Here is a 144,179-nt window from a genome sequence, read left to right as displayed (position 1 = left end):
CTCACACCCTCATCAAACCTTCACCAGAATAGATCATATTTTTCTAACAATAGGAATGATATCAGAAATTATTGCATCAGATATAATTCCGATTCCGTGGTCTGACCATAATACAGTATACACTACTATAGCCTCAGCCATACCAAAAGCGCATGACCCAACATGGTACTTACCGGACATAATGCTCAAACACCCACTACATCAGATGGCCATTGAACAAGCTTTAAAGGAATACATATCAATTAATAATACAACAGACATCTCCCCAATAACACTGTGGGAAGCTCATAAGCCTGTCTTGCGTGGTACAATACAGAGACAAATGGCACTATTTAAACGGGAACGCAAAAATCTAGCAAAAAAACTAGAACTCAATTTTAATGCAGCCTACATATCATTTCAAGATAATCCATCTCAGAGTACAAAATCTCATCTGGAAAAATCTAGATTGGAATACGATCTATTTCTCACTGAGTCAGTTGATAAATCCCTCAAACGCTCCAAACACAATTTCTACATGAATACAAACAAACCAGGTACATATTTGGCTCGGGCATTAAATTCAACTAACAAATCTTTCAAACCAATACGTTTGAAATTATCAAAAAATGTTTACACTTGTAATCCAGTTAAAATAGTCCATAAATTTCACTCACATCACGCAACTTTATATAAGACAAACAATGAATTTAATCCTACAGAGGCTGAATCCTTCTTCTCAAAAATAACCTTACCTGAGTTATCTCAGAATCAAAAAAGCCGTTTGGATGAGCCTATAACTATAGATGAAGTTTCTAACGCCATAAAAGACCTAAAACTTAACAAAAGACCAGGCCCAGACGGCTACTCGGCTTTATACTATAAAACATTCTCAGAAATACTCTCTCCCATTCTCACTGAAACTTTTAACAAACTTCTAGATGGACATTCTTTTCGGCAAGAAACACTAATGGCAATTGTTTGTATGATCCCAAAACCCCTTTCTGATGATACTTCCTGTGTGAATTATCGGCCTATCTCTCTGTTAAACCTCGATATTAAATTATTAGCAAAAATAATAGCAAAACGCCTTAATAGCATTATAGGAAAATTAATACATAGAGATCAAGTAGGCTTCATGCCAAATAGACAGGCAGGCGATAATATACGCAGGGCAGTGTTATTGGCACATATTGCTAAAAAACGGAAAATCCCTTTATGTTTTCTATCTCTCGATATTAAGAGGGCATTTGACACAGTATCCTGGCAATATATGCAATATTCATTACAAAAATGGGGTTTTGGACCCCACTTTATAACATGGATCAAAGCATTATATAATAAACCCAAAGCTATATAAAATATGCTGGATACAAATCTGAAGCCTTTAATATCGAAAGAGGTACCCGACAGGGTTGCCCATTATCTCCCTTATTATTTGCCCTTATACTCGAACCCATGGCCCAATACATCAGAACAAACCAAACTATAACTGGCATTGAAGTAGGAGGTATTACACACAAATTATGTATATTTGCAGACGATATATTACTTTTTCTATCATCACCACAGGTCTCTGGTCCTAACTTAATACCAGCTCTTGATGGATTTGCAGCCCTATCCGGCCTTATGATTAATCCTAAGAAATGCCTAATGCTTAATATTTCACTCACAAACATGGAATTGATCCCGGCTAGGGCTGCACTCCCATTCACATGGGCAGAAAAATCAATCCCATATCTTGGAATTCATTTAACAGCATCTCATTCTGACTTATTCTCAACCAATTATCCTCCTGTATTAAGACAGATCACAAATCTAATAAAACAATGGTCGCAACTTCCTTTATCCTGGATAGGGAAGATTAATGCAATCAAAATGACTATTCTACCCAAATTGCTTTATCTATTCAGAGTCCTCCCTATTCCAATTCCTTCCTATTTTTTGAGAATAGTACAAAAAAGAGCAACTTCGTTTATATGGGGCTCTTCTAAACCACGTATACCTATACACACACTACATCTTCCCAAAAATAAAGGAGGCCTGGGATACCCTAATTTTACTAACTACTACAGAGCAGCACATTTGGCCAGTCTGTCCAAATACCATGCAAAACAGGAAATCCCATTATGGGTATTTATAGAGGCTTCAGAAAATGACCCACTATTAATATCAAATTTATTATGGCTTGATCCTAAAGACCGCTTTAAAATTCATAATCCCATAACTAAACACTTCTTATCTCTCTGGGATAAACTAAAAACCAAATATCAGTTACAATCTCCACACAATCCTCTCCTTTCTTTTATCAGAAATCCGGCCTTTTATCCGGCATGGATCTACCCAAATTCTTTTAAAGCTTGGACAACATCAGGCATTCAGACACTAAATGACTTCATAGCATCTAAATCATTCCTTTCATTCCCATCGCTTAGAGAAAAATATGATCTACCAAACTCTGAGATATTTAGATATCTCCAAATCAAAAATTTCTATACACCATTCCTAAAGGGGGATACACCATTATCCCAATTATCCATTTTTGAATCAATCTGTACAAAAGATCCATTTGCTAAAGGTACAATTTCATCACTTTATAATCAATTATATGGAGTAGCAAATCTTAATAGACCCTCTTACGTTCAGAGGTGGGAGGAGGACCTGGGACGAACTTTAGAAGACACGGACTGGTCTAACATATGGCTCACATCTAAGTCATCTTCACCCAACATCTTAGCACTGGAGACAAATTATAAAGTCCTAACTCGCTGGTACCTTGTACCCGCTAGAGTGGCAAAATATTCACCTAATACCTCAGCTCTTTGTTTTCGAGGATGCCCAGAAATAGGCACATATTTACACATATGGTGGACGTGCCCAGTAATCCAAACCTTCTGGAAGGAAGTCTTCGTGATTGCATCTAAAATATTTTAAAAAATAATACAACCAGATCCATATTTAACTTTACTTAATCTAAAACCGGAATGGTTAACACTCTCTCAATTCAAACTTATGATCCAACTAATAACGGCTGCAAAACAAACAGTGGCCAAGGCATGGAAATCTCCTACATTGGTACTAGCAGAAACAATTCACAGAATGAATAATACAATGTCCCATGCTAAGATGGTAGCCATCGATCAAAATCAAATTCCAAAATTTGAAAAACTTTGGCATCCTTGGATAAAACAGTTCCTGTCAAACTTCAATGACTCTGTCCTGTTGCCATGGTAACAGATTAAATGACTTACAGAGACACCCATTCTAAGGCTTCAAAGAGAACTAAAAAGAATAATAAACTGACGAGCGGGACAACCTTGTGGACCATACCTCTACCTTTCAACCCTTTTTCTTCTTTTTCTTTCCTTTTCTCCACCTTACGATTAAAGCTCATTATCAGAATTTATTTGACCTATATACACTCTACTTGTAAACAATATGTATAGTAGGTATAAATCATTTAAATACCTACAAAAGTAACTAAGGAAATGATATATATCTTTAATTTAGGTTTACGTAAACCCAATGTTTAATATTTGAAATTTCATTATATTTACCTATAGAAACCCTACTGTAAAACAATGAGCTTACTTTATAGATCCTTGTAAACTTACTTTATGTATCTTTATAACATTGTATACTCAATAAACTTCTTTTGACAAGGAAATATTATTGCCGTTGTATTTAAGCGGACCCTTTTCTCTTGCAATGCGCAGGATAGCCACCTTGTCTTGGAAGTTGAGAATGCGTGCTATTAGGGAACGTGGAGGTGCCCCTTCCGGGGGAGGACGTGGAGGGGTACAGTGTGCCCTTTCAATCACATAGGAGAACGAGGGTGCATCAGTGCCAAAAATGTCCCTTAACCATGAGCAAAGGAATTTTTCAGGGTGTGTGCCCTCTGCACGCTCAGGAAATCCTACAAAGCGAAGGTTGTTCCGTCTGGAACGATTTTCCAAATCATCAACTTTAGCGCGGAGGGCCGCCATTTCCCCAGTATGATCACGCACTCTAACAGAAAAGGGATGTACATTATCTTCTATGGAACTAATGCGTTCTTCCATGTCCCCAGCCCTGTCACGAAGGTTTTGGACATCTTGTTTCAGGAGAGAAAAGTCCATCCTTATAGAGGCTATCTGGGATGTGAGTGAAGCTTTGCAATCTTGTATTGCTCTTCCCTCAGCTGGAGCAGCAACCCTAACTCTCGTCTTTGATCCTTTATATCTCCTAAGGTAAGGCCCCCTTCCCGTCCGTCTCCCATGTGAGGGGGGGGTGTGGCTGGCGGGTGTGCCGGCAGTGCCAGTGAGGTGGGGAGGTTTGTTTGCCCCCGCCCCAAAATATTGAGCACCAACGCCACTGTTTTTGTCCTTCTCTGGTGTTCCTTTAATAGGGCTTGTATGCCTGGGGAGCAGGGAGGATTGGTGATCATGTGATCATGTGATTGGCTGTCACAGTGTTCACATGATGAGGAGTCGAGCCCACTGCCTACCCATCAGTAGTGGGGACTAAAAAGCTGTCTGACAGCTCGGTCTCTGTGCTGGGAGCGTGCAGTCAGGGCTCCTGTTAAAAATCATTGGGCCCTGTACAGTCTTACTGATGGGCCCCCCCCAACCTTGCCTACACCTCACCCACCCCCCTAGGGTGCAGCAAAACAGTGGCACTGACTTTATCCGCCTACAACCTGAAAATGAAAAAAAGTTTCTCTTCTCCCACTTCCTGGACCCTTCTGTTGGCCTGATGGGGACCTTAGAAATGTAATTTAAGCCCTGGTAAGCAAGTAGGAGCCGGAGTGTGGTCTAGCAAAATCCATTTATTAATTAACAATACAGCTTCCCTGGGTCCCCCATTTAGCTTTTGAGGCATGGGCCCAGTAAAATAGGATCAGGTATACTGACTTATCAGCGGCCCTGCGTGCAGTGAGTGCATTCTCAGTACAGAAATATCGGCTGCCCATTGGCACATGTGTGCGGTGTGTGGGCATTAAAGCCCACCCTTTTGCCACGAAACATATGTGTTTCGTGGGCGGCAACGTGTTTTTTTTTTTATTCAGAAAAATACTTTATTGAGAAAAGCATAAGATAACAAAGCCAAACAAAGCCATCACCTGAGGTCAGGTGATCGGGGTTCTGTGCCACATGGATGGTTGTCTGGGTGGACGTGTTGTTGTGCTGCCCCGGGCTGCTAGGCCAAAGCCTGAGGCCTATCCCAGGGCCATCGGGCTGCTAGGCTGTCTGAGGGCCTATCCAGAAGCAACAGAGAGCAGTGCAGGGTTGGGACTGCGGCTTGCAGTCAAACCAAAGTAGCAGTTCTGCCGGCCAGAGAACCTGTCGTGGTCAGAGGTAGAGGGGAAGCTGTCTCCACTAAGGGACCATCCACCTTATTACAAGGGACCACCATGAGTAACTGAAGCAAGTACCAGAACAGTATTCTCACCAACCGGGGACAGTGAAGAATTGGGAAACTTCAGCAGGTGTCAAGCCAGGGACCCAGCCAGCGGAGGTAACATTTGCAGAGCAGTCTTGTGTGCCAAGCCAGGGACCGAGCAAGCCAGTGGGGTAAAGCTTGAGGAGTATCTGTGAGTGCCAAGCTAGGGACCCAGCAGGGACACGTAGGAAACGCTTTAGGAAGATGCTCAATGAGAAGATTGTAAGAGCTTGGGAGATCCAGTGGCAGTGGATCAGTGGGTCTAGGTGATAGACTGGGAGCTCAGTTGAGTGAAGATCTAAGAAGGAGATTGTGGAGGAAGTGAGAGTTCATTACAACCTTTGTTAGAAACTGTTCAAGATTGTTGCCATAGGAGACAGCGTGTCTACACATGCAGATGTGGTGTCCGGCTGGATGCCTTTCCCTGCATGGATGTCTACCTATAGAATTCTCAGAGTCTGCTAATTAACATTGCAACTACTAAAGGGTGTCTTGGCCCTAACCCTCTCTCCCACAGGTGTGTTAAGAGAAAATAAATCTCTTTGCATTCAAGAAGTGTCTGGCGCCCATTAATTTACCTTACATTGCACCCACTCGTAACCCACTCTACACAGAAGGATGTCAGCTGTCCCTAACTAATGAGGTCACCATAATGCCGCGTACACACGGTCGGACTTTTCGTCTACAAAAGTCCGACAGCCTGTCCAACAGACTTCCGACGTACCTTCGGCGGACTTGCGGCAGACTTTCTTACGAACGGACTTGCCTACACACGACCACACAAAAGTCCGACGGATTCGTACGTGATGACGTACACCGGACTAAAATAAGGAAGTTCATAGCCAGTAGCCAATAGCTGCCCTAGCATGGGTTTTTGTCCGTCGGACTAGCACACAGACGAGCGGATTTCGGGGTCCGTCGTACTTACGACGTAAAGATTTGAAGCATGTTTCAAATCTAAAGTCCGTCGGATTTGAGGCTAAAAAAGTCCGTTGAAAGTCCGGAGAAGCCCACACACGATCGGATTACCAGCCAGCTTTAGTCCGTCAGCGTCCGTTGGACTTTTGTAGACGAAAAGTCCGACCGTGTGTACGCGGCATTAGGCCTGGAGAGGCCCAGGACTTGGCTACACTTACGTGACAACCTTTGTGTTGATATATAACTTTTTCAATTCGTAATGTATTACCAAAATTAGCTATCCATTCCTCAACTGTAGGAGGGTCCTCTGACTTCCAATGTACCATTATTAGCTTTCAAGCCAAGAATAGTACCCTGGCTATGGCCTCTCTAGTATGGTTTTCCTATTCAAATTCGTCCAAGTGGGCGGCAACATGTTAAATCCACATAGCTCATTGGTAGTGCAATTCAGTGAATTTACTCCCCATCAGAAGTATGTTTCAGGGCTTCCTACTCACTTTTATTTGAAGAAAGAAAAAGTTCACAAATGTATAGCTTCCCACACAGGGGGTTCTCACCACCAATACGAAAAATTTAAGCCTTCTCGCTCTCTTTGCAGCTCTACTGCTCAGGCCTCATGCCCTGGTCATCCAGGCCATCTAGCATCTGTCCCCAGTGCTAGTACACACACGCTGTACCTCTTTCAGCTCTGTGTCTTTTTCTTTACAGCTTCCAGCTGTTCTATCTGTCATAGACTCTCTCCAACTCAGACCTCTGGCTTGGGGCACCTCTGACGCCCCCAGATGAGACCCTGTCTTGGCTTCTTTCTCTCAGACTTGGGCCTCTGGCTTGGGGCACTTTTGACACCCGGATGAGACCCTGTCTTGGCCTCCTTCTCTCAGACTCTGATCTCTGGCTTGGGGCACCTCTGGCCCCTGGGTAAAACCCTGTCTCTGCTTCTTTCTCTCAGACTCGGGCCACTGGCTTGGGGCACCTCTGACCCCCGGGTGAGACCCTGTCTCAGCTTCTTTCACTCAGACTCGAGTCTCTGTCTTGGGGCACCTCTAACCCTCAGGTGGGACCCTGTCTCGGCTTCTTTCACTCAGGCTCGGGCCTGTGGCTTGGGGCACCTCCGACCCTGTCTCAGCTTCTTTCTCTCAGACTCTCGCCTCAGGCTTGGGGCAACTCTGACCCCCGAGTGAGACCCTGTCTTGGCTTCTTTCTTTCAGACTCGGGCCTCTGGCTTGAGGCACCTCTGACCCCACCAGTGAGACCCTGTCTCGGCTTCTGTCACTCAAACTCAGGCCTCTGGCTTGTGGCACCTCTGGTCCCCAGGTAAGACCTTGTCTTGGCTTCTTTCTCTCAGACTCTGGCTTCCTCTGACCCCCCGGGTTAGACCCTGACTCGGCTTCTGTCACTCAGACTCAGGCCTCTGGCTTGGAGTACCTCTGACCTCTGGGTGAGACCCTGTCTCGGCTTCTTTCACTCAAACTCAAGCCTCTGGCTTGGGGCACCTCTGATCCCTGGCTGAGACCCTGTCCCTGCCTCTTTCTCTCAGACCCAGGCCTTTGGCTTGGGGCACCTCTGACCCCTGGGTGAAACCTTGTCTGTGAGCTTCTTGGCCTGTCCCATCCTGGACAGCACGGTGCAGACATGCACCTCTCATCTCCCTTACAACCAGTGACCCCCTCTGGAGGGTGGGGCCCAGACCCTGACCTCTAATCCTGATACTACTAAAAGAACAGCATACACCTGTGCCATTAGTGGGCCTGTTTTCTCCAAAACCTGGCCCAGACTGCCTTATTACATAGTGGCATTGTCTCATCCTGCCACACTGTGCAGAGTAATGTTAATGTAATCCTGCCGTGCACTGTGGTGCCATCACATTACTTCAATGTCACAAACAAAAAAAAAAAAACAGGGCGGATTTGATGGACCACTTGGTCTTTTTTCTGTCGTGACTCTTCTCTTTTTCTGTGCAGTGCTGAAAGATACTGAGCCTGCACAGTAGACAGCATACTAGCAGTCCCACCGTGGAGCAGATATTGGTATAATGATGTATTTTCTCCTTGTTCACTCCCTCCATACCTAATGGCCATCAGGATAGAAGGATGGCCATCTTGGCGCGGCTTTGCTTCGTTATGTCAGCTCTTCCAGCAAGGAAAACAGTGAGCAGCACAGCACTGACATCACTTAATCCCACTCTAAATCCTCTGAGACTGGCAGTCACAAGTAGCAGTGCCTTAAGGTGGCTATACCTGGCTCTGGTTGAATAGAAAAAATCTGAACCGATTTCATCGTTCTTTAAAGGTAGGTGGAGAAATCCTTCCTGCTGAGTCTTTGCATTCTGACAGCGAGACTCACTCACCATCAGCATACCTCCCAACTTTAGAAATTTACAATTAGAAGCACTTCGGAGAGGTATGGTCAAATTCAACAGTGCGAGGGGCTTAAAACCCAAATCCGGGCAAAAAAAGTTTTTTTCCTTGAAGTGGGGCTGTGTCCGCAGTCAGGGCCACTGATAGGTGGAGGGCACCGGTCCCACCAACCCTCCTGTAGAGGATCGGTGGGGCAGAGAAGCAAACGATTGCAGAACAATGCCCTGTGTGGCTCTCTGCAGCAACTGAAAGCCAGTTTCTCCCCCTCTCCTTCCTGCCGACTTTCAGCTGCTGGGTGAGAGACACACATGGCCAAAATTAGGGGGGTGCTAGTGTGGGCTATGCCTACCCAGATTTCAGTTCTGCCCCACAGGCCGGCCCTTTCCATGGATGTTGTGCTGGCCAGTGGCAGTTAAGCTCCTTTCCACCCCGCTCGCACTCAGGACTGGGACAAGGAGGCAGGAGGCTAGAGCAGCGAGAGAAGAGGCAGAGAGTAAACAGCCAGGAGTTGTTACGCTGTGTTGTGCTCTCATCTCCTGTCAAACCCAGCCCTAAGTCAAGTCAAGCTTTATTGTCATTCTACTACACGTAAGAACATACAGTAGAACGAAATGTCGTATCTCACAGGGCCACAGTGCTACATACAAATTAAACATAATTATAAATAAATATACAAAGAATAAAAACACCAATAAAAAAAACCTATACACATCTGGGAACTACGTAACTGTACATATACTATATGTTTCCAAAAGTCTTTGTAGCAGCAAGTGTTTATAAAAGTGTCTAGTGCATATTCAAGATTAAAATGGAGGGGACGTGAGACGTTCCTGATCACAATTTATAGGTTGTAGAAAAGGTTTCAAAGAGGATTTGAGGGCTCTCACAGCCTGGGGGAAAAAACTGTTGAACAGTCTGACAGTCCTGGTTTTGATACTCGGGTACCTTCTACCTGATGGCAAGAGCTGAAAGAGACTGTGGGAGGTATGGGTAGGATCCCTCACGATACTGGTAGCTTTGCTGGAGCATCATGTATGGAAAATGTCCAGGATGGAGGGGAGAAAGACACCAATAATCTTTTCAGCCATCTTCACTAGCTGCTGCAGGGTCTTGCGGTCAGCAGAACTGCAGTTCCCATACCAGACAATGATGCAGCTGGTCAGCACGCTTTCATTGGTTCCCCTATAGAATGTAGTAAGGATGGGTAGAGGGAGACCTTCTTTTTTAAGGCGGCAGAGAAAATATAGGCGCTGTTGTGCCTTCTTGGTTAGTGACGTGATGTTGGTTGTCCAAGTGAGATCCTCTGAGATGTGCACTCCCAGGAATTTAATACTGCCTACTTTCTCCACAGTCAAGCTGTCGATGGTCAGTGGGTGGTGATCAACAGAATTTCTCCTGAAACCCATCACAACCTCCTTTGTTTTGTTTACATTAAGGAAGAGGTTGTTTGTACTACACCATTTAACCAGTTGCTCCACTTCCTCTCTGTAGAGCATTTCATCATTGTTGCTGATAAGACCTACCACAGTTGTGTCATCCGCAAACTTGATGATATGGTTGGAGCTGAACGTGGCGGTACAGTCGTGGGTCAGCAGTGTGAAGAGCAGCGGGCTGAGCACACATCCCTGTGGGGCACCCGTGCTCAGTGTGGTAGTGCTCGACGTGCTGCAGCCAACACGGACTGACTGAGGTCTTCCAGGTAAAAAGTCCAGGATCCAATTACAGAGGGGCAGGTTGAGGCCCAGCGAGTTCAATTTAGTGATAAGTTTCTGAGGAATTATTGTATTAAATGCTGAGCTAAAGTCAATGAACAGCATTCTAACATAAGAGTCTTTCTGTTCTAAGTGGGTAAGGGCCAAGTGAAGAGTAGAAGATACTGCATCTTCCGTGGAACGGTTTGGATGGTATGCAAACTGCTATGGGTCCAGTGTGTTTGAAAGACTGGACTTAATGTGATGCATGACTAACCTCTCAAAGCACTTCATCATTATTGGAGTTAGTGCTATGGGATGATAGTCATTCAAACAGGACACAGGTGTCTTCTTTGGCACTGAAATTATGATGGTGGATTTAAGACACGTAGGGACAACCGCCTGGCTCAGCGAAATGTTAAAGATATCTGTAAGGACATCTGTCAGCTGTACAGCACAGTCTCTCAGCACACGTCCAGGTATGTCATCAGGGCCAGCAGCCTTCCTTTGGTTGATCCTGAACAGGGTCTTCCTTACCTCGGTTGGAGAAAAGCAGAGCGCCCGGTCGTTTCGGGATATGAGTAGTTTTTGTGCAGGTGTTTGGTTCTGCATCTCAAACTGTGCATAAAAGTGGTTGAGTGCATCTGGGAGAGAAGTATTGTTATCATTGGCCTGTGGCAGGGGCTTGTAATTAGTGATGGTCTGGATGGCTTGCCACAGGGCCCGTGTGTCTTTGCTGTCGCTAAAGTGTTTATTAATTTTTTTTTTTCCTTAATATTTTATTGGTAAAAGAAAAATAAGGTTTACATTGCAGTTAGTTACAGAAAATGAGGCATAACAAAATATTCGATTACATTGACATTCAAAGCTAACAAGCAGTAATTATTGTAAAAAACTTTTTCCCGATAACGGTGATATGATGGACACTTATAGAAAATATGAGATATGGTTGTGGAAGGTCACTTGTATAAATGCATTTGTCCCAATACTATTAGTTCTGTCTGTCACCTATGAATGTTTGGGTGTATTTCATGAATAGAATTGAAGCTTTACTCTATCGTAACAGCTGATGTTGAGTAGCGAAATCCGTTTGTAATCTATACAGCTAAGGATGGTTGAACATCAATGTTTACACAGAAGGTATTCTGTCCGAAGGGGAAACTAATTTATGGTGTAAACCTGAATATATAGGAGACGAAAGAGGGAGAGGGGGGAGGGAGGGAAAAGTGAAGAAGGAGAACGGAGGGGAGGAAGGGAGGGGTGGAGGGGGGGGTGTGGAAGGGGTCAGGAATATCTCACAGCCTCCGCCACCATATCTAAAGGTTTGTATTCCTGCGGGTAAGACTGCCCGACAGGTGGGTCTTCGGGTGGGTACGTATATAATGTGACAAGAGGCCTCCCCCATTCTTCCATTGTTTAGGTGAGGGAGGCCGACCATCACATACTTTGATAAGTTTAGCTTCTGAATGTAGTAAAAAAGTTATTGAGAGTTGTCAGTGTCCTGGGGAGAGCGGTCTGTGTGAGATTGGTTGGTCAACTGTTTGTATTGATCTGTGGTACGGAAGTGGGACCAACATGCCCATGTGTATGAAAATTTGGTTGGGCAATCTTTGGCTATGGAGATCAGTTCCTCCATTTCCGTAATTTTTTCTACTCGTTTGAGCCATTCCAGGATAGTGGGAGCATGGGTTGTTCCCCAATGAAGAGGGATACACAATTTGGCTGCATTTAATAGGGGTGGTATTAGTGTTTTGCGGTATTGATGTGTCGGTATGTCCGAGTGATGAAGGAGGCATTGTGCTGGGGTGTGCTCTAGGGTGTATGTGGAGATTTGTGAGGTCAGTTCCCTAACTTGGGTCCAGAAAGGCTGGATTAAGGGACAGGACCACCATATGTGTTCTAATGTACCTACTTCATTGGCACACCTCCAACACTTGTCAGATAGGGCAGGATAGTATTTGTTGATGACTACAGGGGTTCTGTACCAACGCATTAAAATTTTATAATTATTCTCTTGAATCGAGACATTAAGGGAGCCTTTATGCGTTATCATAGAAATGTGTTCCCATTGTGCCTCTGTTAATTCTGTTTGTAATTCTCTTTCCCAGCTTAAGCAAGCTTTGTTAGTTTTCACTGAGCTTCCAGAGGAGAGTAAGTTATAGACGTTTGAGATCATATGCTGCTGGGGTGTGGAGTGAGCGCATAATTGTTCAAATGGTGTGAGTGGGCGAGAGACTGAGGAAACACTGTCAATTTCTTTTAAGAAATGTCTGATCTGGAAATATGTCCAGAGTGGAAAGGCATTACTGTTTGCATTAGTTAGTAGGGAAGAACGCTCCAGAAGTGTACCCGATCAGAAGAAGTGATGAGCTAGGACCCCTAAGTGTTGCCAGGTATCCGTCAGAAAGTTGGTGGACATACCGGGTGGGAATGCTGGGTTGTGTTTTACCGGAGTGAGGGGTCCCGGATTGGAGGAAATGTGTAGCTTTCGGCAAGCTTCCTTAAAACATTGGAGTGTCGGGGCAATGAGAGGATGAATGTTTAGCATTCTCAGGGTGTATTTGGACAAAGTCCAAGGCAAGGATCGAAGTTGTAGTGGGGAAAATGTATGTTCAAGAGCGACCTAATCTTTACATTTGTCGTGCACTGACCAATCTATAATTCTAGAGAGGTGACAAGCCCAATAATATTTCTTGAGATCCGGGAGGCCGATGCCCCCTTTTGTCTTAGGGTGTGTTAGTTGGTTGTATGCTACTCTAGGTCTTTTCTGTCTCCATAGAAATCTAGTACACAAACGTTTGTAAAGTTGGAAGAAAGTTGGGGGGAGTTTAATGGGTATGGTTTGTAAGATATAAAGGATGCAAGGAAGTATATTCATCTTTAGGATTGCTGCCCTTCCAAACCAGGAAAAATGGGGATTATTCCATTTACTTAGGTTGTTCATAATGGCTTTGAGGATGGGTTGAAAATTTTTGGAGTATAAGTCTGAAAGCTTTGCCGGTAGATGTATCCCGAGATATTTAATCTGATCTTGCCTCCATTGAAAGGGGAAGTTGCTTTTGCATTGAGTTACCAGTTCCTGTGGGAGGGAGATATTTAGGGCCTGGGATTTTGCAAAATTGATCTTGAAATTGGAAATGGTGTGAAAGATATTTGATTCTTTTAGGAGGTTTGGGATCGATATGCGTGGCTCCCTCAGGAATAGAAGTATATCATCGGCGAAGGCAGCAATCTTTTATGTACGATCGGCGATGTGGAAGCCCTTATATTATTGTTATTATTGGATCTGAGACATTGGAGAAAGGGTTCTAGCGTTAAGATGAATAATATTGGGGAAAGTGGGCATCCTTGTCTTGTTCCATTACTAATAGAGAAGGCATTCGACAGGTGGCCGTTAACATGTACCTGAGCAGTTGGAGTGGTATAGAGGGACATGATAGCGTTGAACATCCGATCCTGGAGACCAATATGTCTCAGGACTGCTCCAAGATAGTCCCATGCCAACCTGTCGAACGCCTTCTCTGCATCTAGCAACAGAAAGAATCCTTTATGTTTTTGATTCGTAATCCAATGGTGTATATTCGGAGCCTTGATTGAGTTGTCCCTGGCCTCTCTTCCACGTATGAAACCAACTTGGTCTCTCCCTATTAGAGAAGATAGGAGAGGTAAAAGACGGGAGGCTAAAATCTTGGCATAAAGCTTTACATCAACGTTTAATAAAGATATTGGCCTATAGTTACTCACTGATGTAGGGTCTTTTTCATCTTTTGGGATCACTGTGATGTGAGCTTCTAGGAACCTATGGAAAGGGAGAGTGGATGATGTTAAGGAGTTAAAGGTCCTAATCATATGTGGGGCTAGAGTATCTGTAAAGGTTTTAAAGTAAGTGGCTGTAAGTCCGTCTGGACCAGGACTTTTACCATTTTTCAGTTGTTTGTTAGCCGCTTTGAGTTCTTCTTCCGATATAGGATTTTCAAGATGTGCGGCATCTTCTCTATCTATGGGTTTGGGGGAAAATTTGTTGAGAAAAGACTTGATTATATTGCGTCTGTTTTCGGATCCAGAATGGCTTGTGTTTTGTTTCGGGAGATTATATAGTTTAGAATAGTAGGTCTCAAATTGGGCTGCTATGTCTGTCGGGGTGATATGAGACTTCCCTTGAGAATCCTTAATAGTATGAATGTTTGCATGTGCTTTCCTGTTCTGGAGGGCTTTAGCAAGATATTTACCGCATTTATTGCCAAATTCATAGAAGATCTTTTGGTGCAAAATAAATCTGCGTTGCGTTCTACGGTTCAGTTCTTCATGTAACATTTTCCTGGTTAGGGTGAGTTCCTGATAGGTTTGTTGTGCTTGTATTTGTTTATGGGCAAGTTCAGGCTCTTTAATCTTGTCAAGGAGATCTGTGATTTTCTGTTGTTGGGCTTTTTGACGTGAAGCTTTAAGGGCAATGAATTTACCTCTGACTACACACTTGTGGGCTTCCCATTGTGTGAGTGGGGCTGTGTCCGGCGTGTCGTTCTCTAGAAAAAATGTGTGTATGCAGCTACTGATATAGTTGACTACTTCTTTCGAAGTAAGCAATGACGAGTCTAAGCGCCAAATGTTTTTGGGAGTGTGTTTGTCAGGGAACTGTAATTGGGTGGTGGTCCGTCAGCAGCATTGGTTCAATGGTAGCAGTAGTTAGAAAGGGGATATCTTTCTGGGACAGGAATAGGCAGTCGATTCTCGAATATTTATTATGTGGGGCCGAAAAGAAAGTAAAGTCTTTCTCGTCAGGGTGGAGGGAGCGCCATGTATCATGTAAAAGAAGGTCTTGGATTTGTAGTTTAATTTGTCGGATAGCTTTGTATGGTAGAGAGGTTGTACCAGTGGAGGTGTCTAAGATTGGGGAAAGGGCGACATTGAAGTCTCCCCCTAGGATGGTCAGTCCAGAGTGAAAATCTGAAAGTAGTCGTGAGATTGATCTAAAGAAGCTCACTTGGGCAGAGTTGGGGCTATATATGTTGGCCAGGGTCACAGGTCGTCCCTGGAGTCGGCCTTTCAGAAAGAGGTATCTGCCTTCTGTATCTATGAGTATGTCCTCAAATTGCCAGTCAAGGTTTTTTGAAATAAGAATTGAGACCCCTTTGGACTTCACAAGAGAATTGGTGGCATGGTATACCTTTGGGAACCTGTGGTTCATGAGCTTGGGTATTTTGTTTGTGTGAAAATGTGTCTCTTGTAAGAACACTACGTTTGGCTTCAGTTTAGACATCATATCAAGAACTTGACTACGCTTCTCTGGGATGTTGAGTCCCTTTGCGTTTAGCGAGACTATTTTGAGTATAGAGGGTTTTGTGGTGGTGCGTGTGTGTGCCATAGTGAACTATTGTTCAGTCTGAGCGTTATTAATTGAGCGAGATATATAAGGTAGTTGTTCTCTCCCGAGTGAGTTGGAAGGGTTCGGGGAAAAGAGCTTTTTGTGGGTTTAGCTTTGGCCGGGATGTGGTGGTGGCGGAGACTGTGAAGTAAGGAAGGAAAGGAGAGGGGAGGAAGGGAAGAGAAGGGGGTAAAGGAGAAAGATAGGTGAGAGAGAGAGGAGAGGGGGGAGGGAAACAGGGGAGGGAGAAGGAGTATGTGGTAAGTGAATTGGGATTTAGAAAGAAGTGGGATGTACGGTATTACGGAGTGAGGGAGGTTATATATAACCTATCCTAAGGTTCGAAAAGTATCCGGTAGGGTTTGACAGGAAAACTTACGTTCCTGTCTTGTGGGGGGGTGAAAAGTGTCAGATTGGAACGATCGAGATTCAGTATCCCCCGTCCACTGAGGTACGTGCCTTTGAGTACATGAGGGAGCCAATGTTGTTTTAAGTGCTAGGCATAATACCCCTGGGCCTAAACTCATGGGAGCCAGATATGAGACATTCCAGTCAGGTCATTCAGCAGATATATTAGGTCCACATTGAATAAACAATAGCAGCTCTATATAGTAAAACAAAGTAAATTGGTAAAGGAACCAGAACATTAACCCGAGGTCCTCTCAACCTGAAAGTAAGTCATGTTGTATCATCACGGAAATAGAGATGGGAGAGGACTCTAATAGTTATACATATCAACCTCGTTAGTAATAATCTTCCAAAATATTCAACAACATAGAACAACCATTGAACCTGTATCGGAAAGTAACCCTTCTCACTTGTGTGTGTGTTCGGGCAATAATCAGTTTATGGTCGGTAGTTTTGCAGAACACACTCTAAGTTGGGCTGGGAAGGGAACGTCCCTAACCTTACTGTGTGCTTAGTATCTTAGAGGTTACAAGGTGAAAAAGCCCTTTACCTCTTTGAGATGGTGTTAGTTAGGTATATATAATAGGTGTGCTTAGTTTCGGGAGTATTCAAATCGATTGGACACCTAGGTTTTGAGGATACCGCTGAACAAGAGAGAAGGGTCTTTCTAACATATTGTAACTTTTAAACAGTCATATAACATCTTTCCAATGAAAGGTGCCAGGAGGAGGGGTGAGGCTCCCACAGATGCCACATTTTGGAGGTTAGGTAGAGTGTTTAAAGCTCTCGAAAACTTAGAGAGCGGCTAAGAGTTAGATTCTCCTAATTATAGGGGAAGTGAAGGATAGAAATGTGGATTCACTCCACTGCCTGTCATGGAAAGGCGGTTGGCATCTGTGTAACATCACCCCCCATAAGTCACCCGTATATAATATCTGAAAATACATTCATAATACGTATTGAGCTGCGGAACCGGATATTACTGCGAGCAGAGTGGACAAGGAGGTTCGCATGCAGCAAACCTGCTAGGGTAGATAGGATTGGGGGGAGCGTGGGGTAGGGTGGAAAGGGACGGGGGGGTTGGGGAGGGGAAGGTGTATAGGGAAGGGCATAGAAGGGTGAGGGGAGGGGATAGGGAGAGGTGCTGGACGGCATTTAAAGTGAGAGCCTCATCCTTGAAGATGCTTATGTATATCTAGAGGAGTCGATTGGTCTCTTGGTACGGGGAAGTGGGCAAAGTAATGGAGCGTATGGGATTGCCCCTAAAAAAATGTCTTTTACCTTGGAGACCGTCAAATCTTCTAGAAGGATCAGACATTGCATAGGGGTCTCCCAAGGGGAAAGTTCGACTCACAGTTTAGCTGGGGGCGTTTCCACTTGTTCTGAGACCCATTTTCGCAGTGGGCGATCAGGAGCGTCTAGGAATAATTGTCACTGGGAGGAGAAAAGAAAAGTTATCTTTAAAGTAGCCGTCTTCTGCAAACGCTTGTCATCTTGGGTGCCACTGGCAGGTGTTGCAGAAAGGTTCCTATCTTGATAAGGCGTACTCAGTGTTGAGAAATACAGGAAAGTAGGGTTGAGATTGTTCAGTTGAATCTGTCATGGCGGGCTCTTCTGTGGGCCGGGGAGGCCGTTGGGCTGTTGAGTGGGGCATTCCGGGTATCTGACCTGGTAGTTTCCCTCGGCGGGGTGTGTCTGCAGCATCTTATATGGAAGTCATCACGGACTGGGATAGCATCAGTGGAGGCTGATCTTCTCATGCGTGGCGGAAGAAGGGTGGTGTACCAATCCGGGATGTCGATGCGTGGAAGATTCAGTGCTTCACAGAAAGCGGGGAGATCTTCTGGCAGGCGTAGGTTTGCAGTGCGACCTTGGAATGAAGCAGAGAGGCAGAAGGGAAATTTCCACCGGTATTGAATTCCTTTGGTGCGCAGGAGATCAAGAAGAGGGCGTAAGTCTCTCCTATTTTGAAGAGTGATGGGAGAGAGGTCTTGGAACAACTTTATGTCGGCTCCTTGGTAGAGTAAGGAGTGGCGATCTCTGGCCCTATGAAGAATTTCCTCCTTCAGTTTAAAGTTGATGAGACAACATATCACGTCTCTAGGAGGGTCAGACTCTCTGCCTCTGGGCCTCAAGGCTCTATGCAAGCGTTCAAATTCAATGGGTGTTTCAGGAGGTCTGCCCAGGAGATCATTAAATATGGCGATAGTAGCTTTTGTAATTTGCGCATTTTCAACTGATTCAGGAATACCTCTTACCCGGATGTTGTGGCGACGACCACGTCCAAATCTTCCATATGCCTCTGGATATCCCTGAGTTGTGAAGATTAGGCATGAGAGAAGGTCTGTAATTGTTGAATGGTGGCGTCATGGAGGGTTGCTGTTTCCTCCAGATCATCTAAGCGCACTGTCATTACTTGGACATCTCTCCTGAGATCTGTGATGGCTGCAGAAAGTGTGGCTTTAATGTCTTCCGCCACAGATCGCAGATCTTGCATAGAAAGGGGCTGTGGGGCACATGCTGCAGCTGTTGAGGGCTGGGGTTGTGTGTGGTTTCTTCCCGAAGGGCTGAGGCTGGAGGAGCGTGCTGCATTCGAGTAGGCCCCGTTAGAAGCCGGGGCCTCGCATGCCTGGGTCCGGAAGATTTCTGGAATATTACGGCCGATTTGCAATCTGGATCCCCTGGGAGAACGGGACCTGGCTGGGGAGGGTTCCCTGGAGGTTTTCCCCATGATTGGTCTTGGCTGGCTCGGCTGTGCTAATTATGAATCCCTCCATGGACGGGAGCTCGGGAACTAGGCGGCCATTAATTCATTTACGCCCCCTATTAATTTTTTTAGCATATTGTTGTTTTGCCTTCTTGATGCCATGAGACAGATTGGCTCTTGCTGTTTTGAGAGCTGTTTTATCTCCTGATCTAAATACCTCATCTCTGGTCTTTAACAGCCCATGAACCTCTGCTGTCATCCATGGCTTCTGGTTGGCACGTGTGGTAATAATCTTGGTGACTGTCACATCATCTATGCACTTTTTGATGTAAGCAGTCACTGTTTCAGTGTACTCTTGTAAGTCTGTATGATTGTTGTAAGTGGCTGCCTCTTTAACCACCTCAATACAGTGCATTTTCACCCCCTTCCTGCCCAAGCCATTTTTCAGCTTTCAGCGCTGTCACACTTTGAATGACAATTGCGCGGTCATACAACACTGTACCCAGATGAAATTGTTATCATTTTTTTCCCACAAATAGAGCTTTCTTTTAGTGGTATTTGATCGCCTTTGCGGCTTTTATTTTTTGCGCTATAAACAAAAGAAGAGTGACAAGTTTGAAAAAAAACACAATATTTTTTACTTTTTGCTATAATAAATATCCAATTTTTTTTTTTCTTTAAAACTATTTTTTTCCCCATTTTAGGCTGATATGTATTCTTCTACATATTTTTGGTAAAAAAAAAAATCACAATAAGCGTATATTGATTGGTTTGCGCAAAAGTTATTGTTCTGTCCACCAGATGTCTTGCTGATGTTTTATACTGGTTATTTGTACCTGTGTTGTTAAATTTACATGCAAAATGTGTAATTTACTTAAGACAATCATATGTGGTGTGCAGGCTCCATCTAGCGTTCTTTTTTGGTATTGCTGCAGTTCTGTTAATTGTTGTATGTGTAAATAGGAAGTTGTCAGCAAGCAGGGAATTCTGGGTAGACAGGAAGTCAACCATCCACCATTCTTTTCAACACATTGCAAGAAGCAAGTCATGTATTTCTCTATCTATTGCCATCACCCCTTAGAGAACTTAAAAAGTAAGTTTTTATTATCTCATCTTGTACTGTATATCGTTGTTTATGCAATGTATGCTGTATTGTATGCAATATTATACTTATTGAGGTCTATTTCTGTTATTTTGTAGTTTCACCTGGCTTGTTCTAATAAAACTGAGATCAAAGAAATATGGTATCTACAGTTATTGGAATGAGAAGGTTTAGCTTTCTGCTCCTTGAGACAGAACAGCGAAATTTTTAAGCTGACCTCTGAAGGGAAGATAAGCCGACTTCGGAAGTCTGTACAGCCGGGGGCTATGGTATCCATACAGTCAGAAGCCTTAAAGATACAGGCCTGTGGCAGGTGAAGCAAGCAGCCACGCTACACAGAGATGCGCTCTGTCAAGCAGCAACGACACTAGAACGGTCTCTATACAGCAGCTTCTTCCCCGCAGCCATATCTCACAGTGGGACATCTTACAAAACACGTTCACAAGCAAGCTAATCTAAGTCATCTGTTGCAAATGCAGCAGCTATCGCCCGTTCAAAAGCCGAAGCAGCAAAAGCCAGGGCCGCATTCGCAGACCAAGAGTTGCAGATGAAAAAAGAAAAGGCCCGCCTTGATGCAGAAAAGGTGAGACAGGAACAAGAGAGAGAGAAGGAAAGAGTACACATGGAACAAGAGAGAGACAAGGAAAGAATACGCCTGGAAGAAGAGCTAGCCCAGCAGGAAGCATCTCTGAGATTGCAGCAAGCTATCTTAGAAGCTAACATGGAGAAGCTGGCAGTAGAAAGAGACGCTGCAGCCACCATTGCAGAAGCTTTAGAAGCAGCCGTCTACGATGAGCCAAGACTAGGCAGCAGCATACCGGGTCTAGAAGAGGACCAACAAGATTTTTCACAAGGCATGTCAGATTATGTCTACCAGCACTGTGACCCAAGCAGCATCCCACAACAAGAAATTAAACATGACATCAGTGAGTCACATCAAATAAAGCAGCAACAAGACGACCTGAGACCCCAGTGCTACAAGCAAGAAAAATCTGACAGAGTTCCAGACTTTCCAGTTCCAACCAAACCTTCTACTCCACAAGGTACCCAGCCTTCATACAAGCATCAAACACCAGTCTTCACTCCAAAGGTGTATGCCAACCTTATGTAAGTTTGAACCCAGCGCGCCTAAAGAAGAGACTTTTAACAGGTATGCCTTTACACCGCACCGCTATACACCAGCAGCCTACCCCAATGCCAATCAGGCTACTGTAGACTTTGCCAAGTTCCTGGCCAAGAGAGAGTTAGTTACCCAAGGACTTGTCAAATTCAGTGATCGCTCCCAACACTACAGGGCATGGCGATCCACTTTCCAGAGTGTCGTTCAAGGTCTAGATCTATCCTGCAGGGAACAGATAGAACTCCTCGTAAAGTGGCTTGGCAATTATTCTGCTGAACATGCCAAAAGGATCAGAGACATTAATATAAACCACCCTGAGATAGGCCTTGTAAACATCTGGAACAGACTGCATAGATGTTATGGCTCACCAGAAGCTATAGAAAGTACACTGTTTAAAAGGATAGAAGACTTTCCAAAAATACCTAGCAGAGGTTACCAAAGACTCAGAGAATTCAGTGGCCTGTGTATGGAGTTACAAGTGGCTAAAGCAGAAGGAGACTTAACTGGCCTTTCTTATCTTGACTCTGCTAGAGGTATTAACTCCTTAGCACAAAAAACTTCCTTATGAGTTACACGAAAGATGGATTACTCATGGCTGTAACTACAAACAAAAACACAATGTGCCTTTTCCACCCTTTAGTGAGTTTGTAGACAGACAAGCAGGAATGAAAGATGACCCCAGCTTCATTTTTCCGGTGTCTTATACCACTTCTGGCCCTAAACAGCACAGAGCTCCAGTAGCAGTGCACAAAACTAACATTTCTTCCCATAGATTTGCAGAGTCTCAGCCAAAGAATCAAGACAGTGACCCTGCTAAGTTCTGCCCTCTACATAAGATGCCACATCCTCTTCTGGAATGCAGAGCCTTCAGGACAAAGACCATCAAGGATCGCAAAGCTTTCCTCAAAGAGAACAACATCTGTTACAAGTGCTGCTCTTCGTCCAAACATTTCGCCAAGGACTGTAAAGTCAGTGTCAAATGTACAGAATGTGACAGCACAGAGCACAACACAGCTCTACACCCAAGGAATACTACAAGAACTTTCCCACCTGTTCATAGGGACAAGGAGCAAGGCAGGGAGACCAAAGACTCTAGTACAGATGCCATAGCAATCACTTCACAGTGTACTGAAGTTTGCAAAGGAAGTACGGGTGGCAGGTCCTGCTCTAAAATCTGTCTTGTGAGAGTTTACCCAAAAGGACACAGAGACAAAACAGTCAAGCTCTACATCATCTTGGATGATCAGAGTAACAAGTCACTAGCTAGATCTATGTTTTTTGACATTCTAAACCTTAAAGGCCCCAGCAGCCCTTACTCCCTTAAGACTTATGCAGGTACAGTGGAAACGGCGGGGAGAAGAGCTGACGGCCAACAAATTGGATCTATGGATGTTCAGACATGCCTACCCTTACCGACCATAAAAGAGTGCAACCAGATGCCAGACAACAGATCAGGGATTCCCACACCAGACGCAGCAGCTCACCAGACTCACTTGAACCACATAGCACATCTCATAGCAGAACTAGATGATCAGGCTCAGATAATCTTACTCCTAGGAAGGGATATCTTGCAAGTCCACAAAGTAAGAAAACTGATCAACGGTCCTAAAAATGCCCCATATGCCCAAAAACTGGATCTCGGGTGTGTCATTGTAGGTGATGTTTGCCTGGGAGGTGCACACAAACCGGCATCTGTTAATAACCTGCTCACTAGTACCCTCAAGAACGGTCGTCCTACTCTTTTCCAACCCTGTCAAAATCACATCCTCATAAAAGAGCTACCACACAACAACCCTGTACCTCTTCCTTTCCTAAGTCCCCTCTGTGACAGTAATACCTATGACAACGACCAAAGCGACTTAGGAAGCATAGTGTTCCAGAGAACAAAGGAAGATAACCAGGTAGCAATGTCCATTGAGGATAGGCTCTTCTTAGAAGTTATGGAAAGGAGTATGGAGAAAGACGGGACTAATAGCTGGGTTGCAATTCTTCCCTTTAGACCACAAAGACGACGTTTGCCTAACAATAGAGAACTAGAATATAAACGTCTCACTTCCCTAAGACACAATCTTCAAAGGAAACCAGAGATGAAAGAACATTTCTTTTCCTTCATGGAGAAAATATTCCAGAATGGTCATGCTGCGATACCCCCAAACCTCAAAGACTCTATCACCCTGAGAAGCCAGGACAGATTAGAGTGGTGTTCGATTCCAGCGCCAAACATGAGGGTGTCTCTCTAAATGATGTCCTCCTCTCTGGCCCTGACCTTAACAACAGACTATTAGGAGTACTTCTTCGCTTTCGCAAGGATTCAGTCGCTTTTATTGCAGACATACAGCAAATGTTCTATTGCTTTCTTGTTAAAGAAGAACACCGTAACTTTCTGAGGTTTCTCTGGTTCAGGGACAACAACCCCTCTGGAGACATCACAGAATACCGCATGAGGTTGCACATATTTGGTAACAGTCTTTCCCCTGCAGTTGCTATATATAGCCTCAGACATTCTGCTAGAGTGGGAGAGTCAGAGTATGGGTCAGATGTCAGACAGTTTGTGGACAAGGATTTCTATGTAGACGATTGCTTGAAATCACTACCTACAAATGAAGCCGCAATCAGTCTCCTCAAAAGAACTCAGGCAATGCTTGCTTGTTCCAACTTTAGACTCCACAAGATTGCTTCCAACAGTAGAGAGGTTTTAGAAGCCTTTCCTGTCCAAGATCGTTCTAACGATTTAAAGGACTTAGATCTAGGCACAGACTCACTTCCCATGCAACGCAGTCTTGGTTTGCTTTGGGACTTAAGATCTGACACGTTTACTTTCCAAGTAAACACAGAAGAAAAACCCTTTACCCATAGAGGTGTCCTGTCTACCATAAACAGCCTACTGAGAGACTTAACCTGTGAGTCGCTAGATTGGGACCACCCTCTCCCCACCGACAAGAAGAACCTATGGCTAGAGTGGAAGGACTTAGTAACAGCTCTATCCAATCTTAAAATTCTACAACCATATGCTCCTCTGTCTTCTGCAGACGTTCAGATGCAAAGGCTTTGTGTGTTTTCGGATGCTTCTGTTAAAGCAATTACTGCTGTAACTTACTTTAAAACCATAGATACTTAAGGACAATGCCACATAGGGTTTGCAATGGGGAAACCAAAACTTGCACCACTTCTCAAACACACCATACCCAGGCTGGAAAAGCAAAACTGCACGTGGATCTTCAACCCACCTCACTCTTCTCACATGGGAGGTGTTTGAGAGAGGATGATAGGCATAGCCCGCAGAATCCTTGACTCTATCTTCCTACAAGTAGGAACTGCAGGACTTACTCATGAATGTTTAGTGACATTTATGGCAGAGGTTACAGCTATCATTGACAACAGACCTTTGACCTCCATTTCAAGTGACTCTGAGGATCCAGTGGTCCTCACACCTGCCATGTTACTCACGCAAAAGACTAGTCTTGCCAGTGCTCCAGCTGGAGAGTTTTGTGAGAAGGACCTTTACAAACGTCAATGGAGACAAGTACAAACCCTTGCCAATACCTTCTGGAACCGGTGGAGGGAACAATATATATCTACTCTACAAGTAAGGAGAAAGTGGCACACTGAAAAACCTAATCTTAAACCTGGTGATGTTGTGCTCATGAAAGTTTGCCAGACACTAAGGAATATGTGGCCTTTAGGTTTGATCACCAAAGTACTGCCAAGCAAGGATAATCATGTCCATAAGGTCAAGGTCAAGATCTTTCAACAGAATGAGGTTAAAGTATTCTTGAGACCAGTGACCGAACTTATTCTGTTGCTTCCTACGGAGGACTCTGTCAGTGACATCACTTGATGTCAGGCGGGGAGTGTTCTGTCCACCAGATGTCTTGCTGATGTTTTATACTTGTTATTTGTACCTGTGTTGTTAAATTTACATGCAAAATGTGTAATTTACTTAAGACAATCATATGTGGTGTGCGGGCTCCATCTAGAATTCTTTTTTGGTATTGCTGCAGTTCTGTTAATTGTTGTATGTGTAAATAGGAAGTCAACCATCCACCATTTTTTTCAACACATTGCAAGAAGCAAGTCATGTATTTCTCTATCTATCACCATCACCCCTTAGAGAACTTAAAAAGTAAGTTTTTATTATCTCATCTTGTACTGTATATCGTTGTTTATGCAATGTATGCTGTATTGTATGATATATTATACTTATTGAGGTCTATTTCTGTTATTTTGTAATTTCACCTGGCTTGTTCTAATAAAACTGAGATCAAAGAAATATGGTGTCACGGAACGTCCCTCACTCCGCTTGAGTGCTTCCGTCAGTATACCACTTCCTCCCAGTCTGGACTCAGATATCAGATATTCCAACTGCTCCCAAGCACAAAATAAGGCGAGACTTGCTTAGATGCTAACATGGACTAACTTTATTTAGAATCAAAATTACAAGACTTTATATGCCGTTGGAACCTCCTCTAACAATACAACTGTAACCTAATTAACATGAGCTAGTTTACTAAGTCATTTACCCGGACTAGGTGACTATTCAATACACATTACCATAAACATCAACACAGGGTTAATTAGAACAAACAACAATGTGTGGAATACCCTTAGAACCTGTGGTAAGCCAGACTAGACTCATTTACATTAAACACATTATAGCAGACAACAAGACAGGTAGTTGGAGTTGATGACACCAGCATCTCCTCACAGTATGTGTCCCAACAGTATGAATCAGTCTTATCAGCAGGGGGGCTGCTGGAGGAATCCCCCCTCCCTCTACAGGGACAAACATCCCAAATGATCTCAGCAAAGAGTCCACAACAGAATGAGACAACATATATTATATATATATATACACGACTGAGTCCGACTAGTACAGTTCAGACTGGATTTCTCCTTCACTTCACAAAGAGTATTGTTCCCTTGAAAATCCAGGGCCCATAATCAAAATTCCTCTCCAACAGCCTCTGTCCCGGCTAGATCTGTCACATATGGTATCTACAGTTATTGGGATAAGAAGGTTTAGCTTTCTGCTCCTTGGGACAGAACAGTTATAGCGTCTACAAAATAGAGGATAGATTTATAGCATTTTTATTATTTTTTTTTTTTTACTAGTAAAGGTGGCGATCTGCGATTTTTATCGTGACTGCGATATTGCGTTGGACATATCGGACACTTTTGACACATTTTTGGGACCATTCACATTTATACAGCGATCCGTGCTATAAAAATACATTGATTACTGTATAAATGTGACTGGCAGGGAAGGGGTTAACACTAGGGGGTGATTGAGGGGTTAATTATGTTCTTAGGGAGTGTTTCTAACTGTAGGGGGAGGGGACTCACAAGGGGAAGTGACTGATCGGTGTTCCTCTGTACTGGGAACACACCATCGGTCTCCTCTCACCTGACAGGACGTGGATCTGTGTGTTTACACACACAGATCCACGGTCCTGCTGTGTTACCGGGCAATCACGGGTGCCCAGCGGACATCGCGGCCGCCGGGCACGCGCATCGAGTGCCCAGTGAAACGGTGGGCGCATCCCCTGGTGGGCCGGGAAAGCGAGGGCGTCATATGACACCCTCCCGCAACGAGAGCTGCGCCGCCTGGCTGTCAATTGACAGCCAGCGGTCGGCAAGCAGTTAAACATGTTCCAATCTGTGTGCTGAAAGCAGTCCTACAGTACTGGGGTAGCATTGTCTGTCCATACTTTGATTTCTTTTTGAACCGGTTTTGCAAGTGTAAGCAATGGTTTGTATGCTGGAATTAGCATAACAGAGATGTGATCTGAATAACCAAGGTGGGGGCAGGGTTCAGCCTTGTATGCATTTTTCTCTGTTGTTTAAACAAAATCCAGTATGTTGTATCCCCTTGTTGCAAAATTCACATGTTGGTAGAACTTCGGCAAAACTGTCTTTAAGTGTACATGGTTGAAGTCACCAGCAATAATGAAAAAGCCATCAGGGGTGTTTGATGTTCGTTGATAGAGCTGTAGAGTTTGCGAAGTGCGTCCTTAGCGTTTACACATGGGGGAATGTAAACCGCGACAATAACAGTGGCTGTGAACTCCCTCGGCAGATAGAATGGTTGACATTTCCCAAACATAAACTCTACCAGTGATGGGCAGTGTTTTGTTACCACCACAGCATTGTTACACCATTCTTTGTTGATATACACACACACAGACCACCTCCACGAGTCTTACCGTACAGTGATGAATCTCTATCTGCCTGGTAGCAGGTTAGCCCGTGTAGCTGAATGGAGGAATCCGAGATGTTGTTATTTAGCCATGTTTCAGTGAAGATAAACACACAACAATCTCCTGTCTCATGCTGTGTAGACGGACTGAGTTGAATTAAGTCCAGTTTATTTTCCAGCAAGCGAACATTAGAGAGCATAAGTGTTGGAAGAGCCGGCCTTGTGGGTTTAGCCCTTAGCCTAGCTCGTATACCTCCACGCTTACCACGTTTCCGTCTCCTCTCACACCGCTTGCGTCGCTGCCTTGTGTGGGAAGCTTCAGTAGGCGAAACTGCGGTCTCGGGGTCAGGTTTCAGTAAACAGAGGTCCCGTAGCTTCTTGATAGCCGCTGGTGAAAGTTGATGTTTGTGTATACGGCCGATATCCAAAAGACTTTGGCAGTCGTAGTTATGTTTTAAAGTAGTTTCCAGATGACTTTGTGATAAGGTAAGACTATTTGAAGACAGAGACAACATTAGAAGACATAAAAGCTCGTCTTTTGGACCCGGAGTAGCCGCTGCGTCTGTAGCTGAAGGTGATACACACACTGCAGAGACACAGACTGAACTATGAGGCCTGTAGCTGGAGATGATACACACACATGGTTAACCATTTGCCTACTGGGCACTTTCACTCCCTTCCTGCCCAGGCCAATTTTCAGCTGAAAAAAAAGTGGGGGGGTGTTTTCTATCTATCCTCCCCTATATTGATACAAGCTAGTTTACTTAGTTATTTTATTCTCCCATTGCAGATACATCACATGTCTTCTCCTGAAGAGCAGCTTAAAGCCGTGAAACGCGTCAAACTACCAGATGTCGTGTATTTCAATTACACGCCCACTAAGATATGTGCCCATGTATACAATTTTTGTAACAGGGATCAGAAAGACCATAGACCATGCAGATGTTATTTTTCAATTGTGTATACCCAATCATGAATATTGGTGGACTCCTTAATCTTATCATGTGATTAATGTTTATAAATAGGTTACTACCTGATATTACCGTTTTAGAAATTGGCACCATGGAAGTGTGCATTTATTTGTATATGAAATTCAATGTATCTAAACATGTATCTATGCATTATTAAAAGTTTTACTATCCACCATGCTATTAATTTTGTTATCATGAGCTTCATATAAAGTCCCACCCTTTTTCTGCTGCATTTTTGTTCCTTTTCCTCACTGATAGGGATGGAGGCACGTGACCATACCCGGCCATGGCTTCATTTAAAGTCCCAAATTCCCCAATCCCCCCCCCCCTTTTTTTATGATTATCAGTTTAGGGATGGAAGCTCATGGTAGCATCTATGGTTACTTCTTTAACCATTAGTCCTGAGTTTAGTAACAATGATTCTATGCTAGCTTTCCCCAGACAATCTGCTTACTTTCTTAACCACGTATTATCTTTAATTCTATTCTACCTTGGTTATCAAAGTCTACATATTTATTAGTTATTATTATATTACTGTGCATTGGCAATATTGATGTTTAACTGTGGTGTTGCCCAGAATCATTCAGTTCAGGGAGCTGTGATGCGCACTGTGGGCGTTCCTGCCACTGCCCGTCCCGTTGACGCTCGGGGTGGGGTCGGACGCGCCGTCACTGCGATCGATGTCAACACCTACGCGCCGGCGTCCTTGTGACGCTGTCTCACTGACGGGTCATTTTCCATCTCCACGAGCACCTGGGTGGGTCTGTGATGGCACCGACTGCCGAGCGAATCACCGCATCACATGTCTGCTCCTGAAGAGATACCTGATATTACCGTTTTAGAAACTGGCACCATGGAAGTGTGCATTTCTTTGTATATGAAATTCAATGTATATAAAGATGTATCTATGCATTATTAAATATTTTACTATGCACCACTCTATTAATTTTGTTAACATGAGCTTCATATAAAGTCCTACCCTTTTTGTTGCATCTTTGCTGCTTTTTCAGCTGCATTTTAGCTCCTTTTCCTCACACTGTCACACTTTGAATGACAATTGCGCTGTCATGCAACACTGTACCCAAACTTTTTATTTTTATTTTTTGCTAAGCAAACAAAAAAGCACCACAAATGAACAAAAAATAAAATAAATATGTGTTTCTTAGTTTCTGTTATAAAATATTGCAAATAAGTAATCCTTCACTAATGTGCACTGATGAGGCTGCACTGATAAGGAGACACTGATATGCAGCACTGATGGGCACTGACAGGTGGCACTGATATGTAGCACTGATAAGCCTAGGCTCATAGGCTTTTTACCGTGATCGGTGATGCCCTGAGTCCCAGGGACACACCGCACCATTGCTCGCCGCGCTGCACGACCCCGCAAGCACCACTTGCACCGTGAGAATGGGAGGACATCATATGACATCCGCCCAGAACGAGAGTGCTCCCGTCCATCCATCATTTTACTATACGGCGGGCAGGGAAGCAGTTAAACAAAACTTTGGCTTCCTTTCTGCTTTGATTGCTGTGCCACAAGCAAGAGTCATACACACACATATAACTGTGTCACTGAACTCTGCGTCACTTACTACTGATTCCTGAATTCTCTGTAAGGCTTTGTTGAGTTTGTTCACACCTAGGCGTTTTGTTTTCAGGCAGAAAGTCATGCGATTTTGCAGCAATTTTTGCCACGTTTTTGTACAGGTCAAAGGGTCACCAATGTAAAAAGCAGAAACGCCTGTAATCTGCCAAAAAAGAAGCTCCTGTACTTTTTTTGAGCTTCAGGTATTTTGCTTCAAATGACAAAACTCTCAGATGTGAATAGTGGCTATTAAAATTAATGCGATTTGTCTTGTTGGGCTTTTTTAGAGCTGAGGCTTACAGCAGAAAAACGCCCAAAAACGCCTAGATGTGAACAAAGCCTTACTACTGACCTCTGAGTCACTTCTGACCTCTGCCTCACTTATTAAGTTCAGAGGTCAGTAGTGACACAGAGTACAGAGTGCAGTAGTAAGTAACCCTTGCCTCTACACTGCTTACCTCTGTTCTCCTTCTGCCTGGACACTCCATAATACTCAGAGTACTACAGCTCTTCAAAGCAAGCTGGATTGCTTTTACAGACAGCAGTATGGGAATGTCACCCCCCTGCTGCCTTCCGGGGCTTCATCGGCTGTCCCATTCCACCAGAATACCCGATCGACCAGCCGGCACTTCCGCTGGCTGATCATAGAGACGAACAAAGACTGGAACCACTTTGTTCGTCTCTATGATAGAGGGAACTGGAAACGATGACCTTACATCACTTCCAGTTTACCCGGAAGTAAACAACACCATTTTTAAAAATAAAAAGCATTTGATCACGCCGATCTTTATGTGATCAAATGTTTTTAAGGGAAGAGGAGAAATCTAATTTCTTCATAAATTTAGGCCAATATGTATTCTGCTACATATGTTTGGTAAACAAAAATCCTAATAAGCGTATATTGATTGGTTTGTGCAGAAGTTACAGCATCTACAAACTATGGGATATACATTATGCTGCGTACACACAATGGGTTTTGCCGTCAGAATAAACTCCGAAGGTTTCTCAGACGGAACTCCGACGGAATTCTATTCAAGCGGTCTTGCCTACACATGGTCAAACCAAAGTCCGACCGTCCAGAACGCGGTGACGTACAACACTTACAACGGGACTAGAAAAAGGAAGTTCAATAGCCAGTAGCCAATAGCTTCCGTCTCATACTTGCTTCAGAGTATGCGTCATTTTTGGTCCGTCCGAACAGCATACAGACGAGCGGTTTACCCGATAGGAATTAGTTCCATCGGAAATATTTAGAACATGTTCCATTTCTAGGTCCGTCAGAATTTTCGCAAAAAAAAGTCTGATGAGGCATACTCAGCTTTCGTCTGACTTTTTCTGTCGGACATTCCACTCGTGTGTACGCGGCTTTAGACTTTTTATTTATTTAGTTATTTTTTAATACTAGTAATAGTGGTGATCAGCAACGTATAGCCAGACTGCAATATTGCGATGGCCAATCAGATACTAACTGACACTTTGTGGGAACCAGTGACACTAATACAGTGCAGTGCTAACAAGATACACTGGCTGGGAAGGGGTTAAACTTCTAGGTTGATCAAAGTGTTAACTGTGCCTAGCCAGTGTTTTTGTGTACTGTATATGCTGCTATTACTAAGGGAAGTGATGGATTGTATTCCCTCCTTTGAAGGGGCACAAAATCCATCACTTCCTCCCATCTGAACAAAGCTCTGTCTTGTTTACATAGGCAGAGCTCCGTTCTGTGTCTCTGCCCAACGATCGGTGGGTGCTGGTGGACATCTAGGGCACGGCATCCGCAGATCAGCTTCTGATGAGAGTAATCACAGCAGAAGCAGCCTCTTGGCGACGCTCACGCGTGTCCCCTAGGCGGAAGTGCAGAATCACGTATATATACCTGATTCTGCACAGGAGGGCCACCCTGTAGCAGTATATGTGCTATGGGGTGGTCTGGAAGTGGATAAAGAGTACCTGTCAGTCACATGCCTATTGCTATCACAAGGGATGTTTACATTCCTTGTGACAGCAATAAAACTGAGCAAGAGTAATAATTCTGGCAATTGAAATTAATTTAATGCTCAAGTGCTAGCGTTTAGGTGCGTTTAGAAACTTCAAGTGTTTTTTCTGCCAAAATGCTGCTGCTCCAAGACTCAGTAGCAGAGGGTTTTTTTTCTTGCCACTAAACTCTCCTGCCTGAAAATCCTGCTAAAAACCTATGTGTACATGGAAACATAGGATAACATGCAGGGGAGTTAGGAGGTAGTAAAAAAAAAAAAAAGCCTGATGCCCCTAGAAGTAGCTTCAAAAACACCCAGTGTGCATGAGGCCTTAATGTATTCCAATGGCCATGAATATTCTGGCCAGTAGAATGTGTGACGGAATACGGACACCCTGACTGAGTATCTCCGCCAAGAAGCTGCTTCCCAATGCTCTAGAACACGAGATCAGTAAATCTGGCTATAGTTAACCCCAAGAACTAGGCAACACCAATTTTGGAGTAAACCAGAATAAGAACTGTTTATTTGAACAGAGGCTTAAAGAGATATACACTCAGAGGAGAATCCCCCCTCCTTTGCATAATGACACAGGGTGGGGTAGACTTTACCTCCTCCAGTAACATGTAAGCTAATCCACATACACATATACATCCCATAATACTTTGCTCCCAAGACAGACAGAAGCAATAGAACAATGGGATACAGGCACTTAACAAACACATAACAACCCAGGGCTGTCTTTAGGGCAGGGCAAAAGGGACAGCTGCCCTGGGCCCCATCATTGTTGTGAGGCCCTTAGCTGCCAAATATGCCAACTATCCCAGTTTAAATTCCCTTGTTCCTTGAAGTTTTAATCCCGTGCTGTGTCCCGATAGCTTAGTGTGAAGTTCTGTTACTAATGCTGCTTGGCTCTGCCCTATTGCCATGTATAGATGACTCACCTGCAGACCCTGTGTTTACATGTAAATAACCTGCATTGTTATGTAAATAGCGACAGCATTAATATGTAAATAGCCACGGATCAGCAGCATTGTTATGTAATTAGAGGCGGCATTCATATGTATATCATATATCATGCTCCCCTGAGGTCATATCCACCATCACCTCTGATGGATGCTGCCCACTGGGGAGGTAAAGGAGCATGCTTGAAAGTCCTATCTACAACTGTATTCATTAAGCCTATCATCAGCCTGTTCTGCAAAGGTAGGCAAATTTTGGAGGTGGTATATATAAGAGATAATAACTAATGCGCAAAGACCACAATAAGGAAAGATAGACAAGGAACCGCCAACATAAATGGTATACTCACATAACCTTGCTCAACATATGATAAAGAATATATGTAGCGCTACCTCAGTCACAACATGAAGGAATAATGATAAATACATCCAAGGCAAAAATAAACACAAAACAGGTAGAGCTCAGTACAGCAGTGTGTACATATATAGTGCTAAGGTGGAACACAAAAAATAATCCAATCTCACACCAGATCTCATGAAAAAACCAACCTCTTGTGACAAAGTGGATCGTAAATAATGTCTCCAAAAATTTTCCAATCAGTAATAAGCATCTACCATAAATATAACAACCGGAAACTAAACAGTATTAATAGCATTCATATTCACAAATGTGCAATTCGCAGATGCAGTAAAGTGATACGGCTTCCCACATTTTGACAAAGTGCAATGTGCGTGATCAAGAAAAATAACTGAAGGACCCCATAATCAAAATAAACACTTCACAACTGTAACTTCCAGATAGAAATTATAAATTGCGGCATATAATGTGTGTATAACTAAAAATAATTGATTTCACGAATATGCAATTCACAAATGCGATAATCAATGCGACTGAAAAAATATACAATTTCTAACAAAGTGCAATGTGCATATAATAATAATAATATTGAAATTCATACAAAATAATGTGCAAAAAATTCCACGAGCATGCATGAACTCTGCTACTGATTACTGTTATTTTATATGTAAGTGACGCTATAGATTATATTAAAATTGTTTAAATTTACTACACTATGGAGCCCATTTTTTTCTTATATACGTCCATTTGAAAACACCGATCGAGAGAGAGCGAATATTATTCCATCCTGCTCCAATCCCATTTCCAAGGGAGCTGACATCTAGATTGGGAATCTTACTGTGGGAAGCCGTTCCAGTGTGGATATCCTGACCCACCTGTGGTTACAAGTGTGACTCGGCCCACTTGGGGGCCGCTACTACAGGTGAGAGGCTGGGAGAAATGGTCACTGTGGTCATCGCACATTGCACTTTGGAAAAGGATCGGATGAACCAGTTATAGACGTTTGTTTCCTGTCACTGCACCAGCACTTTTCTTATTCTATAGAAGATTTTTGTCTTCCCGTAAATTTGGAGTGTTATCAGAAGTCGCACCTATCTGTGTTTGGACTGCACCCGATTAATTCTTTATATATCACTTTATTTTGAGATATGAGTTCACTATTAATTGGATAATTTTCTTCTTCACTGACTATTTATTATGCACATCGCACTTTGTTAGAAATGATATATTTTGCTATATATATGCGAATTGCATGCTCTTGGAATTTTTTGCACATTATTTTGTATGAATTTCAATATTATTATTATTATATGCACTTTGTTAGAAATTGTAAATTTTTTCAGTCGCATTGATTATTGCATTTGTGAATTGCATATTCGTGAAATCAATTATTTTTAGTTATACACACATTATATGCCGCAGTTTATCATTTTTTATCTGGAAGTTGCAGTTGTGAAGTGTTTATTTTGATTATGGGGTCCTTCAGTTGTTTTTCTTGATCACGCACATTGCACTTTGTCAAATTGTGGGAAGTCGTATCACTTTACTGCATCTGCGAATTGCACATTTGTGAATATGAATGCTATTAATACTGTTTAGTTTCTGGTTGTTATATTTATGGTAGATGCTTATTACTGATTGGAAAATTTTTGGAGACATTATTTACGATCCACTTTGTCACGAGAGGCTGGTTTTTTCATGAGATCTGGTGTGAAATTTGGAGGTGGTACTCTTTTTCAAAATAACACGGTGCCACAGCGCTGTGAATTTTGGTGCATGTGATATATGCACATCTCAGCAGATGTGTGAGGGTGTCATTAACAATTAATGGAACTGCTGTGTATCTGCTAAAGGGCAGCACAATTCTGTGGTGTCAGGAAAGCAATTTTGCATGTATTCCCAACACACACAAATGTGAACGCAGGCTAAATGTCTCAGTTACATTGGTGGTCAATGTGAATCTTCTCATTACATTGGGGCTTTGTGTAAAATCCTGGCCAGTGTAGAAACTCCTCTTTATATTGGTAATCGGTAAAAAATCCAAACTTGCATTTGTGATCATTTTCAAATCCTCACTTACATTAGTGGTCCATGTAGAAGCCCCCTTTAAATTGGTGGTGAGTGTAAATCCCCCCTTACATTGGTGGCCAGTGTAGAAATCCCCCTTTATTGGTTGTTGATGTAAAATCCCCCATTACATTGGTTGTCAGTGTAATTTCTTTGTTTCATTGGTGATCAGTGTACATTTCCCTTTACATTGGTGGTAAGTGCAGAATTGCCCTTACACTGGTGGTCAGTGTAAATCCCCCTTAACATTGGTGGTCATTGTAAATCCAACCCCTAACATTGGTGGTCGGTGTCGAAGTGTCACCTTACATTGGTGGTCAGTACAAATCTCCTCCACAATGGTTGTCAGTGTAAATTCCCCCTTACAGGGAGGTCATTGTTTATTCCGCCTTACACTGGTGGTTGGTGTAAATGCTCCTATTACATTGGTGTCAGTGTAGAAATCCCTCTTTATATTGGTGGGTGGCGTAAAATCCCCTGTTACATGGTGATCAGTGCAAATTCTCCCACACATTGGTGGTCAGTGTAAATCCCCCCTCACATGGGTGGTCATTGCAAATTCCCCAATACATTGGTGGTCAGTGTAGAATTCACCACTATATACTTGCCAAAGATTTACAGCTTTGCTCTACATCATTCAGAATTTGCCACAGTGTAATGCCTCCTAACTAATCCCACCCCCCCCCTTACTGATCCCATCAACCCCCCAGCATTGCCACTGATCACCCCCCCCCCCCCCCCCAGCATTGCCACTAATCCCAGGAGTCCTAGGATACCTAGGAGTTTTTTGTCTATTGATGGGTCCCCTCACCTCCCCAGTCCATGGTGTGCAGGCAGTGAGGAGATGATGTGCTGTAATCTTTAGCAACCAATAAACAAGCAGAAGTCATGTGCTGTAACCTCTAGCAGCCAGTCAGTGAGCAGTAATGATACACTGTAACCTGTGGCAACCAATCGCAATTGCTGCCTGATTTGATTCAGTAAACTGCTATTTTTTTGTATGTCTCAGAGCAGGTGGAGAACAAAATTGCATGGGGGGGGGGGGGGGGAATGTTTACCCAGGGTTCCTACAATAAAAAAAGACGGCCTTGTAACAAACCCACCCCACCTCAAACGATCTAGCAGTCTGAAAAGTGAAATTATTTATCTTCATATATTCCTTGAGGGATATTGTTCAGAAATATTATGATCCCAAGTGAAAGAACCCCTTTATTCATTCAGCACACACCACACATATAGAACCCTGGATAGCAGGGGTAAAACGAAATGTTGAGTCCGGAATGGTTGTACTGGGAGTCTGGTTAGTGTAGACCCAACTGCAGTTCTCGGTCACCTTGTGCCCCTAATAGAAACAGGGTAACTTACACATAGGAGGGGCCGGGGGAGCTGGACAAGGAGTTTCCCAACCTCTCTAAGGTAAGCTGGGTTCCACAAGCCCTCTGCTCAAAGTGACTCCAGTCACAGAATACACTTACACTCAAATGCCATTAGCGCATAAACGTGAGTAAATATATGCATAAAGGCACATACATATTGTAACATTAGAGGCATTTTTTTCTATCAAATTATGGCAGAAAAAAATGCTGCTGATTGCATGAGGCCTAAGGTTTTGCAGAAATACTACAGAAGCACTACACTCCATTTAACATGGTTTCTTATGGGACACATTCACACCTATGCTTTTTTTCAGCTGCTGCCTTTTTGGAAAGGGTCAGGGACTTTTTAAAAGCAAAATGGTGCGTTTTTGGTTCAATAGACTTCAATAGGAAACAGTGGCGGCCGTCCATTAGGGGCGCTGCCCCCCCATCCATGCATCTGGCCCCCTGATCTACATACAGTGCGCTAGGCGCATGGATTCCAATGGCAGGGGTGTGTTTTTTCGAAGCACGTGATTAGAGCCGGAGGCTCTAATAGGCTTCAAAAAAGGGTGGGCTCGGAGTGCAGTGTTCTGAGCCCACGATCCCACCCAGTTGTGTGACAATAGCGAATGAATGTTCACTAATGCCACAATGATCCTTCTCACAGCCAATCAGGAAATGGGTCTTGAGGCCCCTCACCGATTGGCTGACCGTACAGGTGATCCTATTGGACGCCTAGAAGGAAGAGGGAGGAGCTGCATGGCGGAAGCCGTTGAAGCCGAGGAGGAGAGGACACAGGAGCCGCTGCCTGTAACCCGCCCGCTGCCCGCCATGAAGAGGAGAGGACACAGGAGCCCCTGCCTGCCACCAAAGCTGAAGAGGAGAGGACACAGGAGCCGCTGCCCGTAACCCACCCGCTGCCTGCTGCCCGCCATGAAGCGGAAGCAGAGAGGACACAGGAGCCGCTGCTCGCCACCGAAGCTGAAGAGGAGAGGACACAGGAGCCGCTGCCCGTAACCCACTCGCTGCCTGCTGCCCGCCATGAAGCGGAAGCGGAGAGGACACAGGAGCCGCTGCTCGCCACCGAAGCTGAAAAGGAGAGGACACAGGAGCTGCTGTGGGTTCCACAAATAAAAAAAGAAAAATGCAAAATGCATCAATAAAGTGTGAGAAATGCGTAAAAAATTGTGCAAAAAAAACGCACCACAAAAATGGGTCAAAATCAAACTCCATAGGTGTGAACCGAGCCTAAATCCTAACTCTGGGCTAATACTTGACATGTATTTATTCGTGGCTAGTTTGGGCTTGTTATAGGGGATGACAGCATACCTCCCAACATTTGAGATGGGAATGAGGGACACCTATCAGCAAAAGTATGCAGGCATAGGACACACCCCTGGCCACGCCCCCTTAAAGGAGAATTGTACAAAAAAAAAACAAGATTGGTTAAACCCACAAGTGCTTTTTTTTACCACTACTATTCCTTTATATTGGCTTTTGGAATTTACAAATGCAACAATTTTGAAATCAGATGAAAGGTTTATTGCTGGAAAACACTTTTTGGTAGATAAAACATGCATTTTATATACATCTATATAGATCAGACCAAAATGAGGGACAAATGAGGAGGAATGAGGGACATTGCTCCAAATCAGTGACATAGTTGCCAACATTGAAAAAAAAATATGTGGGACACTTTTTTGGCTGTAGGCGGAGCCGATCAATAATTAGGAGGCGGGGCATTCGTTTGTGGGCGTGGCCTAGCAAAAATTAACAGCTGCGGCGCGCGGAGCGCGCCGCGGCGAAAAATGGGCGTGTCTTACGTGGAAAGTGGGCGTGTCTTGCGTGGAAAGTGGGCGTGTCTTGCGTGGAAAGTGGGCGTGGCTTAAATTGGCGTGGCTCAAGAGGGTGTGGTTAAAGTCTGAGATGAATGAGGGATGGAGAGGGAGAGGGAAAGGGGGAGAGAGGAATGACGGGACAGCAGCCCCAGGTCCTACACAACAATAGAAATATGTGTATTCTAGAAAGTTTAACAATCAGCAGATAAAGATACTCCAAACACCTGGTGTTAACGCTTCAATCATCCCGGCACCATGATTGTTATGGTGTCAGGATGATTGAAGCGCATTATTTCTATTATTACATTGTAATATAAAATTAAATCATTCAACTCACCATAATGCCGAATCAGTGGGATCCCTGAGCGTGTCACTAGCCACGTCGCCTGCCACCAGCAGAGTCTGTCCTTGCATCAGGTGCCCCCGCCAGAGTCTTTCCTTGCATCAGGTGCCCCCGCCAGAGTCTGTCCTTGCATCAGGTGCCCCCGCCAGTGCAGCCCCCCCTCAGTTAGTGCAGCCCCCCCTCAGTTAGTGCAGCCCCCCCTCAGTTAGTGCAGCCCCCCCTCAGTTAGTGCAGCCCCCCTCAGTGCAGCCCCCCTCAGTTAATGCAGCCCCCCTTCAGTTAGTGCAGCCCCCCCTCAGTTAGTGCAGCCCCCCCCCTCAGTTAATGCAGCCCCCCCCTCAGTTAATGCAGCCCCCCTTCAGTTAGTGCAGCCCCCCCCTCAGTGCAGCCCCCCTTCAGTTAGTGCAGCCCCCACTCAGTTAGTGCAGCCCCCCTTCAGTTAGTGCAGCCCCCCCTCAGTTAGTGCAGCCCCCCCCTCAGTTAGTGCAGCCCCCCCCTCAGTGCAGCCCCCCTTCAGTTAGTGCAGCCCCCACTCAGTTAGTGCAGCCCCCCCCTCAGTGCAGCCCCCCTTCAGTTAGTGCAGCCCCCCCCTCAGTTAGTGCAGCCCCCCTTCAGTTAGTGCAGCCCCCCCTCAGTTAGTGCAGCCCCCCCCTCAGTTAGTGCAGCCCCCCCCTCAGTGCAGCCCCCCTTCAGTTAGTGCAGCCCCCCCTCAGTTAGTGCAGCCCCCCCCTCAGTTAGTGCAGCCCCCCCCTCAGTGCAGCCCCCCTTCAGTTAGTGCAGCCACCCCTCAGTGCAGCCCCCTCAGTTAGTGCAGCCTCCCCCCAGTTAGTGCAGCCTCCCCACCTCAGTTAGTGCAGCTCCCCCCCCTCAGTTAGTGCAGCCCCCCCCCCTCAGTGCAGCCTCCCCCCCCTCAGTTAGTGCAGCCTCCCCCCCCCCTCAGTGCAGCCCCCCCTCAGTTAGTGCAGCCTCCCCCCCTCAATGCAGCCCGGCCCCCGCTCAGTGGAGGAGCGGCCGGTGTTCTGCCGAGAAAGTTCCCCTCGGCAATGGCGGACCCCCTGTACTGCGCAGGCGCAGCGCTTGCGCAGTACGGGGCTGGGGAACTTTCAGGAAGACACGGCGCCGCTCGCTTCAGTGGAGAGAGGAGGGGCCGTGCAGCCAAAGAAGCCGCTTCATTGGCTGCACGGATCGAGCCCCCTTCCCCTCTCCACTCAACGCTAGAGGCAGCTAGAGCGGCGGCGCCGGTCGCCATTTTTCTGGAGCCCGCTGCTCCAAAAAAAAAAAAAAAAAAAAAAAAAAAACAACATTCCCGATTTTCCTTATGGAAAATCCCGATTCGGGACACTCTCCAATTCGGGACAAGGTCCCAAAATCGGGATTGTCCCGGGAAAATCGGGACTGTTGGCAACTATGCAGTGACAGTCCCTCGAAATCAGGGACAGTTGGGAGCTATGTGACAGGGACTCTTCATAGCTTCTCATCATGGCCTCTGTACAAATATGAAAACAGTCCTCTTCTGTGTGGACGAAACCTCTGTTGCCCACTAGGTGGCGATCTAGCCAATAACTTCTATCTTATACTTGCTCACACGCTGCTAAGCTTCGCCTTTAGTGTTTGGGGGGGCGGGTTGCGAGAGGCCAATGAACGTGTAGCGTGGGGTGGTGAAAGGCCAATGAGCGTGCAGCGTGAGTCTGTGGGCGGGTGTCAGAGGACGCTCAGGTGAAGGTATGCACGCTGTGTAGTTCCGGCTGTCCGGTCATTGTGTGAGTTGTAGTGCAGAGTGCGGGGGCGGGGGATGGGCCGTGGTGTCAGTGCGCCTGCAGTAGTGCGGTCACTGTGTGATGATGATGCGGGTCTTCTCCAGCATTGCATAGCAGGCCGCCCACCCATTTCAGATCAGCATCTCTCCCCTCTATTATTCCTTCCCAACTACCTGCGTGGTTGAGTGGGGGACATATACGTATCAATAGGATCATTCGATTTGAGTTGAATGAAAATGTAAAGATTGCTCTGTGTACTGAGCTCTTCATTGATTTTGACTGTCAGAACGATCAGCCAAATATTGATCATTTCTGATCTATGAACATCTCTGTGTGTGTTGGAAAGCTGGATCAATGAATGATCGTTTTTAAAGATGTCCATGCATGTATCAATATGATCATGCAATGTTCGATGTGTCTAAGCTGATTAATATGGATACTAATTGCAATCTGCAGGCCCTCCGTTCTGTTCAATGGCTGAGCTTTCCATCTGTTTCAGTGCTGGAAAATTGACCTGTCATGGCGAAATATCTGAGCAATCAAATGATTGTGTGTGTGTGTCAGACATCCAGTTGTCATACAGATTGATCTTATCTGATGGGTCATATTTTCAATCAATACTGTAAAGCTGGGTATAAAAAAAACCCACAGATTCCCACGGCATTCACACAAGTGAGGATGCAGGAATCTCTCCCACTGTGTGATTGTATTCATCCCTCCCACCAGAATACAGAGATCAGCGCTGCATCCATTGGCTGCAAGTACTGATTGCTGCTTTCCCAGCAGAACCGTTCTATAAACGCTGGTCTAATGACAGCAGGGCACACATCGAAATTTGTCCACTTCCTGCTGAAACAGCCACATTTTGGCAGGGAAAAACTGGGTTAAAGTCGGTGTTTATTTCGTCATATTTCCAGTGATGGAAACTAAACGAAAATTACCCCACATTTTCATCAATTGACAAAAACTATGACAAAAATTAATTCCATTTTCGTCAATGAACAAAAATGTGAGGGAGGGACACTTACCCACGTGAACTCCCGGTTTCCTCGGAGCTGCGCCCTTAAAGCCAGTGAGTGTTTCCCCTCCCAGCAAGAAAGATAGTGACCGTAGCATGCCTGGTGGTGTTATGTACTTAGCACAGTGCAGCATTACAAGCCTCCTCAGACTGTCTAAAATACTGTGTGCATTATAGGCCTCCTCAGGCCACCATCCAGAGCACTGTGTGCATTGCAGGCCTCTCCTCAGACCGTCCAGAGCACTGTGCGCATTGCAGGCCTCTCCTTAGACCGTCCAGAGCATTGTGCGCATTGCAGGCCTCTCCTTAGACCGTCCAGAGCACTGTGCGCATTGCAGGCCTCTCCTTAGACCGTCCAGAGCACTGTGCGCATTGCAGGCCTCTCCTTAGACCGTCCAGAGCACTGTGCGCATTGCAGGCCTCTCCTCAGACTGTCCAGAGCACTGCGCGTTGCAGGCCTCTCCTCAGACTGTCCAAAGCACTGTGCGCATTGCATTCCTCTCTTCTGACCGTTCAGAGCACTGTGCGCATTGCATTCCTTCCTCAGACCGTCCAGAGCACTGTGCGCATTGCAGGCCTCTCCTCAGACCGTCCAGAGCACTGTGTGCATTGCTGGCCTCTGCTCAGACTGTCCAGAGCACTGTGCGCATTGCTGGCCTCTGCTCAGACTGTCCAGAGCACTGTGAGCAGAGGCCAGCAATGCGCAGACTGTCCAGAGCACTGTGCACATTGCCGGCCTCTCCTCAGACCGTCCAGAGCACTGTGCGCATTGCAGGCCTCTCCTCAGACCGTCCAGAGCACTGTGTGCATTGCAGGCCTCTCCTCAGACCGTCCAGAGCACTGTGTGCATTGCAGGCCTCTCCTCAGACCGTCCAGAGCACTGTGCGGCCTCTCCTCAGACCGTCCAGAGCACTGTGCGCATTGCTGGCCTCTCCTCAGACCGTCCAGAGCACTGTGCGCATTGCTGGCCTCTCCTCAGACCGTCCAGAGCACTGTGCGCATTGCTGGCCTCTCCTCAGACCGTCCAGAGCACTGTGCGCATTGCTGGCCTCTCCTCAGACCATCCAGAGCACTGTGCGCATTGCTGGCCTCTGCTCAGACTGTCCAGAGCACTGTGAGCAGAGGCCAGCAATGCGCAGACTGTCCAGAGCACTGTGCACATTGCTGGCCTCTCCTCAGACCGTCCAGAGCACTGTACGCATTGCTGGCCTCTCCTCAGACCGTCCAGAGCACTGTGCGCATTGCTGGCCTCTCCTCAGACCGTCCAGAGCACTGTGCGCATTGCTGGCCTCTCCTCAGACCATCCAGAGCACTGTGCGCATTGCTGACCTCTTCTCAGACCGTCCAGAGCACCGTGCGCTTTGCAGGCCTCTCCTCAGCCCGTCCAGAGCACTGTGCGCAATACAGGCCTTCTCAGACTATTCAGAGCACTGTGTGCATTACAGTAAATTCCTCAGACTGTCTAGAGTGTGTAGTTTGTTCAAACCTTAATACATAAATATATTTTTTTTTATTCCAGGTGTATATAACGAGTTTGGAAATGCTTAAATGATGCCTTACAATTTAACTAAACTCTTTAGATTTTAGTTGACTGTAAAATGTACTGCAGCTTTTAGTCGACTAAATATGACTAAAACTAAATAGAAATTTGATGCAATAATTAACACTGCTTAAAGTGATTGTAAATGTGTGTGGTGTTTTTTTTTTTTTTTTTTTTTTTTTTTAATAAACCTGTCATACCTACCTGTTCTGTGCAATGGTTTTTCAAAGAGCAGCCCTGATCCTCCTCTTTGGTCCCCTACTGTCACTTCTGAGTCCCCCTCCTCAGCTGTCTATGTCTATAGACACTGACAGTGCGGCTCAACACCACCCCCTCATCACAGAATTTGACAGCAACAGGAGTCAATCAATCTGCCCTGTGAGTAGGGAGAGAGCGGAGAGTAGTCTGCAATGAGAGAATTGAGATGTTGTATATCATGAGACCAAATAAAACTGGAAAGATGACTTGATCATAAGACTGTGGTATGAAATATGTCATTGGCATTACTTATTTAGCACTACCCCCGTAGGGGTTTCTGAAGTTAGGGTTCCCTACTGCTACACAGCATTTCCTTCATTCACTCAAATGCAGAAAACAGTCCTTGGCTTGTATTGTAGTTTTTTTAGGAAGGGGATGATAACTTGGATGGGTTGAGGGATTATGGGATGCCCAGTGTGACAATAGCAGAACTTCAAGGACACCCCCCCCCCCCCCATTTACTTTTTTTTTTCCTTCCATCTGCACAAACTTGGTTCCTTATGTACAGCTTCTGCTGACTCACTCCTGGAGAAAGTAACCAGTTTATTGTTAGTTCAGCAACTGCCCATCACAGGCAGGAACTCTCAATCCCTTGACAATGTAGCACAAAAAGAGTGAACAGCAAATCACAACACCTTCTGCTTCCCTGTGGCCATTGATCCCAGTTCCACTGCTTGCAGAATGCTAGCCCACCTGGCTGCCACCAGTCGCATTTTGCTACTTTTTCTCTTTCCACACTGACGTGCTCATAGAGATTCTGTAGGGCAAGGTTAGATAAAGACTTGGCACAGTGCTGTCTTCAAGAGAGACCTGCTACAGCCCCCACGGCTAAGGGGTCCATCAAGGGCCACCAGCCTCCCTCAGTACTGCTTCTCCATCTTGCACCCGACTACTCCTGCTGGAAAGGCTCATGTTTATTTAAGGGCTCCTTAGTTCCCTACCCTGGAGATTGGCTTAAGGCCCCTAAATATTCAAATCAACCCCCCCACCTTCCGCCCACTAGTTCCAGAACATTCTCCAACATTCTAAAAATGGGGAAGCACCAGAGAGCTGCCAGATTGAGTCATCCAGCCCTGGCCTCTAATAACCCTGACCCAGATTCGATGACTCCCTGGCCAGACTATAATTTGCCTACTCAATAGTAGTAGCACACACTAGAGGGTGCTACACTTATTTTAAAAAAGGTTATTGTTTCTATCAATATCTGTTATTATTTTTCCTAGAATTCAGTAGCATACCATGGACGGCAGAAGTTACCCAAATCCATATCCAGATTACAATGGAGAGGTGTCACCTGCCTTCACGTCTACTGGGCAGGTGAGCTAAAACTATTAACATTTCGACTGTTTTTATTCCACAAGTTTGTCTAATGGAGCCTTAACCCCTTACTGTCCCTTCCGGACACCCTTTAACTGGGTATTTGGCAGGACGGGGGTGGGCTTCCCAATCACATCATTAGTGATTGGTTGTTATTGTAGTCATATAACCGGGATCTCCTGACCATAATCAGGGACCAGGGTCTGTCTGTAGCAACTCAGTCATTGTGCAGGGAGGGCGCAGTAAATGCCTTGTTAGCACAGAAACCTCAGCCGCCTTGGACATATATGTGGTGTGTGGGCAATAAGGCTCACCCTCCCTGCCTCCGCACATGTGCGTTATGTTGTTGGTTAAAGTATATCTAAACCCAAAATCAAAAAATGTTAAAAATTGCAGCTTACCCATTCTTAGATGTTGTGCCTGCAATAGTTTTTCTTTTTCAGGCTTTCTTTCCCTTTTTTTTTTTTTTTCTCTTAATAACAATTTCCTTCCCTTTTTTTTTTTTATATCTATGCATTTCTGCATTGTATCTTTGGAAGGAGTGAGCCATGGTTGTCACACAAGCTGGACTTCAAACATGTCTGCTTTTGTCTATCTCCATTACATGGTGGGCTGATGGGGCCAGTAGTCAACATAATAAAGATAACAATGTTTGTGCTTTCTTCTAAGCTTACACAAAGTGTCATGGACATTCTGGCACGATTAACAGGTATTTTATGTATTTGCCAAAAGTGAGCTTAGTCTGAAAAGTGAAAATTAATGCGGTGAGCAAACTAGTAATCTGCAATATATAACATTTTTGCTTTTGGGTTTAGATACACTTTCAAAAGTGGTTAGCCGGACCTTCTAATTGAGAGCAATATATCTATATCTCTCTATCTCGCACTCACCCGCCACTTTATTAGGTACACCTGTTCAATTGCTTGGTAACACAAATTGCTAATCAGCCAATCACATGACACCAACTCCATGCATTTAGCCATCTAGACATGGTGAAGAGGACTTGCTGAAGTGCAAAAACGAGCATCAGAACGGGGAAGAAAGGGGATTGAGGGGACTTTGAATGTGGCATGGTTGTTGGTGCCAGACCAGCTGGTCTGAGTATTTAAAAAACGACTGATCTACCGAGATATTCACGCACAACCATCTCTCGGGTTTACAGAGAATGGTCTGAAAAAGAGAAAATATCCAGTGAGCGGAAGTTGTGTGGACAAAAATGCCTTGATGTCAGAAGAAGGGGCTGACTGGTTTGAGAACATAGAAAGGCAACCGTTACTCAAATAACCACTCGTTACAACCAAGGTATGCAGAATATCTTTGAACGCACAACACATCGTACCTTGAAGCAGTGCCACTTCTGTCAGCTATGAACAGGAAACTGAGGCTACAATTCGCACAGGCTCGCCAAAATCGGGCAATTGAACATTAGAAAAACGTTGCCTGGTCTGATGAGTCTCAATTTCAGCTGTAACCTTCAGATGGTAGGGTCAGAATTTGGCGTAAACAACATGAAAGCATGGATCCATCCTGCCTTGTATCAATGGTTCAGGCTGGTGGTGGTGTAATGGTGTGGGGGATATTTTCTTGGCAAACTTTGGGCCCCTTAGTACCAATTGAGTATCGTTTAACCACTTCCATACCGAGCCTATTCTGGCACTCCTCTTCTACATGTAAAAATCATCATTATTTTTATTTTTTTTGCTAGAAAATTACTCAGAATCCCCAAACATTATATATGTTTTTTTAGCAGATACCCTAGGGAATAAAATGGTGGTCGCTGCAACTTTTTATGTCACATGGTATTTGCATAACAATTTTTCAAACGTGTTTTTTTTTTTTTTTTTTTTGGGGTTGCAAACAAAAATAACAAAACCGTAAGGTAAGCCCAATTTTTCTTTATTTTTTTTACAAATTGCGCACAGTTGTGGAATGGCACCAAACTTTGGTACTTTAAAAATCTCCATAAGCGAAGCTTTAACATTTTTTACAGGTTACCAGTTTAGAGTTAGAGGAGGCCTAGTGCTAGAATTGTTGCTCTAACGCACGTGACGGTACCTCACTTGTGGTTTGAACGGCGTTGACATATGCGGGCGCAACTTGCGTGTGCGTTCACTTCTGTGAACACGGGGACTTTAAAAATTTTTTTTTCTTCATTTTTATTTTACTTTTACATTTTTTTTTTTCTCACTTTTATTCCTATTACAAGGAATGTAAACATCCTTTGTAATAGGGATGGTGCATGACAGGTCCTCTTTATGGAGAGATGTGGCATCAGATCAAAAACAAAAAAGAATGATCTGATGCTTTCCAGCCGAGATTTAGCTTTGTTTACATCCGCGGCCCAGATGTGACGTCATAATGACGGTAAATCTCTATGCTCTTCATCCGGCGACGGATTCTTTCTCGAGATCCCCAATAGCACGGGCGGGCCCAGAGGGCGGCGGGAGGGGGGAGGAACGATCAAGTGGCTGAACTGCCGCTTTGATCGTTTTTACAGTGCACAGAAATGTCGGCTGAAAAAGAAGATATCTGATGTATGCAGCTGCAGGCATGACGTCCTTGTGCTGGAAGTGGTTAAACACCACAGCCTACCTGAGTATTGTTGCTGACCATGTCCATCCCTTTATGACTTCAATGTACCCAACTTCTGATGGCTACTTCCAGCAGGATAATGCACCATGTCACAAAGCTCAAATCATCTCACCACTGGTTTCTTGAACATGACAAGTTCACTGTACTCCAGTGACCTCCACAGTCACCAGATCTCAATCCAATAGAGCACCTTTGGGATGTGGTGGAACAGGAGATTGGAATCATGGATGTGCAGCCGACAAACTGCAACTGCATGACACTATCATGTCAATTTGGACCAAAATCTCTGAGGAATGTTTTCAACACCTTGTTAAATCTGTGCCACAAAGAATTAAAGTAGTTCTGAAGGTAAAAGCGGGTCCAACCCGATACTAGCAAGGTGTACCTAATAAAGTGGACGGTATGTATATGTTATACAGTATCTCACAAAAGTGAGTACACCCCTCACATTTTGGTAAATATTTTATATCTTTTCATGTGACAACACTGAAGAAATGACACTTTGCTACAATGTAAAGTAGTGAGTGTACAGCTTGTATAACAGTGTAAATTTGCTGTCCCCTCAAAATAACCCAACACACAACCATTAATGTCTAAACCGTTGGCAACAAAAGTGAGTACACCCCTAAGTAAAAATGTCCAAATTGGGCCCAAAGTGTCAATATTTTGTGTGGCCACCATTTTCCAGCACTGCCTCTTGGGCATGACGTTCACCAGAGGTTCACAAGTTGCCACTGTAGTCCTCTTCCACTCCTCCATGACGACATCACGGAGCTGGTGGATGTTAGAGACCTCCATCTTCTGTTTGAGGATGCCCCACAGATGCTCAATAGGGTTTAGGTCTGGAGACATGCTTGGCCAGTCCATCACCTTTACCCTCAGCTTCTTTAGCAAGGCAGTGGTCGTCTTCGAGGTGTGTTTGGGGTCGTTATGTTGGAATACTGCCCTGAAGGGAGGGGATCATGCTCTGCTTCAGTATGTCACAGTACATGTTGGCATTCATGATTCCCTCAATGAACTGTAGAGCCCCAGTGCCAGCAACACTCATGCAGCCCCAGACCATGACACTCCCACCACCATGCTTGACTGTAGGCAAGATACACTTGTCTTTGTACTCCCCATTTGGTTGCCACCAGACATACTTGACACCATCTGAACCAAATACGTTTATCTTGGTCTCATCAGACCACAGGACATGGTTACAGTAATCCAAGTCCTTAGTCCTGCTTGTCTTCAGCAAAAAGTTTGCTGGCTTTCTTGTGCATCATCTTTAGAAGAGGCTTCCTTCTGGGATGAAAGCCTGGCAGACCAATTTGATGCAGTGTGCGGCATATGGTCTGAACACTGACAGGCTGACCCTCCACCCCTTCAACCTCTGCAGAAATGCTGGCAGCACTTATACATCTCAACTAAAGATGATCTCTGGATATGATGCTGAGCACGTGCACTCAACTTCTTTGATAGACCATGGCGAGGCCTGTTCTGCAGGGAACCTGTCCTGTTAAACCGCTGTATGGTCTTGGCTACTGTTCTGCAGCTCAGTTTCAGGGTCTTGGCAATCTTCTTATAGTCTAGGCCATCTTTTTGTAGAGCAACAATTCTTTTTTTCAGATCCTCAGAGAATTCTTTGCCAGGAGGTGCCATGTTGAACTTCCAGTGACCAGTAAGAGAGCGATAACGCCAAATTTAACACATCATTCACACCTGAGACCATGTAACACTAATGAGTCACATGACACAGGAGACAGAAATGGCAAATTTGGACATTTTCACTTAGGGGTGTACTCACTTTTGTTGCCAGCGGTTTAGACATTAATGGCTGTGTGTTGAGTTACTTTGAGGGGGACAGCAAATTTACACTGTTATACAAGCTGTACACTCACTACTTTACATTGTAGCAAAGTGTAATTTCTTCAGTGTTGTCACATGAAAAGATATAATAAAATATTTACAAAAAATGTGAGGGATGTTACTACCCAAATGACCCTGATCAAAAGTTTATATACTCCAGTTCTTAATACCGTGTATTGCCCTGTTTAACATCAATGACAGCTTGAAGTCTTTTGTGGCTGAGGCTCATTTTCTTCTCAGATGGTAAAGCTACCCATTCCTCTTGACAAAAAGCCTCCAGTTCCTGTAAATTCTTGGGCTGTCTTGAATGAATTGCATGTTTCAGATCTCCCCAGAGTGGCTCAGTGATATTGAGGTCAGGAGACTTAGATGGTCACTCCAGAACCTTCACTTAATTCTGCTGTAGCCAATGACAGGTTGACTTGGCCTTGTGTTTTGGATCATTGTCATGTTGGAATGTCCAAGTACATCCCATGCGCAGCTTCCTGGCTGATGAATGCAAATGTTCCTCCAGTATCTTTTTGATAACATACTGCATTCATCTTGCCATCAATTTCCTGTGCCTTTTGTAGATCGCACATCCCCAAAACATCAGCGATCCACCTCTGTGTTTAACAGTAGGAATGGTGTGCCTTTCATCATAGGCCTTGTTGACTCCTCTCCAAATTTAGTGTTTATGGTTGTGGCAAAAAAGCAAAATCTTGGTCTCATCACTCCAAATGACTTTGTGCCAGAAGGTTTGAGGTTTGTCTCTGTGCTGTTTGGCGTATTGTAAGTGGGATACTTGTGGCATTTGCGTAGTAATGGCTTTCTTGCTAATGGACCATGCAGCCCATTTTTCTTCAAGTGCCTCCTTATTATGCATCTTGAAACAGCCACACCACATGTTTTCAGAGAGTCCTGTATTTCACCTGAAGTTATTTGTGGGTTTTTCTTTGCATCCCGAACAATTTTCCTGGCAGCTGTGGCTGAAATTTTAGTTGGTCTACCTGATCGTGGTTTGGTTTCAACATAACCCCTAATTTTCCACTGCCAATCAGCAGTGTTCAAACTCTAATCAAGAATTCTCAATTCTTGAACACAGCAACACAGCACCCCATATTGACAGAAAAACACAGAATTGTTGACATTTTTGCAGATTTATTAAAAAAGAAAAACTGAAATATCACATGGTCCTAAGTATTCAGACCCTTTGCTCAGTATTTAGTAGAAGCACCCTTTTGATCTAATACAGCCATGAGTCTTTTTGGGAAAGATGCAACAAATTATTCACACTTGGATTTGGGGATCCTCTTCCATTCCTCATTGCAGATCCTCTCCAGTTCTGTCAGGTTGGATGGTAAACGTTGGTGGACAGCCATTTTTAGGTCTCGCCAGAGCTCAATTGGGTTTAAGTCAGGGGTCTGGCTGGGCCATTCAAGAACAGTCACAGAGTTGTTGTGAAGCCACTCCTTCGTTATTTTAGCTGTGTGCTGTGAGTCATTGTCTTGTTGGAAGGTAAACCTTCGGCCCAGTATGAGGTCCTGAGCACTCTGCAGAAGGTTTTTGTCCAGGATATCCCTGTACTTGGCCGCATTCATCTTTCCCTCGATTGCAACCAGTCGTCCTGTCCCTGCAGCTGAAAAACACCCCCACAGCATGATGCTGCCACCACCATGCTTCACTGTTGGGACTGTGTATTGGACAGGTGATGAGCTGTGCCTGGTTTTCTCCACACATACCGCTTAGAATTAAGGCCAAAAAGTTCCATCTTGGTCTCATCAGACCAGAGAATCTTATTTCTCACCATCTTGGAGTCCTTCAGGTGTTTTTTTTGCAACTCCATGCGGGCTTTCATGTGTCTTGCACTGAGGAGAGGCTTCCATCGGGCCACTCTGCCATAAAGCCCCGACTGGTGGAGGGCTGCAGTGATGGTTGACTTTCTCCAACTTCCTCCCATCTCCCGACTGCATCTCTGGAGCTCAGCCACAGTGATCTTTGGGTTATTCTTTACCTCTCACCAAGTCTCTTCTCCCCCCTGATAGCTCAGTTTGGCTGGACGGCCAGCTCTAGGAAGGGTACTGGTCGTCCCAAACTTCTTCCATTTAAGGATTATGGAGGCCACTGTGCTGTACTGTGCAGCAGAATTTTTTTTGTAACCTTGGCCAGATCTGTGCCTTGCCACAATTCTGTCTCTGAGCTCTTCGGGCAGTTCCTTTTGACCTCATGATTCTCATTTGCTCCGACATGCACTGTGAGCTGTAAGGTCTTATTTAGACAGGTGTGTGGCTTTCATAATCAAACACAGCTGGACTCAAATGAAGGTTTAGAACCATCTCAAGGATGATCAGAAGAAATGGACAGCACCTGAGTTAAATATGAGTGTCACAGCAAAGGGTCTGAATACTTAGGACCATGTGATATTTCAGTTTTTCTTTTTTAATCTGCAAAAATGTCAACAATTCTGTGTTTTTCTGTCAATATGGGGTGCTGTGTGTGTACATTGAGGGAAAAAAATGAACTTAAATGATTTTAGCAAATGGCTGCAATATAACAAAGAGTGAAAAATTTAAGGGGGTCTGAATACTTTCTGTCCCCACTGTGTATGTATATATGTATGTGTGTGTATGTGTGTGTGTGTGTGTGTGTGTGTGTATGTGTATATATGTATATATATATATATATATATATATATATATATATATATATATATATATATATATATATATATATATATATATATATATATATATATATATATATATATATATATATATATATATATATATAATAAAATGGTGGTTGTTGCAATATTTTATGTCATACTGTATTTGCGCAGCGGTCTTTCAAAGCAAATGCAATTTTTTAATGAATTAAAAATAAATAAACTAACCAGTAAAGTTTTTTTTTTTTTTTTTGCGAAAGATTTTACGTCATGAGAATCGTGATCTTTTTATTGTAGGCAAAAAAATTGTGACACACACAGACAGACACACTACAAGCAAACAGATCACAAATGAGAATGGTTACCTTTTTAAATAGCCATTCAAACCCCTTTGTGTCAACTTGTGTGCATGTTATCAGGCCAAAATCACCAGGGTATGTAAACTTTTGATCAGGGTCATTTGTGTAGTTTCTGTTGTCATTATGATTTTAAAAGAGTAAACACAGTTGATTGATAATAAATGGCTTCAGCCAAACACTAACCATGAGTGAAAAAAGTTTGTGTTATTCATATTCTCTAAAAAAATCATAAATTCTATGTATGTAAACTTTTGAGCACAACTCTGTGTGTATATTTTAATAGGCCTTTTGGAAGGCTTTGGTAAAATATCAGGGGTCTAAACATACCCCTGATGTCTCCCTTTTAAGACTGAGAGAGGGACTGAGGACATAGGTAACTCAGCCCCCTTTTCTGCTGCCTCAGCTACACTGGAGATGAAAGAGCAGAAAGCGCTCTGGACAGAGGCGGCTCACTGTTCATTCACAAACTTAAGCACAGTTGACTATACTTCAGTTATGAATGAACACTGGAGTGACTTTATTCATTAAAGGAAGGGGCTAGTAAATGTAATTTTTTTACCGACGCTCCCCACTCTCCATCCTGAACCTGAACCTGTGCCCCGCTGCAGCTGACACTAGCCATTGTGATGCCATTCATTTTATGGCAATGCGGCTCCAACACATGCATTGCAATGCATGGGGATGCTCTACTATGCATAGTGGTCCTCTGCAGCGCTGAAAATGGTATATGTCAGTTTTGGTGCATTACTAGCCCATTTATTTGAATGCACTTCCTTAAAGCAATATGTGGAAATCCTTTTATTAAAGGTTTTGTTAACCCACTAGGTTAAAATGACATAATCCTTTCTATGTATTAATGTAATGTGCCCTGTGTCTATGCCTTATAAAAATAATGCTGCAATAGACCTGTTTCAGAGCGATGATCGTCAGTCACGTTATCCGCCATCTCTCTCCTCTTTTGGCCTGACAGCTGCAGTGGGCAGGGCCGATGATCCTCCGCTGATGTCAGCCAGGAGGAGGAGAGAGGCAGCCCCACCCGCTGCAGCTGTCATGCGAGAGAGGAAAGAGACAGTGGATCACGTAACCGCCGATCAGAGCTCTGAAACGGGTATATTGCAGCATTATTTTTATAAGGCTTAGACACAGGGCACATTACAATAATACATAAAGAGGGTTATGTAATTTTAAGCAGCAGGAGGGGAGGGGGGTGGGAAGCAGAGCGGCATGGACACGGAGCTGACAGGCAGGGAGGGAGGAGAGAGCACAGAGGAGGACAAAGCAGGCCTGTAGATAACAGAGGCATGTAAACTGACCACGGTGTCAGGGCTCAGCAGCCATAAATTACCGTGGTCAGTTTACAGAGGGGAGGGTATAGTCAAGCAGGATAAGCCAGGTATTACAGGTGTTACAGGGGTCCAAATGACACAACTGTATGGTATAACATGCTTTAAGGGAACAGGATTTATGTTTTATTTTTATTTTTTTCTGGGTTAACAAACACTTTAAATCAGCCTCATAGTGTATTGGCAAGCTCTGAGAGAGACTGGGGAAGATATTAATCTTTGCAATCGGAGAGGGATAGAGAGGGGTGGGTGTTCTCTAGTCCAACAGGCAGGGCTGACAACACTGGTTGGGATTTCAGTGCCACTAAGTCACTGTTGTCAGTGGAAACAAAGTCAAAAGCTCACTGGATTTCTGTATTTCTCTATACTTGCAGAATTTTAAATGGATACAACATGGGGAAAAATGTTGCAGAGATGTATTGAATATGTGTTGTGTGTGTGTGGTGTTTTTTTTTTTTTTTTTTTTTTTTTTTTTTTCTATATCATGCATTAGCAGAGCACACATTTTTCATTAACAGTTTATTCACTTTTACTCATAGCTGACTCCTGACTTTAAACATCTATTGAACAATAAAATCAGAGAGCTTCTCCAACACATGGAACATGGCCTGAAATCTGCAGATCCGAGCGACTTCACTGTGTACACAGGCTGGTCAGGTAACATTTAAATTAACACGCAGACCTAGAAAAAGAAATGAATTCAGGGATGTAGGAAAATGCCACCTTGCTCTTATGCCCCGTACACACGGTTGGATTTTCCGACGGAAAATGTTTGATGGGAGCTTGTTGTCGGAAATTCCGACTGTGTGTAGGCTCCATCGGAATTTCCGTCGTTCAAAATTTGAGATCTGGATCTCAAATTTTCCGACAACAAAATCCGTTGTCGTAAATTCCAATCGTGTGTACACAATTCCAATGCACAAAGTTCCAATTAGAAGAGCCGCACTGGCTATTGAACTTCATTTTTCTTGGCTCATCGGACATGTTGTACGTCACCGCGTTCTTGACGTTTGGAATTTCCGACAAGGTTTGTGTGACCGTGTGTATGCAAGACAAGTTTGAGCCAACATCCGTCGGAAAAAATCCATGGATTTTGTTGTCGGAATTTCCGATCATGTGTACAGGGCATTAGAGTAACTTTGCCTTCTACACATGTCCTGCTTGTCCCTGGTTTTGTTGTGAGTTCATAAATAAGTAGTTTGTTTTACTGCATGAGAGCGGACTAGAGAATGGATTGGGCAGAAGCAGCGTGGACTGTGAAGCAATGTCAAAAGAAAAGATCCCTAAGCCGCACATCATGAAGCAGACCCATGTGCATGAATTGAGACGAATGGCAGCCTCAGCCCGGACTCCAGCCAGGCCACACCCCCAACATGTTTGACTCCACCCATTGGCGCGGTCCTCATGATTAAGCTCCAAGGGGTGGAGCGAAACACATTGGGGGCATGGCCTGACATTGCTGCAGCTTGGAGCTAGGACGAGCCTCTTGTCCCTGCCTGCACTCACAGCAGTCTAGTTGGACTTTATCTCTCTACCTGAGCGGCACCTAAATTTTGTCTTTTTGGGCCACAAAGACTGTGTAGACTTTATTATCACACTTTCCTGCAGGCCCGCAAGCTCAAAGAAGCTCTGTCTCTACAGTAAAAAAACATAAATCTGTCTTTTTGTAAAGGGTAATACTCAGCTTTCTGTCTGGCAGTGAGTTAGATCTCCACTCTTTTGAAGAGGTATAAGCATTGCTGGCATCCCACACTTCTGTATGCTTTGTATACCTCCTCCTGGGAACCACATCATCCAGCAAGGGACCATATCTCCTACATACCTGAAGTGTCAGATACCAGTAGTGCTGTAGCTTTTCAAGAGAATGAACATTTGACTCACTGCCTGCTGAAAAGTTAAAGTGGAACTTAGAAAATGAAGTCCTGCTAGATCACTTCATGTGATCACTTCATACTGTTTAAAATCCAGTAGTACACTGTCTCACCCTGCTCTGCACATGCTCAGTTGCTCTCTATTTTTAGGCACTGTTGAGTTTGTAGAGGTCGATCTACTGCCTTAGGGCCAGTTCACACCACATGCAGTCCAGTGCGTGGTTTCTTTTTTTTTTTTTTTTTTTTTTCTACATCAAAAAACGCATAGAAAGTAAGTTGTATGGTTTTCGATGGCATAGTTCACACCAGTGCTTGCAGTTCCAGAAAAAAAAGTAGAACATGCTGCATTTTTCCTGCACTGGACTGTACTGGAACACTGTAAAAAGCATCAAAAACTCACGGGAACGCACCTAAATGCACCAAAAACGCACCGGAACACCCATGTTCTTATGTAAGGTTAAGGGGAAAAAAAAAGGGGGGAAAATGCACTGGACTGCATCAAAAACGTGCATGCAAAAAAGCAACTGGAGCACATCCGGACTGCGTTTCTATGGTGTGAACTGGCCCTTAAAGCGGAATTAAACCCTCCTAACCTTTACAGCCAAAGACGCTGCTTCTGTTCGATCTGCAACTACTATGGTGCTGCACATGTGATCAGTTATGACACCAGCCATTTGATAGTTTGACAGTTTAGTTGAGGACACAAGCAAATGTGATAGTTAGCAGTCCCGGTATTCCAGGAATGTAACTGATTTTTGAAACCGTTAAATTGATGAGTTTAGTTCCACTTTATAATATACTGCCGTTCAGGGGCTTTGGGCTTCAGCAAAATGGCAGCCTCCAGCAAGAAGAAACAGAAGCAATGCTGGAGGCAATGTACAGCACACACTAATTCTGGTAGTTAATTATTCATGTGGAATATATGTTCCTTTGTAAAGAACATTATTTTTTTATCAATTTGTTATGGTTAAGGTTCTGTTTTAAGCTCTGAACTCCTAAAATTATTTACTGTTGCTTTTTAGGGAAACTCCACTTTGCTTTTATTCAACAAAAAAACTGTATACAACATTGTTTGCACATTGCTTTTTGGTTTAAGAGCTCCTTCACACAGACGTGTCCGTGTACGGAGCCCACTCTGCTCAGCGGGGGATCGCTCCGTCGATCCCCGCTGAGCAGGCAGATGACAGGTCCGTCGCTGCACACTGTGCAGCGACGGACCTGTCAGAGTGCCGCTCTCCCCTATGGGGGATCGGATGACGATGGACCGTAGAGTCCGTCGTCATCCGATCCACAGACGGATGGAAAAGTAGGTTTTTCCTCCCTCACACTTTTTTGGATCGGAGCGGGTCAGATGTCAGCGGACATGTCACCGCTGACATCCCACGCGCCATAGAGGTCTATGGAGCGTCCGTTAAGGTCCGCCTAAAAAACTGACAGGCGGACCTGAACGGACAGTCCATGTGAAAGAGGCCTTAATCTTCAGCCATCTAATGTGTTTTTCTAAAACTGACAGATTCAAATGTCACATCTTTGCAACAGTAGCAACACTGGAAGTATTCTGTAATTTATCTTTTTTTAGATTTTGTGATTGGGCTTGGGATGCAATTTTCAGGCATCCCCAGAACTGCCCTTGGATTTGCTGTGATGAGTTTTAATTTTAAGTCATTCTTGCTGTTGTTGCATCTTTTGGAGTTTTTCTTTTTCAATACTGGGACTGGTGGAGTAGTTATAGCAGAGGGTAGTAGCTTGACTGTGTAAATTGGTGCAAATAATGTGCATTACTAAATGGTGTCAATAGTTGTCCTGAAGAGTATTTGATTTTTTTTTTTTCTATGCAAAAGTGGAATTTTACTTAAAATATGTTACTTAATGCCCTTGGATTTTACAAGCACCCTTTATGACTAAAATTACATTAACAAATTCAAATTTTAAAATCCCATTTTACTGGAAATTATGAAGCCATTCTGTATAATGTATGGCTACTGCTCCTAGATCTATGTGGGGATACATATATTTTATGCCTCCTCTCCTTTTATTGATTTATACAGTCACATGAAAGGATAAATACATCCTGAGAAAATTGTTGAATTTTTCAACATATTTGGGCAGGAAAATATTAGATCTTTATTGCCTAGAGATAAAGATGATATACTTGAACAAATGACATATACAGTTGACATGGCGTATTCATTCCAATAATCTAAGGCAGGGGTCTTCAGTCTTTCTAAATAAAGGTCCAGTTTACTGTCCTTCAGATTTAATGGGGCCAGAGTGTGGCCACTGGGAGTAGAAAATATCCTGGCCTCTGTGGGAGTAAACTAAGCTTGGTGGTCAGTGAATGTTAAAAAAAAAAACTGTCTGGTCAATAGGAGGAGGAATAGTGCTCCATCAATGGCATTATTTGGAGGAATAGCACCCCATCAATGGCATTAGTTATAGGAATAGCACCCCATCAATGGCATTAGTTGGAGGAATAGCACCCCATTAATGGCATTAGTTGGAGGAATAGCACCCCATCAGTGGCATTCGTTGAGGGAATAGCGCCCCATCAATGGTGTTAGTTGGAGGCATAGCACCCCGTCAATAGCGTTGGTTGGAGGAATAGCACCCCAACAATGGCATTAGTTGGAGGAATAGCGACCAATCAATGGGGTTAGTTGGAGGAATAGCGACCCATCAATGGTGTTGGTTGGAGGAATGGCGCCCCATCAATGGTATTGGTTGGAGGAATAGCGCCCCATCAATGGTATTGGTTGCAGGAATAGCGCCCCATCAATGGTATTGGTTGGAGGAATAGTGCCCCATCAATGGTATTGGTTGGAGGAATAGTGCCCCATCAATGGTATTAGTTGGAGGAATAGTGCCCCATCAATGGTATTAGTTGGAGGAATAGTGCCCCATCAATGGTATTAGTTGGATGAATAATGCCCATTCATTTATATCAGTGGGGGGAATTATGGCCCATTATTGGTGTCACTGGGAGGAATGCCACCTTTATTGTTGGTGTTAGTGGAAGGAATGGTGCCCGATAGCAGTGGGAACAATAGTTCCTCAAGGGCTGGATAGAAGCAAGCAGAGGCCACATTTGTTTGGAGACCACTGATCTAAAGTATCAAAAGTGCACATTTGCCATATGGAAGAGATAAGTACACCCCTACATACCACATCAAATCCATGAGATTAGAATTTGTTTTCTGGGTGGCATTTTAGGGAGTAGTCAGATGGAGCCTGTTTTATTTAAACCTCAGATGTCTATGATCTGGTTTTCTCTTTGCTATTGACATGTGAGGTGTTATGCCAAGATCGAAAATAGAGCGATCTCCCTCAGAAAGAACAGGCTTTCTAGAACAATGTGCTGTGAATTGATCAATCAAAGACAGAATTGTTTGGTAATAGTAGACATGTTTGTTGCAGAGGGAAGACAGCATTTCAGGTGAAGAGCCTCATACTAATTGTGAAGATGGTTTCCATGGTGGTGGAAATGTTATGACCTGGACTTTCTTTGCTGCTTCAGGGCTGGACAGTTTGCAGTCATCAGTCAACTATAAATTCTGCATTATATCAAATTGTGCTTGATGAGAATGTAAGGCCATCTATTTGAAAGTTGAACCAGAAATGGAAGTCTCAACTCGATAATGATCTGAAGCACGCTAGCAAATCCACCTAGGAATAGCTTAAAATGAAGAAGTGTAGGGTTCTGGACTTCACTAGTCAAAGTCCTGATTTTGAATCCTATTACAATGTTATGGTATGTGTTATGTTGAAAGGAACAGTTCATGCTAGTAAACCTACACACATTTAGAACCGGAAGGAATTTTGCATGAAGAAATGTTTGAGTCAGAGACCGGTGCGCACTTCTGCAAAACAACTACAAGAAGTAATTTCTACTAAAGGGGGCAATACTAGTTTCTGAGGCCAAGGGTGCACTTACTTTTTCCACAGCACACAATTACATCTATTGATATTTTTGTTAAATAATTGAATAAAGGCAAATTTCCATTGAGGTTTTGTTTTTGTTTTTTTTTCAAATATATCATTTTTTTTGTAGGCACTGTTTGAATGAATATCTGATGTTTGTTCATATATGTTGGAAAAGGCAACAATTTCCATGGGGGTATACTAAGGCCCCTTTCAGACCTGCGGATCCGTATTTAGCCATCCCCTTGCTCAGCAGGGATTGATTCGTTGATCCCCACTGAGCCGGCGGATGACAAGTCCATCTCTGCACACTGTGCAGGGACGGACCTGTCAGAGAGACCGCTCTCCTCTATGGGGGATCGGATGATTACGGACCGCCTGTCCATTTTTAATCCGATCCGCCAGACGGATAGAAAATAGGACATCCATCAGTCTGGATTTTGCGCAGCGGATCGGATATCAGCGGACATGTCACCGCTGACATCCGTCGCTCCATAGAGATGTATGGAGCGACCATTCAGATCCGCCTAAAAAAAACTGACAGGCGGATCTGAACGGTCCGCACATGTGAAAGGGGCCTTACTTTTTTCACACAACTGTATCTATTGGTCCATGTGCTCCAGGGTCTTTGTGTATGCCCAGTCAGCTTCACATGAAATACAGGCCTGGTGACATGAAGTAACTTACAGCCTGTATAGAGCTGGTTACAAAATTGGGCAACCAGACTTGTGCAAAGCACAATTTACAGGATGTAGTTTATGTGCGGTTTATATCAATTTAACAATAAAATGAAAATTCTATTCCAATGATACAAAGGCTGTTATGCCCCGTACACACGGTCGGACTTTGTTCGGACATTCCGACAACAAAATCCTAGGATTTTTTCCGACGGATGTTGGCTCAAACTTGTCTTGCATACACACGGTCACACAAAGTTGTCGGAAAATACGATCGTTATGAATGCGGTGACGTAAAACACGTACGTCGGGACTATAAACGGGGCAGTGGCCAATAGCTTTCATCTCTTTATTTATTCTGAACATGCGTGGCACTTTGTCCGTCGGATTTGTGTACACACGATCGGAATTTCCGACAACGGATTTTGTTGTCGGAAAATTTTATAGCCTGCTCTCAAACTTTGTGTGTCGGAAAATCCGATGGAAAATCTGTGATGGAGCCTACACACGGTCGGAATTTCCGACAACAAGGTCCTATCACACGTTTTCCGTCGGAAAATCCGACCGTGTGTACGGGGCATTAGTGTGTAAGTTGTGCTGTCAGTGAGCACGATGTAATGAAAGGGATGGGACAGTGATACTATATGGGGCTGACATTTGCTTTATCATATGTTTATATTAGTTTTAGCTGAGATTGTAACATATACATAATCAGTTTTCTCCTGCTATTCATTTTAATGTTGTCTCTGCCTCCTCTAGGAATTGCTTTACTGTATCTTCACCTGTCAGAGGTGTATGGGGATCCATTATGCCTGCAGAAAGCAAAGGAATATGCCACCAAAAGCTTACGTTGCTTGAACAAACGAGATGTCACTTTCCTTTGTGGGGATGCTGGACTCTACGCAGTGGCATCTGTTATTTTCCATAAACTGGGATCTGCTCAAGAGGCAGATGATTGTGTAAACAGGTAAGACATCCAGATCTGTGTTTGCAACGAGATCCCTCTAAAACTGACCATACACCACACAATCTATTTAGATTTACCCAAACTATATAATATGAGGACATACCTAAACAATCCATTCATTAATATCCAATCAGACAGACTCTTGCACTACATAGTTGATGAAACTTTTAAAGAAGATTGTAGAGTCATACTACACACTTATGCCCTGTACACACGATCGGACATTCCGACAACAAAATCCATGGATTTTTTCCGACGGATGTTGGCTCAAACTTGTTTTGCATACACACGGTCGCACAAAGTTGTCGGAAAATCTGATCGTTCTGAACGCGGTGACGTAAAACACGTACGTTGGAACTTTAAACGGGGCAGTAGCCAATAACTTGCGTCTCTTATTTTATTCTGAGCATGTGTGGCACTTTGTGCGTCGGAATTGTCCACACACGTTCGGAATTTACGCAAATGGATTTTGTTGTCGGAAAATTTTATAGCCTGCTTTCAAACTTTGTGTGTCAGAAATTCCGATGGAAAAAGTCCGATGGAGCCCACACTCGGTCAGAATTTCCGACAACAAGCTCCGATCGCACATATTCCGTCGGAAAGTCCGACCGCGTGTACAGCTCAATAGACATAAGTCACTTGATCAAACCATGCAGTACTATGAACAGTGCACCCAATTTTATTCAACCCGATTAAAATTTAAAAAATGGTGCCATATAGTATACTGTAAATGGCAAATTATTTATTTTTTTACCAAATATTTAAAGATACAGTTAACATCTGTGTCTGATTTTACAAAATACAATATTTTCCCTACTCCCTCCCTTCCCTACTCCCTATCTTCCCTACTCCCCATCTGGTTTGCCATCGCTCGTTCCTTCTATTTCATGCCCTGCTGCCCTCCTCCATCATCCTTTCCACATATTTCCCTGAAGCCTTAAAATCTATCCATCTTCCCCAGATACTGTTATATTGTTCTATCTGCCCTATATCTCTACTGATTAAATATTCAATTTTACAGATGTAATCTACTCTTTCAAACCACTCCTTTTTATATCTGGTTTTCCTGCAGATAACCATTTCTTTGGTATTAGCCCTTTTGCAGCATTTAACAGCAATGGAGTCAATGTTATCCTATAGTGCTTTTTTGTATCATGAAACAGATACGTCTGTGGATTGTTTAATATCTTTTCACCAGTTATCTCTCCTATATAATCTTGAATTTCCTGCCAGTAATCTTTTATTTTTGGACAATCCCACCAGATATGTGTCATTGTACCGATTTGTTTACATTTCCCTTCAACATTTTGGGGATTTATCCTGTTGGTATTTATGAATTTTCTCTGATGTTCTGTACCATCTTACCAAAAACTTGTAGTTCATTTCTATTGTGTTTATGGCCATTGCGTAGTTCTAAACTGCTCCTATCATTCTCTCTACTTGTTCTTCCAATTCCAATTTTCCAATCTTCCAATATTTCGTGTAATAACTGCTTTATAGTATCTATTTGTATGCGGTGCTGCTAAACCTCCGTTTTTGTTTTTTGTTTTTTTTTGTTTTTTTTTTTCCAAGTGATTAATGCAAATTTTACTCTCTGCTTTTTGTTTTGCCATATATATTTTAGCATCATTGTTTTTATTGTTCTAAAAAAAACTTTGTGGTATTGCTATTGGTATTATTTTGGAACTTTTATATATTATTTTTGGAAGGATCACCATTTTTAATATTTATCCTTCCCATCCAGGATAGAGGTCTTGTTATTTTCTTAATTTCCGTTTATATCCCATTACTGAATGAGATCAAGTTAGCCAAGTATAACTTCTCTAATGTAGGTGTCAGCTTAATTCCTAAGTATGATCGTTTACCTCCCACCCAAGTGAATGGGAATTCCCTTTGTAGAGCTAGTTCCTTTTTTTTTTATTTAGTATTTCTGTTTTTATGGGATCTTAAAATTGGAGAGTTCCCCATATTTTTTTTATTTCTCTCATGTTTGGCAATGTCACCCTTGGTTTGGTTACATACAATAAGATATCATCTGCATATGCCGTCACCTTATGTTCCTCCTCTCCCACTCTTGCCCCTCCTATATCATCACTATCCAGTCACTAAGTTGCCAGGAGTGGTTCTAATGACAGTATATACAGGAGTGGCGAGAGCGGGCACCCCTGTCTTGTTCCGTTGAACATTTCAAAAGGCGGCGACATACTTTCTTTAACCCTCACCGTCGCCATAGGAAGACTGTATAGATTTTTAATCCAATGAATAATTTTTGGTCCCAATCCTATCTGTTGGAGCGTATCCATCATGAATCACAGTCTACCCTGTCAAACGCTTTCTCCGTGTCGATTGACAGGAGTAGCGCTGGGGGTCCCCTGTTTTTTCCCTTTTGCAGCATTAACATTGTTCTTATACTATTATCCCTGTTTGATCTGCGTTCACCCATTCCGGCATCAAATTGTATCGGCGTTCAGCAATGCTATGGGCCTATAGTTAGAAAAGATAGTTTTATCCTTTCCCTCTTTGGGTATTATTGTAATATGGGCTAGTAAGGACTATCTTCTTATTTCTTCATTTTCCCCTGTTTTATTCAGGTAGTCGCACAATTTTGGTATTAATTGATTTTGAAATATTTTATAATATTTAATCGTAACCCGTCGGGTCCTGGGCTTTTCCCTATAGGTGTTTCGTTCAATGCCTTTCTGATTTCAAATTGTGTAATTGGTTCCTCCTAGTTCCTTCAGTCTTTCTTCTGGGATTTTTGGTAATTTGGCATCTGTTAAGGTATTCTTGTGTTTTTTATTTTTCTTATTTCTTCTTCCTTCTGTGTCTTGTTTTTGTTCAAGTATAATGCACTACAGTATGTTTTTGAAAGGCGTTTGCAATATCAGTTGTGTTATATACCATCTCTCTTCTCGTTTTTTCTTTTATCCTTTCTATATAATTGAAAGTCTTCTTATTGCTTAAGATGTTTGCAAGGCGTTTCCCTAATTTATTTCCCCATTTGTATCTCTCCTTTACTACTCTGTTAAATACCTTTCTTGTTTCCTGTTCCATCAAATCCTTTTAGTTGATCTCTTTTTATGATTAAAGCCTGATGGATTTCGGCTTGCTTTTTATGCCTTTATTCTAATTCATATATTTCTTTTACCATTTTTTCCATAGTATTTGCTCTCTCCTTCTTCTTCTTTTTTTCTTGCCCCAATAGAGATCAACTTTCCCCTAATAAAAGCTTTATGGGCTTCCCATATAGCATATAGTTGCCTTTGTTTAATTCTGGTGCCTCATTCAGCAAGAAATATTGGTCGATTTAATTTATTACAGTCTTTTTCTACTTCTACATCTTCTATTAAGACTTCGTTTAATCTCCATGAGCCTTTCCCCCTGTTCTTCCCCTTTCAATTTCATCTGCATTATTACTGGAGCATGGTACGTGTCGTGCACTGCCGAGTGGTATGTATAATCTTTTGTGCTCGGATGTTGGATTCCCCAAACATCGACCAATTGATGTTTTTATATATATATATATATATATATATATATATATATATATATATATATATATATATATATATATATATATATTATATTTTTTTCCCTTTGCTTCAGTTTGGCGCCCTTTGATACTTTGTTTGCTTATCTCTGCTCCCTCCTTGTGTCACATATTTACTCATAGGGCCAGGGCTCAGACTAAGACAGCCCCACTTCCCAACTTCCCCCTCATATTTTCCCCTTTGTTCTTTGTTTCCCCCGCATTATGGAAAAAAAAAAAAAAGAGAAAATGCTGAGGTGTAACCAGGGCTCGACAAACCCCGGGCGCCAGGTCACATTTGCGACTAGAATTAGCGACCTGGGGCGGGGTATCCTGCAACACCCCCGCCCCCCATCCCGGCACGATCGCATTGGGCCATGGCGGTAATTGAGGCCGTGGCCTTCTGCAGTCCTATGGTTTCTTCTGGAATCGGGCGCCCTCTTGTGGTGGTCGTTGGTATGACAAGACAACCACCACTGCTAATGAAGCTTCCCCTGTCTGTTTTCACTGCCCGCCCATCTCCATATTATTCTAACACCCTAGAGAATAAGATGGCAGTCGTTGCAATACTTTCTGTCACACTGTATTTGCGTAGCGGACTTACAAGCGTACTTTTTTGAGAAAAAATACTTTTTTTAATTAAATAAGACAACAGTAAAGTTAGCCCAATTTTTTATTATATTGTGAAAGGTAATGTTACACCGACAATTGATAACCAACATGTCACGCTTCAAAATTTCGTCCGCTCATGGAATGGCGACAAACTTTTACCCTTTAAAATCTCCATAGGCGACGTTTAAAAAAAATTCTACAGGTTGCATGTTTTGAGTTACAGAGGAGGTCTAGGGCTAGAATTATTGCTCTCGCTCTACCAATCGTGGCGATACCTCACATGTGTGGTTTGAACACCGCTTTCATATGCGGGCGCTACTCACATATGCTTTCTTATTTATTTTAACTTTTTTATTTTTTCACTGTTCTTTAAAAAAAAAAAGTAACTTTTTTTCCTATTACAAGGAATGTAAAAATCCCTTGTAATAGAAAAAAAGGATGACATTACCTCTTAAATATGAGATCTGGGGTCAAAAAGACCTCAGATCTCATATTTAAACTAAAATGCATTAAAAAAAAAGCATTTGTCATTTGAAAAAAATAAATAAATAAAATGTCCCTTTTAAGAGCTATGGGCGGAAGTGACGATTTGACATCGCTTCTGCCCTGCAATGACTTGGAGACGGATGGGGGGGCCATCTTCCCCTCACTTGTCTCCATGTCAGGCCAGGGACAGGTCTGGATCGCCTCCGCCGTTACTGACGGCCACAGTAAGCGGTGAAGGGCACCGGAGCGCAGCGGTAGGGGGGCCCCTCTCCCGCCGCCGATAAAAGTGATCTCGCGGCAAATCCGCTGCAGAGACCACTTTTATCTGAAAGAAAACCGTGGGCTCTTGAAGATACTGGGGTTATGGTAGCTAACTACTACCATAACAACAGTATTTCTCTTCAAAGACAGGAAGTATATAGTCGTCCTGCAGGAAGGAAGCGGTTAATTAAAATGAATTTATTGTCATCTCCCTGCTTGGCCCCTTTCACGTGGGCTGTCTGATCAGGTTCGCCTCTGTTTTTCAGGCGGACCTGATTGGACCCTTAGCGGGGATATGGCGGTCTTGTGTCCCTGCATGGCAGGAAATAAAAGCAGTCACATTCGTTCTAGTCGTCTTTCTGTGTAAATTTAAGACTGGTTAATTTTTATATTGAAAATAAAGCTTTGTCGGTCGTTTTAAAAAAAAAAACAAAAAACCTGGCTCCTAACTTTTTTAGCTGGCTCCTAGATTCCAAGCAAATTTGTCAAGCCCTGGGTGTAACTATACACCGTTCAAGTAAGGTGGTGCAGTGGTGGGGTGGTGAGTTTCAAGAAATGAAGGGGGAAAAAAAAGTCTTTGCCGTCTATTTTCTACTGGTGGTCATTATGGACCTACATCCTCTCCTGGGAGTCCGTTACACTTTTATGTCTCCTCCGATCAATTCTTTCATGTGTCCAGACCCTTACCTCCACAAAAGATCAGACACACCAAACACTGGGTACTCTCCAAACATGAAGTACTCTCCAGAAATACTTCATGTTACCCGTTAAGGAAAAAATACATTCTTGTGTTAGAAATAACATACCCTGTTTCCCCGAAAATAAGACCTAGCCTGATTGTCGGTGATGGCTGCAATATAAGCCCTACCCCCCAAATAAGCCCTACCCTGTTTCCCCGAAAATAAGCCCTACCCTGAAAATAAGACCTACAAGGACTTTAACTAGGGCTTATTTGGGGGGTAGGGCTTATATTGCAGCCATCACCGACAATCACGCTAGGTTTTATTTTCGGGGAAACAGGGTATGGCGTATATGTAACCAACGTGTAAAAAAAATGCAGGTCTTTGCTAGTTGATCAGTATATGAAAAAAAATAAATAATAATAATTAAAAAAATTAAAAGGAACTCACCACTCCCCCTTTTCCCTTTTTCTTTCCCCCGTTTTTATCTTCCATCTTTCATCACTTCTTTTCCTTTCCTTTCATCCTCACTCTCCCTTCCTCCAAACCTTAATCAAACGGGGGGGCCATACAGCTCTACTCCGTACGGTATACACGGATCTCTCTGCCGTTCTAGTTCAGGAATCCCTGGGGGGGCCTTACTTTGGCTCCTCTCGGCTAATCTCTGCCGTCCTCTATCTATGCCGATCTCCGCCGCTTTTCTCGGAGTGCCTACGTCTCCTCCTGCCATCCCCGAGTACTTCCGAACAGCGGCTCTGGATATCCGCCGGGTATTCACGGTCACCTCTTACACCAATGGTCCTCTACGCTTCTCTCGGTCTAACCCCTCCACTCTGAAAAGGGAGGGGGGAGGTACTTCTTCACCGCCTCCACACTCTTTCTGGGCACTCTCAGCTTCCCACGATCTCTGCACTCACAGGGGCGTATGTCCCCGCGAGAGAGGGGCAGACCAAAACCAGCAGGGCCAGACCAAAACCAGCAGGGCCAGAGAAGGAGAGCCTCCTCCCCAATCCACGGCAGTCGCCTTCTCACAGGGACAAAGGAGAGGCAGGCCAAGAAGGGGGAATCTGAGACGGACGTGCAGGAATTAAGTGAGAAATTGCATAACCCAAGCATACAACTGGAGGTGTCACACCTTTTTGGCTCCTGTAACTAGTCTCTTATAGTGTCCACATCTAAAGGAGCAGTGAGATTGTAGACAATAGAGGACAAAACCTGTACCCCTCAGGCTGTATAATGGCTTTGGCTCTATACTCGAAAGCCCTGTACACACTGTTTTTTCATTATAAAAACTGACAGCTCAGGAGGAGCCACTGTACTAACTATCTGATGTTAGTACAGTGGTATCCCCTGCTGTTCTATTGTGTTCTGACAGGGGATGGCTCTTTCTGCCAGAACACCTCTGGTCAGCGTTCTCAGAAATTGGCTGAGAGCGCTGATCGGGAGCCGGTCAGCAGACTTTTTTTTACGGTCATACCCCTTCGATGGAATCCGGCTTCTGTCAGACAGATTCAAGTACACACGGGCCGAATGTTGGGCGGTTTCTGTTGAACCGGCCGATGCCGCCCAACAGTCGGCCCGTGTGTACTAGGCATAAGGCACTGCGGACAGCAAAAGGCTTAATCTGGATCCCTGAAGCCCAGTTTACCAACAGTGCCAGCTTCTGCCCATGCATCCACTATTTACTGACATATTGCAGAGCAGATTCAAAGCCAACTTACCGTAAAAGGTAAGACAGCTAGACAAAAAGAGCTTTGTCAGAGGTGTATTGTGCAATAAAAGTATGGAAAATATGGTGATGCACATATTTCTTTATCGTACATCATGGGACACAGAGCACCTTAGTAATTACTATGTGGGTATATAGGCACCTTCAGGTGATGGACACTGGTATGCCCAATACAGGAAGTTCACTCCCTATATAACCCCCTCCTCCTACCAGGAGTACCTCAGTTTTTTCGCCAGTGTCTAAGGTGTTAGTCACGAGTGAAGATGTGCCCCGAAGAGCTCCAAGCTGGAGGGATCCTTGCTGGATTTAAACAGCCTCCATAGACCGGATTCATCCAAAGTGTCACTGCGGCCAAGGTGGATGGTACCCGGGCCTTGTATACAAAGCACAAGATTTTTGCCTGTAACACCTCTCTTTGCAGGGCTTTACACCGGGACCCAGGACTTTTTGGCCATGCCTACATTACCTAAAGTTTTTTCCCGGAAGGGTGCTAATACAGGTCCAAGGGAGTGGAACCCCTACAAAGGGACCCGGTCCTTGAAGGTTTGCTAACGCACCCCGCCGTGATGGGTGAAGTTTGGATCTGTCTGTTACAGCAGTATCCTGCAGTGTGGATAAAGTAAGGAAAGAAACCTAGGAACTGTAAAAAGTCCACCTATGGCTTTTTTTCTTCCATGAGTAAAAAAGTTGTATGCCTTTTTAAAGTCTCCACTAGAGGGAGTAAATACACATACCTTGGTACGTTGCTCTCAGTCAGCTCTGTGTCCAGCTAGAACAGCATGTGTGTGGTCTCAGCAGCCAGACGGGGTTCTTAATTGAACAAATGGCATGTCCCTTTCCCCCCTGAGGGAACTAAGGAGCTGGGGGTACAGCAGCAGTCTGTAACACATGATGTTCAGCATGAATAGCGGCTCCTCCTAAACAAAGCCGTTTTTACAAAGGCTACGCATTTATCTTACAAATGATCCAGAAGCCAGCCTACTGCTGCTGACAAAACCCCCTCCCCCTTCCCGGAGAAGTTCGGGGGCGGCTTCCCTGTGGTGTATTCCTCAGTTTTTGTTTTTTTTTTTTATGCACCACATAAAACTATGTCAGTACCTGCCTTGCACCCCAAGCCTTTTTACATACTTGTTTTTCGCCAGAGGACGATCGCAGAGCCTCCTCTTCAGCGGGTCTGCATTTGCAAACCCGAATGCCGTCCAAGTGCGGACTAGTGTTCATTTGAAACGGGGGGGGGGGGGCGCGGTTTGATGGCGAAGGGGCGTGGCTTAGGGCAGGCGGTGCCGTGTGCGGGGCGTAGCGTCCACGTGGACACTGAAGACACCGAGCAGGCTCACACCTGAGGCTTGTTAAAACAGATGCTTACTCTGTCAGAAGATCTCTATCAGAGCAACTGAAGAGATGGAAGTCTGAAACACACTGGACACAGGAGCGCTGGGGCACGTAATGGATGTATACAGGCATTTCTAGTACAGGAAATACATTGTTTATTTTATTTATTTATTTCAGGTACTTATATAGCGCCGTCAATTTACGCAGCACTTTACATATACATTGTACATTCACATCAGTCCCTACCCTCAAGGAGCTTACAATCTAAGGTCCCTAACTCACATTCGTACATACTAGGGCCAATTTAGACAGGATCCAATTAACCTACCAGCATGTCTTTGGAGTGTGGGAAGAAACCGGAGTACCCGGAGGAAACCCACGCAGGCACAGGGAGAACATGCAAACTCCAGGCAGGTAGTGTCGTGGCTGGGATTCGAACCAGCGACCCTTCTTACTGCTAGGCGAAAGTGTTATCCACTATACCACTGTGCCGCCTGTTACTCAGCACCAAGCTGATATTTATAGCGGCATTGTATTGCTAGACTATTGCTCAGCAAGTAGTGCATTTATTTAGTGCTTTTGTGCTTGGCGCTATGGCTTCCAAAAGAGATACCACAAAGGTACCAAAAATTCCACCCCCAGGCGCTGGGAACTTCAGTCATGCCTCCACACTGTCATCCTCTCTTGAGATACCAGCTATGGCAAGCCAGGGTGAGTCATTGGAACCAATTGGTGGTGCAACTACCTCTCACACTTTAGCCCCTGTATACGTGATTGAAGACACATTTTCCTCTGCCCTGCAGGGCCTAGAAGGAAGTTTAGCGGCTTTAATCGCATCTCCCATCCAAAAGGATAGGAAGCGTGTTATAGATCCTCCTCCCCCACCTCAGACCCTTTACCAAGGGAACAGTGGGTACAGGATGAGGTGTTACCCTCAGGCAATCAGGAGGAAAAACAAACAGATTATTCCTCTGCGGAGGAAACAACAGTAGATGAACCCTTTTCAGCCTCGCAATCTGAGAAATTGCTGGTACAATCTCTTACGGAGATGGATCATTACACTTGCATGCTACCCTTAACAGAGTCAGCTGAAAGTTCTGTTTCTTCCTTGAGTTCTTTAAAACCTTTACAGCCTTTTCACGCGTTTCCTGTCCATGCATTACTAGAAAAGCTTATTTACTGTACATATTAAGTTCTTACACCGACACATCAACACCGTAGAACTAAATAAAGGGGACAAATATGAAGGACAAATTATCAGACATACAGTGAATTGCAGATATGACTTGAGACTCGTAACTAGACAAAAATAAATCTACATACCACTTTTGCCTGCTTGTGAGCTAAGAGAGGGTATTGTATCTTGAAGATTCTTAGTCAGATAGCTTACTTTATACACACACAAAAAAAACTTTAAAGCTTTGGAGCACAACACTATTTGATCTCCTTTCAGCTGCAAGAAAAAACAGGAAGTGACATGTAGTAATGCATGATTTCTAGAGGAAATTAACATTATAGACACAGAAACAGATTTAATCTCTGTGGTTGGCGTCCCTACCCAGCTGGCCCCTTGCTGCAGGCATTCTGATCTGTAATAAATTTGCCTGCTGTCTGTAGTAATTACCAGGTGGTAGCATCTTTGCATACATGTAGCGTCCTTTCAAAACCTACATTTTGTGAGGAACAGTTAAAGTAAGCAAACAAAAAAAAAAAATACTGACTTTGTATGATCATATTTCCAATCTCAGTTTATCAATATCTGATGGCTTCAAATGTATTGGATTGTCACATTTTTGGTAGACCAGACGTTTAAGTCTGTCATGTCAAATAATCTGCCTTGCATATTACCACTGCAACAGCTTCTTCAATTGACCACCCAATGCCTTATTTCTCCATGATCTTGTTAGAGTAGATGATAGATCATGGAAGACAGAGAAGAAGAGATGCTGTGTATACAGAAACATATTTGTTGCATACTTTTACATATTTATAAATGCAATTGCAGTATCTTGTTTGATCACTGTTTGTGTTATTGCATAGGGAGGAGTAGCTCTCTGTGATATCTTTCAGCCTTCCACCTCTTTTTTTTCTTTTATGTATGTATATGTACAGCATGTGTGTGTAATATATTATATTGCAGTCGGCAAGTGGTTGACATATGCTTTAAAACTTTCAAATTTGAAAAACATACATGCGTAACCCCTACCACCCGCCCCCCCCCCCTTCTTTTTTTTTTTCTTTTTTTTTTTTCTTTTCTTTTTTTTTCACATTTACTTCAAAATAACAAATGCATACTAATTATATTTCTCAGTGCTATGTAACAGAGGCTTTTTAGGTATGTGTCATTTTTGCTACTTGTAGAGTGCTTCAGATGCATTCAACTGTGATGAAGCTGGACTCCCGGTTACCAGATGAGCTTTTGTATGGCCGTGTGGGCTACCTTTATACTTTGTTGTTTATCAACAAGCATTTTGGGGACGGAAAGATTCCTTACCAGTATATGCAACAGGTAAGAGCTAGTTTTATGCTATAATCATCAGTTTAGTATGCGAGATTCATGCATTTCATTGCTTTATAGCAGCGGCCTCCAAACAACTGTATGGGCTGCTGGATACTGTAAACTGGCCACTGCAATGCAAACTAGAGGGCAGGAGACAATTGCAGAGTGGCAGTTAATGCCAGTCAATGGAAAACAGAGCGTTCAGTGTCCTAGCATCAGTAGCCATTAAGAGGCATGGTGCCTCATCCTTGGTGTTTATTAATCAGTGGGAGAAATATAGTGTCCGTTATTGGTGTTTAGTGGTAGGAATACAGTACCCAACATTGGTGTTCACTGGCACTCACCTTGTAGGCTCCATGGCCCCTGCCACACTACTTGGTGACATCAAGGCCGGGAATATGGGGTATTCTAATGGAAATATCTGTCCTGGCAAAAGCTATTTAGGAACTTTTAAAAAGGAATAGCGCGCTACTATGTAGTATAATGGTCAATTATATATAAGTGCAAACTGCTAGAAGTGCTGCAGCTGTCACAAAATAATGCTCACACATAAAATGACAATATTAACATGAAAAATGTGACAGCGCTGCATCAAACTGATTCACAAATGTAGATACAGTGGGGCAAAAAAGTATTTAGTCAGCCACCAATTGTGCAAGTTCTCCCACTTAAAAAGATGAGAGAGGCCTGTAATTGTCATCATAGGTATACCTCAACTATGAGAGACAAAATGTGGACACAAATCCAGACAATCACATTGTCTAATTTTTGAAAGAATTTATTTGCAAATTATGGTGGAAAATAAGTATTTTGTCAATATCAAAAGTTCATCTCAATACTTTGTTATATATCCTTTGTTGGCAATGACAGAGGTCAAACGTTTTCTGTAAGTCTTCACAAGGTTGTCACACACTGTTGCTGGTATGTTGGCCCATTCCTCCATGCAGACCTCCTCTAGAGCAGTGATGTTTTGGGGCTGCTGCTGGGCAACACGAACTTTCAACTCCCTCCAAAGGTTTTCTATGGGGTTGAGATCTGGAGACTGGCTAGGCCACTCCAGGACCTTGAAATGCTTCTTACGAAGCCACTCCTTCATTGCCCGGGCAGTGTGTTTGGGATCATTGTCATGCTGAAAGACCCAGCCACGTTTCATCCTCAATGCCCTTGCTGCTGGGAGGAGGTTTGCACTAAAAATCTCACGATACATGGCCCCATTCATTCTCTCATGTACATGGATCAGTCTTCCTTTTCCCTTTGCAGAGAAACAGCCCCAAAGCATGATGTTGCCACCCCCATGCTTCACAGTAGGTATGGTGTTTTATTAGTTGCAACTCAGCATTCTCTCCCCTCCAAACACAACGAGTTGTGTTTCTACCAAATAGTTCTACTTTGGTTTTATCTGACATTCTCCCAATCCTCTTTTGGATCATCCAAATGCTCTCTAGCAAACCTCAGACGGGCCCGGACATGTACTGGCTGAAGCAGGGGGACACGTCTGGCACTACAGGATCTGAGTCCGCGTAGTGTGTTACTGATGGTAGCCTTTGTTACGTTGGTCACAGCTCTCTGCAGGTCATTCACTAGGTCCCCCCGTGTGATTCTGGGATTTTTGTTCTCCGTTCTTGTGATCATTTTGACCCCACGGGGTGAGATCTTGCGTGGAGCCCCAGATCGAGGAAGATTATCAGTGGTCTTGTATGTCTTCCATTTTCTAATTATTGCTCCCACAGTTGATTTCTTCACACCAAGCTGCTTGCCTATTGCAGATTCAGTCTTCCCAGCCTAGGGCAGGTCTACAATTTTGTTTCTGGTGTCCTTCGACAGCTCTTTGGTCTTCACCATAGTGGAGTTTGGAGTGTGACTGTTTGACGTTGTGGACAGGTGTCTTTTATACTGATAACAAGTTCAAACAGGTGCCATTAATACAGGTAATGAGTGGAGGACAGAGGAGCCTCTTAAAGAAGAAGATACAGGTCTGTGAGAGCCAGAAATCTTGCTTGTTTGTAGGTGACCAAATACTTTATTTTCCACCATAATTTGCAAATAAACTCTTTCAAAAATAAGACCATGTGATTGTCTGGATTTGTTTCCACATTTTGTCTCTCATAGTTGAGGTATACCTATGATGACAATTACAGGCCTCTCTCATCTTTTTAAGTGGGAGAACTTGCACAACTGGTGGCTGACTAAATACTTTTTTCCCCACTGTATAACCAGTAGTAATCATTCCTCCAGATGAAGCCACGTGTGAGATGGTGAAACTAGTAGAGGTGGAACCTTATCCTAAACGAGTGAGACCTTTTGACGTAACATTTATGCTTTTAATCTTTCAAATAAATGTGAGTTGTATACTAGCTTGGGGTGGAGAAGATCATTTATAATCCTAATGATATTGCACTATTGGAGGCACTTTTTTTCTCTTTTCACGTATTATTGAAATCATCGTTGACCACTGTGGATCATTTTGGGATCCGAGTTGGAATTAACAGAGAGGGAAGAATCTCTATCAGTCCTATATCATTCTCTGGGTTCATGAAGGTCTAAATTTAAAAACCAGCAAGGAGCAGTGGAGTTGTCTTTGGAAGGATTATTGCACATTGTGCAAGGTGTGTTTGACCCCCCCTCAGGGTCTTGCAAGGAGGTGAGCGACTACTGTATGTGGTGGCGGGAGCACTTTTTCACTTGGAGGCTGTGTGGAGTAAAGAAATACTCTGCATCTCTTCGTGCATACTACTGGTATTATCTACATTTGTGAATCATTTTAATGCAGCGCTGTCACATTTTTCATTTTAATATTTAGGAACTTGCCCTCTTTTGTAGATATTTTTTATAACCCCTGTTGTGTTTACACAACCTGAAGAAGTATTAAACCTCCCTCATGGGGAGACAGTTTGTAATCACCCTTAACGTGGTTGTAAACCTCAGACCTGAAATATGAACAAAGCATATCCTTCTATAGTGTGTACCATTTCTGTCTGATGCTTTGTTCCTCTGCTATAAGCATAAATCACTTCTAACAAGTTTTCAAGAAAAATGGTGGGAGGGGTCTCCAACTGATTGACAGCCTCGACTGTGTTCCTGTGTGGAGGGGGTGTGTCCCTTCCCTCCAATCAGCTATCAGAGCTCTCCTCACTTTCAGCTCTCTGCACCCTTTTCTGAACTCTCAGACAAGCTTTATTGAGATTCAACACTTTGAATGGATGTAGAGAAGAGCAGATTGCAGATAGACAAGTACAGCTTATGTAGGAGGATTTGTTTCATCTCTGTGTATCACCTGAGGCCAGTCACTTCCCTGGATATATGTAAGGGTATACAACCACTTTAAGGGAAATCTATGCTGAGAAACAGACGTCCTTTACTGACCTTCTTGCAAAAATGCTAGTTGCCATGCAGTTATTTCTGACTTCTGTATTTTGATTCACTGACCTGGAATAAATATGCAGCCAGTGAAATCAAAGCAACCTGTTATTTACATACTTGTTTTAATCCATGACTTAGGAAATATTGAAGCCGCTATTTCAGCCTTCGAGGCAGGCAACTGAGGAAAACGTCTGGCAGCCTCTTTATTTTTTTCTCAGCACAAATTTTGCTTAAAGCAAACTTCCGATGAAGATATAAGTAATAAACTAAGATATGTAACAGATGACTGCACATACCTCTTAGATTTATGAGTTGTCACTTATGTGCTGCCTGTAGCCACCCTAATGACAGCACCTCTTAGTTGATTTCCTGCAGTATAATGCTATGTGTGCTCAGCTACATTTTATAGTTTATTAGTTTTAATGATGAAATTGTGTGACTGTGGTCTCTGTGGATTATTCTTATAAGCAGAATGATATACTACTTAATTAAGATTTTTGTTTTTTCGTCAGGTCTGTGACATTGTTATACAATCTGGAGAAAACATGGCAGCTCACAGACGAATACAGAATCTGAGCCCCTTAATGTATGAATGGTACGGAGAACACTATGTGGGACCAGCCCATGGCCTAGCGGGAATTTACTACTACTTAATGCAGGTAGGTTTACTGAATAGTACAGCTTGTATCAGTGTACCAGCGCTGGCACAGCTCCCTTAGGGGTGTCTTAACCATTTACGGACCGCCTACAGCAGCGTTACTGCAGCAAAGTGGCCCTGCTGTGCTTTTTCACATACATGTTCTGGGTAGGGGATTAGCGCACGCGTGGTCGGCTGTGCTGCCATTTGCTACAACACATACTGATCGGCGGGTTCCGATCATAAATCATTGGCTGAGTGAATGTCAGAACAGACCCTGTCTAGGTAAACAACACAGGGCTCTCCACTGTCAGCAGCGATGTGCCATTTTTTTTTTTTTTTTTTTTTTAAACAGCACATCGCTCCATAGAAACACTACACAGTACACAAAGTAAACATTGTTGGGCACACGTTTAACACCTTGATTGCCCTAGATGTTAGTCCCTTTCCAGCAAGTGTACAGTACAGTGACCATGCCTATTATTAGCACCGATCACTGTATTAGTGTCACTGGTGATATTAGAAGTCCCATTTTATAAGTTGCTGATCACTGCCATTAGTGGTATAAATAAATAATAATAAAATATATAATGTATGTTTTAGGGTCTACAAAACTATGGGATAGATATCTCTCTTCTATTCCATAGTTTTGTAGACCCTAAAACTTTCACGTAAATCAATCACTACAGTATACACTTATTGGAACCTTTTTTTTTTTTTATTTTTTTTTTTTTATTAAAGACATGTAGCAAAATACATTTTGTTGGATATGTTGTACAGCAGAACGTAAAAAATGTTTGAGTTTTTTCAAAATTGTCGTTCTTTTTTTGGTTATATCGCAAAAAATAAAAACCCAGTGGTGATTGAATACCTCCAAAACAAAGCTCTATTTGTATGAAAATATATATATATATATATATATATATATATATATATATATATATATATATATATATATATATATATATATATAATATACATTTCATTTGGGTACAGTGTTGCATAACCAAGCAATTGCCAGTTAAAGCAGAGCAGTGCTAAATGGCAAAAAATGGCCTCGTCATGAAGGTGGTAAAATCTTCCAGAGCTGAAGTGGTTTTGAAGTCAAATCATTTTTTACCTTCATGCGTTATTACACACCGCTGGTACACTTGTACCTACAGGTAGGCTTAAAATAACATAGATGAGCTGCAGCGCTTGTATAGACAGTCCATAGAAAATAAATCCAAGGGATGGTATTTGACACAGTTCACAAAATGGTTAGCAGGAGCTTAATAATAGAAGAAACCATCACCGGCACCCAATCACACAGCCGCTTACCATCCTTAGTGGACCCTCATCACAAAGGCCACATAAGCATATGGATGATAAAGGAAGCCCTTCAATCTCCATACATCATAATCTTGGGACAGCAAGCCGGAATATAGGTGCACCAACCCCAGGTAACAGCTATCCTTTTCAAAAATGCTCCAATAGTGATCACCACAAATGTTTCATTCTATGTGGATAAAAGGAGAAAAACCTCATTGTGCAGTAAATTAACCAGCTTTATTATGGATAAAAGAAGGGAATAAACTTGCATGTTCCAATTTAAAAACAGATTTGTGTTTGTATATGCATCCAGCAGTCCCCACCAGCAAAATGGTCACCGCGTCCTAGCATACAGCAGCGTCACGTCGCCGACTCCTCCCTACATCACTTTCTCGCAGAATGGCGTAGTCAGGGGCGTGGCTAGACGTACGCTCTAATGGTTTACATATTCGGGACAAGATAATTGAAAGGCGGAAGTCTGCTGCGCTCCAAACGCCGGATGTTGTGAAAACAATCACGGCCATTAGGACAGCAGCATTAATCTTTTAAAAATGCATTTATTGTGCCGAGTAAAACGAATTCAATAGTTAAAAAGCTTAAAGAAAAAACGAATAGTTAGAAAAGTTTGACTCTTTGACGCACACCTGAAAGTGCCATTTACTAAAAATAAATAATATAAATTCAATACAAAAATAACACTCAGACGCAGCACCATCTTGTGGACAAAAAGGGTATTACATTAAAATCCGATACATAATAATCTAAAACCATAACAATTTGAATTGTATAATGGTTAACATCTACATTGCTGTAAACACATTGGATGAAAAAAATAATGATATAGCTTATTCCAAGCAAAGGGACCTATAAAAACCATTGCTCATGCATTGCTGATAAATGCATTCACATCCCACTCTATGTTCATACCATGGGGGCTATAAGTTTTACCCTCATAAATCCATTAGGTCTCTAATTTAGAGACCCCTCTGGTCATATGGCTGCCCCACAAATTTCCAGTAAACTTGTCTATACCCAAAAACACAGTTCCCTTAGGGTTCTGATTGTGATGGGTGGCATAATAATGCCAGAGACTGTGCTTTGGGTATCCATTTTTGATGTTTGTTGCATGTTCCTTCAGTCGCGTCTGGAGTTGACGAATAGTATGACCTATATATTGGAGCCCACACGGACACCGTATAATATAGACTACATTTTTAGTGGTACATGTTATAAAGGGTTTAATTGGGAAATGGTTATGAGTGGAATTAGACATAAAGGAGTCTTTTTTTCCGACGTCTTTCTGCATTAATCTGGCAAATAGAGCATATCCTAAATGGGTGGGAACATATTGTGAAAAAAAGATCTATGGGGGGTGGGTTTATTACATTTGAAACGACTTGGAGTCTAAGCGGTAGAGCCACTCTAAATGCAACTGCCGGTAGCTCTGGGAGGAGAGATCCCGCAACCCTGTCCTTGTGAAAACATTGGAATGTACTTCGTAATCTCGTTTTGATGGCATATTGCTAGGTAGAATAAGTAGTAAAGTAAGCATGTTTGAAGGTATCAACAGGTGCAACATCCCTCGGAACCAACAGCTCTTCTTTATCTCTCCCTGCTGCACGATAAAATGCTTCATCAAGTTCCATCATATCATAACCTTTCTCCAAAATCTTCCATTTTTAAAGCGGAGGTCTCCTGCAAAAAATCCTCATATTTTGTGCAATTCCTTCTGAGCACATCTTGTTTGTTTCATTTCAAATCCATTGTGGTGCTTTATAGAGCCAAAAAGATTAGAATTGTGTCGATGTCCCAATATTTATGGACCTGACTGTAGGTATCACAATCCGATAGTAATTTGGACATCTTAAATTTGCAGGCCTTGGAGTCCAGGATCACTATGCCACCCTCTTCATCCGCGGGACGTACCACTATATCCTTGCTTTCTCTCAGGAGATCAAGACCCCTTTTGAACATAAAATCTCACCTATTTTTCTTAAGCTTAAGCTGTTCCAAGTCCTTAGTAACCACTTCCCTGAACACTGAAAGTGAGGGGGCCAAACTACCAAGAGGATTAAAAACGGAAGCATTAGCCAGAGAGGTATTTCTAACTTCTGATCCAACGTGATATTGGTTCGGAACGGATTAGTAATCAAATATCGTTTTGATATTCCTCTTTTGAACAAATTTTTAAATATCTATGAAGGGGGGCGTGGCCAAGATGGCGAGCTGAGTCGACGTTTGAAAAGAGGGCTCCGCAAAAATCCTCAGCTTCTCCTCTCCTAACGGCACCTGGTCACGTGGCTGCAGACACCTCTATGTGGCCCCACTCATCCCGAGGGTCAAAAGTTCAGGGTAAGAAGTTGATTTTCCCCCCTATACCATAGGAATCCCCCCCCCCCCCCCCAGCCTGCAGTCAGAGCGTGGGGACCCCGCGTGCGCTCCTCCTTCAACATGGCGTCCCAGACGGAGCAGGCTGACCGGCCCTCTCCCTCTCAGCCGGGACTTGCTGATGTTTAAGCAGCCATAGCTAACTGTCAAGCCTCAATCACTGCCCTAACCACTAAGTTGGATGCCGTCCAGCTGGATGTAGGGCTCATTTGGCAAGACATGGACAAAATAAGATCCAGGCTCACTACTGCTGAGCAACGTCTGGGCCATGTGAAAGACACGCGGTTATTTACCTCCCCAGAGATGCAACCTGCTGGCTGGAATTGCTCCCTCCGCATCGCTGAGTGCTGGAGTCCCACCATTTGCTGTACAATATCCCTGCGGTGACACCAGATGGAGGTTTGCTAGTTACATGCTAGTGATTGATGCAGTGTACCTGTTGTGCCTGTTATAACTAACTGTTGGTAACGTTTCAAGCTCTGTGCCCCTGGTAGAGCCAGGCTTTTTTCTGGCTATGCATATCAGTACTTTTTGTGTTTATGGGTTTATTATACATGCACTATAACTGCCAGCAATCCTCCAACAATCTCTGCTTGAATTGTACATGACTGGACTATGTGGCAGAGCCGTGCACATGTCTGCTTTGCTTGCACTGTGTGTACAGTTTTCCACCTCCTGGGAGTCCCCTGAATCCTTTGCAAGCCACTGGTGGACTCTAGTGGATATTATCAGGAATTACACAGGTTACTGTTCCCATGTCAGGCGGCTGTTGCACAAGCTTCCACCCATTAGACTTGTTCACTGTCTCCGTATGGTCCGCTTCATACTGATGACTATGTTGCTTTTCTCTTCCCAGTCGGGTGGGTGTCCCCTACACCCACCTGGACCTTATTTAACCCTGCTGGCACTATTGTTTTTATGTTTTTCCTCATCCAGCCAAATTTTTTTTTTTTGGATTATTTAAGCTTAAAATTAAAGCTCACCTGTAGGTACAAGAAATATCTCCTAAACATGCACTGTTTAAGAGATATTCTCTGTTTGTGCAGCCAGTGACGTCACCGTCGCATGTGCTCTAAAAGGACGGAACTACGCGCAGCAGCCGTGACGTCATTGCGGCTTGGGCATACATTCAGCCATTTTTTTTTTTTTTTTCCTTTTGTGAAAGTTTACTACCGCTTTAATGAATTTTCTGAATTAACGTAGAAAAACTGTCCCACCATTTGTTTACCAACCTGCCTACTTTCAGCTTTCCTAAAGTAGCAATCAACCCTTCCATTAGGATCTTTGTTCAGCATTTACAAGCTGGAGCTGAATGGTACTTTAAAAGCTTTAACAAAGCTTGCTGAAAGCTCTACAAATGGCTTTATCAAAGCTTGCTGTCCACACTGCTCTTATACAAGCTGAAGCCCCCATGAAACAGGCCATACTGGACACTCAACCAAGCAGTCCATGGAGACATTTGAGGTTCCAATTTGCCAGCAACCATCCAGTCTTGGTGACCTTTAACAGTTATAAAGACATTTTATACATTAACTTAAAACTGATACAGTTTAGATTAGGCAATGAAACAAATGCAGATACCTTTTATAGAAAGCTGCATTAAAAACATATCTGTATTGCCAGATATGTGAACATCCCCCTGCTACCCAAAGCTCCTTATTGGAAAATTAGGCCACCAATCACATTATAGGTGTGGGAGGGGCTATGGCTTATTTTGACTTTTACTGGAAAAGTCAAGGTATGCATATCAGTGAAACATCAGCTGTCATTGTTTTTGGATCATACAGGTTAATAGGTTTACACTATGTGTAGTCTTTGCTTATGCATGTATTCATCTTATGCTAAGTTAGTATTGTCCAGGCTTTTGATGGGTCATGCAACGCTGTACCCAAATTAGTTTTTTATCATTTTTTTTTTCCACACAAATAGAGCTGTCTTTTGTTGCTATTTAATCACAACTGGGTTTTTTATTTTTTGCTAAAATATTTTTTTTAAAAGACCAAAAATGTTGAAATTTTTTTTTTCTTGTTTACAACATTTTCTGACAGAAAGAAAGTAATTTTTCTCCTTCACTAATGTACGCTGATGAGGAGGCACTGATGGGCAGCACTGATAGGTGGCATTGATGGACACTGATAGGCGACACTGATGAGCAGGCACCAAAAGGCAGCACTGACTTGCATCACTGATGGGCACAGATTGGCAGCATTGATCATCAGTGCCCTGATGATCAGTACAGGTCTCCCCTGTAAGGAGATGCTGCTGATCGGCTCTAATCTCCTCTCCTCATACTCTGTCAGTGTGAGGTGAGAAGAGCCGATTAACGGCACGTTCGTGTTTACGTGGGTAAAGAGCCATGTCATCGGCTCTTTACTGGGTTTGGAGTCTCGCCATTTCCCAGGAACACAGCGCACCCGCCGTGCTGCACTCCCCCGGTGGGATTGGGCTAAGTCATATGATGTTGGCCCAGAATGAGAGTGCATCCCCACTCCAAACCATAGTGGGACTCTGATGACAACTGATGATTGTTTAACCACTTCAGTACCGGGACATAGTCATATGACGTCCTCAGATGGGATCCCCCATCCTGGGTGGGCGTCATATGACGTCCTCGGCCTCTCGACGCTCCTGCGGGCCCCCGGGGGCCCGCAGTGCGGCGATCGGGGATGAGGTGTGTCCTTCGGACACAGCCCATTCCGGATCTGTGTAAAGAGCCAATAAAAAATGGCTCTTTACCACGTGACCGGCTGTGTCCAATTAGAGCCGGTCACATGTACTGTCCACGTGCACGGCGCTCGTGCACGCCCCTAGGGCACGAGCAGAGTGGCGATCGGGGACCAGGCTTGTCACCCTGACACAGCCCAACCCCGATCTCAGTAAAGAGCCAATCAAATTGGCTCTTTACCAAGTGACCGGCTATGTCCAATCACAGTCGGTCACAGAATGTCAACAAACCATGGTAACGAGATGTTACCGGGTTCTCCTCCTCACACATCGATCGTGTGTGAGGAGATTGCGGTAACATCTCATTACCACTTACAGTGTACACCAATCACACTGATTGCCCCCCTAATAAAGAGGACCTGTCACCACCCATCAAAGTAGCTGTCACCAGGCCATCAGAGTACCCGAGTACCTATCTGCAGCCCATGCCTCATAGAATATACGTTGGGGTGTTTGCTTTCCAAAATGGGGTCATTTTGTGGGTAATTCCACTGTCCTGGTGCTTAAGGACCTTCAAAAGTGTGATAGGTAGAAATGAAATGAGATGTGTAATTTATGCTCCTAGAACGCCTGAAGGAACTACTTGGCCAGGCTTTGTAAGTCTCACATGTGGTATCGCCATACTCGGGAGGAGTAGCAGAATGTGTTATGGGGTGTAATTTTTGCTATATATATATGCTATGTGTTAGAAATATCTTATAAACAGACCACTTTGTGTTAAAAAAAAAAAAATAATAATAATTTTCTTTGCACGTTTTCCAAAGACTTGTGGGAAAAAAAATGAACTGTTGAAAAGACTCATTATGCCTCATAGAATAGACGTTGGGGTGTTTGCTTTCCAAAATGGGGTTATTTTGTGTGAAATTCCATTGTCCTGGTGCTCCAGGGCCTTCACAAATGTAATAGGTCGTTAGGAAATTAGAGGTGTAATTTATGCACCTAGAACCTCTGATGGTGCTCCCTACATGTTGGACCTCTCTGTGTGGCCAAGCTGTGTAAAAGTCACACACATACGTGGTATTGCCATACTCAGAAGGAGTAGCAGAATGTATTTTGGGGTGTAATTGGAAGTATGCATATGCTGTGTGTGAGAAATAACTTGTTATTATGACAATTTTGTGAAAAAAAAAAAATTCTTAATTTTCCCAAGAATTGTGGGAAAAAATTACATCTTCAAAAAACTCACCATGCCTCTTACTAAATACCGTTGACTGTCTACTTTTCAAAAAGGGGGTCATTTGGGGGGTATTTGTACTTTCCTGATATTTCAGAGCCTCAAGAAATGAGATGGGCCGTCAGTGTGTCAGGTGTGATCAATTTTCAATGATTTGCACCATAGCTGGTAGAATCTCTAACTTTCACAGAGACTAAATAATATCCACTAATTTTGGTTATTTTTACCAAAGAGATGTAGCAGTATAAATTTTGGCCCAAATTTATGAACATAAACATGTTGCATAACTGAGTAATTGGCATTCAAAGTGTAAGAGCGCTGAAAGCTAAAAATTGGTCTGTGCAGGAAGAGTGTATAAATGCCCTGTATTGAAGTGGTTAAAGTACTAAAGACCAACTACAGAAAAATAATTGTATCCTCATAGATCAGTGTTGTCTTGTGTTTCAATAGATGTTTTTATCAGCAGGTGATGTTATTGGGAAATTTGCTGTGGTGTAGGATGGGTGGAGGATACCTCTGTGTACTAACATTTCCATGTTTCCTGGTTTATGATGAATTGCAAACAGGATAAAAAAATACACTTTTTTTTTTTTTTTCACTTCAGGCTACGTGTTATGTAAGCAGCGAAAAGATACAGAGCCTTGTCCGTCCCAGTGTAGACTACGTCACTCAGCTGAAGTTCCCATCTGGAAACTATCCTCCATGCATTGGAGACAAGAGAGACCTGCTAGTCCACTGGTGTCATGGTGCCCCTGGTGTTATTTATATGTTAATTCAAGCATATAAGGTGTGTAAACAAGTTGCATTTTTGTGTATATACTGTAGCTATTGTGAACACATGCATGTATAAGAGTGCCGGAACTTCCAAACCTAACTTATAATATTCCAAGCTTCTGTATGTAAAGATATTATTACAGTGTTCTATAACATGTTACTGTGTTGACACCACTGAACAGATATTGTGTGGTAGTCTGGGGCTGCACCAGTAGATTTATCTTTCGTTTTGTCAAGGGGTGACCAGAAAGCCTTCTACTCACCTGAACCTTTGCTCCAGCGGGAAACTGCACTTCCCCACAATCCAGCAGTGGACTGTTCCTGACATCTTCATGTCCAGAGCTGGTCTAAGGGCGTTATGTCAGAAACCGTCCACCACGCAAGACTGCTAGACCATAAGGGAAGGGGGGGGGGGGTGCGGTCTTGTGCTGGGAGGATCAGAGGATTAGGTAAGTATATCTCCGCTCTCCAATCCTCTAGACCAAAATGAGCAGTTAACCCATGCAGTGCAGGCTCAACCCCACCGCATGAGGAAAAAAAACAATTGACCGGAGTTCAGCTTTAAAGTGTATCTATAGTCATATAAAATCATGCATGCATTTTCACATTTGTATTTCAATTATTTTTAGTCTACTCCTAATAATCTGGACAATCTTGATGTTTGGAAGCCTTACTTTTTGAAGAATCCTACAAATTTACTTTCTTGAATTCTGTAACTGGTATTCCCTACGTCCTATAAGTGGGCAGCTGTGTCAAACATTTCAGAGAGCCTACCTTCTGAACTACAGAGGTGCAGAGAGGTGTTTCAGGAGGCTGAATCATTACAGGAACCAGTGCTTGTAGGTACCATATGTAGTCCTTAGTAATAAGCCAAGTAAATCAAAGAAATGAGCACAGGATAAGCTGCAAAGCATGTAGGGAATCCAGGAATTTGTGGAAAGAGATAGTCAGTAGACAGACAGAACTCACAACACGAAAGAAGATTTTTCAAGTAGGCTTATATTTGATTGTCAAAATAATTGTTTGTATTGCTATGCTGATGCTGAAGTTATAAAATTAACGTATGCTGTGACTATATAATTGCCTTTATGTAACGAATGGCATTTCTGTTGTGCTGAGTCCAAATGCCAAATCCTGTTCTGCTAAGCTTTGCCCCTTCACATTGTGTGGTGGCTATTGCAGGGCTTGGTACTATCACTTCGCGCAATTATGGACAGCATGTGAAATGTATTTCCTTAATGAGTGTTTTCATGGTATGAAGTCAGAAGGACAAAGCAGCTTTGCGGTCAGGTCTAGTTCTACATCCTAGTTGGATAAAACCAATCCAGAAAGAGTATCCCTAGGGACAGTTTTAGAAATGAGTCTCAAAGCACAATAATCTATTTATGGGATCAGCAGTAAAACTGGGGCGTGACCTCTCTGACTTTGACTTGCGGGCCCTCCTATGGGATTACAGACAGGAGTTACATCGGCTTTCCTCTTCCTCTCCCCTGACCATTGCTGCCTTACACCTGTGGTATAGGTGGGTGCTGTCTTCCCTACTATCCACAGACCCCTCACCTCTCACTTCACTGTTTGACCACCCTGCACTGCCTCAGGGAATGGGATCACACATGGGCTCATTTGTACGCTCCTCATGGCCGGTAGCTAGCTCGATTGTGCACCTATCGTCCCTGGGGGAAGTGGTAACTGGCTTGCTGCTCTCCATATATCCTCCTGCTCAGATTTGACGTCCTCCTCCCAGATTCACAGGTTATGAACAGCTGTGCTCTCTCTCGGAAACTCCCAGACACTTAAAGGAAGATTTACTAAAACGGAAGTGTGCAAAATCTGGTGCTGCACTACATAGAAACCAATCAGCTTCCAGCTTAATTAAACAAGCTGCATTTAAAAGCTGATTGGCTACCATGTACAGCTGCACCAGATTCTAAGTGCTCCAGTTTTAGTAAATCTCCTCCTTACTCTCTTCCATCTATAAACTACTACATGCCTCATTACACGATCAACTCCCACCATACACCAGGCGGTGGTCCATGGACTTGGGGAAGAAGCTCACAACGGTCGACTGACAGAAGTCATTCTACTTCATGCACAAATTCTCCATCTCTTGTTACACATGAGAAACAATTTTAAACTCCCCTCCACATGGTACAGGGACCCCCAGTCTTTGCATAAAATTTTTCCGTCTGGCCCCCCCCCCCCCCACACACACACACACACACACACACACACACACACACACACACACACACACACACACACACACACATGTTGGAAGTGTGGATCGTCGGAGGGGATTTATCTCCACATATGGTGGGAATGCTCTGGAATCCAGACCTTCTGGTCACAGGTGTTCTCCATACACGGAAGCCTCTATGATCGACCCTTGATGCCCACACCTGAAATAGCATTATTAGCCATGCTCCCAGGTTCCATACCTTCCCAAAAACACAATTTTCTATGCTTTTTTCTTGTCAGTAGCCAGGCAGGCAATTGATTTCCCTCTTCTGGAAAACAACCACAACCCCCCCGGTGTCCTTGTGGGTCTCCACAGTCAATGCCATTATGCTCATGGAGGAAATGCTTGCTATGGATAATGACACCTTTGAAAAAATGTAAGGCCCTATGGCTCCTCTGGACCACTGCTTGACCAAACCCTGCAGGTTTGTCCTTCAATGTTTGCTCAAACCCTGCCTTAACTTTCTCACCCTATTCTCTAACCCCTTTCCTTTTTTCTACTCTATTTTCCTGTTCCCCTGCTCCAAATATGACAGGGCTGACCTCGACACCCAACACATTCTTCCGATTTGATGATTTCATATTCTCCCGTGATGGATGATAATTACATGCGACAATACCTTAATTGTGTTTGTGTCTTTTCCCCTTAATTCTATTCCTGACACATTTATTGTACTGTTCAAAATATGATGCTGCATATTTGGATTCTCTTTTGTTTTCTTATCCTGAAATGCAATAAAAAAATATTTGACTCTAAAACTGGGTGTGAAAAATCTGGTGCAGCTGTGCATGGTAGCCAATCCGCTTCTAACTTCAGCTTGTTCAATTAAGCTTTGACAATAAAACCTGGAAGCTAATTGATTTCTGTGCGGAGCTGCACCAGATTTTACACTCTCCAGTTTTAGTAAATCAATCCCAGTGGTACAATTCTGAGTTTTGCTCTACTAGTCTGTGGCAGGGAATTGGAACTCGAGGTTCAGAACAAGGCTTTCCTGTTTCCCCTGTCCATCTTATTTCAGGTCATGATTTAGCAGTTTCTTTTATTTTAAGTAGTGATTGCAAACAACATAAATCGGGTTATCTGCATGGTTTCTGGATTTGCACTACATAAAAGAATAAATCATGGCAATTTGGAAGTATAGTTTTGAAGTGCCGTTAAACTCACATTTTAAAAATTATCAATAAATGTTTTGTTACATGCTGTTCATACTCATTCTGTCTCACTATGAGATTAATTTTCTGCATTCAGCAAAAAAAACTGGTTGATCCTGCTGTTCTCTATCTCCCCCTCCTGTCCATGTCCCCAGTGCAATTGGGGATTTTGCAGAGCAGTGTTGGCAACTCTGCACATGCTAATTTTTCAGTGAGTTTCTATGTTGAGCATTTCCTCCCTATTACATCTAAACAGCCCATGTGCCTATAGAGTAACACATGGGCGTGTACACAGTGGTAAATGACAGCCCACTCCCTCCCTCCTCTTCCATGCCCACTAACCAGCTAAACACAATGGGGGCGGGATATTACATCTTGATTGATGGAGGCTGCACCTCCCTGTTTTCTTTCTCGAACATCACGGGACACAGAGCCACAGTAATTACTGATGGGTTATATAGGTATCACTGGTGATTGGACACTGGCACACCCTATCAGGAAGTTCAACCCCCTATATAATCCCTCCCCCTTGCAGGGATACCTCAGTTTTTACGCCAGTGTCTTAGGTGATGGACGTGTAAGGATGTCCTGTGCTGAGCTCCAAAGGGAATATCCTAAGATCCTATACTGGGGCAAGCCAGGCGAACCGGATCCATTCAAAGTGTCTTTTCATGGCCGAATTGAATGGTACCCGGGCCTCGTGTCCGAAGAAACGAGGTTTTACCCGTAATGCTTCTCTTTTTAGAGAGCTGGACCCCGCAGATCAGAAAATGGCTTTAAACTTCCTAATTTCTGGCGAGGTGCTTTACGGTCCCAGAACTGTTGGATCCCCCTACTGATGGGGGCCCCAGTCTCTGACGGTTTTTTCAAACGGAGCCCACCGTGAGAGGTGAAGATTGGGTCTGCGTAAACAGCACCCTGCGGCTGGATAAGGTAAGAGGAGATTCCACAGAATTTTTGAGTTCTAGTGGCTTTTCTCCTTTAAGGTAAATGCATGCTATGCCTATTGTGACCACCGGGGGCTGCCAAGAGCAAAAACCTACACATGCTGACTCTGTCTCAGGTGTTGTAATCGCTGTTTATGTCCCAGCGTCTCAAGCAGGCTGCAAACAGGTAAGGTGGAAAGGGGGATTTCTCATGTTTGAATGTTCCCCCCCAGGCTAGAGAGGGGCCACAGGGGTCTAGAAAGTGGTTATACCACCCGGGCTCTGCGGCCTAATGGCCACCATCTCTCAAGATAGCCGTTCAGGCAGATCTTGTTACCAGCCTCCCTCCCCCCCCCCCCCCATCCCCAGCCTTTCTCCGGAAGCATGACAGGAGAGTCGGCAGCACGGGGAGCGCTCGTTTTTTTCAAAACTCGAGGGGGGGGGGGCGGTAGAGGAGGGGGCGGGACGTCAGCACAGAGTGCTTAGACTCCAACTCAGGCCAGCTGCAGGCTATTAAAGGCACTCTGTACAGGTGCACTCAGCCTTCTGAGAGACACAGAGCTGACGGTCGCATGTAAGGTGGGACACAGGCATTCTCCTAGGCAGCATTTACTGAAGTAACACCAGACTGAGCATTGGGTAGCAAGGCTTTTAGCCAGACTACATCGCTCAGCGGGCAGTGTTCATTTGTATACCTCACACCTTGTTGCTTTGCACTATGGGTAGAAGAGGTTCAAGCACCCCAGGAACCAGAGACACTAGGGGATCTCGTTCAGGTTCTGAGGGCCCCCTGTCGGCAGCATCCTCCCCCCCTAAAGATGGGCCAGGGAGAGCCATCGGGGTCAGGGGCTACACCTGCTTCTGGCACTTCAGCCCCTGTATATATTACACAAGAGGTTTTTTCCTCAACCATTAATGGTCTAGAGGAAAGATTAATGGCCGTGATTACGTCTTCACTCAGTGGAAGAAAACGCACTAGGCTTTCCTCTGTTCCCCAAGACCCTCAGACAGAGGAGCTCTGGGATAAAGGAGATGAATCCCTTTCAGAGGATCGGGATGGGATGGATGATTCCTCTTCGGAGGATTCAGGTTGAGAGGGACCCTCTGCGACTTCCCAAGAGGAGAAAGTCTTAGTGCAGATCCTCACTGGATCGGTCCGCTCCACATTTAAGTTGCCCATACCTGAAACTGCTAAAGAATCCTCTTCTGCTTTGGGGTCACTGAAACCTTTCCAAGCAGCACATGCTTTTCCTGTTCATACTTTACTTGAAAAGCTTATTTATTCTGAGTGGGATCACCCAGACAAACATTTTTTTCCGCCGAGAAAGTTTTCAACACTTTATCCGATGGAAGAAAATGTGCGGAATACCGGCTATTGATGCCGCCATTTCCTCCGTAAATAATAGCCTGACTTGTCCTGTAGACAATGCTCAGATGCTCAGGGATCCTGTAGATAAAAGGATGGAATCCCTATTGAAGGATGTTTTCTCCTTAGCAGGATCAGTGGCCCAACCTGCAGTAGCAGCGATTGGAGTCTGTCAATACTTAAGAGACCATGTTGAGCAGGTCGTCAAAGTATTACCTGAACAGCAGGCCCAGGGGTTTGCTAACCTTCCAGCGGCCTTATGCTTTGTGGTTGACGCCATTAGAGATTCTATCGTGCAAACCTCCCGTCTTTCACTGGGGTTGGTGCATATACGTAGAATCCTATGGTTGAAAAATTGGTCAGCCGAAGCACCATGTAAGAAGCTACTGGCTGGGTTTCCATTTCGTGGTGCAAGGTTGTTTGGAGAGGACTTGGATAACTATATCAAGAGAATCTCTTGTGGGAAAAGCACTCTCTTACCTGTCAAGAAGAAGAGTAAGCGTCCCTCTTTCAAACGGACTCTTTCCCCAGCGCCGGGGGCTTCAGCCTCCAGGCAGTCTCGACGGCCGCCTCCATCGGGGTCCAGAGACAAGAGTCAACCCCAGGGACAAAAGAAGTCCTGGGGAAAGAAGCCTACTAGGCAAAACACTAAGACCTCTGCATGAGGGGGCGCCCCCACTCACTCGAGTGGGGGGAAGACTGCGACAGTTCTCAGAGCTCTGGCAGGAGGACTTCCAGGACAGATGGGTAATCTCCACGGTAACCTTAGGGTACAAGCTGGAGTTTCAGGAATTCCCCTCTCCTCGGTTCCTCAGATCAAATGTTCCCAGAGACCCAGAGAAGAAGCAGTCGCTCCTTCTAGCGTTAGAGCGACTTTTGTCGCAGGAGGTCATTATGATAGTTCCCGCAAAGGACCAGGGATTGGGCTTCTATTCCAACCTTTTTACGGTCCAAAAGCCAAATGGGGATGTCAGGCTCATTCTGGACTTAAGGGATCTGAACCGATTCCTAAGGATTCAATCCTTCCGCATGGAATCAATTCGAACAGTAGTTCCCACCCTGCAGGGAGGAGAATTTCTGGCATCAATAGACATCAGAGATGCATATCTGCATGTGCTCATTTTTCCTGCTCATCAGAAGTTTCTGCGCTTCGAGGTAGGAGGGCGCCATTTCCAGTTTGTGGCTCTGCCTCTTGATAGACCGGTCGGTAGCCTCTTTGAAGGGAAACTTGAGGACCACGGTCAGGTATCTAGAACACCTGGGTTGGATCCTCAACTTAGAAAAGTCTTTCCTAAAACCAGTAAGAAGACTGGAGTATTTAGGTCTGATTATAGATACAAGCCAGGAGAAGATATTTCTACCCCAGGCAAAGATCACTGCTTTGAGAGAGCTGATTCTGACAGTAAGGACCAAGAAGGGTCCCTCAGTCCGCCTTTGTATGAGGCTACTAGGGAAGATGGTGTCTTCATTCGAAGCAGTTCCCTATGCTCAGTTTCACTCAAGAATGCTGCAACACAGTATTCTGTCGACCTGGAACAAGAAGGTTCAGGCATTAGACTTTCCGATGCACCTGTCGCATGCGGTGCGTCAGAGCCTCAATTGGTGGCTCATACCCGAAAACCTGCAGAAGGGGAAATCCTTTCTACCGGTTACCTGGACGGTGGTAACAACAGATGCCAGTCTGTCAGGTTGGGGAGCAGTTCTGGAACAGGCTGCGGTCCAAGGGGTATGGTCCAAAACAGAGAGGACCTTACCCATCAACATTCTGGAGATCCGGGCGATACATCTAGCTCTAAAAGCCTGGACTATCAGGCTACAGGGTTGTCCGGTCAGGATCCAGTCCGACAATGCCACAGCAGTGGCTTATGTCAATCATCAGGGAGGCACCCGGAGCCGAGCTGCTCAAAAAGAGGTGAACCAGATCTTAGTCTGGGCAGAGATGCATGTGCCATGCATATCGGCAGTTTTCATCCCGGGAATAGAAAATTGGCAGGCGGACTATCTAAGTCGCCAGCAGTTACTTCCAGGGGAATGGTCTCTGCATCCCGACGTCTTTTGGGCCATATGCCAAAGATGGGAGGTTCCAGATGTAGATCTCTTTGCATCCCGATTCAACAAAAAGATAGACAGACAGATTTGTGGCAAGGACAAAAGATCCTCTTGCATGCGGGACGGATGCGTTGGTGATTCCGTGGCATCGGTTCTCACTGATTTACGCATTCCCGCCTATTCTGCTACTACCACGACTCCTTCGCAGGATCAGGCAGGAAAGGAAGTCGGTACTTCTGGTGGCCCCCGCTTGGCCCAGAAGGACTTGGTATGCAGAAATAGTAAGGATGACGGTGGGTTCCCCGTGGACCCTACTGGTACGCCCAGACCTGTTATCTCAAGGTCCAGTGTTCCATCCTGCCTTACAAACGCTAAATTTGACGGTTTGGCTATTGAGACCCACATTCTGAAGAGTCGTGGGCTCTCAGGTCCTGTCATATCCACCTTGATTAATGCAAGGAAGCCAGCTTCCAGGATGATTTATCATAGAGTCTGGAAGGCTTATATAACCTGGTGTGAATCCAGAGGTTGGCATCCCAGGAAATATGTCATAGGTAGAATCCTTGATTTTCTAAAGATGGGATTAGAGATGAAGCTGGCCTTGAGTACCATCAAGGGCCAGGTTTCTGCTTTATCAGTATTATTTCAGCGGCCACTTGCTTCGCATTCTTTGGTCCGAAACTTTAAGCAGGGGGTGATGCGTCTTAATCCTCCGGTTAAAGCGCCCCTAAAAGCCTGGGACTTGAATTTGGTCCTGGCTGTGTTACAGAAACAGCCTTTTGAATCAATAAGTCAGATTCCTTTGGTCTTGTTGACAAGGAAATTAATTTTTCTGATGGCCATCTCTTCTGCTAGAAGAGTATCAGAATTAGCAGCTCTTTCCTGTAAGGAGCCTTATTTGATTATACACAAGGATAGAGTGGTACTACGCCCTCATCCTAGTTTTTTACCGAAGGTGGTTTCTGATTTTCATTGAAACCAAGACATTGTTCTACCTTCCTTTTTTCCAGATCCCTGTTCTCCGGAAGAGAGATCTCTACATTCGTTGGATGTAGTAAGAGCAGTTAAGGCCTATCTAGGGGCAACTACTCAGATCCGCAAGACGGATGTTTTGTTTGTGCTGCCAGAGGGTCCCAATAGAGGACAGGCAGCGTCAAAAGCTACCATTTCTAAATGGATTCGACAGTTGATCATTCAAGCTTACGGTTTGAAACAGAAGATTCCTCCGTTTCAGATCAGGGCACATTCCACAAGGGCTATTGGTGCTTCTTGGGCAGTGCATCACCGGGCCTCTATGGCTCAAATCTGCAAGGCCGCAACCTGGTCTTCAGTTCATACATTCACCAGATTCTATCAGGTGGATGTGAGAAGGCATGAGGATATCGCCTTTGGGCGTAGTGTGCTGCAGGCAGCGGTACAGGGTCCTCAGGTCTGATTGCACCCTACTTGGTCGTGGTTCCCCCCCCCTCAGGTAGCATTGCTCTGGGACATCCCATCAGTAATTACTGTGGCTCTGTGTCCCGTGATGTTCGAGAAAGAAAATAGGATTTTTTAAAACAGCTTACCTGTAAAATCCTTTTCTTTCGAAGGACATCACGGGACACAGAGGTCCCGCCCCTCTTCTAATACACTATATTGCTTGGCTACAAAACTGAGGTATCCCTGCAAGGGGGAGGGATTATATAGGGGGTTGAACTTCCTGATAGGGTGTGCCAGTGTCCAATCACCAGTGATACCTATATAACCCATCAGTAATTACTGTGGCTCTGTGTCCCGTGATGTCCTTCGAAAGAAAAGGATTTTACAGGTAAGCTGTTTTAAAAAATCCTATTATTCTAAGACACAGGCTAGAGGGGTGTGACACAGCTTGGGACCGGCAGAAATCCGCCCACACCATGGTATTGCTAAAAAATAAAGATGTGATTTTTAAATATCTATTTGTATGGCAATTTAAAACAGTTTATTGATATTATTTATGTTTACTCTGTATTAAATATGCGTCCAGCAGCAGAGGACAAGACATGCTCCTCCTGCTTGTTTCCTTACAGACAGGGAAAGATCTGGGTCATTAACCACTTGCCGACCGCCGCACGCCGATGTACGTCCAAATTTTGGCGGCGGATATCGTTGTTATGGCAGCAGCTCAGCTAGCTGCCATAACCCCGATATCCCCGTTTTCGTGCGGCGGTCGGCTATCAGATAAAAGTGGTCTCTGCAGCGGATTCGCCGCAAGATCACATTTATCGGTGGCGGGAGAGGGGCCCCTCCCGCCACGATCCGGTGCCCTCCGCCGCTTACCGGAGCCGCCGGTAGCGGCGGAGGCGATCACGTCTGTCTCCCTTCTGTGCCTGGAGACGAGCGAGGCTAAGATGGCGCCCACTCGTCTCCATGACACTGCTGGGCGGAAGTGACGTCAAAATGTCACTTCCGCCCATACGTCTTAAAGGCACATTTTTTTCAATGTCATTTTTTTTACATGACTTTTTTTTTTTTTTTTTTTTTTTTTTAATTGCATTTTAGTGTAAATATGAGATCTCAGGTCTTTTTGACCCCAGATCTCATATTTAAGAGGTCCTGTCACGCTTTTTTCTATTACAAGGGATGTTTACATTCCTTGTAATAGGAATAAAAGTGACACAATTTTTTTTTTTTTTAAACAGTGTAAAAATAAATAAAATCATGTAAAATAAATAATAAAAATAAATTTTTTTAAACCCCTCCCCCTCCCCCGACGAGCTCGTGCGCAGAAGCGAACGCATACGTGAGTAGCGCCCGCATATGAAAACGGTGGTCAAACCACACATGTGAGGTATCGCCACGACTGGTAGAGTGAGAGCAATAATTCTAGCCCTAGACCTCCTCTGCAACGCAAAATATGCAACCTGTAGAATTTTTTTAAATGTCGCCTATGGAGATTTTTGAGGGTAAAAGTTTGACGCCATTCCACGAGCGGGCTCAATTTTGAAGCGTGACATGTTGGGTATCAATTTACTTGGCGTAACATTATATTTCACAATATAAAAAAAAATTGGGCTAACTTTACTGTTGTCTTATTTTTTTATTCAAAAAAGTGAATTTTTTCCAAAAAAAGGGCGCTTATAAGACCGCTGCGCAAATACGGTGCAAAAAAAGTATTGCATTGACTGCCATTTTATTCTCTAGGGTGTTAGAACCCCCAAACATTATATATTGTTTTTTTCTCAGTAATTTTCTAGCAAAAAAACTTGTTTTAAACATGTAAACACCTAAAATCCAAAGCGAGGCTAGTCCTTAAGTGGTTAAAATAATTACAGTGCCATCATCCACATACAGAAATATAAGGGATAATGAAAATTGAACAGTGTGTGTTTATTATCATCAAGTTCTGCTTTTCCATAAATTATCATTTTTGTTATATAGAGATAATATATATATATTTTTTTCTTTGTAGGTTTTCAAAGATGAACGATACTTGATAGCTGCGGCACAGTGCACCGATATCTCCTGGCATCGAGGTTTACTGAAGAAGGGTTACGGGATATGCCATGGAGCAGCTGGGAATGCTTATTGTTTTCTTGCAATGTACAACCTGACACATGATCTGAAGTATTTGCACAGAGCATGCAAGGTATTTGTCCCCTCTTGATTGTCTACAGTGCATTAAGGTGTAATGATTTTGTCATTGATGCAAATGATCTGTGGCTGGTAGTGAAGGTTTTAAGATTTGATTTACCCTGCACCAAAGCGCAGACACTGCAAAGGAAGTCCACCGCAATAAATTGTAATTGTGTAAACTGTTATTGTGCTAATTAATTTCTGTGTTAAGGATCCAAAGCTACAGTGGGGACAGAAAGTATTCAGACCCCTTAAAATTTTCACTCTTTGTTATATTGCAGCCATTTGCTAAAATCATTTAAGTTCATTTTTTTCCTCATTAATGTACACACAGCACCCCATATTGACAGAAAAAAATTGTTGACATTTTTGCAGATTTATTAAAAAAGAAAAACTGAAATGTCACATGGTCCTAAGTATTCAGGTGCTTTGCTGTGACACTCATATATTTAACTCAGGTGCTGTCCATTTCTTCTGATCATCCTTGAGATGGTTCTACACCTTCATTTGAGTCCAGCTGTGTTTGAATATACTGATTGGACTTGATTAGGAAAGCCACACACCTGTCTATATAAGACCTTACAGCTCACAGTGCATGTCAGAGCAAATGAGAATCATGAGGTCAAAGGAACTGCCTGAAGAGCTCAGAGACAGAATTGTGGCAAGGCACAGATCTGGCCAAGGTTACAAAAAAAAATTTTGCTGCACTTAAGGTTCCTAAGAGCACAGTGGCCTCCATAATCCTTAAATGGAAGACGTTTGGGACGACCAGAACCCTACCTAGAGCTGGCCGTCCGGCCAAACTGAGCTATCGGGGAGAAGAGCCTTGGTGAGAGAGGTAAAAAAGAACCCAAAGATCACTGTGGCTGAGCTCCAGAGATGCAGTCGGGAGATGGGAGAAAGTTGTAGAAAGTCAACCATCGCTGCAGCCCTCCACCAGTCGGGGCTTTATGGCAGAGTGGCCCAACGGAAGCCTCTCCTCAGTGTAAGACACATGAAAGCCCACATGGAGTTTGCTAAAAAACACCTGAAGGACTCCAAGATGGTGAGAAATAAGATTCTCTGGTCTGATGAGACCAAGATAGAACTTTTTGGCCTTAATTCTAAGCGGTATGTGTGGAGAAAATAAGGCACTGCTCATCACCTATCCAATACAGTCCCAACAGTGAAGCATGGTGGTGGCAGCATCATGCTGTGGGGGTGTTTTTCAGCTGCAGGGACAGGACGACTGGTTGCAATCGAGGGAAAGATGAATGCGGCCAAGTACAGGAATATCCTGGACGAAAACCTTCTCCAGAGTGCTCAGAACCTCAGACTGGGCCAAAGTTTTACCTTCCAACAAGACAATGACCCTAAGCACACAGCTAAAATAAAGAAGGAGTGGCTTCACAACAACTCCGTGACTGTTCTTGAATGGCCCAGCCAGAGCCCTGACTTAAACCCAATTGAGCATCTCTGGAGAAACCTAAAAATGGCTGTCCACCAACATTTACCATCCAACCTGACAGAACTGGAGAGGATCTGCAAGGAGGAATGGCAGAGGATCCCCAAATCCAGGTGTGAAAAACTTTTTGCATCTTTCCCAAAAAGACTCATGGCTGTATTAGGTCAAAAGGGTGCTTCTACTAAATACTGAGCAAAGGGTCTGAATACTTAGGACCATGTGATATTTCAGTTTTTCTTTTTTAATAAATCTGCAAAAAGTCAACAATTCTGTGTTTTTCTGTCAATATGGGGTGCTGTGTGTACATTAATGAGGAAAAAAAATGAACTTAAATGATTTTAGCAAATGGCTGCAATATAACAAAGAGTGAAAAATTTAAGGGGGTCTGAATACTTTCCATCCCCTCTGTACGTTTAGCTGGTGGTTTGAAATATCCCCCGACTTTCTATATCCCCCTTCCCCCAAACTTGAAGTCTGGTTTTTCAGCAAATTAATTTGTCTTAAAGTAAAACAGATTGCAGAAGGGAGCTCTGTATTCAAATCTGTCAGTTGGAGCTAAAGGGTGGTTTAAAGCTGAACTCCATGATAAGTAAATTGCATCTAAATATGAGAGTATTTGTGTATTTCTTCCAGATCTATGCAGTAATCCAGTGTGAAAGTTTGCCTGTGTGCAACAGCTTCCTGTAGTAACGATCAATCACTGCTGGCTCTCTCTCCTTATGTAGGGTGACTTGGTCTGTTGGGCATCTCCACAACTCTGCTTTATGCACAAGCTATATACAGCACAGTGATGATGTTACTACTACTTTACAGGGTTATATCTAGCTTTGCAAAGGCATTCAATACACACAAAGTGAATTTTAAATCATTTTTGTCTCTTGGGGAATATATTTAAATTAACATTTTTGTGCCTGGAGTCCAGCTTTAAAGTGAAACTGTATTTGACCCGTACTGGACAATGTGTCAGGTTTACTAAACATGGAGTAATTTTAAGCACACTTTTCTTAAAGTAGAACTACAGGAAAGAATTAAGGGAATTCTTTGGGGGTCACCAGAACTAGTGTCCCCATTGGAAGATTTCCCTCTTACTTTTTGGGGGACTTTTATCCAAAGACCACAGATTATGTAGCAACATGGTAATGGCAGGTGAGGATTACTGGTTGGTAACCTAACCTTGATAGCTCATTGGCGACGCCAGTGAGCTATCAAGCTGAACACACGGTGTTCACGGTCTGGTTTATTGCAGAGGGTTTACCTTCCCAAGGGGCTGCTTTCTGCTCTGCTTCTATGCTGCTTAAGCAGACCACCAAACTACATTTATATTAGGTTACCAACCAGTATTCCTCACCTGCCATTACCGTGTTGCTACATAATCTGTGGTCTTTGGATAAGACCCAATAAACCGTGCTTGTTAGCTGTTTTTGACATCCTCTATCTTGCGCCTGTTCAACGCATGAATTTCATATGCTCCTGAGGAAGCGTACTTCCACGCGCAACATGTCGAGCAACTAAAAGATTATGTATACCCGGACTCAAAACCTGACCCACAAGTCTGCTTGCCTACACCTTCAACAGAATCACCACTACGGGAATCCTAATTTCCATACTGCTGGTCACACTACCAGCTTTACGTATTGTACGAAGTGGGGTTAAGGTTTTGTGTGGGATATACAATACTAATCTTATAGAATTTTATATGCCTTTACTTGTATTGTTTGTATTATATGAATTTTGTACTCAATAAATCAACTGCAACCTTATCATTTTTAGAAAGTTTATCTGTGTGCCTATAAAGTCCACACCATAGTTCTCCTAGTATCTATATGCCCTCTCCACTCTAAAACTTCAGTTTTGCCTTTCATTATACTTTAACTTTCCCGTGCAAGGCATTTCTGTAAATAAAATACTCCATGTTACCACACTGTTAGCCAATTACACTGTTCTTGTACATTACTGTATATACTCTACAGTGCAGAACCACATTCACTGTACTGTATGTTATATTTCATAATGCTCAGCTGAATGCCTTGTCCTGTATAGTATGTACACCATACTGATCAGCTGTATACAAAGTGCTGTAGGTTAGCTACACCAGTGGTTCTCAACCCTGTCCTCAAGTACCCCCAACAGGCCATGTTTGCAGGTTTTCCTTTATCTTGCACATGTGCTTTAAATCGGCGTCAATGGCTTGGTATTTTGGACAGCTATTTTATCTAAGAGAAATTCCCAAAACATGGCCTGTTGGGGGTACTTGAGGACAGGGTTGAGAACCACTGATCTACACCAATGTTTCTCAACTCCAGTCCTCAAGTACCCCCAACAGGTCATGTTTTCAGGCTTTCCATTATTTTACACAGGTGATTTGATCAATTTTACTGCCTTAGTAATTACCTCAGCCATTTCATCTGAGGGAAATCTTGAAAACATGACCTATTGGGGGGTATTTGAGGACTGGAGTTCAGAAACATTGATCTACACCACACTGCTTGGCTTTAGGTAATGTGTCGTATATTACATAGTTTGGCTATATGCACTGTGCTGTACATTACATACTCCACAATGCCCAGCTGTATACACTATATTGTTCAACATACACTATATACTGCTGGTAGGATAATTGGCTCCTGTTTAAACTGACACTAGCATGTGTATGTATGTATGCATGTGAGGTAGGGACCTTAGATTGTGCGGTCTTATGTAAATGTACAATATTTACAGCGCCATGTAAATCAATGGTGCTATATAAATACCTGAGATAAACTGTGCACTATACACTGCTGCTCAGCTGTATCCACTGATGTCAATAATATATTCCCCTCCACTTAGTTTTGTGATTTAATCTCCATTTTACACCCGATGCTGCTTCACTTTACAGTCTATGTGGTACATAATGGATGCCGATACTGCACTGCATTGGTCCTTGGCAGTGGCGGCCTATCCATTAGGGGCGCCCGGGCGCTGGCCCCACTGTCCACGGCCGCCACCCCCTATTCATGCGTCCGGCCCCTTTCAGGGGTGGGGGTGAATTACAGCGACGGGAGTGTTCAAAATAGGGTGGGCTTGTGGTGCAGAGCATTGCGCCATGAGCCCACCCAGGTGTTACAACAGCGATTGAATATTCGCTGTTGCAACACTGATCCTCCTCCAGGCCAATTGGGAAGCGGGTCTGATACCCGACAGGCGATCCTATTGGATGCCTAGGAGGACTGGAGGAGATGCACGGCGAAAGTGAGTAGGAGGAGAAGACAGCCTGATGTCGGCCGATGCCTCGATCCCTGATGTGCCCGCCGCCTAGATGGGGTAAGTGGCGGTGAACCGGCAGACAGCGAGGGGGGAGGGGGGTTTGAGGTGCTGCCACTGCCCCCGAACAAAAAACCACCAGCCACCACTGGTTCTTAGCCAGTGGTATGTCTGTACCAGTTGGTACTTCAAGTCATAAGTTTATCATAATAGTTTTTATAGTCCACAAATAATCACAGGTAAAACAAATCTGAAAAAATATTTGAGATATTTACAACCTTGTTATAACCATCTTTTCTATGTTATTTGAATAAATGCTCTAGCTACATACTAACCTGCAATTCTCTTTTGCTAGTTTGCAGAATGGTGTTTAGATTATGGTGAACATGGCTGCAGGACTCCAGACACTCCATTTTCACTATTTGAAGGTAAGATGTAGTGATTATGTCTCTTGCATTTAAAAGGCCTGTAATATCTGCTAGAAAATGCAATGCTATGTGTGAAGTTAATAGATTTCGGTTGGTGAGAGGAGTGTATAATCTACATCTGTTTCACTTACCCAATCGTTGAAAGATCTAGCACACTGGTTTCTCTAGACTTCTTTATGGGTGACAACCATCGGTGGGACCCAGAAGTTATTTAGGTCAGAGTGCAGGGATAATCTTAATTTGTATAGTAAATTGACATCCACACTCTACACTGATTTCTGAAGTTGTGCCTTCAATGTTTCTCCTTGTGGTTTGCCTACAAACTTTGCTACATAGAAGCCCCTCTTCCATATATTGATGAGAGCTTAAAGCTGAACGTCTGACACATTAACATGGTAGCCCCCACCCGTTCTAATGAACTGCCAAAGATTTTTTTTTTCTTTGCAGGAGAGTCACTGAGGCTAGATTCACACTAGGTGCGGGACTACATGCAATTGCATTTCTTCACACACCCGCAATAAAAACGTGCTGCTGTTAGCAAGATGTGCGCAGATGCCATCAATTCTTAATGGCACCCCCACGCAATGGAAACTGCAGCACATTTTCCTGTGCTGGGAACTGCATCTGAGATTTTAGAAAAGGTGCGGGGACTATTTCCCAGTTTTCTGAATAGGCTGCTTTGCTCGTGCAAACATGGCTGCAATTCTCCTTGAAATAACTTTCCCTATGTCCTGAAAAGCTTAAAGCATTTTTTTTTTTTTTTTACCATTTTGAGTATATAACTGTGTAAACTGGCTAAACAGTTCTAAATGCATAAATTAATTCACCGTCTTTTGGGCTAGCATTCCTACCATGCTGGCATGATGTAATCACAATGCTTTCCAAACATGACTATGTGTGAGATCCTGGTGATGTCATCTCTGATGTCATAAGGATTTCCTTTGTTTGTCTTGGTGTCAGGAAGAGCTTAAAACAGCAGCAGATCTCTATAGAGGTGATCTGTAGAGGTGCATGGAGGAGCTTCATTCAAACCTCAGTAGAGTAAAAAGGTAGGAAAGTAATTAAAAAAAAGTTAAATCTTCCCTCAAAATCTGTTTAGTTAAGTTGTAAATGAGATGTTTTGGCTTTACATCCTGCAAATAAAGTATGAAGTTCAGGATGCTAATCAAGAAGACTAAATGTTATTTTCTTTCTTTATCTACAGGGATGGCTGGCACAATTTATTTTCTAGCAGACATGCTGAATCCTACAACAGCCAAGTTTCCCGCGTTTGAGATATAATCGTTTTTGTTCTGTTACGTACAGTACTGAATATGAGGAATTGTGTTGCTGCTTCTGATGCTTTCTTGATACCCCCAGAAGAGGCAGATAATGGCATTAAGCTTGCTTTGCTTACTTCATCATAGATGTCGCATGTAGCTGTAATACACTGGATACTCTGTTAAGCTAAAAGGCTTTGTACATATATGTACTGTATAGAGTACACACAGGGATGAGATCTGTTCCCTATAGTACAGTATGGAAGCTACCTTATCCTACTTACCTTCAGAAGGAACACCAGTCTGTATGAAAAAGTAAATTGTTGTTCACAAAGAAAAGGTGGTAAAATCACTAATAATAACCAGTTACCCATGTTAATAGCAGTTGAAAAGTAAATAAAGTCCACTTGGAAAATATGACAGGGGTAGCACCATGGCAGCTCTCCTAATTCAGATCTGGTTACAATTGAAGGGAAGGATTCGCTAAAAAAGTAGCTAAGATTTAAAATCTATGTATATATGTCATGGCGGCACCAAAACAGTAAGCATACTTGAATGTAGCTTTTCAAAAATAATGGAATTCTATAATGCAGACATGTTAACTTCAGTATTGAGCAGAGATCTAGTCACTTATTGCAACCACCTATGCTTGTGACATTTGCCAGGTAAGAGGTATTGTCTCACTAATGTGTGAGCAGTGTACCATTCCTCTTCTATTAGGATACTAACAAATTACTGAAATGCTGCAGTCAGTATTTTTCATTGTGATTTGGGGAATTCGGACAAAAGATCTTCAGATAAGATGTTCCATTCTTTGCTCTTTCTACTTTGATAAAGTGTAATGAGTTTGTCCCTGCAAACTACTGGTTATTTTAGAGCTGGAGAAGCACTTTTCATGGCACATTTAAAGTATTCATTTAGTGGAATCAATAGATAAAAGGCACCTGCAGACATTACGTTGTGATCATTATGGTACAAACCAATTGATAAAAAAAAAATGTATTCGCTTTATCCCCAATATAAAAACAATTTCATATTTGTAACAAAGGCTACAAAGGTGAATGTTTGCTTCTCTGCATTGGAAATAGCTGACTATTACCTGGGTGCCTAATGGACACTTTTGTAGCCCAAGTTCACTGTTTTCAAATGTTTATACCCAATTAATTGCACTGTTGTAAAAACAAGTCAAGATAATTTCTTTAACTCTTCTTATGCTCTTTATGAATACTATAACTCTCTAAGAAGTTACAAGCCAGTGCTAATATGTAAACCTCTCATCCTTCCCGAATAACTGACCTAAAACTGCAGCAAAGAGCTAGCAACACTTAGGGGTTGATTTTCTAAAACTAGAGTGTGCAAAATCTGGTGCTGCTTTGCTTAGAAACCAATCGGCTTCCATTTTTTTTCGTCAAAGCTTAATTGAACACGCTGAAGTTAGAAGCTGATTGGCTACCAAGCACAGCTGAAGCAGATTTTACACTCTCCAGTTTTAGTAAAACGACCCCATAGCTTTTATGTCCTTTCTTTAGAGCGGAGCTCCATCCATAAGGGGAAGCTGCACTTGTTTTCACTATCCCCCATTCCACTGCCACATTTGGCACTTTTTGGGGGGAAGCAGGTACCTGGCTTTGACAAGTACCCGCTCCCAATTCCCACTCGGATCGCTGTGGCAAACTGATCAGGAATTTCACGCCCCCTTCCTTTGCTGTTTTCTGGGGTACACCACAGGTCCCAGAAGACTATGGGACCATTTACAAGGCGCAGTGCTGTGAAGATGCAAGGCTTCACTTCCTGTTACCCTTATTAGAGATGCCAGCGCCTGCACCCGAAGCGGATTAAAGAATTGGCTCGAGTGAGAACATTGCAGGATCCCTGGACAGGTAAGTGTTTGTTTTATATTTAATAGCAGCAACAGTCTTTGTAGCTGCTGACTTTTAATTCTTTCTGAAGGAGCCTGGAGCTCCTCTTTAAGAAAAGCTGCTTGAGTTCTCCATCTTGGATTGCTTTCAAGTCTAATGCCCTGTATACACGATCGGACATTCCGACAACAAAATCTATCGGATTTTTTCTGACGGATGTTGGCTCAAACTTGTCTTGCATACATACGGTCGCACAAAGTTGTCGGAATTTCGGAACGTCAAGAACGCGGTGACGTACAACGAACCAAGAAAAATGAAGTTCAATAGCCACTGCTGCTCTTCTGCTTGATTCCGAGCACGCGTGGCACTTTGTGCGTCGGAATTGTGTATACACGATCAGAATTTCCAACAACGGATTTTGTTGTGGGAAAATTTGAGAACCAGCTCTCAAATTTTGTGTGACGGAAATTCCTATAGAAAATGTGTGATGGAGCCTACACACGGTCAGAATTTCCGACAACAAGGTCCTATCGTGTGTACAGGGCATAAGCCTAGATCTTCCCCAGTGAATCCAGTGAATGCACCATGCTGGCTAATAAGTCCACTCTAAATTGACATTAGTCTGATGGATGAATGTGATGTGAGTTAGGCCAGAGGTTGTAGCCGCATTAGCAAATGATGTAATCTGAGGGAGCAACAAAGACTTTTCTGCACAAGAAAGGTCATATAGCATAGTGGTGCCTGTTCTTGGGTGAAAATTTTAGTTTTAGATATGTAGAGTAGATGACACTTACTTTAAACTAGCACATTTAGATTTAAAACGGTGAATGTAAGTCATATCAAATCTAGAGTGTTTAACCATACTTCAATTTTTAAATATTTTGTTTATGTTGAAAATGTTTACAGCAGTATTGGTGTTAACACACTTTTGTTAACACAGCAAAAGAAGTCATGCCAGTTGTAACTGATGTAAGCTATTTGTGTCTGATGCATAATCTCCCAATATGATATGATATAAAAGGTATTCATTTTCTTGGTTATTGTAAAGTCAAATAAAAAGACATTGATCTCAGTTAAAATGTATTTATAATAGCCTGTTTTAATTGTATACCTTTTTCTCATACAGTGACACAGGAAGTCTTCAACCTTCAGGTTATATTGCCGCCTCCAGAAGGGTTGAACACAAGCAAACAAACTGTATGCCAGCCCAGCATAATCCTTCCTACTACCAGCATACCTTGCTTTATTGTCAGTGTTCTAGGTGGATGGATGTCTTTTCTACAGCTCTGCTGTGTTAAAGCGGTAGTAAACTGCAGTTGGTGGGGGAAAACAAAAATTCCCTGCAATGTCATAATGTGCTAGTATGCATTGCATACTAGCACATTATGAGAAACTTGCCTTTAGAACAAATCCCTCCAGCGCAGCACTGCCATCACTGAGAGGGCTGACCTTCTCCCCCAATCTTCTTCCTGGGCTTGCGGCCTCCAGCTACATAAGTGGCCGGTGTCACAGTGACACCATGTGTGTGGGAGCCACCATTTACGGCATGGGCGCTGAACGTCCAGCACGGTATGCCATCAGCATGCGTGCGCTGGTGACGTCACTGGCTGCATGCACTCTGAATATCTCCTAAACAGTGCAAGTTTAGGAGATATTTTACAATACCTACAGGTAAGCCTTATTATAGGCTTACCTGTACAGTGGATTTAAAAAGTCCACACTCCCCAGTTAAAATGTCAGGTTTCTGTGAGATAAAAAAATTACACAAAGATAAATCATTTCAGAACTCTTTCCACCTTTTAATGTGACCTATAAACTGTACAACTCCGTTGTAAAACAAACTGAAATCTTTTAGGGGGAAGTAAAAAACAAAAATAATGTGGTTTCATAAGTGTGCACACCCTCTTATAACTGTGGATGTAGCTGTGTTCAGAATTAAGCACAGTCACATTCAAATTCATGTTAAAGGGGTTGTAAAGGTAAACATTTTTTCACCTTAATGCATTCTATGCATTAAGGTGAAAAAACTTTTGACAGTACCGCCGCCCCCAGCCCCCCCGTTTTACTTACCTGACGCCTCGAATCTTCGCTCCTCGTCCTCGTCAGCTTCATTGCAGCTCAGCCTGGTCGCTGATTGGCTGCAGTGGATGGATTGAAAGCAGCGCAGCCATTGGCTCGCGCTGCTGTCAATCACATCCGATGACGCGGCGCGCCGGGGGGCGGGGCCGAGTGATACAGCGAGCGGCTATAGCCGCCGGCTGTATCACGGGAGCGCGCCCGCAAGCACTCACCACCGTGTGAGGGAGCTCGCATGAAGGTGGTAAATGCTTGCGGGGAGGAGCTGAAACAGCCGCCGAGGGACCCCAGAAGACCAGGTTCGGGGCCACTCTGTGCAGAACGAGCTGCACAGTGAAGGTAAGTATAACATGTTTGTTATTTTAAAAAAAAACAAAAAATAACTTTACAACCCCTTTAAATATGAGTCAGAACACACCTGCCATCATTTTAATGTGCCTCTGATTAATCCTAAATAAAGTTCAGCTGTTCTAGTTGGTCTTTCCTGACATTTTCTTAGTCGCATCCTACAGCAAAAGCCATGGTCCTCAGAGACCTTCCAAAGCATCAGAGGGATCTCATGGTTAAAAGGTATCCATCGGAAGAAGGGTACAAAAGAATTTCCAAGGCATTAGATATACTATGGAACACAGTGAAAATGGTCATCATCAAGTGGAGAAAATATGGCACAACATCTTTACCAAGAACTGGACGTCCCTCCAAAATTGATGAGAAGAAAAACGGTCAGGGAGGCTGCCAAGAGGCCTACAGCAACATTAAAGGAGCTGCAGGAATATCTGGCAAGAATTGGCTGTGTGGTACATGTGACAACAATCTCCCATATTCTTTATATGTCTGGGCTATGGGGTAGAGGGGCAAGACGGAAGCCCTTTCTTACCAAGAAAAACATCCAAGCCCAGCTAAATTTTGCAAAAACGCATCTGAAGTCTCCCAAAAGCATGTGGGAAAATATGTTCTTGTCTGAAGAAACCAAGGTTGAACTTTTTTGCCACAATTCCAAAGATATGTTTGGCGCAAAAACAACTCTGCATACCACCAAAAGAACACCATACCCACCGTGAAGCATGGTGGTAGCAGCATCATGCTTTGGAGCTGTTTTTCTTCAGCTGGAACAGGGGCCTTAGGGTAAAATATTTCAGTTTGTTTTTCAACTGAGTTGTACACGTTTAAAAGGTAGAAACAGTTCTAAAATCTTTGTCTTTTTTTTTTTTTTTTACATCAGAAACCTGACATTTTAACAGGGGTGTGTAAACTGTAGGTATAAGTGGTGTAACAGTTTACTTACCACTGTTTTTGTTTGGTTTTTTTTTGTTTGTTTTTTTTTAGTTGCTAGCACTTTTTTTTCCTTTAATCAACACTCTACTCTTCTTTGTCCTCAGCCTGGCTTTGGAGTACCATGTTTGTGCTCCTCTAGACTAGGCTTTGCAGAGCTAGCATGGAAGTGACCTTTGGGCACTGGGTTCGGCATAGAGTGCTTTCCAGACTATGTTCTGGTAAAAGGTAGCTGCAGAGCGCTTTCCAGGTCTGGAACCTTTGGCATTGCTTCAACGTTTGAACAGTGTTTGAAGAGTTGCTTAGTGAGTAGGCTGGTTGGGCTGAGCATTGGGAGCTACCTTAAGTCACTGGTTGCCTTTATTTCTCACTTCTACTGGTTATGTCACGGAAGAGGGTAACCCTGCAGAACTGAGTGCTGACAACATCTGCACTCCACATTCTCTCTCCTACCATACAGTGCTAGGGATATATCCCCTCATTGCTGCTCATGCCAAAAGAGCCACGTGGAATTTCAATCTTTGATCCATTCCTGCTGCCCGCCGACAGTGACGTTGGTCACCTCTGCCTTTTTCAACCTCACCTGCTACCAGCTGTCCAGGTAATGAGTACCTGAGGCCTTGCTTCTTACCTTGAGCCTATACACTGACTTACACCTCACATTCCACTTACGGTTCTGGGTCTGCTTGCAGCATATCAACTGACGGTGCTGATGCCCACAGTCTGCAATTGTGTTCTCTTCTGATCTTGGAGTCTGTCCTCCTTTTAACTTGCTTGAGTGTGACTGGGCTTTCTATCCTCCCAGCTGGGGTCATGCATATTTTATTGCCCTAAAATACCCAGTTTTTTGATCACTCTGGTTGTAGATGCATATTCTATATCTCATTTGTCCACAGACTTGGTGGCTTCTCATGCATCTGCCCCAGAGGCACTGATTCTGAGTCACTCCAATCCTTGACTGATGAGCTTGCCACTGAGGAGTGACAGTCTTCTGCTAAAAGGAGGCCATTTTGACTTTTATTGATACAGTGTGCACCACTTTGAACAACTTTGTTGCCTCTACCATTGCTGTTTCCAGCCCTGGGCTCTTAAAAAAAACTAATGTCATAAAGAATTTTCATTCACTTAAAGGAAATTGGAAACATCCTGACAAGCTATTTGCACTCTCTAAACACTTAGTAGCCTTGTAGCCATTTAGTAAAGATTGTGTGCAGAAGTGGTCTTTTCCCACTGGTTTCGATAGTGTCACACAAACCTTGTGCTTTCTATTCTGGTAAAGGATGCGCCTGTTTTTAAGGACCTAACTAATAATCTGTTGGAAGCCCTCTCTAGAGCTCTGTTCTTGTAGGTTAGCCCCGCCCTTCATCTGATTTTGGCTGTGACCCTGCTTTTGCCAAATAATGTCTGTCTTTTCCAATCCATTATAGAATGCATGGTGCAAATGAGTTTTCTAGAAGCCTCCTGCCTGATTTCTCATGTGTCTCATTGTCATTTCATAAGTGTAGGGCAGTTTGGCTAAGGTCATGGACTGTGGAACCCTTGTGTAAAAAGCCTTTGATCTGCATAGCCTTTGAGAGATGGCATCTCTTCCAACCAACTCTTGACAATATCCTCAAGGATGCCACTGGTGGCAAAAGATCCCATCTTAGCCTAAGGAGCAGACTACAAAGTGTTCTTCTTTTTCTGTTAAGAAACCTCCCTTTTAATTGCTCCACTTTAATTCCAAATATCTACAACACAACATTTTCCATTGTGGGGCAAGTTGATCCAGTCTCTGGACAAACTGATTCATCTATCACCAAGGCCTAGGTTGCCCTTGGCTTTGTAGCTCAGCAATCTGGCTTTGGAGTCAGGAAAGTGTATTCTTTTAGTGTTTTGATGGATCCTCATGAAAGACACCAGCCTGTCAGACTAGGAAAAGATCTGGACCTCCTGATCAGCATTCTTGAACTTCAGCCAATTTGGCTGTGCAGTGTTACCATGGAACATTCTACTAGAAGGTAATCTAATCCAGATTCAGCCAGACAAGGCTATCAATAATAATGGGGTGGGACTAGAAGACTAGAAGCCAGTATGAGAGGTAGCCTGGATCCTGTCCTAGAAAACAGTGGTCCTCACATCCAGATGTGTTCTATGACTTGTGTTGCAGGTTGTGGACCCTGGCTGTCAAGTAGACCTTCTGGCCTCTATAGATATGTCGCAAACACCAACATTTGGGGTGCAACGGAATTGAAAAGCATGTCTACAATGCTCTTTATGAATTCCATGGTGTGTGTCATCTGGTTGGCTCTGCGGGGTGAATTTTTTTTTTTAATAAATCAGATTGGCTCAACAAAATGACAAATTCTTTGGCAGGTAAAACAGTACTCACATTTACCTAAATAATGTATGTAGCTGTTTAAGGTTTCACTTTAATTCCCATTCCAAGATGGTCAACATTTAGGAGTTGGTGTCCTAAGAGGTCATAACGCTATATTCACTTAATTCTTCAAAAAATATAATGATTTTCCATGCAATATTTTCAAATTTCATGTCATGTTAACAGTTCACATCTGAGAAACATTTTAAATTTGTAAAAGGTATTTTGTACAGCTGACACATGTTTACTAAAGAAAAAAAAATATATAGAAACAGAAAAGTGACAGCAGAAAAAAGACCAAGTGGTCCATAGTCTGCCCAAAGCCACACAGCAGAGGAATCGGTCATTTTAATTAAAGAACATTGCCAGAAAACACTGATCACTAAGGCTCCATTCACACTTGTGCGACTTGTCATGCGACATTGGGCCTATAGAGATTAACTTACTAAGACTGGAAAGTGCAAAATCTGGCTCAGCTGTGCATGGTAGCCAATCAGCTTTTAACTAGCTTATTCAATTAAGCTTTGACAAAATATCTGGATGCTGATTGGTTTCTATACAGAGCTGCACCAGATTTTGCACTCCAGTTTTAGTAAATCAACCCCATAAAGTCGCATGACAAGTCACAGCCTATTGTTTTCAATGGCACCCGTTCAGATCGGTGCAGCTTAGAAAAGGTGCCTGCACTACTTTGATAACCTTAGTGCTAGAAGTTGGATCAAAGTTGTGCTCCCAAGCCGCACTGGAAATTGTGCGACCTTGGACTCACGCAGGTGTGAATGGAGCCTAAATCGGAGTAGTAGAGTGTAATTAAATGAAAAACACCCGCTTCTGTGCGCCTGATCCCAAAACCAGTATAATCAAAGAGCCACTGGCTAGTGCTATGCAAAGGTTGCATTGTTATTGAAATTGCCATAGATCTCTTTGGGGTTAACAATAAATTCTTGATCGGTGTAGAGTGGAGGGCAGAGTGTACGCCTGTGCAAAAAACAGGCACTTTGCAAAAGCAGATCCCTGTAATGAGTGCTCATATCAAAGTCTAATTCACTTTCCTGGTGCCTCCATGGCAGCATGCCTGTGACAAGCTCCGCCTTGGCTCCTCCCTCAGGACCAGTGAATATTATAAAAGAAAAGGATTAGTGCACTCCCAGCATACTCCTTTTTTTCCTCATAGTCAGTGAATGGTGGTCGAACGTCCCTTACCTCTGCAGTCGGCAGCTTCTAGCTGGGTTCAAGCCTCTCCCAGGTGCAGTCCCTATTCTTGGGCAGCTAAATGCGCTGATAAGATAGGGAGTCCCTTCTGTGGGTCTTTTGGGACAGCAGTTGTCTCTTAACTAAGAGCTCCTATCTGCATTTATATACTGGCATCTGCTCAAGCCTGCAGGAGAGAAAGCAGCTATATCTATTTCTTTATCGTACATCACGGGACACAGAGGCTCATAGTAATTACTAAGTGGGTTATATCTCACCTTCAGGTGCTGGTGTAATTAATTAGACAGGAAGTTTCCTCCCTATATAATCCCTCCCCTACAGGGAATACCTCAGTTTTTTCGCCAGTGTCTAAGGTGTTGGTCATGGTTAATGAGTGCTCCTAGATGGCCTGAACAGGGTCAGGGAGCTACGCTATCGGATCCATTGAAAGAGCCAAAACAAAAGCGAAAGTGGATGGTACCCGATGCCTCAATACCGAAGGACGAGGTTTTGCCTGTAATGCTTCTCTTAGGAGAGCTGGGCCCTGAGATTCAGCACCTTGGTCACATTGCTATACCACAGGTTTGCTCTGGCAGGGCGCTATACATGGCCCAAGGCAGTGAACCCTACATACAGAGGGGACACCATCCTTGAAGGTCTGGCATGACACCAACCCGTCGTGAAGATTGGGTCGCTGTGATATTCCAGCAGTACCCTGCAGCGAGGAATGGTGAGTCTGCATTTGTTTGCAGTGCCTCTATTAAGAGAGCGATCTGACTGTCTGTTTCCCAGTGGTCACTGGGAGCAGTGTGCTGTTCTATCATGCTTGTACTCTGGCTCAGGCAGGCTGCTGGTTTTTTCCCCAGCCACTAGAGGGCGCAGATTTGCTTCTAGCCTATTGTTTTTTTAGGCAGGAAGAAGAAGGGCAGCTATTACTAGGGATGAGCTTCGAGTTTGAGTCGAACTCATGTTCGACTCGAACATGGGCTGTGCGCAAGTTCACCGAACAGCGAACAATTTGGGGTGTTCGTGGCAAATTTGAATGCCGCAGAACACCCTTTAAAAGTCTATAGGAGAAATCAAAAGTGCTAATTTTAAAGGCTTATATTCACGGTATTGTCATAAAAATTGTTTGGGGACCTGGGTCCTGCCCCAGGGGACATGTATCAATGCAAAAAAAAACGGCCGTTTTTTAGGGAGCAGTGATTTTAATAATGCTTAAAGTGAAACAATAAAAGTGTAATATCTCTTTAAATTTCGTACCTGGGGGGTGTCTATAGTATGCCTGTAAAGGGGCGCATGTTTCCAGTGTTTAGAACAGTCTGACAGCAAAATTACATTTCAAAGGAAAAAAAGTCATTTAAAACTACTCGTGGCTATTAATGCATTGCCGGTCCGACAATACACATAGAAGTTCATTGATAAAAACAACATGGGAATTCCCCACAGGGGAACCCCGAACCAAAAAAAAAAAAATGACGTGGGGGGTCCCCCTAAATTCCATACCAGGCCCTTCAGGTCTGGTATGGATATTAAGGGGAACCCCGGCCAAAATTTTTTTAAAAAAATGACGTGGGGGTCCCCCTAAATTCCATACCAGGCCCTTCAGGTCTGGTATGGATATTAAGGGGAACCCCGCGCCAAAATTTAAAAAAAACGGCGTTGGGTCCCCCCAAAAATCCATACCAGACCCTTATCCGAGCATGCAACCTGGCAGGCCGCAGGAAAAAAGGGGGGGATGAGAGAGCGCCCCCCCCTTGAATCGTACCAGGCCACATGGCCTCAACATTGGGAGGGTGCTTTGGGGTCACCCCCCAAAACACCTTGTCCCCATGTTGATGAGGACAAGGGCCACATCCCCACAACCCTGGCCGGTGGTTGTGGGGGTCTGCGGGCGGGGGGCTTATCGGAATCTGGAAGCCCCCTTTAACAAGGGGACCCCCAGATCCCGGCCCTCCCCCCTGTGTGAAATGGTAAGGGCCATTTCACTAAAAAACTGTCAAAAATGTTAATGACAAGAGACAGTTTTTGACAATTCCTTTATTTAAATTCTTCTTTCTTCTATCTTCTATCTTCCTTCATCATCTTCTTCTTCTGGTTCTTCTGGTACTTCTGGTTCTTCCTCCGGTGTTCTCGTCCAGCATCTCCTCCACGGCGTCTTCTTCCCTTCTTCTCCTCAGGCCGTTCCGCATCCATGGCATGGAGGGAGGCTCCCGCTCTTCTCTTCATCTTCTTCTCTTCATCTTCTTCTCTTCATCTTCTTCTCTTCATCTTCTTGATGATCTTCTTCCCTGTGGCATTCCCCGTGACGCCACAGGGAAGTCCCGTCAAGTCACCAGAAGATGAAGGAAGATAGAAGAAAGAAGAAGGATTTAAATAAAGGAATTGTTAAAACTGTGTCTTGTCATTTTTAACATTTTTGACAGTTTTTTTAGTGAAATGGTAGAGGAAATTTTGTACCCCCTTACCATTTCACACAGGGGGGAGGGCCGGGATCTGGGGGTCCCCTTGTTAAAGGGGGCTTCCAGATTCCGATAAGCCCCCCGCCCGCAGACCCCCACAACCACCGGCCAGGGTTGTGGGGATGAGGCCCTTGTCCTCATTAACATGGGGACAAGGTGTTTTGGGGGGCTACCCCAAAGCACCCTCCCAATGTTGAGGGCATGTGGCCTGGTACAGTTCAGGAGGGGGGGGGCGGTCTCTCGTCCCCCCTATTTTCCTGCAGCCTGCCAGGTTGCGTGCTCAGATAAGGGTCTGGTATGGGTTTTTGGGGGGACCCCACGCCGTTTTTTTTTTTTTTAATTTTGGCGCGGGGTTCCCCTTAATATCCATACCAGACCTGAAGGGCCTGGTATGGAATTTAGGGGGACCCCCCACGTCTTTTTTTTTTTTTTTTTTTTTTTTTTTTTAATTTTGGTTCGGGGTTCCCCTGTGGGGAATTCCCATGCCGTTTTTATCAATGAGCTTCTATGTGTATTGTCGGACCGGCAATGCATTAATAGCCGCGAGTAGTTTTAAATGACTTTTTTTTCCTTTGAAATGTCACTTTGCTGTCAGACTGTTCTAAACACTGGAAACATGCACCCCTTTACAGGCATACTATAGACTACCCCCAGGTACGACATTTAAAGGGATATTACACTTTTAATGTTTCACTTTAAGCATTATTAAAATCACTGCTCCCGAAAAAACGGCCGTTTTTAAAACTTTTTTTTGCATTGATCCATGTCCCCTGGGGCAGGACCCAGGTCCCAAACACTTTTTATGACAATAACTTGCATATAAGCCTTTAAAATTAGCACTTTTGATTATTCATGTTCGTGTCCCATAGACTTTAACGGTGTTCGCGTGTTCGAACGAATTTTTTGCCAGTTCGCATGTTCTAGTGCGAACCAAACAGGGGTGTGTTCGGCTCATCCCTAGCCATTACCATGTGCTGACAGGTCGGACGGCCTTGGAGACAGAACAGTGGGCCGTGAATGTGTGAGTGCCAGCTTGGGAACAGGTACAGACAAGTCATGATTACATGCTGCATATTTTCTGCCTATCCATTGGAAAAAAAAAAAAAATCACACAGTTGCTAATACGCACAGATGCTGATATGCACAGTTGCTGAAATCGCACAGTTGCTAGTGCGCACAGATGCTGATATGTACAGTTGCTAAAATCACACTGTTGCTAGTACGCAAAGATGCTGATATGTACAGTTACTAAAATCACACAGTTGCTAGTACGCACAGATGATGGTATGTACAGTTGCTGAAATCGCAGAAGTTGCTAACATACACAGATATTGAATTGCACAGGTTGCACAGTTGCTTAAAAAGCACAGATGCTTTATATATATATAACTCAAAACATGCTTCTTTTTTTGATCACATAAGAACGTGTGATCGCATAAGGTGACAGGATCACTTTAATATACACGGTCACATAAAGATGCATGTTTATGTTTGTATAGATATGCATCGTTGTTTTCTTTTCTCCTAGTCGCATTGTCACGCTGAAAGGCTTGATCGCATAAAGATGCTTGACCATCAGGCTAGAAAACCTCCACATGATCCTCATGCAGGTGTTGCTTACAAGCTAGCCAAATGCACAACTGCTGGGATGCACAGTTGCTGGTGCGCATTGTTACTAACGCACAAACAGTTAAATCGCATGATTGCGGAAAGCACGTTGCCGGAGGATAACTTCCTCTTTACTAGTCCACATGTTTGCATAGAATATATGAGTTTCTAATGTACATCATGTAGATAAAACAAGTAACAGAACATGTTCTTGTTGATCGCATAAAGATACATGTTTTCTGTTGGTATGGATTTGCATGTGTTTTACATAGTCGCATGAGGACACTGGGTCACATTAAAGTGCTTGTTTGCACAGAAATGCCTAAAATCGCATAAAAATGCTTGATCGCACAAGAGTCCTTGGTCACAAGGGTACTTGTTCGCACAGTAGTGCTTATAATGCATAAAATGATCATATTAAAATGCAGAATCGCATAAGGCTGCATGATCGCCTAAAGTTGCATGATCACCTAGATTGGCATTCTTGCATAACAAGGCATGTTAATTTAAGTTTTCCTTAAATATACAGGATTCCTTATGTTCACATAGGAATAAGTGTCTGCATGGATACATGTTGTGTAATGTTGCATAACACGTTCATAAAGCGCATGCTTGCTTGCAAGATGCCTGTTCCATAGCACACGTGTTATATGTATGCGTGTATACAGCGCACACTTTTCTTGTTCTTGCTTAAAAAATATTTGTATGAATTTATGCTTCCATGAACGCAGGCTTCCATAGGGGCATATGGCGTTAATACTTGCCTCATACACATATGGGCCATTTGCATATGTGTTTGCATGGGCTACAGAGGTTGTCTGCGCTTTGCAGGGGAACAGCACCTCTTCCAGTTGGTGGTCTGGCCCTTCGGGTTAGCCACCGCGCCCAGGGTAAAGGCTCAGGGCATAGCAGTAATGGCATACCGAGGCAATCTGCTGCTGATATGATCAGTCAGTAGCATGGCTGGACCTAGGTGGTCAAGTATCTGGAACGAACTCCTGGGTTGGGATCCCAGTCTAAAGGTACTTTCTTATGGTCGGTAAGGAGCTTGGAGTGTTTGGGACTCAGCCCAAAAAGGGGTCAAGGCAATTTAGAGTTACTTACATTTACCTTTGTTAATGTGCTAGGGAAAATGGCTTCATTCAAAGCGGTATCCCTATGCTCAGTTTCATTCAAGGCTGCTATAAACATTATTCTGTCTGCCTGGAACAAGTAGATCCTAACCTAGGCATTATCCAAAGGGTCTGGTCCCGGGAATACGCCGGAACCTCAGCAAGATGGCAGAAGGGAAAATCTTTCATGCTGATTACCTGGGAGGTGGTGCCTATGAAGGCTGGCCTCTAGGGATGGAGACCAGTCCTGAAGGAGACCACTGCCCAGGGGAAGTGGTCAAGCTCAGAGAGCTTTGACTGTCAACATTCTGGAGCTTCCGATGGCATGTCTGGCTTAATGGCCTGGGCGTTTAGATTACAGGATTGTTATGTCGAGGTACAATCCGACAATACCACATCAGTAATTTACTTCAGTTACCAAGGAGGCACTAGAAGCCACGCAGCCAGAGGGAAGGCCATGTTCTGGTTTGGGCAGAGGAGCCTTGTACCTTGCTTATCGACAATCTTCATATCGTGAAATGGAGAACTGACAGGCGGCTCTCTGGAGCCGTCAACAATTGTTCCCGGGAGGATGGCCTATGCACCCCGACTTTTTTTCTGCCCAGATAAGAATTTTGGGCATCCAGGTTCAACAAGAAGTTGGACAGCTTTGTGTCAAGGGCTAGGGATCCACTCGCATATGGGACAGATGCGTTAGTGACCCCGTGGAATCAGTTTTTTCACTGATTTATACGTTCTCCCCAGTTCAGTTGCTTCTGCAGCTTCTACGCAGGATCAAAGTGGAAGGGAAGCTGGTAATACTACTAGCCCGGCATGGCCCAGAAGGTCCTGGTATGTAGAGATTGTAAGGTTGGCAGTAGCAAAACCGTGGACTCTTCCATCTAGTGCAGACTTGCTTTCGCAAAGGGCCGGTATTCCATCCAGCCTTACAATCGCTAAATTTAACGGTCTGTCTATTAAAGCCCACATGTTGAATCAGAGCTTTCAGGTTCAGTGGTAAATGCCCTGATTAATGCAAGAAAGCGGGCCTCTAGGACCATTTATTATAGGGTCTGGAGGGCCTATGTTTCCTGGTGTGAAACCAAAAGATGGCATCCTCGGAGGTATGTCATAGGTAGAATTCTTGCCTTCCTACAGTTGGGGGTAAAAATGAAGCTAGCCTTGAATACCAACAAAGGTCAGATCTCGGCCTTTGTCATTGTATTTCAAAGGCCGATTGCTTCGCATTCTTTGATCCATGCTTTTTTATATAAGGGACAACGCATATAAATCCGCCAGTTGGGTCGCACTTGTGCCGTAGGGTTGAGTCTAGTTTTGTCGGTGTACAAGGACAGCTCCTTGAGCCAATGCATAATATTCCTTTTGATCCTCCTAACAGGGGAATAGGTGTTCTCCATTGCGGTAGCCTCTGCAAGAGTTTCAGTGTTGGCAGCTTTCTTTGTATAGTGCCATACTTAATTATTCTTAAGGATAGGGTGATGTTAGATCCTCACCCAGCCTTTTTCCTTTTTCCTAAAAAAATCTAGCTGTCATTTGAATCAACACGTTTCTTACCTTCCTTTTACCAGAACCTTGTTCTGCAGAAGGAAAGTTATTAATTCCTCTCAATATAGTGAGAACGGTTAAAGGTATATCTGAATGTTTCAAGATACGGGAATCTGACGTTGTGCTGCCAGAGGACCCTAAAAATGGGCAGGCAGCGTTCAAATCAGCTATTAAAATGGTTGCACTCTCTCATTGTAGTGAGAGCAGTCAAGGCCTATCTGAAGCGACTGCTCAGATACGGAAAACGAATGTTTGTGGCGCTACCTGGAGGTCCCAGGATAGGGCAGATAGCATCTAAATCAACTGTTGTTTTAAGGCAGATTCGTCAAGTTATTATTCAGGCTTGTGGTTTGAAGAAAATGTTTTCTTCTTAGAGTGCACTTTATCAGGGCTGTAAGCGCTTCATGGGTGGTGCGTTACCGAGCCTTTATGACTCAGATTTACAAGGCCGCCACTTGGTCCTCTATACATACATTCACTAATTTCTAACAGGTGAATGTAAGATGGCAAGAGGATGCCGCTTTTGGCGCAGTGTACTGCAGGTCCTCACGTCTGATGGCGGTCTGCGTTTGTCTCCCTCCCCTCAGTAGGCATTGCTTTAGGACATCCCACTTAGTAATTACTATGAGCCTCTGTGTCCCGTGATGTACGATAAAGAAAATAGGATTTTTATAACAGCTTAACAGCTTTATAACAGGGAGCTCCCGCCCCTTTTGTGGGACACTTTATTGCTTTGCTACAAAAACTGAGTTTTTTCCTGTAGGGGAGGGGTTATATAGGGAGGAAACTTCCTGTCTAATTAATTACACCAGTGTCCAGCACCTGAAGGTGAGAAATAACCCACTTAGTAATTACTATGAGCCTCTGTGTCCCATGATGTACTCCAAGAAAAGGATTTTACAGGTAAGCTGTTATAAAAATCCAATTTTTTCACGTAGCCTTTCATTTCTCCCTCCTGTCATCCATTCTATCTCGCTTTCCTTTCTTTGTGCTCCTCTCTCTCTTTTTTTGCTTTCTTCCTCCCCCACCACCTTCCCCTCCTTGTGATATTGTACCTTGATTCCTGGTTACTATAGTGGGCGGCGCGCACCTCGAAATGGTTTTTCTGAGTCCCTTAGAGTCTTCCTGCCCACTGTGCACATGCGCGGACATCAGGAGTCGGCTCAGTGGGCCGGGCTGAGTCGGGCGGGGCCGCATAGGACTTAGTGCGCAGTCTGGCCTGAGGTCGTGGTGGCCATCTTGAATAGGGGCAAATTATACATTTTTTGCCCTTGTTTGTCAAAATCATTTTTTTAGAGGGTTGTATCTTCCACAAATGTCCCTCCCCTCTCCATTGTTTATTACTGGGGGTTTTCAACATGGCAGCCTGTTGTCATCTGAGGAGGTTGCCAATGTGGGGAGCTCCTGGAGGGGACCCTGTTTTTTGCCAATGGTAAATGTAATTTCTTTCTTTGTCTTTACTCAGGAATACCTTGCTCTAGCTGAAATACCAGTCGCTTACTCCTTTACCTTTCTCTAGATGCTTTTTCTGTCTGTTGCCTATAATAAGCAGTACGCCACCCAAACAAGACCCTCTCCAACATTTTAAGGTAGGGCTCGTCGTCTAGGTGAGTATAAAAAAAGAGGACTTATGCTGGTACGTTTATGTACTTCAGCCTTGTATGCCAGAAGAAGTCCAAGCGGACATCAAGGCGACATAAACAAACCTATGAAGGCCCCAACCAGATCAGGATACCATGCAAGCGGCGAGGGTTCATCCGTGAAAAGACATAGTTCTTCACATTTACCAAATCCCTAAATGCCGAGCATGTGGGGTCATCCCATTACCATTCAATTGGTCTGCAAAAGCTGTTTTTTAGAGTCTATGCAGCAGACAGAGAGTCAGAGGGTTAACATGTAAGCTGTCCCTCAAAGATGGGTAGGGGATACATAGTGGAATCAGCAACAGCAGTTCCATTGCAGCAATTAGCTTAATCTCCTCCAGAGAAGTTAACTCTTCCTGGCCCATCCTCAAGAGAATCCTCTCACCCCGCAGTATCCCTACTAGACATCTGGATGATGGGGGGGCCATCTGAGGATACCTCAGAAGAGCTCGGCCCTCTGACTTCAGATCCTCTCCAGACAATCGGTCAGTTCCGCTCCAGAATATGCCCAAGATGCATATGCATTAAAACAAATGTGCCCACAATAGTGTAAAATTGTATATTAAAGTTTATTGCAAAGGTTAAAAGCACTCACATAAAATGATTGGAATTAACACATCATATTACTCCAGCCAGTTTACAATATAGATCGATAAAGACCTCTGTACGTGATGATGTGACTGCATAATAAGAATTATGAGCAATTTAATAGGCAATATTTTTTAAAGCATTCTTACTTTGCAGTATTTCCTCACACCTGTCTAAAACTTTTGCACAGTACTGCATATACACACACAACAAAGTTGTCACCTTTGCAAGGGTACTAATAGAATATTTTTCCCTAAAACCACTTTTTCCAGCTAAAAATAGGTATCAAATGTTCATAACATCTTAATCAAGAAAAAATACTACATTTTGCTAAATATTTTAATTATTTTATATAATCCTCACAAGTAAATGATAGCTATCATGCTTGTAAACTGATCAGTTCCCTTTACAGCAGTGGTCCTCAACTCCTGTCCTCAGGACCCACTAACAGGCTAGATTTTAAGTATTACCTTGGGGAGATGCAGACTAGAATACTGCAATCACTGAGCAGCAAATTATATCACCTATGATGTATTTCAGTTATCGTGCAAACTTGGCCTGTTAGTGGGTCCTGAGGACCTGTGTTTTGGGCATGCAGGCCAAAGCTTTTAAAGGAACCTGTTACTTTGCCCTAAATGAGTTGTGTAAAAACTTGCATCCAACGTAGAGCTTTAAGGACTAAGTTCCTCTTTTAAAGGGCTTTTCTTGCCCACTTTTATTAAAAGAAAATTTCAGAAAACACAAAACACGAGTTTTCCCTTACAGGGGTTTTCAGCATTTATTTCCATCAAAACAAATGAACATTCAGCCTCCAGGCTTATACATGCAGCAACTTGGGATCCGACTTGTCAGACCTCAAGTTGCCCCAACTCGCGGGACTACTACTGAACTAGTAGTGCTCCGACTTCAGAAAAGGTTCCTGTACTACTTCAAGGCGACTTCTAGGCAACTTGTACCCATAGAATTCAATGGAAGTTGCCTCCAAGTCGGATCTCCATCTATATTGAAGCAACTTTACAGGAAAAGAAATTAGTTTACCCAGGCAAACCACTCCCTCCCAAAGAGCTGATTATTCTATGATTGGCCACAGCCAAAGTCGCCTGTCCTGGAGGCAATTTTAAGTTGCATTGTAAGTCGCGCTGAAGTCACCTTTAAATTGCCTTGCAAAGTTGCGCTGTAAGTCGGGTTGCCCCTGTGTGAACCAAGCCTTAGGCCTTTGTCTGTCTCCCACAGACCATCTTCCTACACAACTCTGTGCACACAGCTAGCAGCTCCTTGCTGCATTGGCTCCCACCTCGCTCCTAGGTGGAGCCCTCCTAGACAATGACCTCCTGTCTGCCGGGTGGCGCCCAGAACCATGGTCAGTTCACTACTAATAGCCCAGCAAACACCTGACCAATTAGTGTGCTGGTGGTTCTTAAAACCTGGACCCCGGATTAAATATTTCATCCCTCCCAGATCACTTTGAAATCTCCAGGTTCCAGGTCCCAAAAACTGACTTTAGCAAACACTGAGGAAACTAAAAAAGCCAGTTTCCTTTCCATGACACACGCTCTGTGAAACCCCTCAACCTGCCTGGTTGAGAATTCTGGGTCATAACCGACCCTGGCGGGGCAACACTCTGCCACAGCTGAGTGACAGGCTCACTACAAAGAATGTGGTTGCAACAAATGTAATGTTATTCCTTTGTGTCCTTAACCACTTCAACCCCGGAAGGATTTGCCCCCTTAATGACCAGGCCATTTTTTGCGATATGGCGCTGCATCGCTTTAACCGACGTTTGCGCGGTCATGCAACGTTATACCCAAACAAAATTGACGTTCTTTTTTACCCACAAATAGAGTTTTCTTTTGGTGGTATTTGATTACTTCTGCAGTTTTTGTTTTTCGCGCTATAAACAAATATATCTATTTTGGAAAAAAAAAGCTTTTTTTTTGTTTTTTTTACTTTCTGCTATAATACCTATCCACAAAAATATAAAAAAACAAATTTATCCATCAGTTTAGGCCGATATATTATATTCTATATATTTTTGGTTAAAAAAATCGCAATAGGCGTATATTGATTGGTCTGTGCAAAAGTTATCGTGTCTACAAACTGTGGAATGGAACTTTTATTTGTATTTTTTTAATTGTTTTTACTGGTAATGACGGCGATCTGTGATTTTTAGTGGGATTGCGGCAGACAAATCTGACCCCAAATGACATATTTTGGGGACCAGTGACATAATTACATTGATCAGTACTATCAGTGCTATAAAAATTACACTAGGGGGCGATCAAGGGGTTAAGTGTGTTCCCTGGGTGTGTTCTAACTGTAGCGGGGTTGGGCTGCCAGGAACATGGCAGAGATCACTGCTCCCGATCACTGGGAACAGTAGATCTGTCATGTCACTAGGCAGAACGGGGAATTGCCTTGTTTACATAGGCAGTTCCCCGTTTTACCTCTCCACACTGCGATCTCAGGTCACTGGCAGACATCGAGTCCGCGGGACCAGTGGGCACGCTCCCGCGGTGCTCGGCCGCTACACTACTTGCACAGACCGACGTGCAGGTACGTCGATAAGTGCAGGAGAGCCGACCTGCCGCAGTATATCTGCATGAGCTGGTCGGCTAGTGGTTGATCTACTTATTTTATTTGTAAGGTGCTGATCCTGGCCATTGCATACAACTGTGCAATCTCATTGTACCAGGTCCTGGGGATTTTCAGCATGGTCAAAATAATTGTCATCACTGTCCTTTGAGCGCTGGTTCACACAGGGGCAACACGACTTACAGCGCGACTTAGCAAGGCGACTTCAGCGCGACCTCAGCGCAACTTCAGCGCGACTTCAGCGCGACTTGAGGCGACTTACAAGGCGACTTCAAGTCGCCTCCAAGACAGGCGACTTTCCAGTGGCCAATCAAACTACAATCCGCTCTGGGGGAGGGAGGGGTTTGCGTGAAAAAAACATCTTCTCTTCCTGTGAAGTCGCTTCACTATAGACCACGATCCGACTTGTAGGCGACTTCCATTGAAATCAATGGGTACAAGTCGCCTACAAGTCGCCTTGAAGTAGTACAGGGACCTTTTCTGAAGTCGGAGCGACTTCAGTAGCGTACATATAGACGGCTCTCATTCACTTACATGGACTTTCAGATGTCAAGCGACTTGGGGCGACTTGAGGTCTGACAAGTCGGATCCCAAGTCGCGGTAGTGTGAACCGGCACTAAATGGCAAAGAAGTTTTCCTACATTGTATCTTCAAAGAACACAATTTACACATACAGGGATTTAAAATATGCCTTTGTTTTATTTCCATTATTTTACAAGCCTTGTAAACTTTGAAGACAATTCAAAGTTCATTAGCCCACAGCATCATCTGATCTGGCTGTAATAAAATACAGTATGATTACTAAGAGATGCTGCAGAAGACAATTTTGATTTGCATTGATGCCGCCAGCAGGTGGCAGAAAGAAGCAAACTTGGTTATTACAATGAAGAAGCAGCTGTACGATCCAGCCAGTGATGTGTGTGGCAGACAGTGCTTCTAAGGCATCCATACTGTAAAAAAAGTATCATGCCTAAAACTTTTTATGGAGGCCAAAATAGTTGTGAGGGAATGCAAATATTGTATTTCACAAATGTTAGTGTGACCAAACCACCTTCCGCTTAACCACTTGACAACTGGGCACTTAAACCCCCCTTAGGACCAGACCAGTTTTCAGCTTTCAGTTCTCTCACAATTTGAATAATTACTCAGTCATGTAATACTGTACCCAAATTAATTTTTTGTCCTTTTTTTCATACAAATAGACCTTTCTTTTGGTGGTATTTGATCACCTCCTGGGTTTTTTATTTTTTGCGCTATAATTAATAAAAGACCCACAATTTTGAAAAGAAACGCATTTTTCTTAGTTTCTGTGATAAAATTTTGCAAATTATTAATTTTTCTTCATAAATTTTGGCCGTAATTTATACTGCAACATATCTTTGGTAAAAATAACACAAATTTGTGGATAGTATTTGGTCTGTGTGAAAGTTATAGAGTCTACAAGTTGTGTTGCATTTAATAAAAAATGTATCACAACTGATGTACTTATCTCATTTCTTGCAACCCGAACAAGCCAGGAAAGTACAAATACCCCCCCAAATGACCCCTTTTTTGAAGTAGACATTCCAAGGTATTTAGTAAGATGCATGGTGAGGTTTTTGATGTTGTCATTTTTTTCCCAGAATTCTTTGCAAAATTAAGATTTTTTTTTTCCCACAAAATTGTCATTGTAATAGGTTATTTCTCTCACATGGCATGTGTATACCACAACTGACGCCCCAAAATACGTTCTGCTACTCCTAAGTATGGCGATACCACATATGTGGGACTTTTTCACAGCCTAGCCACATAGAGAGGCCCAACATGCAGGGAGCACCTTAAGGTGGTCTAGGAGCATAAATGACACATCTAACTTGTTGACTACCTATTACACTTTTGAAGGCCCTGGAGCACCAGGACAATGGAAATGCCCACAAAATGACCCCATTTTGGAAAGCAAACACCCCAACATATAATCTATGAGGCATAATGAGTCTTTTGAATGATTCATTTTTTCCCAGAAGTTTTTGCAAAATGTGCAAAAAAAAATTAAAACGCATTTTTTTTACACAAAGTTGTCCATTTATAAGATGGTGAATAATATAAAATTTAAACTCCTGCTGAATGGTGAAAAAACAGTGAAAAAGAAAACTAAAGCAGCTGCCACACACAAAGTGCTACTCACTAGAAATGTAAAATTCTGGAAATGTGGCGCTCGCAAATGTTATTTAACATGTGTGACCAAGTGTAGAAAAGTGCAGATGTGAATATACAAAGCAAAAAACATAAATAAAGTCTAAATAAATGTGCTGAATGTTCTAATCCGCAATGGAAAAAACTTTTGAAGTGCAATGGACCACAGATGCTCCAGGACTTTTCAGGTGCAGAAATGCCACCCCCACATGTGTCCCCACTCGCCAAATGGCGATGACCCCCAGCTTTGCAGTCTGGGGTTACTTCAGGCTTATGTGATGGTATCCAGAGAAGCTCAGGAGTGGTGTTGTGCACATCAGATCAAAGGATTTCTTGTTGGAATTTTTCAGCAGAATCACCAGGCACCAAAATAGGATAAAAAAAATGGAACTAATAGTGAAAAGTACCATTTGAAAAGGGATTTATTCCATATACAAATGGGTACTTACAAAATAGTTGATAAAAACAGGCATGTAAAGGGATTAGAGATGGATCCGGACGCTGCTCACGGCGTGCGTTCCAGAAACAAGGAAGTGCGTTCCAAGGAGCAGGAAATGACATCAGTGCCACCGGAAATATGTCTAAAAGTTGTCCATGTATAAGATATTTCCAACACATAGCATGTACATAGCAAAAATTACACCCCAAAATACATTCTGCTACTCTTCCTGAGTATGGTGATACCAAGTGTGTGAGACAGCCTGGCCACATACAAGGAACACCGTCAGGTGTTCTAGGGACACATAGCATGCACATACCAAGAACCCCAAAATACATTCTGCTGAGCAAAGGGTAAAAAAAAAGATTACCTGTGGTTTTAGTAGCACAGTTGTCCACAGGAGGATAGCACTGGTCCAGGCAGCAGGCGGAGACTTGGTCAGCAAAAGCGAACGCAATTGTCCAGGCAACAGGCAGGAACACTGTCCATAGTCCGTACAGGCAGCAGGCAGGGATACTGTCCATATACAGTCCAGGGTCAGTGCAGGCAGAAATTGTCAGCAGTGCCAAAATATTGATCCTGGTAGTAGGCAGGAGCATGGTCCATCTATGTGGTGCGGTCAGTTCATGCGACAGGCAGAGACATGATGGCATAGGTCCTACAGGCAGCAGGCAGAAGTAGGGCCTTGTTCAGGACAGAATGGGGACAGGGGTAGAGGCTTCTTCCACCCAAATCTCTTTGAAGCCTCCGAGTCTCCAGACCCTAATCTAGGAATGAGAAAACAAAAAAAGTTTTCTTCATCCAGAAAAACAATTCTGGAGCCCCTCACATATGTGAGACACCTGTGTTATGAATCCCACTAGTCCAGTGGCAGGGTACAAGATCAGTCCAGGAGGCGGGCAAAAAGCATGGTCAAACAGTCCAGGGTCAGTTCCAGATCAGGCAGAGGTATGTACAGAATCAGTAGGCAGAAGCAGGGTTGAATAACAAGCCAGGGTCAGTTCCAGATCAGACAGATGTATGAACAGAATCAGTAGGCAGAAGCGTGGTCGAATAACAAGCCAGGGTCAGTTACAGAGCAAGCAGAGGCATAAGGGGTGTGAAGGTAAATGGCAGGAAGTGAGGGTTATGTTTACCATACTTCACTAATGATTTAATGAAGTATGGTAACGGCGGAAACTATGCAGAGGCCTGGTTGGGAAGGACATTGGGGACAATAAAAAGTGGTGTCTCTTCTCACTTCTCCTTTGGTGCACACCCGGCATTTTTTCTGCCACTTTTGGCCTGTTGGTCTGGGAGGGATTTTTTCAGGTAAGTGGCGTTCGGAGAGTCTGCTGATCACATGGGATCAAATGGTTTCTGGTGGGATGTTCAGGAATACAAGGGCAGTGGTGATTTCCTCCTGGTAGCCAAGGAAGGATTTGGGGCTTGCAGTGGATTTGTGATAAATAACATAGCTGTTGTATATGGCCAAATTAAACAAATTGAAGCTTTTTTATACCACTGGTATGTTCGTCTTGTGGCAAGGTAGGGTTCGAGCATTTGGTTGTTGAAGTTGACGCCCCCCCATGAACATGTTGTATTCGTGGATACATGTTGGTTTTTGGATTTGGCCATTTCTCCTGGTGATCTCCACGACGGTATTATTGTGGATCGATGAAAGCACGTAGACATCCCTTCTGTCCCTCCACTTCACAGCCAGAATTTCCTCATTCCATAAACTCGCCGTCTCCCCTCTTCTTAGCTTCTTGTTGATGAGGCTTGAGGAAAGCCCTTCCGGTTCTTCCTTACGGTGCCACATGCTGGAGTGTTCTTTCTGTGAAGGTTGCAGAATAGGGGCAAACTAGTATAAAAATTGTCCACATACAAATGGTAGCCTTTCTCCAGGAGTGGGTTTATGAGTTCCCAAACAACTTTCCCGCTGGTTCCTATGTAGTCTGGGCAATTAAGGGGGTGCTGCTGGGTGTCCTTCCCTTCGTATACCATTAAGGCATATCTATACCCTGTAGCTCGGTCACACAATTTATACATTTTCACCCCATAGCGGGCCCCCAGCCTGCCAGTAAATTTGACAAGGGACTCATCCACGCATATGTGTTGGTCTGGGGTAAACAACTGGGGGAAGATATCAGAAAAATAATTTAGTAGTGGCTGAATTTTATAAAGCTTGTCAAAATTTGGGGTAATTTCGAGGAGGGCACTGGGTATTATCATTGTAGTGTAGGAATCTCATAATCATGAGATATCTGGTCCTGGGCATTACTGAGGAAAAGATGGGCATGTGGTGGATGGAGAGGGTAGACCAATAGGATAATAATACATTTTTTTTTGGTTAGTCCCATACAGAATGTGAGGCCCAAAAAAATGTTAATCTCCTCCACTGTTAGGGCTCTCCACTCGTAGGGACGGGCATAATAGGACGTTGGGTTACTTGCTATGAATTGTTGGGCATATAGGTTGCACTGGGCCACAATTGATGCAAGCATGTCCTCAGTAAAAATAAGGTTGAAAAATTCTATTGGTGAAAAATTTGTGTCCACCTGGACTCCTGGCTGGGCAGTGAAAGGGGGAATCATAGCTTCTTCTGAATTAGGAGGAGGCCATAAGGCAGTGGTTCTCAACCTTTCAAGTGCCATGACCCCTTTATAAAATGTCCCAAGTTGTGGGGACCCCTAACAGTAAAATGATTTTCGTTGGTCGCGTTTGATGGCACAGTGGTGGCAATTGATGGGCACAGTGGTGACAATTGATGGGCACAGTGGCTGTGTTTGGCAGAGTGACAACAATTAAAGGGCAGAGTGGCTGCGTTTGCTGGCACAGTGGCGGCGTTTGCTGGCACAGTGGCGACAATTGATGGGCACAGTGGCTGCACAGTGGCAACGTTTGGCACAGTGGTGACAATTGATGGGCACAGTGGCTGCGTTTGGCACAGTGGCAACAAATAAAGGGCACTGTGGCTGCGTTTGGCACAGTGGCGACAATTGATGGGCACAGTGGCTGCGTTTGCTGGGACAGTGGCAACAATTGATGGGCACAGTGGCTGCATTTGGCACAGTGGCAGCGTTGCTGGCACAGTGGCGACAATTGATGGGCACAATGGCTGCGTTTGATGGCACAGTGGTGGCGTTTTAATGTTTTTCTTTTTCAGATTTTTTTCAGTTTTGTTTGCGCCACCGATTTATATAACCGTCCCGGTTGGTTCCTCAAAAGTGGTTATTCCGTGCCAGTGCTAGATACAAAGTGTATAGCACCCAAATAATAACCACTTTTGAGGAACCAACTGGGACGTTTATATAGTAATGATATGTATTGTTCCATAATAAAAAAAAAAATTCCGCTTGCCGACTTCTAAGTGTAGCCTTACGAGAGTACCAAGATGGCGGCGACGGAACGTCACTTCCGTGCGGTCTCTCCTCTCCAGGAAGTGACATCTTGCTGGCCGAGACGGACAGACTCCAGCAGTAACTTTGGGTCCGTCTCGGCCAGCATTTGCGACCCCCTGGCAAATTGGCAATCGACCCCCCCCCCCCCCCCCAGTGTGTCGCGACCCCCATGTTGAGAACAGCTGCCATAAGGGGTTCTGAAGGGAATAGGGAAGGCTGGCATGGGACCTAACCCTTTGGGACTGAGGTGACACCCCATTGGTACGTGGCCTTTGCCGAGGTACTGCGGTGCTGGTGGATGGCACTGTGGTGCTGGTGGATGCCTCCTCACCAGTACACCTTCATCTGGCGGGCGGACTCTCATCCTCCTGTGAGGCTGTCAGTGTTCCACAGCTTAGGACAGGCTCATAGTCCACGTAAGACTCAGAATCTGAATATGAGGAATCCAGAGCGGAAGCTCCTCATTGCTCTTGTCGAGACGCAAGAATATTGTATGCCTCCTCAGCTGAAAATAATCTTTGTGACATTCTTAGTGATGACAAATAGCACTGATGACACGTGACACTGGCAGATGGCACTGACACGTGACACTGATGTGGCAGGTGACACTGACAGGTGGCACTGATGTGGCAGGTGACACTGACAGGTGGCACTGATGTGGCAGGTGACACTGACAGGTGGCACTGGTGACAGATGGCACTAATGACACGTGACACTGGTAGATGGCACTGGTGACAGGTGGCACTGGCAGATGGCACTGATACGTGGCACTGATGTGGCACTGATGAAACGTGGCACTATGTGGCAGGTGACACTGATGACAGGTGACAGATGGCACTGATGACAGATGGCACTGTGACACTAACAGTGATGAGCACTGTGGCACTGATGTGGCACTGTATGAGCACTGTTGGGCTCTGATGTGTGTTTTCACTGGTTAAATGTTTTTTTACATAAAGGTTGGCACTCACGCTGCAGCACAGATCCTCTCTCCCCTCACATGCGGTCTCTGTGTGAGGAGAGAGAGCCGGCAATGAGAGATGATCTCATATGTTTACATTTGAGATCATCTCCTATTGGACACTGCGATCGAGTGCTAAATGGCCGCTGTGATTGGCCATTTAGCACGATCTGTGATTGGCTGTGTCCAAGGGACATGGCCAACACAGAATTTCTCCGATGCTCACCCGCGGGTGCATGCATCGCAGAAGTAACCAGGAGGATATCCAGGGATGCCCTCCCGGCAATTGGAGTCTGCGTTGTAGCTGTCTTTCAGCTATAGCGCGGATGCCTAGTGGTTAATACATTTAGTAAAGGAAGCTAAAATCCTGAAAATCAGTGCTTATAAAGCGTAGGCAATTATTTCACCCTTGATACTTTGCTAGTAGCAGAATCACTATGGGTCCACTCACACATGCTGTAGTAACACCTTGGTGTGCTGAATGTCACCCCAATACACTTTTCCAACACCCTTTTGCTGCAGTGCACTACAAGACGTGGAAATGCATTCTTATGGGTTGCGTTGTTATGTGGTGCACTCGTCAAACTTGTTTTTTTATCCACTGTGAGCACTTGATGCAATGTACAGTTGGGACAGAAAGTATTCAGACCCCCTTAAATTTTTTACTCTGTTATATTAAAGCCGTTTGCTAAAATCATCACACCGCACCCCATATTGACAGAAAAACACAGAATTGTTGACATTTTTGCAGATTTATTAAAAAAGAAAAACTGAAATATTACATGGTCCTAAGTATTCAGACCCTTTGCTCAGTATTTAGTAGAAGCACCCTTTTGATCTAATACAGCCATGAGTCTTTTTGGGAAAGATGCAGCAAGTTTTTCACACCTGGATTTGGGGATCCTCTGCCATTCCTCATTGCAGATCCTCTCCAGTTCTGTCAGGTTGGATGGTAAACGTTGGTGGACAGCCATTTTTAGGTCTATCCAGAGATGCTCAATTGGGATTAAGTCAGGGCTCTGGCTGGGCCATTCAAGAACAGTCACGGAGTTGTTGTGAAGCCACTCCTTCGTTACTTTAGCTGTGCTTAGGGTCATTGTCTTTTTGGAAGGTAAACCTTCAGCCCAGTCTGAGGTCCTGAGCACTCTGGAGAAGGTTATCCCTGTACTTGGCCGCATTCATCTTTCCCTCCATTGCAACCAGTCGTCCTGTCCCTGCAGCTGAAAAACACCCTCACAGCATGATGCTGCTACCCCATGCTTCACTGTTGGGACTGTATTGGACAGGTGATGAGCAGTGCCTGGTTTTCTGCACACATACCGCTTATAATTAAGGCCAAAAAGTTCTATCTTGGTCTCATCAGACCAGAGAATCTTATTTCTCACCATTTTGGAGTCCTTCAGGTGTTTTTTTAGCAAACTCCATGCGGGCTTTCATGTGTCTTGCACTGAGGAGAGGCTTCCGTCAGGCCACTCTGCCATAAAGCCCTGACTGGTGGAGGGCTGCAGTGATGGTTGACTTTCTACAACTTTCTTCCATCTCCCGACTGCATCTCTGGAGCTCAGCCACAGTGATCTTTGGGTTCTTCTTTATCTCTTTCACCAAGGCTCTTCTCCCCCGATAGCTTAGTTTGGCCGGACGACCAGCTCTAGGAAGGGTTCTGGTCGTCCCAAACATCTTCCATTTAAGGATTATGAAGGCCACTGTGCTCTTAGGAACCTTAAGTGCAGCAGAAATTTTTTTGTAACCTTGGCCAGATCTGTGCCTTGCCACAATTCTTTCACTGAGATCTTCAGGCAGTTCCTTTTGACCTCATGATTCTCATTTGCTCTGATATGCACTGTGAGCTGTAAAGTCTTATATTGACAGGTGTGTGGCTTTCCTAATCAAGTCCAATCAGTATAATCAAACACAGCTGGACTCAAATGAAGGTGTGGAACCATCTCAAGGATGATCAGAAGAAATGGACAGCAACTGAGTTAAATATATGAGTGTCACAGCAAAGGGTCTGAATACTTAGGACCATGTGATATTTCAGTTTTTTTTTTTTTAATAAATCTGCAAAAATGTCAACAATTCTGTGTTTTTCTGTCAATATGGGGTGCTGTGTGTACATTAATGAGGGGAAAAAAATGAACTTAAATGATTTTAGCAATGGCTGCAATATAACAAAGAGTGAAAAATTTAAGGGGGTCTGAATACTTTCCGTCCCCCCAGGTGCAGGTCACCACAGCAAACCACTTTTTTGTGAATGGGCTTTTTTTTAAACTTCTATTATCATCAGTAAAAGCGTGATAATAGATGGCTTTTGGAGTTCTCTGTTCTGACCCTGATCTACTAAGATATTGCAGGAATAGCCTGGAGGTGAACTTTAGGCAATGGGTTCATCATAGGGCACTTTCCAGACTCTATTTTAGTAAAAAAAAATAGCCGTGGATTGCATTATAGGTCCAGAGCTGTTGGTTTTGCTTTAGTACATACCCTGCCTCAGAAGACTCACATTTTAAGTCTGTTGGGCCAAGCATTGGGTTCTATCTCAACGAAATAGGTTGTTGGGTGCCTTTAAAAATTCCCCATTTCTTGCCAGTTTACACCAGGAAAGGGGTTGATGCTGAGCACTGGCATCATTCACTGGTGGATACAATGTCAAGGAAACATCTCCCCACCATCCAACCTTCACCTGCTACCTGCTGTCTGGGTTTTGTGAGTATCCCTGCCTGGTACCATGAACCTTAAGTTTCCTTACCACCATACAGCCATAATATTCCTGATGCGGGACAGGAGTTGTAACAGGGACCCCAGCTCACACTACAGTTCCAGGACTTTTTCCAGTATGCCTTCTAATGGTGTCAACTTCTGCATCCTGGAATCCAGTTGCCCTCTACTCCTCAAGTCTATCCTGTCATCAAAATCCTCTATAGCGCTGTGAGGTATGGCTGGTTCATCTGCACGTTCAGCTGAAATTTCTTACCACAGTCCTGCAAGGCTTCATGGCCTAGTTATTTACTGACACTGACTAACATATTCTGTATGTGATCTTCGCACAGCCTTCTAAGCAGGACTGGTACAAGGATTTTTGACACCCTAGGCAAAACATAATTTTGCCTCCCCCGGCTCCACCTCCTTTGCCCTGCCCATGTATACCCCACCTTTTTAATAAAGCGCCCATCAAATTCAGCCTCACCAGTGCCCATCAAATGCAGCCTCACCAGCGCCCATCAAATGCAGCCTCACCAGCACCCATCAACGAGTTTGCTTGCTTCCATTCATTCGGGACATAGACACAGTCCTCTGCCCCGCCGCTGTACCTCTGACACTATGTGTGAACTGAGCGGCGGCTGCCTGCTGATGCTGAGACTTCATTGCTTGCTGCAGAGAGAAGAAAGTAGGAACACCAGTGGACGGGCGCCCTAGGCAACAGTGCGCCCTAGACGGCTGCCTAGTTTGCCTAGTGGTAGCACTGGCCCTGCTTCTGAGCTTAGCCCTCAGCCACTGAGTCTGTCTGTTACTATGTCACTCCAGTCTTTGCCCCTGAGGATGCCCTTATCACTGCAGTGTGCACCACTCTGAAACCAAAGGATTTGTCAGTTGATTCTACTAGTGCTTGCCCCCATTGTTCTAATTCTTTCTGTACAAAGATTGGAAACACCCCAAAAGCTTTTTTTCTCCCTCCAAGTGCTTTTTACCCTTGTACCCAATTAGGGAGGAAAAAAAAAGTGGTCTACTTCCAATGTGGATTGGCAGTGTCTTGCCTTAACAACGCAACTATCATAATGGTAAAGGATGTGTCTGTCTTTAAAGACCTAATTAGTAGGCTGTTGCAAGACATCTCTGGAGCTGGGTACTGTGCCAAACCATGGGTAACCAGGCAAAATCCCTTGTTTATAGAATGCTTGTAGCAAATGGCTGTAGCTTAAAGTAATTTTAAAGTCTTTGTTTTTTTTTTTGTTTTTTTTAAATAACAAACATGTTATACTTACCGCCTGTGCAGTGGTTTAGCACAGGGCAGCCTGGAGCCTCCGCTTCTCAGGTTCTTCTTTGCTGCTCCTGACCCCTTCTTCCTGTCGAGTACCCCCCGCAGCAAGCAGCTTGCTTTGGGGGCACTTTAGCCAAGCTGCAGCTCCAAGTGTCTATTCAGGCATGACGCTGCGGTTCGGTCCCCCCCCCCTCTCTCTCCTGATTGGATAACTGACTTTGACATCAGCAGGAGCAAATGGCGCCACTGCTGAGTCTCAGCAAATCAGGAGGGAGAGGGGCTCATGGACATCGCTGGATAGAGCTGGGGCTCAGGTAAGTATTAGGGGGGCTGAGAGGGGCTACTGCACACAGAAGGCTTTTTATCTTAACCACTTAAGCCCCGGAAGATTTGGCTGCTGAATGGCCAGGCCATTTTTTGTAATTCGGCACTGCGTTGCTTTAACTGACAACTGCGCGGTCATGCGATGTTGCACCCAAACAAAATTGACGTATTTGATCATCTCTGCGGTTTTTATTTTTTGTGCTATAAACAAAAAAAGAGCGACAATTTTGAAAATAACGCAATATTTTTTGTCTTTTTTGCTATAATAAATATCCCCTTTTTTTTAAAAAAAGCTAATTTTTTCTCAGTTTAGGCCAATATATATTATGTATGTACACATATTTTTGGTAAAAAAATCGCAATAGGCGTATATTGATTGGTTTGTGCAAAAGTTATAGCGTCTACAAAATAGGGGATAGATTTATAGCATTTTTATTATTATTTTTTTACCAGTAATGGCGGCGATGTGCGATTTTCATCGGGACTGCAACATTATGGCGAACACATCGGACACTTTTGACACATTTTTGGGACCAGTGGCATTTATACAGCGATCAGTGCTATAAAAATGCACTGATTACTGTAAAAATGTCATTGACAGAGCAGGGGTTAACACTAGGGGGCGATCAAGGGGTTAACTGTATTCCCTGTTTGTGTTTCTAACTGTAGGGGGAGGGGACTGACCTAGAGGAAGTGACAGATCGTGGCTCCTAGTTAATAGAAACTCACGATCTGTCACTCCTCACAGAACAGGAATTTGTGTGTTTACACACTTCCCTGTTCTGCCTCTCGTGCCCGCGATCGCTCGTGGCCGGCGGTCATTGCGACCATCGGCCACGAACATTGGCACCCCCGCTGTGCAGCGGGCAAGTGCTCGCGCCTACTATCCCTATCCTGCAAGCCGATGTATAGCTACGATGGCTCGCAGGATCGTGCCAACTTGCCGCAGTAAAATGATGGCAGCTGGTCGGCAAGGGGTTAATGCATAGAATGCATTAAGATAAAAAAACCTTCTGCCTCTACAACCATTTTAAGCTTCAGTAGTGTTGGTTTGCTGGATTCTTCCCAGCTAATCTTTTGCTTGGGTTTCCTGTCAGCGTAGGACTGCAGGTCCAAGAAGCATGTGATCCATATGGACTTTGAAGGACAACGGGACGGGGTCAATTCACTAAAGCCTCGTACACATGCTTAGATTTTCGAACGACTGAACGTCCCTTTTTTGTGGCATGCTAGTCTCATGTCGAAAGTGAAGAAATTACTCACAATGCAAAAATTTTTGTAAGACAGAATACAACGCCAGAAGTGACGTAATGTGCTGAATAGTTTTGTATAAATTCTTTCATTTCTGAGCATGCGTAGTCTTGCTCTTACGATTCTTTTCGTATGAAAACTGTGCCGATGAAATAAAAATCCAAGTCCTTACCATAGTTTTTAAGGATTTTACTTTAGTTCATTCGGTTCCGACTCCATCTTACTTTTCAAAGCTCTGCATGTCTTTATTGAGCTCAGAAATCCCACATGGAATCCACCAGGTCTGTAATTGTTTCTCTTCAGCAGGGAGACTTTCTGGATTTGTGGACAACAAGGACATGTACCCTAATCTGAACACATGGAGAGTTGCAGATAACACTTCGCTGAGGGATGAGCCTCCTTTCCTTGTGGATCCATCTATCGGCATTATTGTTCTTGATGTCCTAGCACAGCTCCCACCTGACTCCCTGATGGTTTGGAACAGCAGGATTTCAAAGCCCATTTAGACCCTCTGTAACGGGGGGTCATGGGGTTCTGGTAAGCGGCCAGGCTCTTTATTCATGGTGGTGGACCTATATACTTAAGATTTCACAACAATTGGATAAATTTTGGATTGCAACATCACCCTTTGGTGTTCATGTGTGTGGACTTTTCATTACACCTCCTATTTAATATATATTGCAGTTTTTTTCACGTTTATTTTCTGCACTAATGTTCCATATTCATATGATCTATCATATTTGCTTAAGGGGAGGTTGGATCATTTTAAACCTCGTACCTACTTTGAGTTTATTGTATGCACATATGGTTTCCCTGCACTTGTGTTATAAATATTTTTAGTCACATATATTGTATTTTGTTCAGATGCGCGAGTCAACATTTTTCTCTTTTTCTCATGTACCTATGTGCCCCAATTTTGCAGTATATCGGTACTTCTCTTTGCTGTGGGGCCCCTACACTACCAGTTTGTTGCCCTGTCCTTCAGCCTCTCATTGCCACCTCAGGTGTGTGCCAAAGTGCTGTCCCCAGTATTAGCCATACTGCGCTCTTGCGGCTTCTCATTTGTGGAATACTTAAATTATATCCTGTTGAGGGAACAATAGGCACGCGCTTTGTTGGACAATGTGGCTTGGCTTTTAATACCAAAATTTACAATGGTTCAGATGAATCCTGTACCTTCAAGATCATTGCAAGGACTAATGCTGCGTACACAGGAGCGGAATTTCTGACAGAAAGAGTCCAATGGGAACTTTTCATCGTATATTCCGACCGTGTGTATGTCCCATCGCACTTTTTCTGTCGAAAATTTAGACGGACTTAGACAGATAGAGAACATGTTCTATATTTTTCCGATTACTATCGGAAAAACCGCTCATCTGTATGCTGTTCCGACGCACCAAAAACGACACATGCTCTGAAGCAAGTACGAGACGGAAGCTATTGGCTACTGGCTATTGAACTTCCGTTTTCTAGTCCCGTCGTACATGTTGTAGGTCACCGCGTTCTTGACGGTCGGAATTTGGCGGACCATGTGTATGCAAGACAGCTTGAGTGGAATTCCGTTGGAACTCCGTCGGAAAAACCTTCAGAGTTTATTACAACGGCAAAACTGGTTGTGTGTACAGGGCATGACTCCTCATTTGGAGTATCTGACCTGTTGGTCTGGGAAGAGTCCTGGATGCTCCATGACCTCTACCAGATTGTCCATATCTTTTCAAGGACTGATTTGCCATCCTGTTTCATGGTCGCTAGCTTTTAAGAAGAAATATCACTATGTTCTAAAAAACATATGTAGCGCTTATAGGTAAATTTAGTGGGTTATCTGTTTTATACATAGTCAGATTTAGCCTCTGTTCCAGTTTGGCTGAGTTGCATGTAGTTTCACACTGTGCCTGTGGGTGTCATTGTCGCCATGGGTCAGTGTTGGAAAGGCAGCTCGCTGAAGCGTATGGGTGCTCTTCTGTCCCGGAGATAACTCGGTGGAGGTGGTCCTCCGAGTTGCATTCTGGGAGTGGGTATTTATGGGACAGATGCCGTGTTTTAGGAGCTGTTTCGTTCCACCTGCTGGCCCTCCTGGCCGACAGGTATGTGTTAGGAGTACTACCGCGTGGTCTTCCGACCGGAAGGACCACGTTGCTGCAGCGTGTGGGTGGGCCCAGAAGCCTGTCTGGGGCCTACCACAGTGGCAGAGGAATGGTCCTGGGCTGTCTGTCCTAGAGGGAAGAAGCTGGACAACTGAGAAGATCCCAGGGGAGGACCCGTCATGGAAGGATCATGCAGAGTGCTGGTCTGGAGAGGGGCCTGGTGACTCAGTTGGAGGATGCATCCTAAAGTTAACCTACCGCATAGTACTGCCGGGTCAGCTTAAAGGTTCTAGTGCTGTGTTTGCTGTCCATCGTAAACCATTACATCCTGTGGCAGAGGATCGTACGGGTTTCTATTCCATTCAAGTCTGTGGCAGAGACTTTTGTTCGTGCTGCGTGCCGGTTGCTAGGTTAGTGAGAGAAACCTATCCGGGCGGGCAAAGTTTCATCTCTAAAAGGAGAGTACATTCATCTACAAGATTCCAATTCATAATTCTACATCAAGAAAAGGTATTTGAACTTCCCTGCAACTCTTCTTCTACCTCTTTCCTGCTACTTCCTTCAGTTACTCTTTATTAAAGCATTGGAAAAGATACTCAAGTGTCTGGTGTCTACACTGTCTCTGGTATTAAACTCAACGGGACCCTAGACCTGGTTCTGGTGAAATTGAGGTAACAAAGGTGACGATAACAGCCCGCTTTAAACCAGCAGCTCCACCGTGAGTTAGTGCTACACATAGTTGGATTCCCTAAAGGATCAAATGTATGTAGCACTTGTTCCTGTTCTGATCCATGCTGGAGTTGATGAAAATTGTGCTCAGTGTGCCCTCTGCCCCATTGCTGTCTAGCCATAGTGCTTCCAAGGAGACAAAGCACAGCTTCATTGTGGCTGAAGCATGTATACAACCCCGTCCATCTGCTTTCCAGATATTGATTTTTTTTTAATTGCTATTGTCTGGCTCTGACTAAATAAAATTAAATGTAATGCCTACATGCTGGAAACACTGTATACAGGCTACAATTCTTACATTGGTGCCCAGCAGGTGCTGGTGGGGGGGGGGGGGACAAAAGTGCCAAGCAGGGGATGATAGAACAGTACCCAGAGAAGAGTGGAGAAGAACAAAAGTGCCTAACAGAGGTGTGGAGAGGAACAGTAGTTTCCAGAAGTGGATGGGGTGAACAAAAGTGACCAGCGTTGGTTGGAGGAGAACAATAGTACTCAACGGGGTAGGGAGACTGCCTGGATCCGTGGAACAGTCCTGCTGAATTCAGGATTACTGGGGAGTATGATCATGATCATAAATTAAATACACCTGAACCAATTAAGAAACCAATGGTAACTCTAAAACCCCATGCACACGATAGGACTTTGTACAATCTTTCCTGTGGATTTTTGTACAAAGGGCGTTGGCCATAAGTTTGTATTGCATACAGACAGCAGGACTTTTCCAGCCAACTTTCACCAAATCAGGTGGTTTTTCAGCTCTTTACCACCACCCTTTGGTCAACGTCTGTATTGTTGTCTGATATTGTGGTAATCTCGCCGCTTTTATTGGCGAGGTTGACAGCTTACAAGCCGGGTTCACAGTGGTGCGGGGATCCGACTTGGATCCCTGCCAATGCCAGGCACTTTGTTTGGTATGAATCTTGAGGGGGAACTCCACGCCAAATTTTAAATTAAAAAAACGGCATTGGTTCCCCCTCCAAGGGCATACCAGGCCCTTAGGTCTGGTATGGATTTTAAGGGGAACCAATAAGCCGAAAGAACGGCGTTGGGGTCCCCCCCAAATCTATTCCAGACCCTTATCCGAGCATGCAGCCTGGCCGGTCAGGAAAGGGGGTGGGGACGAGCGAGTGCCCCCCCTCTCCTGAGCCGTACCAGGCCACATGCTTTCAACATGGGGGGTGGGTGCTTTGCACCTTGGTCCCATGTTGATGAGGACAAGGGCCTCTTCCCGACAACCCTGGCCGTTGGTAATCGGGGTCTGCGGGTGGTAGGCTTATCAGAATCCGGGAGCCCCCTTTAATAAGGGGGCCCCTAGATCCCGCCCCCCCACCCTATGTGAATGAGTATGGGGTACATCGTACCCCTACCCATTCACCTCGGGAAAAAAGTGTCAATAAAAAAACACACTACACAGGTTTTTAAAGTAATTTATTAGGCAGCTCCTGGGTCTTCTTCCGACTTCGGGGGTCTTCTTCCGACTTCGCCGCTCTCTCCGGCCTTTTCTCCCAGTGTCCGGTTCTTCTGCCGGCTCATCCGCTATCTTCTGCCACACACTTCTGCGTCACCTTCTTCCCTCTTCTCTTCTTCTGATGTTGACACGACGCGCTCTCCGGCTGTAATGCTGTCTGAGCGCTGTGATGTCATAGGGGGGCGGGGTCACTGCCTATATAAGTCATTGCGGAGCGTTCAGACAGCATAACAGCCGGAGAGAGTGTCGTGTCAACATCGGAAGAAGAGAGGAGGGAAGAAGGTGACGCAGAAGTCCGGGCCACCGCTAGCAAAAGAGCGGCAGAAGATATCGGAGGAGCCGGCAGAAGAACCAGACACCGGGAGAAGAGGCCGGAGAGAGCAGCGAAGTCGGAAGAAGACCCCCGAAGTCGGAAGAAGACCCCAGGGCTGCCTAATAAATTACTTTAAAAACCTGTGTAGTGTTTTTTTTATTGACACTTTTTTCCCTAGGTGAATGGGTAGGGGTACGATGTACCCCATACTCATTCACATAGGGTGGGGGGCCGGGATCTGGGGGCCCCCTTATTAAAGGGGGCTCCCGGATTCCGATAAGCCCCCCGCCTGCAGACCCCGACTACCAACGGCCGGGGTTGTCGGGAAGAGCCCCTTGTCCTTATTGGGGGACAGGGCACCCCCCCTCCCCCAAAGCACCCACCCCCCCATGTTGAGGGCATGCGGCCTGGTACGGCTCAGGAGGGGGGGGGGCGCTCACTCATCCCCATCCCTTTTCCTGACCAGCCGGGCTGCGTGCTCGGATAAGGATCTGGTATGGATTTTGGGGGGGACACCCATGCCGTTTTTTCGGCGTAGCGGGTTCCCCTTAAAATCTAGACCAGACCTAAATGTCTGGTATGCCCCCAGAGGGGAATTCCCCCTCGTGCTCGCTGCAATAGGAAAATGTGTTTTTTTCTATTGCAGCCAGCGCGAGATGTACAGTACCCTGTCGCCGAGAACCAGCGCGTTGGGTTCACGCTGGAAACATTCTCGCGGCTGCGTACTGTAGTTTGTACAAAAGTCCGATGCTTTTGTGTACACACGATCGGACTTTGCTCCATCGGACTTTTGTTGCCGGAAAGTTTGTGCGTTCGCACAGCCAACAAAAGTCCGATGGAAACATAAAAAGTTTGTCTGATGGAGCATACACACGGTCGGATGTTGCTCCAAAACAGCTAATTTGCATGTTTGTTGTCAAAAAGTCCGATCGTGTGTACGGGTCTTAAGAGTCGGTTCGGCTGCATTCACATGACTAAATAGCAGTGGCCAGGGGCAACTTCTGGCAGAAATCAATAAAATCAATAGATTCTTGCTGGCAGTTGTAAATGCTACATGTACATACTATGTGCAGACAGCTGCGGCTGTCAGATTTGTACTATGTACAAATTAATGGACAGCTCTGCCGTTGTTTCCATATAATCCTTTCATCTGAATGGTTACATGCAAATGAACCCTCCGACCAACCAGTGTCCAGGGTTGGCTTTTCTATGGAGTTTCGGCCTGCAAACAAACTGCCCACAGCTAATCAGCCAGTTGGTATGCGGCTATAACAAAGAGTGTTATTGCGTCCAGAGGCAGAGTTTAGCCACCTCTGAATGCATTAAATTATCCACCCCTGGCCGCCTGTGTAAATGTAGCCTAAAGGAGCAGCAGAGATCCAAAACTGAGATGGAAGAAACCATACATAGCTGTAACCCAGATAATCTTTAACTGGTTCAATACCGGGCATTTTCACCCCCTTTCTTCCCAGACCAATTTTTAGTTTTCAGCGCTCTCGCACTTTAAACGACAATTGCGCGGTCCTGCGATGTTGTACCCAAACAAAATTGACGTCCTTTTTTCCCCCACAAATAGAGCTTTCTTTTGGTGGTATTTGATCACCTCTGCGTTTTTTATTTTTTGCGCTATAAACAAAAGAAGAGCGACAATTTTGAAAAAAACACAATATTTTTTACTTTTTGCTATAATAAATATCCCAATTTAAAAAAAAATAAATACATTTCTTTCCTCAGTTTCGGCCGATACGTATTCTTCTACATATTTTTGGAAAAAAAAACGCAATAAGCGTATATTGATTGGTTTGCGCAAAAGTTATAGCGTCTATAAAATACGGGATAGATTTATTGCATTTTTAAAAAAAAAATATTTATTTTTTTTTACTAGTAATAGTGGCGATCGCAATTTTTTTTCGTGACTGCGACATTATGGCGGACACATCGGACACTTTTGACACATTTTTGGGACCATTCACATTTATACAGTGATCAATGCTATAAAATTGCATTGATTACTGTGTAAATGTGACAGGCAGTGAAGGGGTTAACCACTAGGGGGCGGGGAGGGGTTAAATGTGTTTCCTAGGGAATGCCTCTAACTGTAGGGGGAGGGGACGCTCAAGGGGAGGAGACCGATCAGTGTTCCTCCGTTCTGGGATCACAGATCGCTCTCCTCTGAGCTGACAGGACATGGATCTCTGTGTTTACACACAGAGATCCACGGTCCGGCCCGGATAACGGGCAATCGCGGGTGCCCGGCGGACATCGCGGCCGCCGGGCACACGCACCGGGACACGAGCAACGCGGCAGGCACGCGCGCGCGCCCCCTAGGCGGCCGGGAACCCGAGGCTGTCATATGACGTCCACCCAGGATGGGAGATCCCATCTGTGGACGTCATATGTACATACGCAGGTAGGGAAGTGGTTAAGGCTGAGTTTTATAGAAGGAATGTGGTAGAAACAGCAAACATATAGACAAAGGTGTGGACAAAGTTTTGATCAAACCAAAAATGGAGTGTTATATAACCAAGTTATTCAGGAACATGTCGGGTCTATCACCAAACTTGACATTTTTAAAATTGTGGTTGATTTAGGTCCATCATTTTTTATCTAGTCATAAAGAACCACCAGTGCGTTCTTGTTTATTTTGACACACAAAATTGCTTCCTAGAGACACCATAGGAAATTTAGAGGAAATCCCTACAAAGTGAAGGGAAATCTCTTCTTAGCTACCCTGTTTCCCCAAAAATAAGACCTAGCGTGATTGTCGGTGATGGCTGCAATATAAGCCCTACCCTGTTTCCCCAAAAATTAGCCCTACCCTGAAAATAAGACCTACAAGGACTTTAACTAGGACTTATTTGGGGGGTAGGGCTTATATTGCAGCCATCACTGACAATCACGCTAGGTCTTATTTTCGGGGAAACAGGGTAGTTGTCACCAGAACAGGCTTCCCCGTTGGTGACAACTCAAAAATCTTGGATTTGCCTTCAGTTTCTGTCTTGGTGACAATGGTCACTAGGACAGATGAAGAGGTGAATTTCCTTAGTGGGGACACAAACAGCAATAAAGACCTAACACGGGTTCCAAGGATTCTTCACAAAAAAAAAAAAAAAAAAAAAAAAAACACCTTTTGCCTATACATACACTTTAAAGGGTAAGTTCACCTTTTCACAAAAAAAAGGAAAAGGTTCAAGTGTTACTAAACCCAGGACCCTTTATCCACTATATCTGGTTTCCCACAGTACACAGAACATGGAAATGCAATTATTACTAAATATAAACTGCTAAATACCTTTTCTCACCAGCAGTCTTATGACTTCTATCAGTGTCTGGTTAAAGCTTGTAGGGGAAATTTTCATTCTACTCTGACTGTCCTATGAGGCTGCAGGACCCCTGACCGTCTGTCTGGACAGTGCTGATTGGCCCTGTGCTGATCAAATGCACTCTCCTAAGAAAAAAAACCTCTATAGCAATACACACCAAACTGAGCATGTGCAGAGTTCCCCAGGGCTCTGTTCTATTAGGAGATGGATTGGGGACTGTGGAAAAAAAGGAGGATCGGTGAAGACCGAATCAAACAGCCTTTTTACACAATGCGGAGGATTAACCCCTTAGGTTCCACAGTAAGTATAACAAGCATGCTTTACTGCATATACAGACCACTGTCGTGATGCCCCATGCTGCCGTGGTAGCTGTCCATACACTGTACACACTAAGCTCATACACTGTATGTTCTTGATACATATGACCGAGTGAGAGAGCTATATCTGGAGTGCCTGTGTATTTTGGATCCATCACAATACCATCTAAATGACCATCTGAAGAGCGATCTAAAGCATTCTATTTGAGCACCATTATAAACATTTGATGCCTTTTAAAGGCTTATGATGGTTGGTGAGTGCGCATTTTACTTACACTGCGGTGGAGCACATACACAGGATAAGAAGTCACTAAGTACCAGTACTTTAACCTCCCTGGCGGTATTCCCGAGTGTGGCTCAGGGTTAAATTTCAGTACCAGATTGCATCTCAGGATCCTGGTGCAGGTTACTTACCTTGTCCCCAGGATCCTGCGATGTCCCCCCCCGCTGTGTCTGCGGGCTGTGTCCTCCGCCCGATGCCTCTGTGTGTGAGCCCATGGGGGTGGAGCCCGGCGGCAAATACAAAAAGTACTAAATTCATAACACATACAGTACACTGTAATCTTACAGATTACAGTACTGTATGAAATAATTTCACCTCCCTTTAGTCCCTAGTCCTTTGTCCAGTGCCCTGCATGCACTTTTATATTATATATACTGTTCTTTCTGCCTGGAAACTTGAAATTGTCAATGGCAACCAAAAAGTGTCCCTTTACATCAAAAGTGGTTTTAGACCAGAAAACAGCGATAGTAAATTAGAACACTAGCAGAATTGAGCAATAGTGAATCGTGGGGAAATTCATTTTATTATTATATTATTATTTTTTATAATTATTTATAGTTATTTATTATATTATAATTTATGATTTCGTGTTTCAAACTTTATCATACAGGCCTACAATATAAAACACCAAATTTCTATGCAAAACATTGTACCGCTTTGAGATGCAAAAATCTGACCTAATCATACCGCCAGGGAGGCTACGGCACAGTGATTAGAGGACTTCTGGAAGGACTTTTTGCATTTATGTTTTTCTAATTTTTTTCGGAAGCTTTTTCTGATATGTAGTATCTGGACTTTATGATTATTTTTACCTTAATTTGTTTTATAGTA

General features: G+C 43.9%; 2 protein-coding genes across 4 annotated transcripts; both read left to right on the top strand.

The window, feature by feature from the left end:
- The first annotated feature begins 19,733 nt into the window (after positions 1-19,733).
- Positions 19,734-25,318, top strand: LOC141146850 (uncharacterized). 2 transcript variants are annotated; one of them, XM_073633555.1, is made up of 2 exons: positions 19,734-19,936; positions 20,044-25,318. In XM_073633555.1, the coding sequence occupies exon 2, from the start codon at positions 21,731-21,733 to the stop codon at positions 23,303-23,305; it is 1,575 nt and encodes a 524-aa protein (XP_073489656.1). In that variant the 5' UTR covers positions 19,734-19,936; positions 20,044-21,730; the 3' UTR covers positions 23,306-25,318. Both variants share the same exon structure in this region, with proteins under 2 accessions (XP_073489656.1, XP_073489658.1).
- Positions 25,319-40,295: 14,977 nt separating this feature from the next.
- Positions 40,296-104,963, top strand: LANCL1 (LanC like glutathione S-transferase 1). 2 transcript variants are annotated; one of them, XM_073633553.1, is made up of 10 exons: positions 40,296-40,438; positions 44,513-44,606; positions 53,935-54,052; positions 60,621-60,828; positions 71,819-71,966; positions 75,830-75,976; positions 84,156-84,338; positions 95,487-95,663; positions 100,690-100,762; positions 101,967-104,963. In XM_073633553.1, exons 2-10 carry the CDS (start codon positions 44,529-44,531, stop codon positions 102,041-102,043), a joined length of 1,209 nt encoding a protein of 402 aa, XP_073489654.1. In that variant the 5' UTR covers positions 40,296-40,438; positions 44,513-44,528; the 3' UTR covers positions 102,044-104,963. The 2 variants fall into 2 exon arrangements, with proteins under 2 accessions (XP_073489654.1, XP_073489655.1); XM_073633554.1 differs by having other exon boundaries at positions 40,383-40,476.
- The last annotated feature ends 39,216 nt before the right edge of the window (positions 104,964-144,179 follow it).

This window comes from Aquarana catesbeiana, linkage group LG06 (genome assembly GCF_042186555.1).
Source record: "Aquarana catesbeiana isolate 2022-GZ linkage group LG06, ASM4218655v1, whole genome shotgun sequence".
Classification (NCBI taxonomy): domain Eukaryota; kingdom Metazoa; phylum Chordata; class Amphibia; order Anura; family Ranidae; genus Aquarana; species Aquarana catesbeiana.
Note: the sequence above shows the minus strand (reverse complement) of the source record. Positions and strands in the feature narration are given on the sequence as shown.

Excerpts from the sequence above, each read along its gene's own strand:
- LOC141146850 (XM_073633555.1), top strand. The coding sequence starts at position 21,731 with ATGAAAGATGACCCCAGCTTCATTTTTCCGGTGTCTTATACCACTTCT.
- LANCL1 (XM_073633553.1), top strand. The coding sequence starts at position 44,529 with ATGGACGGCAGAAGTTACCCAAATCCATATCCAGATTACAATGGAGAG. Across the intron at positions 60,829-71,818 it reads GCAGATGATTGTGTAAACAG|AGTGCTTCAGATGCATTCAA; the intron begins GTAAGACATCCA and ends TGCTACTTGTAG. Across the intron at positions 100,763-101,966 it reads TCCATTTTCACTATTTGAAG|GGATGGCTGGCACAATTTAT; the intron begins GTAAGATGTAGT and ends CTTTATCTACAG.